We start from the raw sequence: 107,222 nt of genomic DNA on the forward strand, positions 1-107,222 counted from the left end.
TGGGACATTCTGCATAATGAGTACTTTCTACTTTTGGTACTTTTACTTATAACAGAGTACATTGCAGTATTGATACTTTCACTCAAGTAAAAAAATTGAGTATACTTTTTTCACCACTGCTGTCTGTATTGTAATTGTGGCTTTGCGCTATATATGAAACAACATTAGGCTATGCGATCATGTGAGAGATGGAATGAATCTATCCTCTCTCCCAGCCCAACAAATGACAGCGAGAGCATAACGCCTCACTCGGCATGAATGCAGCATCCTCTCCTCCTCCTGACTGGTACCCAACAGCCTCCTCCTGACTGGTACCACATGCACAGAGTGTTTCAACCCGCGATGATGCTGTAGGATAGGATGCTTGCAGGAGGATTCATCCCAGCTATCTCTCCGCGCTCACGGTTTGGACATGAATGATGCCGGTGAAACTGAAGATTCCAACTGAATTGAAGTGGGCGACGGACACAAAACAGCATGCGATTTAGATTGGGATCATCAGAACAAAAACTCGTTTCAACTTGACATTCGAGCCCGAGAGAGAGACGTCGGTGCGGGTGCATGGCAGACAGTAGCCTAGTCTCATGCTTTTAGAAGTTGGACAACCAACGGGGACGACCGAAATTATTATATGCCATGACTTCTTTGCAATTGGTCCAGATTATGTACAACATTTCTGCTGCTACAACGCATCAGGCGTGCAGCATTATAGAGACCTAAACATATCTACCTGCTTACTTGAGATTATGCCTATTCAGATGGACCACATTTTGCTATCTTGATCAACATGTGGTACTTTGGAAATCTATAGACAACAGACACTTATAACCTCACCGAAGCATGAAGGAATGAATCCTGTTGGTCAATTGTTATTCACAGTAATGGAATGAAAGCACTATCGTGATATATGATGGATGATAGATCCAGTAAGCTCATCTTGGTTCCTATTCTAGCCGTTCTTTTTGTAATGATAGGCTATCAGTATATATGTCCGGCCGGCAGCAATGCGTGTCATTTCAAGACTGGGGGAAAACTAAGGGGAGTCAGTCTGCTCTCTACACCGTATCTGGAAAGCGACGATTTTTACAAAGACCAGGACCTTCTCGAGGAAGACAGCCCCCCGAAACTACCGTCCAAATTCAACTTCACCGAACGGGACCTCGAGCGACACGTGGAGTTCAACATCAAGGCGGACGACGTGATCGTGTTCCTGCACATCCAGAAGACCGGCGGCACCACGTTCGGGAGGCACTTAGTTAGGAATATTCGTCTGGAGCAGCCGTGCGACTGCAAGCCCGGGCAGAAGAAGTGCACATGCCACCGGCCGGGGAAAGAGGAGTCCTGGCTGTTCTCCAGGTTCTCTACGGGCTGGAGCTGTGGGCTGCACGCAGACTGGACAGAGCTGACCAACTGCGTGCCGGTCATTATGGACAAGAAGGAGGCTCAGAGGAACAGGAGGTAAACATTTATCTGTGCTCTTTGCATTTGTGTGTGTGCCTGTGGTCCACCAGAGCGTGTAATCTGCTCTCTAGTAACCGTGTGTGTGTGTGTGTGTGTGTGTGTGTGTGTGTGTGTGCTTGTGTACATAACAGGACACTGTTTCTAGACTGACATTTTCAAGTTTGAGTGACCAGTAAAAGTCACAGGCAACTTAATTGTGTGCAACAGCAGTGACCATAAAAGGCAATCATCATTAAGCAATTATAATGTGTTTGCAACATTTGCATGAGAGAGAGAGAGAGAGAGAGAGAGAGAGAGAGAGAGAGAGAGTGTGTGTGTGTGTGTGTGTGTGTGTGTGTGTGTGTGTGTGTGTGTGTGTGTGTGTGTGTGTGTGTGTCTGTCTGTCTTGAGAGAGAAGCCTCAAATGTTGTTACTTTGTAATCCAACATGACATGCCATTCAAAGATATCATCAAGTTATTTTAATCCCGCATACAGGTATTATTTATGTACATCTTTAGCATTTCTCTCTACACTTTGTTTGATGCTGTCCAATTTGTAATGAATATGTTTCAAATCCCGGAAGACAGACATGCCCCCATTTGTAACAACTAAGATCAAGGGTCTTCACAAGGACACATAAATTAAAAAAACAAGCGGAAAAAATAACAGAATAAAAGGTTATGTATGGAAGTCAGTCTATGGTGTAATGAAGTGCACCGCACGCATGAACAGTATGATAATGGTTTTCTAAAGTGCCAAATCTCCAAATGCATACCAGAGAGAGAGAGAGAGAGAGAAAGAGGGAGAGAGAGAGAGAGAGAGAGAGAGAGAGAGAGAGAGAGAGAGAGAGAGACACTGATTAGTCAGGGGATTATAAAGTGGTCCCAGTTTAGTCCATGCCTCCCTGCTCCACTACCAGGTACCAAACAATCCATCATTTCAAACATTCAATTTATAATTAATATAACAATGAGACGAGTACATACTCCCATGCACTCCCATATTCTTCTCCCCCAACCCACTTAAGCAACCCTGGATCCTAAGGAAGCAATTTAAAAATTGCTCAATTGGTTGGTTCACCAGTATACCTTTTGGTTGTTAACCCTGTGACTAGGCATGCTCCAGAGGCAAGTTCCTCTGCTTTACGTTATGGTCACACATCTGCATCAGAATTAGTTATAGCCAACGCCGAGGTGACAGACACGTACATTTCCCATGTTGCCTTGCGGGTTGTGGGCAGTGCCGGTTTTCGGGTGTGTACTTCGTTTGACTTATGTTGGAATGGTTGGCTCGCCGCTCACTGAAAGAAAACTATAAGCGAAATTCCTGCCAAGTGGGGTCAACCACAGCACCTATTGCCTGACGCTCAGTCAATGTTCACCGATGTTGATCTCCACGCTTCAGACGTGTTGAAAGCGTTGCGTCAAATGCAACAACTGGACGCTCCACTCCCTTGTTCGCCTAGAATGGAAGTAAACAGGACGCTGACGCTTCTGAAGCGTATGTGTGACCATGCCATTATGGTCACACAATACGCATCAAACGCGTCTTGTGGATTGTGGTAAGGCAGTGCCAATTTGCTGGTGTGTACTGTGTAGTTCGTTTGACTTACTGTACGTCAGAGTGGTTGCCTCACTGTAAGAAAAAACTACAAGCAAAAAGGCTGCCAAGTGAGGTCAACCTATCATGCACTTCTTTTCTGGTTGATGCCCGGTCAAAGTTCACCAATGTTGAACGTGTGAATGGGAAGCATCAATGCACTGCAATGGGGAGATCCAGAATGAAGTGAACAGGACATTTCCTTTGTTGTGAGATTTCCACATAAATCAATTATATATACAAATACAAAACAAAGCACCCCAAATAACAAATTATGCCGCAAAATGTAACTCACAACAAGCTGTCCTGCTTCTGCATTACTGCTTCAACCAGTAACACTACTTGATTTAGAAGTACTTTATAGGTCAGAAGGTAAAGCAAAGGTTTAGCAGGAAAAAATCAGTTGCAAAGGCTGGCATTTTAGATCGAACAGTGCACTGATCCTAAAGCTCTATATGAAACCCTTTAAACCAAACCTGATGTCACAGCTGGATAAACACATTAACAACAAACAATACTGAGTAAATAAAAACATCTTAACCCAGCCCCACCAAAAAAAAAGGGGGGGGGGAAGCTTTGTAAATAAATAAAGCGTTCTTCTTCATTTAAATTACCCGTCCTTTTGTCCTCAAAGTGGCTCTCCACAATGAAAGATTCCTTCCACCTGCACAGTTGGTCTGGTGCGGTTATTTCCTACCTGTGGCATTTAATCAATTGTGCTCCACTGATTTACAACCCTCCTTTTACTTTACAACTCCATTCCACATTCCGTAAGAAAAGCCTCCTTCAGTTTCTGCATTGTGGGAACAGCATCACCTGATCCTTGAGAAACTGCATAGTATAGTACAATATTCAACCATTACTTAAACTGACTTCAAAACCATCAAAAAGAAGAATCCAAATGCAACATATATAACTGCTTGTCCCCCTGCAGCTAAACAGTTTAGATATGGCTGCAAGGCATATTATGTGTATGTTACTGCTGGCATCTCTGATCTGCTATCAATTCAACCTTTTATTTAAGATTCTCAGAGAGATCATTGAGGAAGACCCTCATTTACAATGATGCCGAGATTACACACATATAAATAACATAAGAACAATAAGAAAAATGATAATGTTGGCATTGGCAACAAACAGTTAAAACAATTGCATGTTGACAGCAATCAGTTAAAACAGTTGCATACAGGTACTGCACGGTTATTATATAAATGCCTAAAATGGCCAATAGATGCTAGGGTAATATAATAATATTGCTAGGATTCAGTTTAAGATCTTGTTGCAAGAGGTTCCAAGAATCAGGTGCACCAAAGCTGAAAGCAGTCTTTCCCAGTTCCGAACTGGCAAAAGGAACCAGAAGGACTAGCCAATCGCTGGAGCGAGTTAGAATGTGACTAGGTTTCTGACATAGCAGACTATCAATGGTGTGCTGCTGTCCATATGGTCTTTTACTTTTCACCAAGCTGGGTCACGGCCTGGTACTGGGCACCATGCAGTTGTTGGCCTAGGGGTACGACCTTGACACGTGTTCTGTCAGGGAGGTTAGTGGGACTAGAAGTAGAAAGCAATATCACACCTTCTTATCTAAGTGTAGATGCTTCAAAGAGATAATAAAGAATATTTAAAAAGGCATACTGTATGTCTCACTATCAATATTTTATACCAAGTGTCTCAAAGCACCATACACCAAGGTGTGAGCTGGTGCACTTTGGGCTGGTGTCTGTTAACACCAACAGTATAAGATTTTATATATTTGATATAGCAGCATATTCTTTCATGTATGCTTTTGTACTTCAACATATCACCTGTAAATTCACACAGTAAATAACAAATTAGAATAATTGTGGGAACAAACATCCAATCCATCTGTGATTTGAAAGCCTAAAACATTACATATAAGGGGAAATAATTGGTTGTGTTGAAATTATGTTCAACTGTAGGCTATCTCTTTCATTAGATAATCTACAATTTCATTACACACCCTTCGCAGTAGCAATAATGTTGTTCGCACCACTAAACCTCAGTGTATCGGTGCCCTCTGGTAATTTCATTATTGCTGTTGGTCAAGAACTCCTAATGCTCTTTTATTCAAAAAATTGGGTCTGAATTTAATCAAAGTACAAGCCAAATGCCCTCAGAATCCATAAGGATAGAACGGTGTAAAGGGCCAACAGTCATGATTGATTTTCCTCTGTGGTCTTTCATCCCTATGGATGAGGGCATCCATCTCTGTCCACTCAGAGGTTTAAAGTTGGCCAGTAGGACACATCCTGCTGTCACACATACACACCTTACTTTCTCTCCCTCGTGGTCTTTGTTCTGCTGCAGTCTTTCTTGATTGCTGATGTGATTAGACTTTGTCCCTTTGAGGCTGTTGTTTGTAGTGATCTTATCTTATCTACCACAGCTCAGTTCACTACCCTTTTATTGACTTACAGCTGATTATTATTATTGTTATCATGATGGGGATTATTATAAATTTGTATTATTAGATAGATAGACATATAGATAGATATATGTATAGGTAGATAGATACATAGATACATAATAAAGCACCATCAATTAATGTGAAAGGCATTAGATCTTGTAATGAAACAATAACTACATTATCATTAGTGTATCCTTTAACTCGGCCCAACGTGGCATGCGTATTTCATTAAATGTAGTCACTGCGCCTGATTTCTCTATTCCAATTACCGATTTGGAGTGTTAAAGTTACAGATTAAAGTCATATTATAGTTGAAATCTATCGAGGTTTGTCAGTGATTGATATCCTCAATTAAACTTAAATATGCACATATATCTCAGGACAGTATCCATACCGTCCATTAATGTTAACGGCAAAATAATTGAGGGTAAAGCACAGAACGAGTTCCTTCGAAGCATACTGTACCTTTGATGTCAGAACTGCAGTGATTGTAGCAGAGAATTCCCTTCCTTGCTTTGAAGAGGAAAAATATTTTTTTTGCGCTAAACTACAAGGACATGAGCACATGATTTATTTCTGCAGTGCCAAGTGTTTCCTTTACTCAGGAAAGTGTTCACTGGATGAGGCAGCTCATCGTTTCACAGCTGCAGCTTCCATTCTGCACTTAGAGTTGCCTTGTTCCTTGTTCTGAAATAGGCGCCCAGCAGCTTCTGAAATTATGCAGACATTTTCCTCCAACCAAATGTCTTAGTTACAAACATGTTATACCCCCATGTTAGCCAGCTACCATGGCACACTTAAGAGTTAGCAAAATAGATAACTAATATAATGAAAATGTCATCTTGGAAAACAGTTCTAGGGCGTGGCTCTGTAGGAGGCTAGCCGTCTAGGAGAGGGTCTGTCTGTGAGTCTGTCCAGGGCTAATTTCTGTTCATTTTATCATGGATGTCTTTTTATGTCTTTTTATTTCCTTATTTGAGTCCTCATTAATGCTGATAATGTGCACTTTTAGTATAACAGTATATAGGAATTTAATATCACCATGCAGTAGCTCAGTTGTTTTACTGGATCAACGGTCGAACCTTTGATTTACGAAAGGTTGCATTTTGGAATGCTGACAGTGTGTCGCTGCCAAATTCAGATGGCATGCCCTTGTTTTGTGGTTGAGAGAGCCCCTCCGACAGGGCTCCGACCCTACCAGCCCTGAGATGGCAGTAGGGGGGCTGAGATGGGGGGTGGTGGTCGGAGACGGAGGCAACATTGTCTGTGCAGCATTGCATGGCCTTTTCAGCTGGGCAGGGCATGGCACACGTTGATCCAGCTGCGCAGCGCAGGAAAGGTCAGGCGTGTCAGACTGTATCAGTGTGTGTGTCCTATGGTGGGGCTCCACTGGAGTGTGCTGCCAGTCAGGGGAGAAGTGGAGCAGGCAGGCCTGCTGTCTTTTGGGGCTTTTGGGAGCAACATGCCTCTCATTGCTGTCCTCTTAAGTTGCTATGAGGGGAGAAGCCTGTTAATATGAGAGTGGAATGTTCTTCTAGTGCTTGGGTGGAATCTTCCAAGCAACACACCTTCAGTCACGCAAGGAGATAATGGGTCTTGATTTATCTCCGTTGCTGTCTATTGCTTTTGAATCTTTGTAGATTGGATGTTCCTTTCAGCTACTGTAGAAATCTTGATAGTTGTACATTTATAAGAACAGAATTTGCTCTGTTGAGGATACTTCAGTGTCTCTTTTGCATGTGCATTCAGTATGATACTGAGTCACAAAAACAGAAGCCAACTTTTTGCTTCTTGAAAAACTGAGTCCACACAGTGGATAATGCTCATGAACATTTATACCAATACCATCAAAAAAGTGACGTTTTGAGCAGCAAGTTCTTTGTCAGACTGAAGGAGAGCTTGACGCTTGAAATGACATTTTTCTGGTATTTTATCATTTGAATATGCACGCCTTTGTAAACGTTCTGCATAACCTTTTAGCACAGAAGCGAGTGTCTGAACGAGCTGTAGTTAGACATGTATTGTTAAGAATGTGTAGTGACACATTTCACAGACATATTTAGCTTTCCACAGCTGAAGGAACTGTGCTCACATTTTAATTTTCTCCATTGCTATTTTTTCTATCACTTGATCCCATCCTTTTGCCGTCAAGGTTTCTCTCCAGTAAGAGAGAAAGAATGCACTTTCTGCTCTACTCTGTCATAATTACATCACCAAAACCGCTGGCTTGAGGTAAAGAGATTAAACCTGCTAAACATTCACCCTGATGTCTGTATAAAGAAAAAAAAATCCACAGAATCAAATGAATAGACAGTGAAGACAGTGTTGAAAATGTTCACATCAATGTGAGCCATATTACTTTAACCTCCAAAGGTGTACACTTTGTGTCCCATTGCAACAGCATACAGCAGCATAACCAAATCTTGTCGGTGCTCCATTTAGAAAGTGGTGAAGTGTGTCTGTGGGTTTTATAAAATGTTGAACCAATGAAAAGTATTAACAAGAGCGTATGACTAATTATTAACTACATTGGATCCATTGGAACAAAGGCTCTTTTTAGAGCACCGAAGAGTGCTGAAGAGCGCTGGTCACTAGTCGTAATTTTCTCGTGATCTTCTCATGATTGGTCGAAAGGATCAATGTTTTTTTCCCCATTGGTCCGAAGAAGAACAGCCAATGAGATGACCGAATGCTTTTCCCATGCTCTTCCGCTCTGAACTGGTGGAATAGCTTCGCTCACAGAATTTGATCAGGTCACCAAAGCAACACTCGCGAGCGGAAGAGCTCCGGTCACATAATTCGACAGGTCACCAAATTCAGTGCAACACTCGCAAACTGTAGACACCCTCAGGCAAGTATTTAAAAGAACACCTTCAATATGTTTTTTTTTCTTGCAAACTAAAGCAAGGGAAAAGACGAACTCTGGTTAATACATGTATATTAAAGCGGGATCCCAAACTGGTAAATATGACATTTTCATTTTCCTTAGAAGTAACCGTTTTGGACATACAAGGTTTCCTCCCGACAACGACAATATGATGTTGTACATATAGTTAAATCTACCCACCATCAAGCCGGTTTGGAACAGTTCTGCATTTCCACAGTCTTTCACACACACAGTTTTATAATGTTACTTTATTTTGTTTCACTTAAACATTTGATTATGCATATCTGTCCAGTGACTCATGACACTCCAGTCACACTATCAAACTAGTGCTGATCAAATATGAATCAAGATTCGTCTTGTCTAGATGTATCCAACAAGGTGGCCAAATATAAGAAACAATCTAATTTTACAGCTAAATAGTACAAAGTATGTTTTTGAAAATATTTGAGGCAAGAAATAGGCAATGCAGTCCAGAATCTTGATTCATATTGATCAGCGCTGCCTAGTTTGATAAATGACCAGAGTTAAGTCAGCCTTTTAGATACAGTTGTACAGTATGTTGTATTAAAGGGTCTACACCATGAATTTCATTTTTTTTTGGTTTTTAGTATTTTTTGGGCTCCCCAGTGTCTCTTGTACCCCAATTTTTTTTTTTTGTCATTCATTCTCATTTCAGAGATTTTCAGAATGGGCGTGTCTGAACAGGCCATTTCAGAATGGCAATGCAAGTGATGTCACTTGCATTGCCATTGCATTGATGCTGGCCAGACAGAATAGCTCAGTAGCCCCCCCCTGCCCAAGAGGACGTTTTGGTATTGCAGCTGAAAGTGCTGTATAAGCCAGAGACAATTGACTTGGGATGAATATATCTGAGTGATGATTTAGGCTCAAACCTTTTGAAAAAGGTTTGAGGGACATACACCATATGATATTAACTATAAAAAAAAAAAATTAAATTCATGGTGTAGATCCTTTAATGAGACGTTTATAAAGTTTATATTTATCTTAAGACATTTCTTTTTTCAAACATTTCATATAGAGGTTGGTTAATAATCAATATACATTTTTTAAAAATATTTTCTTGGCTTTCTCTTTCCTCCGCCTTTTTTTCAGTTCTGACCTAACCGCGTGGTAACTTTTTACGAAACTCGGCAATATGGTAGAGGGCTATGCCAAACGGCGAAGACACGAAACTCACAACCATTGGCCAAAGGGTGGCGCTGTAGCACTCAATTGAAAATGCCAACTTTGAACAGCTCAACTCATGCCCTGTTTGACCTACAGCCATGAAACTTCAATACACACATGCCTAACAACTTTCATACTTTGACTTTTGACCTTTAGATCTCCCACCATTTTGAATTATATGAAAAACAGTAAAAATCGATCTCCTCCTGGGATCTTTGAGCAATCTGCACAACACTGTTTACACATGAGCTTTGGACCTATGCCGACAAAATGAAGGAAGCGGATTTTCCATAAATGAAAACATTAAGTTTTTACGTGCCAATGAATATTGCAGTTTTATGACAATTATTCATCTGCCCCTAACACATACATGCAAACTCACATTTGTTTGAAACTTTACAGTAATGTAGAGGGTCATTCCAAATATCACTGAAACCAATCTTACTCCAAAGGGGGGCGCTATAGCAATTTTTTGAAAATGCAAACTTTAAACAGGCAAAAGTCATGCCTCGTTTGGCCGACAGCCGTGAAACTTGTTTACACATGTGCCTTGACTCATGAGGAACACATCTATCACTTTGACCAGTAAGCTCCGCCCTTAGCAACGCGTTGTGAGCTTGTAGATCGACTATTTTCACTAGTTTCCATACCGAGAAGACAAAAAAAAATCTTTATTGGTAAATGTTTTGTGAACCAGTGATCTAGAGTAGTTAGAGAAACAGAGGCTTGGTTCATAACGGACGGAAAAACCTATAGATATCAACAGACACCATCAGGGAGGCCATATCTCTAGCTCAATGAGAAGAGAGGCAGCCTGTGAATCCAAAATGTTGCTGGTTCGATTCCTGTCCCCAACAATGCGTTGAGGTGATCATCATTTGGAATTCTTAGTTTTACAAATAGTGTTTCTTGAGGTTAGGTCGTTGTTTTACTGAGGTTAAGGTTAGTGAGGGTGGGTGTAGAAAAGAGTCATCTAGTCAGCAACCTTCCCCCTATTCCCATGGATTGGATCCACCCCTCTCACCTGCTCTCACTCAGCACCAATCACACCTGTCTTCACTCACAACTCATTAGTGGCCTGGTGGCTTTTTCTTTGAAATAATGTGTAGTTTTTCAAATATTTAACTTTAAGCGCCCGATGCCACGTTATTGGCTATGGCCATTTAAAGCGTAGCAACATTAACAAACACATGAGTCTATACCTGTAACAATGCTCTATACACCAGGGAACTAAATTACTCATATGCTGTGTTGCTTTTGCCAGGATACGTTCCCATGACCTTGCGGTTCAGAGTCAAGAGCTCTTCCACCTGAGCTACCCAGACACAAGAAGCCATATACATTGACATTATATGAACGTGCAACTTTTACACTACAGATTTTTTTTTACATCACTCTCCGATTATACTTTTTCAAAGCGAACATTTGTAACTCAAATCTTTGCTTCTGGGGTCCTTGGAACAAATTATTTTACAAATGTTCACTTAAATATATATTCCAAGATTAGCAAAAGGTTTCACGATGATATACAAGCTCATAGCGCGGCACCGAGTGCCGCAAGCTTGTAGTTGAGCTTGTAGATCTATTATTTTTGAATAGCCAAAGTAATCTGAAAATGACACCGATACGTACCCGGTTTTAATGGGATTAAAAGCACTTTTTCCCTTCCTGGAAATCGAAGCCAAAAAGTACAATATTTGTCTTTGAAAGGTAGTAAGTGGAGTGCTTCCACTACCTTTCAAAGACAAATATTGTACTTTTTCTTTTCCACGCGTTTCTCCCCTTTTTCATGGGTCACAAGTAAAATCCCTTTTCTTCTTTTTTTCTTCTTTTTTTGTTCAAATATTATTTATTTTCCCTGAATTTTTCCATTAAAATAATACAGGCATTGCCAAGATTGCTCTGCTATCTTCATTATTTTTGCGTCATTATATGTATTTTTATATAAATATTTGGGTCCCATTTAGACAGAGAGCTAAAGTGCAATACGTTATCCTTCTGAAGATGTGGGAAAGGGAGGTCATGTACGATAACTGCACTTTCCCGTCATTCAGAACTTTCTGATGTCTCTTTTCATCAGAAACTCCATTTGACTGACAAGCTTTGAATGTCAGTCAAATAAAGACATATCGAAGAGTATGTCCAGCGGACTTTCTCCAGTTTCTTCCCAGAAATTCAGCGTCTTTACTTTAGGCTTATACGCACGTTGACGATATTCCTCACGGGCTTCCTTGAGGAGTTCCCGGCGGCCTTTCCGCAACGCTCTGGTGACCGATTTCTTGGGCGCTTTCTGTGTCACCTGGTGGCCGTTTCTTTGGCCTCTGCGCGTCTCCTCCTCCTTCTCCCTCTGCGTCTCTTGACGGTGGTCCTCCCCCTCCTGCGCCTCCTTCAAGGTTCTCCCTCGTCCTACTGCGTCTTATCGCCTCATGGCTTCTCCTGCCCCTCTTCTTTCCTGCTGCTTTCTCTGGGGAAGCAGGGGTAACTGGTGCCACGTCTGCCATTTTCTCTCTTATTTTACTGAGTCTCTTGAAGGTCTTTACATCAGTGGTGTAAAGTAGGGAGACCAGGGACAAAAGTAACACTTTTTGTATTTGCATTCATAATTCACAGACTACTTGAAATATCCTAGTCATCTTTTGCTATAAGAAACATATATATACTTACAATACATACAATCGTACTGTTTCACTGTACATTTAGAAATTTAAAAGCAGGTCTGTCTTGTCAAGTGTGTTTCTAGTGTTGACAGCTAACCTACTGTCACTCCTGTAGGGGAGTGGTTAGGGGTGGGGGAGTGATTAGGGGTGGGATTAGGGGTGGAGTTGAATACCTATTGTCCCTCCCATTGTCACACCCATTTCTGGGCCACTGAGGTGTTAAAAACTCTGGGATCTTTGCAGGGCAATTTCTCTGCTTTGGGGTTTAAGGTTCAACAAGATTCAAATGGTCACATCTTCTTTAAATGAATGATACATCATATGAAAGCTTATATTCTCTACTTTAATAATATTTAAAAAAAATGAAAAATGCTCACTTGCGGCATAAACCATTGTACTCAGTCACATTTAATAAAAAAAAATCTAAGCTGTGTGATATATACATTTTGAGTTAAGACCATTAATATCAACCTATGTCCCTCTGCACTCTAGCAATCAGTGCACCTGGTGATACCTAGCCTGTCAGTCATTGGCTCCTCAACTCCTCAATGGTGCTGAAAAGTAACTATTTACATTTACTCAAGTACCAATACAAGTGATTACAATGCACAGTACAATTTTGAGGTACTTTTACTTTACTTTTCATTTGTGTTAATTCTACTCTACTACAGTTACAGCATAATATGACAGCTTTAGTTACTAGTTACTTTGCAGATTTAATTATTAATACAACACCTACAGTATCCACATACAGCCGGTCTACAATGTGACGCGTTATGAGCTTGTACTGTAGATATATAATAAGCAATCCATGCTGTATGATAACTTACCACACATGATATCCAATTCTGTCTATCCAATGGCTCAGTCAGTACACTGTCTACCTGCAAGTCTGTAGGTCCCTGGTTCAAACCCCAATTTAACCAGTCCAAATATAATTTACTGAACAAAAATCATGACTTTGTTAATTAATGCATGTTCACTTTGTAAAGACAAGATGAAATGGCATTTTGACAGTATTTGTTTGTCAATTTTCTGACATATGTTCTTGTAGAAGAGTCATCCTAGTGTGCAAAACTCCCCCTGGCCTATTCCCATGGATTGGATCCATCCACCTCACCTGCTGTCACTCCCTCTCAATCCATAATCACACCTGCCCCTCTCTCTCTCTCTCTCTCTCTCTCTCTCTCTCTCTCTCTCTCTCTCTCTCTCTCTCTCTCTCTCTCTCTCTCTCTCTCTCTCTCTCTCTCTCTTTGTCTCTCTCTCTCTAACTGCCTCTCTTTCTCTCTAACTGTCTCTCTCTCTCTCTCTCTCTCTCTCTCTCTCTCTCTCTCTCTCTCTCTCTCTCTCTCTCTCTCTCTCTCTCTCTCTCTCTCTCTCTCTCTCTCTCTCTCTAACTGCCTCTCTCTCTCTCTCTCTCTCTCTCTCTCTCTCTCTCTCTCTCTCTCTCTCTCTCTCTCTCCCTCTCTCACTCTCTCCCTCTCCCTCAAAACCGCTTGTTGCTGCTTGCAGCTATATTTTTCTTTATGTTTTGGAATGTTGCGGTAATGACATTTTTCTCTCAGCAACCCTGGACCTTGTTTTTCAGGCTTCAAAAGGACATTTGTTGATATATGCCTTTTGAAAATGTTAACATTGGAAATCTTTGCAACCAGGATTTTGTTATGATTCTCCATCTCCACTCATTTATTCAGGTTCTTCCTTTAATCAGCCCTTTATATACTGCATATACCTGTATGTACAAACACAAAGGCACTGAGCGTGATAACGTCTTTGAGTGCACATTATCGCCTACAGAATGTAGTTGTATGCTGCTTCCTCTACTGGTGTGCTGATTTTCACGTACATCAGAGAATGCAAAGTGCTTTTCAAAGTTATTAGCTGGAGGGGAATAGAGATAAGTGACTGTTGATTCTACCTTAGTATCTTATTTATTCAAACCTTTCCTGACCTAATTTGAATTACTGAAATTTCAGCTAAAAACTTTATTGTGTAGCAACAAATCAAAGTATATGGTAGCCGACTCCATCACACAAGGGGCACGAGTGTTATTGATGGCCATTATGGCTGTTGGATGTTAGATTCAGTGATTGGTGTCGTCAGAATCTTAATGCTTAACAAAGCCAGATGTACCAGCCTGAATCCACAATTAGTCTTGCACATTAAACCTTAGTATTTCTGTGACATTTAACTTTCTACCATGGAATTAGGAATGAACTGACTTGGCATTTATCCATATATACAGTATCTTGTCCTCAGAGTACTCTCTGCTCAAAGCAGTCTATATTTCACTCAGTTGGAACGTTGGAACTTTTTGTGTGCATATCTTTAATGAGTTCATGAACAGGCTACCACCACAGCTCCTTAGCAATCTGTATTCACCATGACCATTCACTTTTATTTATTTTTTAACTTTAATCATTTCCTCTTGAAAAGTACACCCATGTGCAAAAATATTACCTTGGTCACCTTGTAGTAGTCGCCCATATGCATTGTTAGCACTTAGCAGCTTTTCAAATATACAGTCCGTGTTTTAACAATTAAAAAAAGAAATGTGTTCCTGTACCATTGGGCAGTGTGTGGTTAATTTTTTGCTATGCACCTGCTAAATACTTTTTTACCTAGGCGTCTGAAAGGTTTTGAATAGAAATACCCATACCTAAAAATAAATTCATTACAAAAGCTGTTGCTATTCCACTGAACTACCTACAGAAGCTGTACATTCCTTTTGGGTTTAAGAAATAATTCATACAAGTATCGCTGATTTTTTCATTGTCTTCACCAGGCAGACAGGCGAGGAGGCAAAGACTAGTTTTGTGTGTGTGTGTGTGTGTGTGTGTGTGTGTGTGTGTGTGTGTGTGTGTGTGTGTGTGTGTGTGTGTGTGTGTGTGAGTGTGACTGTGTGTGTGTGTGTGTGTGTGTGTGTGTGTGTGTGTGTGTGTGTGTGTGTGTGTGCAATCGCACACCGGACCGGAATGCATCGCACAGTTTGTCCGACCCGTGCCACTGCCAGTGAGGCTGTACCAAAACACTTTTGCGTCGCATGTAGAAAGCGATCAAAAAGGAGTAATGATATAATTAGCGCAGTTTATTACTTTATAACGAAAACCTCACCAGTCCATCTCTAGCCTAGTTAAATGCTTACATTTACTGTAGATGTTATTCAAAATATTACTCTATAAAATCACTTTGATTTAGCTATTTGTCTCATCTGTTTAAGAAAGTAGGTAGCTGATATATTGCACTTTTACCTTAGCGTGTATACTCTTGGTTGCTTGTTTTAGCAGAAAATGCACTTAAGACTTCTGGTGATTAGTAGTTTTGTTTCCCTACCTATGTTGAATGCACTTATTGTAAGTCGCTTTGGATAAAAGCGTCTGCTAAATGACTGTAATGTAATGTAATGTATTGCAAAATATATTCTAAACCAAGCCCTGTTTACGGTTTATGTTGTTTTTTTGTTGTATGTTTTATATGAATGAACTATATTCTACAGTTTAACCCAGTGATTTTCAACCTTAATAATTTCAAGGGCCCCCAGTTTGATATGCATTAGGCCACTGATATGATTTTCATCTTTGGATCCCTAATCTACATTGCAAAATCCTCAGTATTAATTTAACTCTGAGTGTGTACAAATGGAACCAAATGCACACATCATATACATACATATATACATACTGTACATTAGAGATGTTCGATATTGACTTTTTTACCGATAACCGATATACCGATAATGTCCAACTCCTAATTTCCGATACCGATATCAACCGATACCGATATATGCAGGCTTTTTCACCAAAAGTCAACTAATTGTCAAGTAACAACATCACGTATCTAGTAAAATAAAATAGCTATAATATCAATATAATATCTAACACATCTTATATAATACAGTGATGTTGTTAGTTTTTCAATAAAGTGAGTCCTGGGACTCACTGGTGGTCATTTGAATGAGTCCCACTAATCTTACTAGATTAGATGTAGGCCTATTTGACAGTGCAGAAGCATATTGCTTTGATGCCTATAACATTAACGAGTGTAAACGAGCGTCAGCTGGACCCAGACACACACACACCTGCCCTCTGCAGTGCTCTAATTTGAAAGTGACTGGAGTCTGTCTCATTTCTTTGCAAAAGCCCTTGAATATGATGGAATATGATTAAGGATTACTGTGATTATGGTAAACTCACATTTCATATCACACACACCATGCAGTAAGAACTCCTGTAACTTATAAAAAAAATAAAAAAAAACTATACCGATATTTTCCGATATTTTCCTTTCCTTTATGCTAATATCGGCCCGATAATATCGGGAGGCCGATAATATCGGACACCCCTACTGTACATACATACATAATTCTGTTGGTCTGTCTTTTATTCATAATGCCTGTATCTTCTCAGCTAGGGCTATTTCTTTAGACATACTGTACTGTATTTGTCAATGTAATGTATGTCAATTTGTGAGTATGTTAACTTAATGCATTATTCTTTTGTAGTTTCAGGATTTATTGCTTTTGCTCTATATGCAGGCATAACATTTTTTTAATGTTTGAGCGAACACCACATTCTTGTCAGCATTTATTCATCTACACATGTTCACATACAATACTAATGAATGGACTTGCATGTAACTGACCTAGCTATAGTACACTTTATTAGAAGTAATCCAATTGCAGTTACTTCTGTAATTACATTCTTTGAGCCATGATGTAAGGGTTTGGACAGGTGGTGTCAAGGTGTACACGTCAGATGTTGCTCAACTTTGTTTAAAGGTATCATGACATTCATTTTCACTTTTTTTATTTTCAATGTTTTATTTGGGGTTTTATGACCTCAATTACACCCAAAAAACCTGAACTTAGAACATTCAGTGGATTTTCTGTGGTCTGGGGTTTTCTGAATAATTAGGCTGAAAAGTAATCTGAGCTTGGCCCTTCGACAGTGAGGTCACAGTCGATTAATCCCGCCCACTCTCCTCCTCGCCCCTCCCCTCCCCTATCCTTTCCTTTGGGGGGGGCGGAGCAAAGGCGATGATTGACAGGCAAAATCCCTCACCAGCGACACCCGCAGGCAAATATTTCTTTTTTCATTGCAGTTGAAAAGGCTTTAGAAATGTGAGAGAAAAACACCTGCCATTGATCACTGGAATGGAATTTTCACTTAAAACTTTTTGTACACTTTTGAAGGACCAGGACAAAGACTTTGAATGTGGTGTAAAAGTGAATGTCATGAAAGCTTTAAGTAATGCTCAGGGGGTTTGAGTGTTTGCTCAGCCTCAGACTGTTGAAAAATTAGAGGGAACATTGGGTCCAGTCCTATGCCAGACTCTGGATAACTAGCTGGGGTTAGAGACAAATTACTTTAATGGTTTAATGAATATTTTTGATCAATTTCTGCTGATCCACCCTCCTATATTTCTAATTTGTCTTTTTCCTCTTTTTTACATATTTTTCCTCCTTTTTCCACTTCCACTTCTAATTGCCCGACCCTGACCATTATACATTTATTTTATTTTAGCTTCAATTTAAATTGGCTGGAAATCTATTCTTCCCCTTTTAATTCTAATATACTATTGTTATGAATATGCTGATGTGGCCATTTTTTAAATCAAATATAAAATCATCAATGGCTTTCTTGTTCTTTATGCATAATGAATGCATAGTTCAGAAGTACAAAGACAGCAAAGCCAAAGCACAAATACGGGCGTTCTCCTACACCCTTGTTTGATGAGAGAGAGATAGGCAGAGAGAAAGACAGTCAACAAAACTCTTAAGCGTACGGTACCGTATGTGCATGTCTGATTCTGTGAACTGTGCAGGAATGCAATTTAGTTGCTCTCCTACGTTTTCCCAACAATTTAAGAATAGAATAGATTCACAACCTCTTCATTTCCAGAACAATCAGATTAATGAGCAACTTGCAGCAGCAGTAATGGCCCATTATTACTTACATGGCACGCAGATGACACACTCCTGCCCTACTCCTGGCTGAATAATACCCCACGTCATATTTTATTCATTATAGCTGACGCAGAAAGGGCTGCAATTACTGTGTGGCCCTTACCACTTACAGCTGCGATCACTGAGCCGTGCATGTCTCACTGTATCCGCTACCTGCGCCTGACATCTATGCCTTCATTAGGCATCTCTCTGTTTGGCCATGTGGGAGGTAGGCATTACCAACATGACCCAGATGAACGGCATTTATGCAGATAGTGGCTGTATTGTTGCATTTAGCAATCATGGTTCTAGGTTCTTTATCACTGTATATAATGATACTGTACATTATCAGGGCACTCTGGCACAGCATATTGCTTGTATTAAGCCTCAAACTATTTTAGTTTCAAAGCCGTGGATACATATATTTTCTATTATAAAGCTGCATTAGAGCGAGGCACCTCATTTAGGCAGCAGGAATAAATAAATATAAGTGGGTGTTTTCTGTACTTTGAACTTTAGAAAATAGGAAATGTTTACAGTCTACTGTACATTGTGGCAGCTCCTGCTTAGTCACCGACTGAGGAATAACCCAGCAGGAGCATCGCCATGGGTCTATCCCAGAATAGTGAAGCAGCGGGGTAATGGGTGCCCTACGGACATAGATGAACCAAAGTTGAAGAGATTTACAGCTCTGGAGGCATCAGCAGGCACAGGAAGCGAGTGCTCATTGAGATTATGGGATGTTTATTATGTGTGGAGCTGAGTGTGCCCTTGTGGGCCCGGGACTTTCAGGGTGTGGAGATTGCTTTTCATGTGTCATTAATCCAAGTCGTCATCGCTGGCAAGCTTGAGCTGTAATCCGGTCGGCTCGATAATTAAGTGTTACCTAGACAGGGGGTGTAACGGTATCCGTCAAGCACTTGTCCACTGTCTTGACAGAGAAAATAAAACAGTCGAGCAGGTGACTGAATGTGATTTAAGAGAGTAGCCGACACCTTCGGCAAAATAGGGCAGGCAGCTTTATTGAGATTATGTCACACATGACATAATCATAATTTTTAACTGCTGTGTGGGGCTGAGAGAAAAGTTTGCAACAGCTGAAGTCTGTTGTCTGTTGTAAATTCTCTGTGATCATCTTCTGTGAGGCTTATTTTATTGTTCCAATGCTTATCTGACTATGTTCTTCAGAAGTTTTCATCTAATCAGTTTTAGGCTGATTTTTGTCTCCGCCAGGCCGAAAGGCATGGCTAGAGTATGTTTAGCACCCTGTCCGTCCGTCCGTCCGTCCGTCTGTCTATCTGTCCGTGTGTGTGTGTGTGTGTGTGTGTGTGTGTGTGTGTGTGTGTGTGTCATTCTGTCTGTGTACAGCTAATCTCCAGCACCGGCTGGCTTGATCACAGTGAAACTGTGCACACACACTTCCTGGATGCCAGAGCAGAACCTCTGCACCAACATTTTCACATTATAGCGCCACCAGGAGTCCGATTTTGGCAAAACACATTTCTTGATAGTACTCCTACAGTATTTTGGCCAAACATCACGCAAATCGGTACACAGTATCTTTTAGTCATAAAATGAAACGGGTAAAATTTTGCACGCACATTCCCACTAGGCCGAGGAAGAAATGCCACTTGAACATTTTCAAATCAGCCTCATGGTGGCGCTATAACATGCCCATTCGTGTTTTTACCTATAACTGCACCAATCTGTGTAAAACTTTGTATGCGCACTCCCTAGAGGCCAAAGAAAAACCTTTGCACTGCATTTTTCACATCTGCCTTTTATAGCGCCACCAGGAGGCCGACTTATGTAAAACAGGTGTTTTGATATTACTCCTTCAGATTTGATCCAAATCACACGCAAATCGGTACACATGATCTCTATAGTCATGTGATCAGGACTGATCTGTTGGATTTTTCATATTCCATCCTGATTGGCTAAGATTGACATCTAAAGCTTGCGGGAGTGGCCCGTTTTGAACAAAATGCCACAAATCATGAAGCGTGCAGTGTCCGATTGCGGTGAAACGTTGCACGCACATTCGCATTACGTTGAAGAACAAATGCCACCCTTTTAACATTGCCCTATTATAGCGCCACCATGAGGCCGATTTTTGAAAAAAGTTTTTTTTTATATTACTCCTAGAAATGTATTCCAAACATCACGCAAATCGGTACACATGATCTCTATTATAGTCAAGTGATCATGTCGGATCCGTCAGATTTTTCATATTCCATCCTAAATGGCGAATTCCGAACACTGCTGGCCCACAATAACCTACCTGACCTGGTGGAGACCTGTGCTCCGAGGAGCACTTTTTCTAGTTTCCCCCTCCTTTTTTCAGTGTGATGTCTTTTTGCTGAAACAGGAATTAAGTGTTTCAGTCGTCTGTGTAAATCTCCCAGTTGGTATATGACATGCTAAAAGTAGCTGCCTGAGTTGCCCTCCTTCTTATATTATTGTTTAGTGTACGTTGATTCAATAGAGTACTGATCTGAGATTAGTATTTACTGTATTAGTATTTGGAGAAAATGACATGCTGTGCATGTTTATGAGTCATTATGCATATTTGATCCTATTGCCACAGAAAGTTTTAAGATACAGTAGGGAGCTGAAAGTCCATCTCTAAAAGCCACTCTAGGTAATGAAAGCAGTGCAGCTTGCCAGTACAAGCAACGCAGCTTCTCTGACGCTGCTGTCAAATACTTGCTGGTCCGGCAAATATGAATCTCCAATAGTCTGATTCAGCTCTTACAGTGAGATTAAAGGGTAGTCTCTGGTCGGGTAGCTGGCCAGGACTTTATGCTCCACTAACATTTTGTCTGGAACTCATTTTGTAGTGCTCCGATATACTTTTACAGCCTATCCTCCATGCTTAGACGGGATTGTATTTTACACTATAATATGGCACTTATTCTTTATATATTTGTGTAATGTTGCATGTGGAATGATCAAACAAGAGAGTTCTTTGCTGCGTTTTGAAACTCGTAGTAGTGGCATCATGAAAATTTAAATTTCACCAAAAAAAAGGAAGAAAGAAAAAAAAGAAACTTGTCCGGAGGCAGAGAATGTTCTCTTGGTGCTCTCATTAACCATAGCGTCCCTATTCTGGGCATGTCATAATAATAGACAAACATTCTGCGTAAATAGGTGCACATTGGGTGAAAATGGCAGATCTACAAGCCAACATGCTGCAATGTGATGTGTTGTGAGCTTGTAGATCAGCTATTTTCGCTATTTTACATACAATGAAGCATATAGGGTTTATTTGGTTAATCCATTGCATATTATATTGCCCTCCCATTCTAATTTTGAACTGCACACCATTGTGCTCTGTACTGTTAGATCCCAGTAAGCTTTTGATCAGAGGGAGATCACTGCCAGACTTGGTGCGAGGAAGCTGGGGAAGAGGTAGCTCCTACTGATCTGGTTAAATGTAGTCATCAGTCTGATGCGGAATGAGTCAGCTAGGCCTAGGGAGTCAGAGACACTGTGTTTGAACGTCCCCAAGAGGCCCTGCTTGTTGAGTGAGCAGCTCAAACACTCCTATTATCAGCGGGGCAATTACGTTTGGCATCGTTTTCCCTCTAATTGAAGGGAGAGAACATTTTTACTTCTGTGCTATAAGGAGCCCATGAAAAAAAGTAATTGAGTAAAACATGAAGGTTTTAGCTATAAATACTCTATAGTGTACTAATAAAGAATTCCCTCATCAGCAAGCAAGTCCATACGTAGGGGTTTGTTGGTTTTACAAGTGTGCTAGTCCATCGTCTGTCATGCAAAACTTTATTTTCTTTCAACCACTTTAACTTAAAGTGTCACAATTTTACCAATGCATTACTGTGAAACCCAATTAAGTACACTTCAGACATGCACTACAACACATTTTGTACTCCTAATGAAATGCTACTTTCTATGCAAGTGCCATCCTCAATTTCCATTAATTGGTTACATGAATATTATTGAAAAGTGTTCACTAGAGGCCCACAGGTTCAAATAATAAGACTCCATGAATTGACTTAATAGCCTGCCATTGGTCAGGATGTCATCACAGGGTGTAATTTATATGACAACATCACCAAAATATCAGGAGATTGGTGGTAAAATGTAGTATATTATAGATAGATATTTAGCACTCAAAAGGCTTGGTTGACCTCACCACTGCTGCTCACTTTTCTCTCTGTCTGTCTGTGTGTCTGTGTGTGTGTGTGTGTGTGTGTGTGTGTGTGTGTGTGTGTGTGTGTGTGTGTGTGTGTGTGTGTGTGTGTGTGTGTGTGTGTGTGTGTGTGTGTGTGTGTGTGTGTGTGTGTGTGTGTGCGCGCGCGTGTGCGTGCCTGTCAGTCAATATGTGCGTGCTTGCGTGCACATGTGCGTGTCAGTGTGTGTGTGTGTGTGTGAGAGCATGTACTGTAGGTGCAAGGTGCACCTACTTCTTTACAAACTTGACAGATTGACACATCAAACAGTGACAGGGAAAATGCCAGCATAGATGCTTGGCTATGTTATTTCTCAATTGGTACCTGCAAGGCCTGACGAAAAGGTCTGTGCCTGGAATAACTGCTGCTGGAGTTGATTTATTATAACAACCCGGAGAAAGGTCATCTGTCCTTATCTGGGGCGAGCTGGTGACAGGTAAGCTGTGCTATAGGGGAGGGCGAGCCGGAGATGCCTGCCTCACGCTACTCTTCAATTTGGTCTCAGTGGTTGAGTGAGCACCTGGCACACTTTTAAATGTAAGTACAGGTAGAGTCACCTTCACACAACCTAATCTCCCCTTGTAAGACCATACTGTACCACCCGTGATCCCTCTGGCCAGGGGAGGGCTCTGAGGCTTTTGATGTTGTTGCGCACAGCTTGCAGTGTGAGAGGGTCATGCTGGCCATTGCATCGGCAAAATTAGCAAGGCATGAGTGCGGCACTTGATACCGACTCACTGGAGGGAGAACTTGCTCGAAGGTTCTTCTAGCATCAGCCTATCCATTCAAATGTAACAATATCTCAACATCATCAAAGACAGACTCTTGCCAGACGCCTACGGGCTACATTTAATGGATGGATGGATGCGTGCCATGTGTGACGTTCGGGGATGTGGACACTGATTGACAGATGAGCGGAGAAATTGTCGGGGTGCCTTATAGAAGAGTTTGACAGTGCTTTTAGTGGCCCTGGTGAGAACACTACATTTTATCACGCACGACGGTCGGCCTGTCCAAACAAAACACCCTGCTTGAGTTATTGAGTTATTTCCACATTAACTGTCTTTCCAATCTTTATATTCTGGTGCCTCTGAAAGACTCCCTACACTTCAGCTTATACAAGACTTGCTGGGAGATGGGCTTGAATGATCTCACTGAACAGATTGCAGCCCAGATTGCTTCTTAAACTCCTGCATTTATAAATAGGTACTTGTGCATTCCTGTGCGAAATCTGTTCAGATATTTGATGAGCAGTGCCCAGAATCAGAGCATAGACATGCACTCTTATGTTCATATCACATAACATGTAATGTAACACATGACGCAATAAAAATACATCAACTCAACATGACTAAATAATTTCTTGTCTACTAGTATCTCTAGTAGATTATTCTTTCCATCAAAGTGGCATGCATCTCTTTATCATGCGTCGTTGATACCTGTATGAGAATGCATATTATGTATTTAACCCATTAGGACCAGGAACGCATCTGTGTCATTTTTTGATTTGAGCTAAAAAGCATTATTTTACACTTTGCCTACTAAAAAATAGCAGATATACAAGCTCATAGCGCGGCACCGAGTGCCGCGCTACGAGCTTGTATATCTGCTATTTTTGAAAAATCGTGAAAATGTGTGCAAATCTTTTAATGTATATATTATTTTAAAGCGAACATTTTAACTCAAATCTTTGCTTCTGGGGGTCCCTGGAACAAAATATTTTGAGATGGGGGTCGGCGGCCAAATACATTTTGGGGGTCCTTGACATGAAAAAGTTTGAGCACCACTGATATAGAAACATACGTTTTTCAGAATACTGTTGGGATTTAGAAGACATTTGTAGAATCGGCTTCAGGTCTTAATGGGTTAATATGATATTGTATGTCCTGCGTTATGCTGACTAAACAGTGTTTTATTTCCCATTGGAATAGGATGCCACCCCTGTTGATCAATCCCCGTGCACGGCCCTCCTACTATATATTGCAGCATAAATTGGGTCCCAGTCCACAGCATAATAATTATGGATTGAAAATCCATCCTAATAACAGTGTGGCATTGGAGAGCAGAACAACATCTTGCGGCATGGTAGAGTGGTGGTGTGGAACAAATAGCATTATGTCCCAGCACGTGCTCTGATACAGCACATCAACCTCATCATAGGAATCCAATGTCCCTCAATGTAAGCCAGTTTTCCCGAGGCGCCAGATGAAGAGCTGCATAATAGAGCTCCAAATCCCATTCACAAATCCAGGGATCAGTTAGTTCTCGTTGGGCTGTGCTGTGCAATGGATCATTTTCATACAAGTCCCCCCTCTTGTGTTTGGGATTTAAGTCCTGATTTGTTTGCTTACTGTTTGAGGGTAGTGGAAGGAAATTGTCCCAACAGTAGAATATACAGTATGCATCTTTGAGCCTCCACATTTTACATCTGCATTATTCATTGATAGCCTACGGTATTTAAACATTGTTTCACTTTTAAACAAGCTATAGTCAGGCATGCAATGCTCATTTGGTATGTTCTTGCACTCTATTTCAATGACGTGACGCGCACGTCGCTTAACACCTACACTGCAAGTCACACAATGGACAATTGATATGCATCTAGGCTTATTCCTATGTTAATTCGCTAGGTGTGAGTCGGGAACCTTTGAAAACTTTGTTGAGGTGCAAATTTAAAGTAGTTTTAAATCTATGCGTGTGCCTGCGCGTGCTCCTGGTCAAATAGGTTCCGGCACGGCGTGCAAGGCCGTCCAGTGAGCATTGCACCCCTGGCTATAGTGTAACACTATCAGTGTAACGTCGCATACAGTAGTTAGCATACAGCTAATGGTCAGTGTGTTCGCTGTGAGCTTGTAGTAGTGTGCGGCGAAGTTTGTTTCAGAGCCGGCAGCACAATGTAGGGTGCCAACATGACTAATGGGCCTCACCTGGGCTGGCTATCGACTGCACAGAAATACACACGGATTGATTTGACTGCTTATGCCACCGCCATAATCTGCCCTCTGATGATATGGTTTCACGGCTGTTTGTAAAACTGCTGCTGCAGCCGTTTCATAGATGGCTGCTGTAATATCAATCCGATCACCTAACATGCTCAATTGCTCATTGAGGGGAAGTGTTATTAAGTGTAGGGATGGGTTAGAATGCAGTAGCGAAAATGTTTTTGGCAGGAGAATTGCGTGCTGGAAATGTACTTTTTACTCAAGTGTGGAAAATCCACATGCAGTGTGTGTAATTTGCATGTTAATGGGAAGAAAACATTATTATTCTGTATGACATGTTTTAGCCCTGTGATTCTTTCACTTTGTGAATAGCATTCTTAATGAACAAATTGTTGCACTACCATTCATCATTACATTTAATCCATTAAGACCTGAAGCCGATTCTACAAAATGTCTTCTAAATCCTAACTGTTTTATGAAAAAACTTATGTTATATGTCAGTGGTTCTCAAACCTTTTCATGTCAAGGACCTCAATCTCAAAATGTTTTGTTTCAGGGACCCCCAGAAGCAAAGATTTGAGTCATAAACGTTCGCTTTAAAAATATATATATTCAAAGATTTACAAAACATTTCACGATTTCTCAAAAATAGCAGATCTACAAGCTCATAGCGCGGCACTCAGTTCCGTGCCCCCCGGGAGCGTTTTGTCAATGGGGGGGGGGGAGCCCTGCTTCTAAATTTCGGCGTTTTTCGCAGTTTTTTTTTCTTCTCCACGCCGTTTGGTGCCCCCCCCCAGGTTGGTGCCCTGTGCTTCAGCACCTCAAGCCCGTTGGATAAGCCACCACTGGCCTCACTAGCCCAATCCCCTCAATTTGTTGTGCCTCTCGCTCAGCAATCACAACCTGGAGTGAAATTAACAAGTGTTACCCCAGTTGCTGTGTAAATTGTATTGGGCTGTAAAAGGCATCCTTGGTAAATGCCTAAATTGTAATTCCTCCTTAACATCTGTCACTGGACACCACAGGTAATTTACCTCGGTACAGTGGATCTAACATCCAGCTAAATGGATCCCTTGTGACATGTGATTGGCTCTGATGGGCTACAAGGACACTCACCTCTGGTTTGTTTTCGCGCCTGTTGCACAACATGGGAGCGATTGTGTATGCATCAGTTACAGCTGGAATTGCACTTGATGTGCTTGAACTGTGTTCTGCCGCATTTTCAAAGTCTGGTCTGCTTTTCCAAACGGAGGCAAGAGCATAAGCTGAGCTCTAATGCTTAATTTAGTGTCACTTGCCGGAAATAGCTGTTCTGGAAGCTCACAACGCGTCACATCGCGACGCGTTGTGAGCTTCTAGAGCGGCTATTTTCGGCAAACAACACTGTCGTATGACAGAGTATAAAGTATAAATCAGGCTTTAGCGGCTGCTCCAGCACTAGACTGTGGCCTTTCCATGTAGATGATTGATTCAGGTGCAGTGAGGAGGGAAAGGGGGGATCAGGCTTTGGGCTGTGTTCGTTAATCACGCTGTATTACCACACAGAAGGCATTTATCACCCAACACCAAAGGCTTCAGTCTACAGGGAACACTGAACCCAATCTACCAGCTTACATACAATCCATCCAGGTCCAGAAAATAGCAGGGTTGTTGAGCCCAACCACATTCATTTATTCTGCAAGGACGGAACACTCCAAAGAAAAACTGAGGAGGATCGAAGAACCCTCAGCCTTTGTTTTAGTTCTTTACACTTTCTTTTATTTTTCATCCTTTCATCCAAAATTGGCAGCTTACCTTTGCCACAGGAAATTGCACTGCACTGTAATTTCTATTCATTAGAGATCCATAACAACGTTGATTACATCTAGTGTACACAATGGACGTATTGTTGTCATGTCTGTTTGTGTGTGTGTGTGTGTGTGTGTGTGTGTGTGTGTGTGTGTGTGTGTGTGTGTGTGTGTGTGTGTGTGTGTGTGTGTGTGTGTGTGTGTGCGCGTGTGCGTGTGCGTGTGTGTGTTTGTTTGTGTGCATGCGCATGTGATTTATTAAAGCGTCTTGACCCATAACACCCTGAAGCAAAACACTGAAAGCTGGAGGCTTTAGGACAATTGAAGTATCCATGACCGTGACTGTAGAAGGGCTTTGACACTGGCATGCATTGGGGGGATGCTACAGTTCTCTGTGACTGTTTGTTGATTGCTCTATGTTTTATTCTGCCTTATCTATATCACAGGTATGAATTAATCTACCAAGGAGCCATTCAACCAGGATTTTAGCATTTCCACTCTGTGGTTTTTAGACGGCTCCCACAGTGCCACATCACATCATTCTGTTTCAGAATGTGATTTCAGGAGCCCTGTGTTGAGCTTGTACTCCTAATCCCCCTAGCATCACACATGGGCCACAGTTAATGGTCCTCGCTCTCAGTGAAGAAAGTTGCCTTCCGCACAGCCGGCCTGATCCTTTGTCCTGTAGAGAAAGCTAAACTGAGAGCAACTTAATGTCACTCACTGGATAGTGGCAACTTCATATTTAGGTATTTGTTTAGCAAATAAAAAACAAAAGAGATTTAGTTAGTGAAGTGTTACTTCGACAAAAAGACACAGACAGGTCTAGAAACAATAGGTACTTGGGTTTATTCTTTGCAGTGGAAAGGTACACTTGGTTTAGAGCTTCATTTGAGATAGTATGGATCAGATCTCACATGATGATGATAGCAGGCCAATTGGAAAGGAGAGTCAAATGAAAAATCGAAACATTTTCTAACATTTTAAAAAATAGCTCAACTCACAAGTCTCATCGTGAACTTGTAGATTAATTTAGTTGTTTTATTGTTTCGTTTTTTCCTCGCAATGGGGGTCCTTGGCATGGAAAAGTTTGGGAACCCCTTAATGTACACTGACAGCCACTAGTTGTGCTGCTCTACTGTATGTAACCCCCCCCCCCCCCTTGACTTGACTGGAGTATGTATGGAAAGGGTAGGTTCACTGTACTGTATGCCGCATAGGCTGTTAATTACAAACGCTTAATTTATATTTGTAGCCTATAGAATAATGAAGGACACACGTCCCTTATCGCCATGGCTACATGTGCTGCGGACGGAACGCGCAATGCTGCATTGCAGAATATTACAGTCAATCTGAGATGCCTGCTGCATGGCTGTGGCCGTGCGGGGATCCTATGTATAAGCCAACTGTCTCTGCTGCCTTTCAATGCACAACACGTCTTGTCCATAGGGAGCCCTAGCCCAGGATAAATCGCTCTGACATTTACATTGAAATTCACAGTGTGACAAAGTAAGGCGATATGCCCAGTCCCCCTCCCCTCTCCACTTACCTCTACATATCTGCTCTAATTGTTTAAAAGCACAGGCACAGAAGCAGGCTCCCCCAGGACCTTAGCACTGATGCTTGATAAGCTAACGCAAACAGACGCTTGTTTATGCCCCGGCTTTGATGAATGGCAGTGTTTTCTCGCGTTAAGAAGATAAACAGCGTCCATGGGAGGGTAACCACTGCTGTTTTTAATTAACGCACCACACTTGCAATCACAGCAATAAACCTGTCTGCCACTGTTGTCTAATGAAAGAAGATCAAAGTCAAGGCCGTCCCAGCAGTCTGAGGTGAGCTGAGTCCTTTGTTTTCGTCCCCCAGCCTTTCAAATGGATGTCGATGAAAGCTGCAGGGGAAATATACATTACAGGTTTTTAATGTCACCCTACATTTTAGAGGCTTCAGTTCAGCAGCAGACAGCAGCCAGGCAAAATCCCTCCCTCCCCGCCCCTCAGTCTGGCAGAGTGGCAGGTCGTCCAGAAATTTGTATTCATGGTTGCAAATGGAAATGGGGTGACTGAGACATGTGTCCTGCAGTACTAGGCCACAGTTATTGATGTGTGATGGCGGAAAGAGAGTGACATTTAACTGTGGGTGAGGACGAGCGGCCTCTGCCCAGCTTGAGTGTTCAGCAAACTGTGCTCAGCAGCAGAGCCAGCCAGCCCAGACACATGCACTTGTAGGAAAGCCAACCGGGCTAAGACTGACCGTTATGGGGACAGGGAGGACAGGCGGGGAGCAGAGAGTGATGGGACCGTGAGGCCTGTGCTGGAGCAGTCCCTGCTATAGCCACCGCCTTGCCGCAGTCAGAGGAGACAAGCAGGAAAATCAATACTCCCACTCAGGACAGTTCACTACAAGGGCCTCCCTCAGCACCACTGTCTGTCACAGTCAGTCCCTCAAGCGGGGATGAGACAGGAACTGCTGACAAGGTAGGTGTCAGACCACACTCTGAGCTCGCTGTTAGTGAAATGCTGAAGCCATGTTCAGCACCATGGACAGCTCTAGAGAGAGAGAGAGAGAGAGAGAGAGAGAGAGAGAGAGAGAGAGAGACCCAGCAGACAATGCTGCTTGCAAGTTCATGGGCTTTTTATGCAGTGATTACATGTGATGTTGTGTGTATTGCATTTCTATTTTCACTCAGACTATCAAGGGGGTTCCATTCTCTGTGCTTGAGTGTAACAGTAGATCAAAACGAGTCATCTGTTGTATGAGGAAACATGCCAATCTAGTTTGCTCCTGGCTTGCTCCTCACAATTAGCATTACTCTGCACTTGCTGTGTTCACAGTTTTTCCCGTGATGCCCACATTCATTCTAGTAATAGCCCTGGAAGTGCAGAGAGGACGGGAGACACGGCACCAGTCAAGTTTCGCCTCGATATTTCCTTTGTGTGTGGGGGTGAATGGTGGAGGCCCATCAGCGAGGGCTGCCAATGGTAATGAAGCCACCACTATAAATGGGCCAGTCATTCATGATTAAGTGGCGTGTCATGCCTGAAGTAATTGCCTTAATTAGCTATTGAACAGGTTTCAGGGTTAATGGGACAACAGGTTGGCAGTGAACGTGATTTACCGTTGGAAGTTAATGATTTTACTCTCATCTTCCCCCTCATTCCTCGAAATGATTTGATTAACAGTATGGGAGAAACAGAGCCCCCTGTTTGTTAATACAAAATCAATTTCATGGCCGACTGGGCTATCTTTGACAGTGTTTTTGTTGGGTGAGCAAGGTCTTCAGTCAGCCACTGGAGACAAGACAAACAGAGGGAGGCCTGTGGTGGAGAGTTGACAGTAAATCTGCCTCTCTTGAGTGCATTGCAGCTACTGTACAGTATGTTAGTTGGGTAGCTGGCAGCCCTCCTTCCCTGCCCGCAAATTTACCTCAAGCATTTTTTTTTGATGTCTATCAAGCCAACCCAATGTGTTTTCGTTGAGAGTGTCAGAGGAATAAGTCCTATGCGAATAATTGGGAAGCTGGTACTGTAAAGTCCCCCCTGTGAGGTGAGATCAATGTGTTAGTTTAGCGTGAAAATGCCAGAGGGGAGAAAGAGTAAGGATATTGCTTTCAAATCCCTCAAATGCTAAGGCCACCTAATTGGGAAAACCTATTGAATGGAGTTCAAGATATAACACCCTTTTTATTGTAAACTTCGCTTTTTCTCACTGAAAACACTTTAGACAAACAATTTGGCTCGGCTACTTTGTAACATATTGTGCCTGCAGCATTGATAGGATATTTTGGCAGAGCTTGCCAGCTGGTTTCAGAGCTGGTGTGGAATCACTACAGAGATATTACAGTCTTTTATTTTCCTTTCATTTTCGGACTGTGATTGGTTTAGCATATAAATACCCGTGATTAGAATAGGTTGATAGCTGCAGTATGCATGCAAGCCAGCTGGGTTTCTACAATGATTTAGGACACTGACAGGTTGCATTAGTTCATTTTGTCTCATTTCTGTACGGTACACAATGAAAAGATAAATGTATTGACCCAAAGCTGCTTGCATCAGCTAATATGAGATTTTATTTCTTTTTTGTTATTTTATGTTGTGAGTTTAAATTGTCTGTGCTGTAGCTATAGTTTCAATGTTTGTAATTTATGCTCCCACCGTATGATGGTGCTTGGTGCTGAAAATGGGCGTTATACAAGCTCACAACACCTCACCGCGTCATCTTATTCTCCTTCTTCTTCTTCTGATATTATTATATAAAATTGGCTTAAGGGAGGACCGGCCGGCGGGCCGGGGGACCACGTTGTCACGCTCATGTCACTATGAATCAGCCATAAGTCCATAACCATAATATGGAGTTCCCAATGCAGCTATGCCCAAATATGGAGTCTGTTGTCTAACCTCAATGTGTCGTCATGGCATCAGGCACAAACAAATCAGTCAGCTCCATATATGGGCACAAAAGGGGGCATGCCCATATAAGGGAATATACTGAAGACATCAGCAATCTCCATATATGGGAATAAAAGGGACAAAGACTGACAGACACAGAGCTCTCCATATATGGGCATATTGGTCGTATCGGTGGTGCTCTAGGTGTGAGGGCCACGTAGCGGCCCGAACCTCTAGTCTGTGAAAATAGCCATTACGTGAAAATAGCTGATCTACAAGCAACCACAAGGTTGTAGATCAGCAATTTTTTGTCTTGTTGCAAATCTTTTGTCTGAACTAGCCTTAACTCTCAGCCCATGTATATATCCTGGTTCTATAATACAAAGGACTAAATTGTTGAGTGTTTTAATGTCTTATATTTTCTTTATATGACTCATTGGTTACCTAAACGGATTGTAGCCACCCCTCCCGAGGTTGTCTATACATAAGAGAATTGACTCAGCTGGAGGAAGATCTACTGGCAGATAAACCACTTTGACAGTCACTGATATACCCATGACACCTATAGATTAAAGCCATATGGAGTACTAAAACAGGAAAGTTTCTGCTGAACTGCAAAAAAAACAACTTTTCTCTTCCTCCTGAGAGTCATAAAAGCACAGCCACCGTACAGTAAATGAAGTGTGAGTGTATTTCATAGCTATGTGCTGTGGACTAGAAGCTATGGTAAGGGGGACTTCAGAAGAAAAAAATCACCATCTCCATCAGGAGAGATGAGAAAGGGAAGAAGATGGAGGATGAGTATGATTGGAGCGCTAGGCTCTCAATCCTGGCTTATGGTGTCTGGAAGCATCTTTCCCACAAAGCTAGTCCCTGTCTATGGCTACTGCATGCTGTTTTGAGAGCACAGATTATTATGTACTCCTTCCATTTCTCTGTATCCATCATATGGCCAGACTGTTTATTCAGCGGACCTGGATTGTTGTGGCTCCGCAATAGTTCAGACTCAAGCAGTTTGTTTCAGAAGTCAGTGCTTCTTTTGAGTGTGATGTACAGAGGGAGCTCTATGGAAGCTGAGACAGCTGCAGTATGACCAGGGCAAAATATTTATCATTTCTGATGAGGATTATAACCAATTGAACCCTAGCATCCCCGTTCTGGGCAGGTCATATCAGGCGGACATTTTGGCAAAAATATGCGAACATTCGCCGATCTCTAGAAAAAGTTTCTATTAGCTTGGAATCCCAATCAATGATGTCATTGCTAGGCAGGTTTCTGAACTCTCCATAGCCCACCAATGAGATGTAATGAGATGTGAATTGTGCCATCTTATAATAAACAGTGGTTAATTATATGGAGATAAAGTTGAAAGAGGGGAGTGGTTAAAGGACCAAACCAGTGGTCTATGTTTAGCCCATTGACTGAGACTCACTTTACATTACTGGCCTAAAGTGTACTGTGGTTTGTTTGATTTCCAAAGAAACCACTGGGTTCAGTTCCTTTCAGTATAGTATTAAAATCAACTTGCAGAGAATTGAATCTTGCTTGATATAGGTAATCCAACACACTAAATATGTTTTGTCAAATACATGTTATCATTGCATGTTAATGTATTTTAAACATTAATGACTTATTTAGTGCGCAATCATGTCTGTCCAACGTTGACTCAATGATTTAGGTATGTTCAGTAACGACACCAAATGTAAACTAGAAAAGTGTGCTCCTCGGGGCACAGGTCTCCACCAGGCCGGGTTGCCTACCCAGGGCCCACAAACTTTGGAAGGCAGTCTTAGCCAATTAGAATGGGATCTGAAAAATCGGACTCATATATGTTGATCACATGATCCCAGAGATAATGTATACCAATCTCAGTTTTGGGCAAAATCGTAGTAGCAAAAAGTGTGTTTTGAAGAAAACGCAATACGCTAGATGATGTAATCTGGCACAAGTTGATAACAGGATCTAGCATAAGTTGTGTCATGATTCAAGGAATCCAGGGGAAAAAAATATGTTGATTGTACGACCTACAGTACGGTTCAAGAGTTATAAGCCAAAACGTGAAGTGGATTTGAACATTTTGGGATTGCGATTCTTCCTTGGTTTAGCGGGAATATGCATGCAAAGTTTCGCAGCAATCAAATGCTGCATTCATGATGTGTGGCATTTTGTGCAAAACGGTCCACCCCCGCAAACTTTCGAAGCCAATCATAGCCAATGGAATATGAGAAATGTGACAGATAGTTCTTGATCACATGACTACAGAGATAATGTATACCGATTTGTGTGAGGTTTTTACAAAATCTGTAGGAATAGTAACAAAACATTTGTTGCGTAAAAATCTGTTTTATGGTGACGCTATAACAGCCCGATTTGAAAAACAATTGGGTGGACATTCTTCCTTGGCCTACTGGGAGTGTGGGTGCAAAGTTTCCCGCGGATCGGTCCAGCAGTGCAAAACGAGCACCTCCGGCAAACTTTGAAAGCCAATCCTAGTCAATCGGAATAGAATCCGAGAATCCGAGATCTGACAGACATATCTTGATCACATGACTACAGAGATAAGTTGCACCAATTTGGGTGAGGTCTGGACAAAATCGGTAGGAGTAGTAGCAAAAACTGTGTTTTGTAACGTAAAAAGGCGTTAATATTGTCAGGTGGAAATGGCCGTAATTGGGAAGTTGCGTAATGATCCAAGGAATCCAGGGGAAACAGAATTTTGATTGTCTGACCGACGGCCAAAGCGTGAACCGGCCACTTGGCCTAGTGGGAATGTAAGTGCAAAGTTTCACGGCAATCGGGCGCTGCGCTGCGTTTATGATTTGAGCCATTTTGTTCAAAACAGGCCACTCCTGCAAACTTTGGAGGCAAATGGTAAATAAATGGTAAATGGTGCATTTATATAGCGCTTTTATCCATAGCGCTTTACATAGATTGTGCATTACATTCACCCATTCACACACACATTCATACACCGATGGCAGAGGAAACCATGCAAGGCACCAACCTGCTCATTGGGAGCAATTAGGGGTTCAGCGTCTTGCTCAAGGACACTTTGACACTAACTCTTCTGGGGGAGCCCGGGATCGAACTGGAAACATCACGGCTCCCATCCGGCCGCTCTACTGGCCACTCTACCCCTGAGCCACTGCCGCCGGAGGCCAATCTTAGCCGGAATATGAAAAATCGGACAGATCCGTCTTGATCACATGACTATAGAGAAGATGTGTACGGATTTGCGTGATGTTTGGACAAAATATGTAGTAGGAGTAATATATATATTTTTTGTTGCAAAAATCGGCCTCCTGGTGGCGCTATAACAGGCCGATGTGAAAAATGCAGGGCAGAGGTTTTTTCTTGGCCTCCAGGAGTGTGCATGAAATGTTTAGCATCAATCGTTCAACGGTGCCGGAGATTAGTTGCTCACAGACGGACAGACTGACACACGGATGGACAGACGAAAACATAGTCTGTCGGGGACAACAAACGCAAAGTCTAAAAGAGGTTAACGGGAAAATAGTCTATGTTAATGACATGTATGATACATAGCCAAAGCTGGGTAAATGGACAATGGACAATGACTTGTATTGTTACCAGTGTACACACACAATAACATAACAATAACATACTGTAACAATAGGAACAAAAGCATAACAACATACTGTAAATGATCATTTTCTCTCCCTCTGTCTCGCTCCCCCTCTCACTCTGTTTCTTGTTGCCTCTATTTCTTCTCTCTGTGATCAGCTTGCCGACATTGCCAATCCCTTTGTTCATTGAGAAAGTCTTTCTACTCAGCTTGTCAATGAAACCGAGCGTCTGTAACCCAGCCAAAGCAGTCAAAGCTCTCTCTGCTTGTCTGTCAGATAGAGTTGTTACACTAGTGAGGCTGTCAGGATTCACTCTAGCTTAGTTGTCTTTGCTGAACTCAAATGTTGAAGAGTTAATCATACTGTCTAAAAAACTTGATTCCTTGGCTGTGGCAAACTTTAGGCCATATAGGTTGCAAAACGTGATGATGTTGTTTTCTACACTGACCAAGAAACAAAGTCCAAGTAACAAAATAAATGTCCCTTTTGTTTCTATTCTCTATTCTGTACGTTTGTTTGCAAAGTACAAATTGTTCATTTGTACTTGTTGAAATTGCCAGACCTGCATGCATCGGGAGCTTAACCAATTGCAACCTGGCTTCCATATTTTGCTCCTGTCGTCCGTGTGTGTGTTTCCGTTCGTCCGTCCGTCCGATCGTCCGTCCGTCCGGCAGTCCATCTGTCTGTTTGTCTCTGAACAGCTAATCATCAGCACCAGCACCGTTGGACTGATTGTCGTGCCGTGAAACTTTACATGCACACTCCCGGGAGGCCAAGAAAGAACCTTTGCCCCAAATCTTTCGCATCGGCCTGTTATAGCCCGACCAGGAGGTCGATTTTTGCTAAACACATTTTTTTATATTACTCCTACAGAATTTGTCCAAACCTCACGCAAATCGGTACACATATCTCTATAGCCATATGATCCATATGAAGACGTAGCTGTCAGATTTTTCATATTCCATCCTGATTGGCTAAGATTGGCTTCCAAAGTTTGCACAAAATGCCAAAAAAAAAAAAAGAATTCAACACAGTGTCCAATTGCTGTGAAACTTTACACACACATTCCCACTAGGCCAAGGGAGAAATGCCACCCTAAATATTTCAAATTGGCCTCATGGTGGCACTATAACAGGCCGATACACGCTTTGGCCTATAACTCTTGAACCGTAGGTCATACAATCAAAAATATGTTTCCCCTGGATTCCTTGGATCGTTACTCCCCTATTAGGCTACACCCATTTCCACCTGACAATATTAACGTAATTTAGCAAAACAGTTTTTGCTACTACTCCTACCAATTTTGTCCAAACCTCCACCAAATAGACCACGCCCATTTCCACCTGACAAAATGTCCATTTATTTGTTCAAAAACACTCTTTTTGCGACTACTCCTACAGATTGTGTCCAAACCTCACCCAAATTGGTACGCAATATGTGATAGGTCATGCGATCAAGATGTATGAGTCCGATTTTCCAGATCCCATTCCAATTGGCTATGACTGCCTTCCAAAGTTTGCGGGGCCAGGGTCGGCAACCCGGCCTGGCGGAGATCTGTGGCGGAGACGCGTGCAGCACACTTTTCTAGTTATAATTTTATTTATTTGTTTGTTTATTTCAAAAAAAGCTAACAGCAGATCTACAAGCTCACAACGGGTCAGAATGCGACATGCTATGAGCTTGTAGATTGGCTATTTTCACCTCGTCGTTTGACAAAGGTATAAAATAAGGGCTGGTGGTTAAGGCAAAAATCATCTGTGTTAACGGCATACAACCGCACTCAGTCAAAGCCATCCGTGTTCTCCCCTTTTGCCGGTAGAGTAGTTTAGGTTACATGTCTGAGATGGTCTAGTGAAGCTCATCCTGTAATGAGAGCTGATCCGGCTGTAACTAAATGCGTGCAGAGATGGGGGGCTGTCAGTGGTGGACCTGGCAGGCTTTCTGCTGGCAGACTGCTACAGGAGATTGGACTGTAGTACACAGCAGGGTAACATGGAGAATATGAATCACAGACGGTTATCAGGTGAAGATCCAGGGCCTCGGCACTCTCCCTCACTCAAACACTTAGCGGGCCCCAGAGATGCTGCAGGGCTGATAGTCGAGCACTGAAGGGTTGCAGACGAGCACCAGAACACCAGACAGTGCTGCGGCTACTGTACGTCACTGTGAAAATGATGACCAGAGCGCCTGACTTGGCTCTCTCTTTGCCCTTGCTCAGTGGACATACAGCTGTGTGTGTGTGTGTGTGTGTGTGTGTGTGTGTGTGTGTGTGTGTGTGTGTGTGTGTGTGTGTGTGTGTGTGTGTGTGTGTGTGTGTGTGTGTGTGTGTGTGTGTGTGTGTGTGTGTGTGTGTGTGTGTGTGTGTGTGTGTGTGTGTGTGTGTGTGTGTGTGTGTGGGGGGGGGGGGCAGGCTGATCTGACACGGGCATCAGAGAGAACAGTGAGAGAGGTTCACCTAACCTTGTCAGTGCTCCTCCTGACATAGTGACGCTACGGCTTCACTAACAAGCAAGCAATCTGAAGTGAGGCCTTCTCAAAAATGTAGACTGTGTATTGTCGCTGTCAGATGGAAACCTTGTATGTCCAAAACTGTTACTTTTCAGGAAATGGAAAAGAGAGCCTTTGTTCCAATGGATCCAATGTAGTTATTATTTAGTCACAAATTCACACACTTTTCATTTGGTTAAATATTTATAAAACCCACAGACAAACTTAAGTGTCCATATTGTGGGCCTTTCATTATAGGTTAACATTTAAAAAAATCTTAAAAAAAAATCGAACATTAAAATAAATTGGCCAAATAGCGCATTGTAAGCTTGTAGACAGTAGGGCATTAATTTATGAAAAAAAACATAAGAAGGAGAAATAGAAATAGAGATTCCTGACAATATATCTTTTTCATTTGTGATGCCATGGTGTACAGTGCTGGAGCGCTGCTGGCGTTCGTCATAATCTGAGACAAGAAATTGTTTTGCTTTTACAGAAATATTCAAGTCTAATTCTGGTGATTTGGACACGGAGGTGTGATAGACAGCAGCATGACGTGCCGGGCTGCCGACGGAGTCTGTGGACTAATATAGTGTTGCTGTGTCCATCTGTAGGTCCATCTGGTGAGACGGGCAGGAAGAAAAGAGATAACAGCAGTCGTCTGGACAACTCATAATCAAGATTATGCACACGAAACGACCTAACATGAAATGATGTGACCAAGCATAAATTTGAATATCCGACCACAGTTGGAGTACAAACACTATAAGAGTATTGGTATTAGTTGGTCACTTTGGCGTTTTCTTTTCCATCTTTGCCAGCCATGCTAAAACACATGATGGCTTTTCTTTTATCTTATTGTTTACGGAACAGTGTGCCTTGGATCCTATTCACCTGAAGTACGTGATATGGTTTTCTACAAAGTCTCCAAGCATGACGCCGCGTTGCTTTGTGTGTGAGTGCTGCGGTGCACTGGTGTTTTGTTGTGACGTCCATCCAAAGGCTAAACCCTTGGCTAATTAGCTAGAGCACAGGAGCCCGCCATTTCTCATCTCTATTTCTAGGGGTGAAATGTCACTATTGACTGAACAGTTGAGGAGAAGCCAAGTAGTTTGTGAGGTATGACCTTTCTTATAGAATTGCATGATAACCTCAATCGATTATAGCCGCACACATTATGCCCATGAAGCAGAGGGTTTATTTCCCCCCTTTGGTATTGATCTTGTATCATTTTGAGGCAAGGTAGTGAAATCAAGTAGTATGAGGATTTTTTATCTGTGAGACCTTACCTGAATCAATAAAGAGCAACATGCGATATTACATTTCATCTTTAATAACCGGGATGTTTTCAGAATCCGTTCTTTTTTCCCCTCTCTGAAACGGGCAACTTGGTGCATAGAAGGACATCTTTGTCTGCCACAGTCGATAATAATAAAAGCTGCCAATTAGAGGCACTCCAAGGAGGCACGGGGAAAGGTCACTTCACCAGTCTCATATTTTCACTGAATAGCCCTTGCACAGCCTAGTTTATTTTTATTTATTTTTTTCTGTCACTGTAAGGAAATTTGAACTCAATCCGATGGTGGGATCAGATGATGTCATGGTCGTCACTGTGTCAAGCAACGTGGGCTGTCAGTGGCAGGGATTGGTTTGTGAACTGAGGTAACAGAGAGCATTGGACAGAGTGAAACTGTGTAACGCTGCGGTCCTGTACGTCTCACACAACACGAGCCGCTTCTCTCGCTTGTTTTGGACGGTGAAACTATATGGAACTGAACTGTTGGAGCTGGATCAATACCAGACAGCAGATGCCTGAGCAATTGTGTGATGAATCACATTTTCGCTTGTATAGAAGAAAATTAGGAAATAATAGCCCATATACATTGACCCTATTCTGGGGCAATCATTCTCTGAAAATAGCAGGTCTACGAGCTTGCAATGCGTCACGACGCACTGTAAGCTTGTAGATCGCCCACTTTCAGCTAAAAGATTTGATGTAGATGGAGAAAAGAAGGGGTCCAAGTAGTGTGTGTGTGTGTGTGTGTGTGTGTGTGTGTGTGTGTGTGTGTGTGTGTGTGTGTGTGTGTGTGTGTGTGTGTGTGTGTGTGTGTGTGTGTGTGTGTGTGTGTGTGTGTGTGTGTGTGTGTGTGTGTGTGTGTGTGTGTGTGTGTGTGTGTGTGTGTGTGTGTGTGTGTGAGAGAGAGTAACTGGGTGGAGCCAAGTTGTGCCCTGTGCCCCCTGGCTCTGCAGGGGTGTGAAGATCAGCCAGGTCTCCAGGATGGTGCAGTATTATCTCTGCCTCACAGGAGAGAGGAGAGGAGAGGAGAGGAGAGGAGTTAAAGGAAAGCAGAGGTGGGGTGGAAAGGAGAATGATATGGGGGGAGATGACAGGGGTGGAGAGGAGAAGAAAGGACCAGCAATCAGTCAGCTCTCCTCTGCCCTGTGGCTGTCAGGTCCATGGCCACACTCCATTTAGCTGCAACATGGAGACTATGAGGGCACATGCACATTTACATTTTATATTTCTCATATTTCATACAACCTAACCAGTGACAAGGTGTTCTCAAGTTGATGTCTCAAATTTTGTATTTGATTATATATTATTTGACTTGAGATCCCAACAAAACCACTTTTTTTCTCCTTTATTTTGTGACCACCGAAGCTAACTACAGTATTTCAGAGCCTTAACCTATCCAGTGTTGTATCACACAAAAAGAACAGTGATTTACATCCAATTCAAATCCCGTAGTAAAAAATAAGAAATTGCTCTTGTCACCTTTATTCAATTACAGCCTTGCAATCTGCAGAGTTTTTGGCTGAACCTTTAGAATAATTCACCACATTTTATCTTCCTTTGAATCTTAGTTGTCATCTCAAGGAGGATCCACTGTGCATATGAAGGGATTTTTATTTGAGAATATGTAATTTCCCCCTGGAATCATTAGCACAGAACAAAATCTTAAATTGTAGAGTTCCAATTATATGCTATATTTTCCCAAAATGTCTAGAAAGAAAATTCGAGCCCACTGGCATGTGATCATAGACTTGCTAAAGCTGTCACCTTTGACCAGATTCCAATTTGAATTTAACGAATCTATCTCAAATCGTCTGACATTTTGCCACATGTTAACTGAACAGTACTTTTATAGATGATGACAAGAACCCTAGCCACCTGTTTGAAATTAAATAACCTCTGGTCCATTGAAAAGAAATAACTTTCTCCTATCCATCAATGGGTTTGACTTGCCTTATTTTGTTACATTCTTTTCAGCTCCCTTTAATTCAACTTGTTTTCATCAACCCTGTGTCATGGAGAAACTTATTTTCACAGACTTGGATACAGGAGAACAGAGAACATACAAAATAGTTCCATGCCAAATCTGCTTGTTTTAACGACTGGCTTATTAACTCAGCTCCTATTAGGCCACTCATAATGTAACATTCATGTTGCTGAGCCCCAAAACACTTACATAGTATATTGCTGGTCTCACAAGAATCCATGAATTTGCCATTTTATACTGCTGTGGATGATTATCAACTTCTTAAAAAATCTAATTAACAATTGTTTGTCATTTGAGTATTTCTAGGACCGCTTTTATTCTCCTTGTACATTCTTCCTTTATACAAGATATGCGGCATTCCTTTATACAACATGCAGCATTACAATGTGAATTTGCTCAGTTGAGTCAGTTGATGCCATGAGCGTTCTTGCAGTCTGTCTAGCCGACATAAATAAATGGATGAACAAAAATGTCTTGAACTTAAATGAAGAAAAGACAGCAGTACTTCTAGTGGGACCTCATTCTAAAATAGACATGCTGCAAAAAAAGAGATGTGAAGCCTGGCTCAACAGACAAAATCTGAGGTTAGAAACCCGGGAGTTATCTTGGATGCTGAGACCTCAATTTTAAATCTCCTATAGACACGGCGACCAAGACAGCATTTTTTAACTTTAAGAAACACCAACTGATGCACGCTTTTATCTTTAGATGACTGTAATGCACTTTTTAGCGACCTGACCAAGAAGTCTATTGATAAACTGTATATCCATAACACCGCTGCTAGAATCCTAACAAAAACCAAGAAAGAGAACATATTGCACCTGTCCTTGCTGCTCTGAACTGCCTTCCAGTTTCTTTTAGAAAATAATTTTGAAGGATGAAGAGAAGGTGGGATGAGGGGTGAGGGGAATGGAATAAGACAAAGAGAATGGGGAGAAGACTAGAGAGGGATGGACTACGACTGAGGGAATTGAAGCGAAGGGGCTGAGGGAGAAGTGAAGGGGCTGAGGAAGATACAATATGTGGATGAGAGCGGGGCCACTGTGATTCAGACATAGATGGTTCTGGAGGGGCGAAGAACAACCCTGAGTATTTGGCTAGGGGTCTGTTGAGTGCGGCGTCCAATGAGCTTGAGCTTCTTTGGATTACTCAGAAGAGCCCCCCAATCAGAAGCTGTAAAGAAAGGATAGGAGAAAGATATGGAAAGAGTGGAGAATGGGTTGGTAGAAGGATGCGAGATAAAAAGCACAAATGATAGGTAGACATGGCGAGGTGTAAATACACCTCACTGATTGGCAAGAGGGGAGAAGAAAAGGGCATAGTAGCTATCTAAGGTCATTGGAATCAGGGGAGCGAGGGCGCAGTTATTGTCAGATGGAGGATGGATTATGACAGGTGAGCAGGGGGAGGAGTTGTTATCAGATGAGACTGGAATCAGGTGGTTGATTGATTTAATTGAACGTTATGTTAAAAAAAAAAGCGAAATACAAGTACAATACAATGCATTCACTGAAATAACACGTCAAGGATAAGAAAACATAATAAAGTCAGAGACTTATTTCCATTGTAGTCCTTGGTCTTGTACAAAAAAGACATAACAACAAAGAACAGACATTGATGCCTAAGCCCACTCTTAAAACTATACAACTCTGTGACCTATAATGCTAAGATCTTATAGATAGATAAATTAAACAGACATCCGCGCTAATCTGCAACACTATCTTTTTGCTAAACAAGTTATGACTACAAGTTATGTAACAGCCAACAATGACTATCAACCAATTAGATAGAGTCCGTTTTAGACACATCACAAAATAGGCCTGACAGTTACATTTTCCATGCAGTTTTGTGTTTTGTTTAGTTTAGTTTTCTTTTATACTTTGTAGCTCCGAGACTTTTAGTGTCAAGGTGAACCGCAACTTCTACATTAGATAAGAGCAGGCGATGAATGGTTGCTCCTCACAACCATAGCAGAGGTTTCGAGGAGAGTTCAAATCTACTCCTTCAGTCTGAATTTGTGTAGAGATTGGACATTCCCCAGACAGAGAAAAAATGCAGTATTTGATGGGTCCAAATAAAGAATAAAAAAGTTGTCTTTATGGGAGAGTTTATAGCTCATGCTGCTCCTCTGCATAGAGCAATGAGCTCAAGAGAAGAGGGACCAGTGGACTGTGCCCTGGACTGTAGAACCCTCAGGTCATTTCCCTGGTGGAGTCAAGCTGCTTCATAGCCAGCCATAATAGGGTCCCTGCAGGTCGAGAGAAACTGAAATACCTTTCCCCTATAATAAACGGAGAGACAAAAACAACAAGGCATTTGGCATACCGCAGACAATGGCCAAAGAGTTACAATGTCACACAGACTCACAGCTTTAGACGCATAAAGTCAACAGCAGTCAAATAAGTCAATACTCCACTTTTATTATGCACTTTCTGTAGTTACAAAAATGGTCCCTTTGCATTACGTTTGTTGATTTTGAATTACGTTTGTTGATTTTTATAATGCTCAGAGCCCTTAGCTCAAAGGCGCAGTTTATATTTTAGCTGTGTTGCAGAGCTTGTGGGCAAAGCCAGTGAAATCCTTCACTCGGAGCTTTCCCCCCAATCAACACTGGTCCTCCTGAGCAGAGGAGGGAGTTCATGGCCATAATATAACATATCAGTGATGACTATGTGATATCACTGCCGTAGAACAGAGACACATAATCCAGTTTGTGCCTAAAAAAGAATAATTCAGCTGCACACGAATAATCCCCCGAAATAACAAGCTTAAGGGCTAAACCCTCTATAATTTTATCTGTAATCTTCCATATAGTGGTATCACAATGACATCAAAGCGGGACTGCAAATTCATGGCTAGCAAATCAATAGACAGAGGAGTCGCATTAAAGCTTAATATGTGGCAAAGTGGAGCTTTGGGAAGGCTGTGGGTTTCGACTTGGCCAGGGCTGGGAGAGAGATACAGGGGGAGACGACTGGATCAGAGATACCCAGCCTGTGACAGTCCTCCCATTGTGGTCTGTGGTTTAAAGCTGCTGGGCGCACACATCATGCCAAGGTAGTTTTATATTCTGGTCTGATCCACTATTCTAGTAGGACATTCTTGCTTGGAATTTATTTATTTAACTTCAGCATTGCACAAGAGGGCAAGTCAGTGGCTAGAAACACTGCACTTCAGTTGAATTGCAATTTCTTTGGTCTGAGCACAGGTTGCTCGCTGTATAGGTTGTATTATCGGATACTTATTTTTGGTGTTGTGTTGGAGTTTGTGGTACTCTATACTTACTGTAGCACAGAATATTTTTTAAAGCTCTACGGTCAATCCTATTTGTTTATCACATTACATTGCATCCTATCAAAACAAATTCTCATCTCATTTTTTTCATACAATATGCTAATTATGAGATCATTTTGCCTGTTCCAGGAATTTTCTGCATTTTCATTCCTTATTTGTAGGCATTCCCAAATCAGTCCCGAATCACTAACAAAGCAGAAATATATTGAAATGTGTAAAACTATCTCACCCCTGACAACATTTTACTTGACTTTTCACTTAATGTGAGACAAGGCTTCTTGTTTTGGAACTACATTTTTGCAACGTGAACGTAAATAATTCAGTATACTCTGTACTCTTATAATAGTGTTGTTGTTTTTTTTTCCTTTCCTTTTTTTTTTTTTTGCCTTGTCAACATGTCATTGTGTCCATGCTGAGATCTCAGCATTTTTTCCTGAGAGAAGTGCCAAACTGAGCAGCATGGCCTCACTGTGGTAATTAGGGATGGAGGGCTTTGACCCTGGCTCACTCAAGGACGCAGCCTTCACAGTGCAACTGTCTTTCTTCTGTCCCATTACACAGGCCTTCTTTGCTCTCCCTGCAATATTGCCCGGGGAGCATCGCTGTGAAATGAGGCTGCTCACTCTTTGACTTTTTATCTGAGTCCTACATCACTCCGTGGAGCTGTCTCCATGTAGGGATTACTGTTCAGAGGACATCAGTGATATATTACAGTAGATAATTTCCTTCACTAGAAACCCTCCTTGGGTCCCCATTCTGCTCGTTTATACTGTATATATTCAAAGCACATGCAGAAATGGCCTTTCAGACGGCAAAGCGAAAGCTCAGAGAATTGAAGGGAGCTATAATATTCAAATAAAATGTTTTAACGCGTTCACATGAATCTCATGACAACCACTCTCTCAAGGAAAGATAAGCTCAGATACAGCTCATATCAGAAAAAAGGGACCGTCTGAATTTGTCTCATTTTGCCTTAGCTCATGGGAGGACGTCTCTAAAGCCAAGTTCAGAACAAAGATTCACAACAAGACTAAACCGTTTTAACCCATTCAGACCGGGAACACATCTGTGTGTCATTTCTAGATTTCTTTGGGTATTCAAAAATAAGCTCACCGAGTGCTGAGCTTGTAGAGCTGCTATTTTTGGAGAAAAAAAACTTGAAAATGTGTGCAAATCTTTGAATATACCGTATATATACATGTTTAACTCAAATCTTTGCTTCTGGGGGTCCCTGGAACAAAATATTTTGAGATGGGGGTCCACGGCCAAATACATATAGTTCCTTAGGTCCTTGATATGAAAAAAGTTTGAGAACCACTGATATTATATCAACATAAGTTTTTTCAAAAAACTGTTTGTAGAACCCCCCAAAAGCAAAGATTTGAGTTAAAATGCTTGCTTTAAAAGTATATATTCAAAGATTTGCACAAATGTTCAAGATTAAACATAAATAAATAGCAGATCTACAAGCTAATGAGCTTGTATATCTGCTATTTTTGAATAGCCCAAATAAATCTTATAATGACACACAGATGCGTTCCCGGTCTTAAAGGGTTAAACCCAAAGCGACGTGTTGTGAACTTAAAGATCAGATCAGCTACTGCACTTTCGGTGAGCGACACGTCGTATGACAGAGCATAAATTAAGCATTAGAAAAATCGGCAGTGGTCTGAATGACCCCTAATAGAATAGGACTGAACAGTTGGTTCTGTGGGCTGTGTGCTGTCTGAGGAGCAGAGAGGATGAGCCATGAGGAGATAGATTAGGTGGATGCTCAGCTACACGAGGAAATCTTGTTGTCCTAGCACTGGGCCATGGCTGGCACGGACCCCGAGTGCTCCCCGAGATTACAGCGCATGTAATAAATGGCTGAGGAGCCCAGATGCTGGAGGGGCAGGGCGGGCTAAGAGGAGGGAAGAGAGATGAGCTTGGTAATAGGTCAAAGCTATTATACCGGGGCCTTATCATTCCCTCAACGCCAGTCCAGTGGAGTCACCCTGCAAACCGAATATGTCAGCCTTTGTTTGCAATCATGAGTAATATGTCTAATATCTATGGCAGCTGAAGACAATAGCTTAAAACACAATGCATCGAAGGTGCTCAATATTGATTGAATTCTTCTAGTAGTGAGGTCTACATCAGATGTTGCTCTTGGGTTTGTTATTTGGTGCTTTTGTCAGAAAACAATCCATAATTTAAACTGGAAAGCTACTTCATCTGCTACTTTACATAAAGTAAACTGTTAACCTCACTCGTAATAGACACCAGCATTTTATCAGATTCAAAAGCAGCGTCCTCCCACTATTTAAACGTTTTGTGCCTTGCTCAAGGACACTTTAGTACTGGAAGTGGGCATTGCAGAGTCTCTTGTCGAGTAACTCACAGCTGGAATGTTCACAACTGTTGCTGCCAGAGATTAAACCAGCAGGTGCTTAGCCTCTCTACCTTAATGCTCATCTGCTGGTTTAATTAAACTAAATTCTAGATGCAGGCTTGCATGTAAAGAGGCATGCCCTACCCTGAATAACTTTGCTAAAGGACAGACCTATAATGAGGTTGCTTACTTTATGTCTGGCATTATGTGTCAAAGTGCAGGAGAACATATCCTTGAAATAAAGTTGGAGGGAGGTAAAGCTCGAAGTGAAAACTTTATTAAATGAGCCATCAAATATGAATCACTATCATTTGCCCTAGTTCTTCAGTTTCATTGTCATGCAGCTGGAACAGAGAACAATCTTCATTTCACTATGATGAGCCTAAATAATTGAAACAGTAGTTATTTATCTCAATTTGGGCTCAGGCCGCTGCCTCCTACTTTTACATTCCGCTCTGTTAGGGGAGATGTGCTGAGATAGATAAATCACATGTCTTGTTAACTGACAGCACGCCACGGCTATATCTGCAACATCAATAACACAGCTCCACAAAACAGGTCTTTAAAAGTCTATTGGACTCATTACCTGTGACACGGTGATCTAATGAAAAAGTCCAAGGTTTCTCTCCCACTCTCATTTGCTTTCATGTTGGCAGAATTGAAAAGATGAATAGAAACTATAAATTTGTTGTGAACCACTGTAGCGTATGTACAGTATTTATATCTTATAATGGCATGATTTTCCATGGTAAAAATATTTTCCTGGTATGCAACATCCATAATGGCCATAATGACTAGCCTCATCCTGCTTTGTCCCTTAACCACTTTAACCCTGGTGTACCCAAAAATAGGGAAATTAGCAGATCTACAAGCTCATAACGTGTCACGATGCGTTGTAGATCAGAATTATTTGCTATTTTTGAAATGGCGCTTGAGTGGTTAAAAATACCCTATGGGTAGATTACGATGTCAAACAAATAGCTCATCGCCCACCAGCAGTGCTACTCATTGCCATGCAGTCGTAAACAGAGAGGAATCTTTATTTCACTATGATGAGCTTAACCGGTCCACTGTGTTGGTATGCTGAAGGAAATCTCCAAGCCGAAAGGGGGGATCGATATGCGTTCCATCCTGAAGCACCTGTCCATGCTGTGGCTGTGCCCCTTTGCATCCCGCGTGGGTTGACAGAAGTCTCATCCGACCGCAGAGCCACGAGGTGATTTGGAGGACCTTGCCTTTCTCTTTTGTTGCAGTGACAGCAAGTCAATCCAAAGCGCAGGAGATAAACCTCATCGATCCATATCCGTTTTCTACACAATGTAGCAGTCCCCGCTATTGATCGATTATCAGCTTGATTAAGTAACCTTGCGCCAAATGCATATACAGTATTTACTTACTGTAGATCCTGCACTGAATAGCAGTTCAGGAGGGATGCAGAGAAATGGAAGAGATACCTTGACAATACCTTGGACTTTTTCTCTTCGTCAAAAATGACTGAATGGCTGCAGTTTCAGGGGGAATGATGCCCATTAAAAAACGTTTTGGCTGTCACAGCCTAAACAGAAGACTTTAGATTACATACAGTGCTATCACTTTTACACGCACACACGCACGCACGCACGCACGTGTGCACACACACACACACACACACATACACATTCATGCACTGCCGGATCTCATTATGCAAATGCTAACATTTGTGCTGTTACAAATTCATCATCACACAACATTTTTGGAAATAGAAATGACTCATTTGGATTTGAGCCCATCTAGTACAATACTAGGTACTGTATGAAGTGTATCATATAAATGTACCATTTACCATTTAAGTGCAAACTGGAATCTCGATCTGTTCCAATTATTATAATAGGAATAGTTGGTCCATGGCAATTCATTACTCTCATTTACTTATTAGCGTAAATGTTTAATGCATAGGCATTCATGTGGGCCTTGTGTGTCTCATGTTTTTGTTGATGAGGGCATTTTCCTGGAATTGACTCTTAATAACGGCTGGGAACTTGATGTTAATGAATGAAAATTGTCTTGGCAAGTATTGATTTCAGGGTCTTCATTTCTCTGTTGCAGAGCCTTGAAAACGCTATGAGGTGGAGACCATTTAAGCGCCCTGCTACATTTGCTAAAAATCAATAGAATTCCATTTACAAAACAGACAAAGGTGACTCAGTTAATTTGACCATGAAAATACCATCTCAGGTTGTCAGCCTACATGGCAAAAACAATGGAACAACCACAAGATGAACTCCAAAAGTTAACATTTTCCACACTTGTACATTTTCCATAGAGTTCTCCATCTCTTATACTCCTCAGCACTAAAAAAAAATCTGGCTGTGTAAAAACAACTACTACCAAGGTCATAAATAGACATAAATAGCATTTTACAATTATAATGAGGGACTTTTTTATCTGTCCATACATTTCATATAAGCGCAAATAGCTTGAACTGGGCTATATGAGACATATATTTTACTTTGTGTTCTGTTCAACAGAACACAAAGAGCAATAAAAAACATCCCAATGCTGAAATGCATCTTACATCGGCCGTGTATTTACCCAGACTCTCTCATTGCTAGTGAATGACTCATACTGTTATTTATTTAAGCAGTCTGAAACTCCTCTTTTCATTGCCAATGGGGCACCCTTCTCAGCAAGACCCGACTAGAACACTGACACGGGCTAGAATTTTACAACAAACAAAAGCTCACTTTCACTGAGATTTTCACAAGAGATTGGCTGTACTGTATCTGTAATCCCATCACTCAATTATTTAAGTGACCAACAACGCATCCACAATGAATATTTGATTCTTCTTACTATCTTAGTAGTCAGCCACTGCCTAATGTGGAATTTGAAAAAAAATAAGTTCAGCCTATGGTAGGGGCCACAAAAGTGTGTGTTTCTGTGTGCGCACATGTGTGCATGGGTATGTTTGCTCGTGTGATTATGCAACCATATTCAGTACATCACCAATTAAACAGGAATCAATGTTCTATGTCAATGTCTTAACCCATTAAGGCTGGGAACGCATCTGTGTAAGTTTTAGATTTCCTTGGCTATTCAAAAATAGCAGATCTACATGCTCGTAGCGCGGCGAGTGCCGCGCTACGAGCTTGTAGATCTGCTATTTTTGAACAATCTTGACAATGTGTGCATATCTTTGAGTATATATATATATTTTTAAAGCAAACATTTGTAACTCAAATCTTTGCTTCTGGGGATTCTACATAATGTCTTCTTAATACATATATATATTTCTATATCAGTGGTTCTCAAGGACCCCCAAAATTGTATGTATTTGGCCGCAGACCCCCATCTCAAAATGTTTTGTTCCAGGGAAAGCAAAGATTTGAGTAAAAAAAAATCGTTTAAAATATATATATATATTCAAAGATTTGACACATGTTCATGATTCTTTAAAAAAAATAACAGATCTACAAGCTCATAGCGTGGCATATCCGCTATTTTTGAATAGCCAAAGAAATCTTAAAATGACACAGACGCGTTCCCGGATTGAATGTCTTAATGGTATTAATAGCAATAGCAGTAGCTCTCTCTCTGCACAAAGTGTTACCCAGGTGGCTCGGGCAAATTAGGTCCAGGTGGGTGGAGCAATCTGTGGCCTGTCAGACAGCGAGGTGTGCTGCAGACCGAGATGTAGCCCGATGATGCAGACTGGTTTCAGGCTGATGGGAGCAGTGGAGCAGACAGTAGGTTGGAGTGTGCTCAGCCCTCCGTCTGACACTGGCACAGTAAAAACCTGTATGAATAATTACCTAATGTGGCAGAACGGCACTCCTGACATGCACACGATAACGTCTACTTCCAGACAAGATCAGCCTTCTCCGCCTCGACTCGCATTACTTTATAATCATCAAACTCTCTGCCAAAGGAATATGCCCGTGGTACAATGCAATATTTGTATATTTCCATTGAGGGTATGCAGTATTGCCTGTGCTGTGTTTGTGAATAATGCTGACGTTTGATTATGCCACCTATAGTCAGAGGCCAAATGCACTGAAGACCTCTTATTCTGCCCGGACCTCACTGAGCTCAATTTGTGAAATAAACCTATTGAATATTTCATTAGATAACAAACGCTTGTTTCCACTCAGGATCTTTCTGCCCATTCACTATTCAGGTCTCTGCACATTGCCATGATACAATGGCCTATGAGTAATGGGATCAACCTGAGGATTGTGTATTACGTGGTTTTTTGCTGCTCACTGGTTTTGCTCTTGTGGTTTTCCTGCTTCCTTCTCCCTGAGGTGCTGATGAAAGTGATTTGACTAGTTTTGCAACATAACGGATGCATGCAGTTTAGTGCATGTCCTCCCTCAGGAATAGTCCATCAATGAGAGATGTCCCCAGCTCTAGCGTGTATACTCCTCAGGTCTATTACAGGACAGAGAATCACATTGAGAATTCACCAGTGTCTAATTTACTAATGTCTCAAGGCTCTGTGCGTGAATTGGGAATCAAAAAGCAATATCATTTTATTATACCTATAACCATCGTACAATCGTTTGTACTTACGTCGCATTAACTATCACATAAGTCTGTACATGAGTGAGTTGTAAATTGAGCGTATTTGATGTTCTATCTCTGTTTAAAATGGAGTGATACCAACCCACATAGACACGCTGCCACCACCTTGATCCCCGTCACCGACAAGCTTTCTCCAGGAAGTTAATCACTGAATAATTCATTCTGCTCTGTTCCTGCTCGAAATATACGTCTGTTGTTTGATAAACCTCCTGATCAGAGATTCTGAAGAGGAATTCTTTTGCCCCATAGCCTGTACATTCCAGTCTTTGGTTGGCACAGCACGGTTGTCAGCTTGCCCACTGTGCTCATCCTGTGTCAGAGAGAGAAATCAGACGGCAGCTGGACCATATCCACAATTTTTCACCAGTCTTTTTCTTTTTTTTAATCTATTTTCTTGGATATTTGGGGTGCGGGCTACAATTATGATGAAAAGCAATAAAGCATATAATTTGGCTGTTTCATAGTTTGCACCGAAAAGCTTTGAGATGGCGGTTTATAGGCTACTGTATGCAGCAGCTGTGCTCAAATCAGTGGGCTTTGATCATCGGTCCTGCAGTAGGTGGATATTTTCAAAGGTATCAAGGAGAAGCAGGCATTCTTTGATCGTTGCTGTATTTTCTTTCGCACAGAGAAACGATTGCTGAGGAATTATTGTAATAAGTACAGTATGTTATCATATTAGCGGTAAAAGCCTCCCAAAACACGAGCCAGAACACTCAAAATGTTAGTGGATCAGAGGTACAATGATAATTAGGTAGAGAGAAAGGGCATCAGTAGAAAGCAGACTAATTGTTGGCCATGTACTAGTAGTGTAACTGTAAGTGACAGGGCAAAGCTCAATGCGGAGACACTTGGAAGGAATTGCAGAGAGAGGAGGGGAGCGAGTCTTAAGCTTAATTTATACTCCATGTGTTGTTTGCTTGAACATTTGTTTTTCTACTACAGAATATAAATTAGGCTTTATAGTTACCGTACAACGTAAATCTTGGGTCTGGCAGTAAAATCTTTGTCACATGACCTTTTCGTCAAATGAGAGAGTGAAAACGTCTGAGGTGAAAGATCACTTTCCTCCACCTTCACCTATAAAATCGAATCATATACAAAATAGTAGAGCCTAGATTAGACGACCACCTAGCCAGTCACCGTGTGACCGTCCCTCCAGACGATGATATGGGGTAAATAACCATCTAAAGGAGTAGTTCATCCCCAAAATGACTTTTTTTCCTATCAATTACTCACCCCATGAAGCCTTTAAAAAAAAATTGCATTGTGAACCACTATTCCAATATTTGATTAATTAAAGTAAAACTTTTTTTTTCTTTCATTTCAGTGCCTTCTGAGTGACATGTCATGTTTAACATTCAAGTCACTGAATTAGTAAACGTTTACTTGGTGTGATGCTTTCCCTTCTTTTCCCTTCACTGAAATTGAGATTTAATGGAAGAATAATACTGCTGAGAAACATTGCCCGAATTGAGTCTTTCTTTTCATTTGCAGACCTTGAAACTTTTATTCATGCTTTTATTTTGTCACGTTTAGACTATTGCATCTCCCTGTATCCTGATTCCTGAGTGACTCAGTTAAAAAAAACAGTCTCCCCTCGCCAACAGGTGCAAACGCAGATGATAGACTGTTAACTAAAGAAATAAAACCATATTATACTGATCCTGGCTTTAGTGGCTTATCTTCACTGGTTGCCTTTGAGTTTCAGAATTGATTTTAAGGTTTTACTGATTACTTTTAAAGCCTTGCAATACCACGCTCCTAAAGCTGGTCCTGTATAAGCCTGAGTGTAGCCATAGATCGTCAGATTTTTTTGTTTTGTTAATAAAAAAATATTGTATTATTGTTATCGTTATTGTTATTATTATCCTCCTATAATTTGAGAAACCTCTGCGGTGGTGGTGAGCCCAAAACTGATGCCCGGTTCTCAGTGGCTGGAGCAATTGATCTGAAATTGCACACAGCCATTGACCATTACCATCTGAATGCAACTGCGATTTTTCCGTTTTTCGATTTCACCAAACGCCAGCCGTTTTCATGTTAAAGACTGTCACCATGGTTACGGCTGCCCAGCAGTGGGATGGCCCCGCGAGCTATGGGACGAAACAGCCCCACTGCGTTACACTGTTGCACAGTGCACACATAGAACGTGCTTCGACCAAAGTACGTGTGTGTGTACGTGTGTACGTGTGTACGTGTGTGTGTGTGTGTGTGTGTGTGTGTGTGTGTGTGTGTGTGTGTTAACTTTTTTCGCCACTCTGTCACACAAAAGTAGAAAAAAAACGCAGCAGTGCGCCGCATTTTGAGCTTGTAGATCTGCTATTTTTTTTATTTTTGAATTGGAATCCTGAAAAGTTACATTTTTATTTAATTTCAAATGCATTTAGTTATACTTATGTTAACTTTATGAACTCAAATACAAATACATTGGACATAAAAAAGACAATAGCATTTTAATACTAGTCATTAAGCTACTAATATAAACTGAAGTGATTAAAGCGGGTCACGTTTGCATGTTTGGAATTGTAACAGCTGAAATCAATAATATATCAGTATTCAGAAATTAACCTGCGGGCCGCATTAAGTGAAGAAATAACATGTGTCATGGGAGACTTTGACTGGTGACCCAACCATGACAGTCCAGTGCCCAGATTGCGACTTTTCTGGGCAGTCTTTCTGCAGATGGCCAGCACGTTTACATAAGCTGCACACATCCATGTGGGACTTGCCTTGAGTAAACACTTGCCTGGTGAAGTCATAGTGCAGGCCACTTAGTTGTTCATTCTTGACTTCAATGCCCTCATCTTTATCCAAGTCTCTTCTCTCTCACAAACTGACAAGAGCCAGCTCCTCCTCTTCTGTCCCTGTCTTGCCAGGCCTTTGCGAGGCTTCTTTCTTGTGGTTGATAGCTGCCGTGTTTTGTGGTAGGGAAAAATATCTGTAAGTGATTTTCAGGCAGTGGAGGATGTAGTCATACATTTGCCAACTAACTGAACGAGCTACATTCCTCTTCACGGCAAACAGGTCTTCCAGAGCGATGGGTTTCTTAAGCCAGTTCTCCTTTGACTCACGTGGGAGGACCAGACTGGTGCGCACACTGATCACGGTATCTGCCATGTTGCACTTCAGCGAGTAGAAGTGAAACATTTCTAACCACAGGAGGCCAACCTCTGCAGAGGTGCAATGCCTTTGGAACACCAGTGGAGCCTTTCCACTTCTATAGGAGTGCTGTGAGTGTGAACATTGTTTGGATGGGGGGGAGTAAGTCCAGTGCACATGGCCATCCACCACATGTGTAATATTGAAGTCAGGCAGTTTTCTGAGAGAAAACTCCTTAATCTCATTGTTCAGGTAGGTGGGGAGGAGTGGCTCTTTACGCTGCTGCAAGAAGTAGATGACCATCTGGGCGAAAGCGTACGTTGGCAGACCTCCTTCTTCTACTCGGTCCACCTGACAGAGCCGGGCCCACTGCCTGAAGCCCAGGACCAGTGAAAGGAGGAGTGGCTCCTGATTAGCTAAGGCAGACAGATAGGCAGTTGTGAGACAGGGGTTGTCATTCCCAGAGCTTACTTTGCGGATCAGACCACTGCTTCTTTCTTTGCAGGTGACCACAGGGACCTTGCCATGAAAATCAGCCTTCACATTGACAAATACATGGCTCACAGAGACGCTGTTCTGGACCAGCAGAAAGATGTCAGGCTGATGCGTGGGAAGGGGGCACTGCATGTCAATGTTTATATCAGAATCCTTGAAACCGAACTTGCTGCACGACGAGCCATAGAGCCGGAGATTGATCTCAGGCTTGACAGCCTGGAGGAGCTCTTGCATGGTGGAGACGATGCACTGTCTCCTTTCTACATCCTGGTCAGTCAGGCCTCTTTCCCTGGTGACAGCCTCTAAGGTGGCACTCACCACACTGATCTGCTCCTGCCAGTCCTGGGTGTTTCGGTTATCTCCATATATGGAGTTCCCAGGAGGGTTGTTCTGATGTCAGAGCTAGGTACGTTTAGGAATCTCCCTTTCTAGAGATCCTATGCTGTCAGACTTCCTAGGTTGATCGTCTCCAGTTATGGGGATCTCCGTATATAGGGACGTTGGGATCGAATAGGTCACCCAAGTGAAAAAATAATGTATTTTTTTTGTGCTAAAGTATACTTTTAGCACAATAAGTATGTTAATTGTCAATTTGAACTTTTGTCAAAGCATACTAACAGTGCATTTTTTGCCAAAATATATTTAGCAAATATAATCAGAGTGCATTCAAAAATATATTTCTACAATGCACTTAAATGTCAACATGAATTAATTTGTCATTTAACACATTTGTTAAAAGTGTACTAAACAAAAAATATATATTTAATTAAATAAAAATGTACTTTTCAAAAGTCTATTCATATAATGTTTAATTGTTGTTTAACTTAAGTACATTTAATGTGAAATATATTTTAAATTATTATATTTTAAGTGCTTTTATAGTATATTCATAGCAAATTATCCTCAATATGCACTTAATTTAAGATATACTATAATATGCTTATTAAAAGTATACTTTTCACAAAAACTATTTAAAATATGTTCAAGTATATATTTTTGTTTGAAGTTTCACTTAAGTACTACTTCGTAAAAGTACAATTTTCATCAGTGTATTTATAGTATAAGGCTGAAAAAATATACTGAAAAAGGCATTATACTTAAAGTTTGCTTTAGTATACTTTATAAGTATACTATTTATGAATATGTTCCCGGATGCTATTAGTAATATACTTCTTAACATTATACTTGTAATATACTTGTTTTAAAGTGCATTCAATATATATTTATACAAAGCACATTAAATACTAACATAAATTAATTTGTAATTTAGCATTTTTTTTAAAAGTTTACTAATGTGCTTTGTAAAAAATACATTTTGAATGCACTTTAAAAGTATATTACAAGTATAATTTTAAGAAGTACATTACTCCTGGATGCTATTAGTAATATACTTCTTAACATTATACTTGTAATATACTTGTTTTAAAGTGCATTTAATATATATTTCTACAAAGCACATTAGTAAACTTAAAAAGAAATGTGCTAAATTACAAATTAATTTATGTTAGTATTTAATGTGCTTTGTAGAAATATATATTGAATGCACTTTAAAACAAGTATATTACAAGTATAATATTAAGAAGTATATGACTAATAGCATCCAGGAACATATTCAAAATAGTATACTTAAAAAGTATACTAAAGCAAACTTTAAGTATAATGCTTTTTCGGTATATTTTTTCAGCCTTATAATATAAATGCACTGAAGAAAAGTGTACTTTTAGGAAGTAGTACTTAAGTGAAACTTCAATAAAATAGACATTAACATACTTACAAAAATATATACTTGAACATATTTTAAATAGTTTTTGTGAAAAGTATACTTTTAATAAGCATATTATAGTATATCTTAAAATAAATGCATATTGAGGATAATCTACTATAAATATACTGTAAAAGCACATATACTATAATCATTTAAAAATGTATTTAACATTAAATGTACTTAAGTTAAACAAAAATTAAACATTATATGAATACACTTTTGAAAAGCACATTTTTATTTAATCAAATATACATATATATATACTTTAATTACAATACTTACAGTATCTGAAGTACACTTTTGCTGATGTCATTAAAGTATACTATCATTACATTTATGGTGGCTAGAGGAAGTCCATTTCCCAGCATGCGCCCCAGTGCATGCTGGGAAATGTGTGTTATTGTTCCTATTTGTGTTATTATTTGAATATGGGAATGCGTAGTGGGGTTATGCTATGGGTCATTGGCCCCGATTCATAAAGGGATTTACGACCATATTTTGTACGTACTGGCATTTAGGACAAATCCTACACCTGCAGTCGGATTCATAAACGTTTTTTGGTCTGTGTTTGGTGCGTCAGGTGCGCACGTTCTCAGGTCAGCCCCGAGGCTGTCTTACCAGGGCTGAAATGTGCGTATGTCTTTAGAATGCTTTATTCTTCATGCCAAAATCAATTACAACAGTGGCAAACCTCAAATAAAATATATATATGCCCAACATTTGTCAACACATATATATAAAAAATAAAAAAATAAATGTCAAACTATATATTGCTTGTAGCCTACAGTATGCATCATATAGACATGATGTAGATTCCACCGCTTTTTATTTATTTTCTAGGCTATCAGTTGCATTTAGAGTTGAATTATTAGGTCCCCGTCCCTCAGTGTGTTTGCCAGCGGACCATCTCAGCCAAAGTGTCACGTAATAATGAAAATAGGCTATGATGCCTTAATGAAACTGCGGAGGGACTGACGCACCTCTGTCCGTGCTGCAGTATTAATTTGTAGGCTAATAGTCTACTGTAGGCTACTCTACTGTATTTTGATCACATGAACACCACACACAACAGATCTAATATTCCCCATTCCGACGTAGGACAGTGATATATTAATCAAAAATGCACTAATTTAATCAATAAGTAATCAATAAGCTCTGGTCCATAATCGGATAGCAGCGTTCCACTTGTATGCTGGATTTCATCATCTTTTTACCTTGGTAAAAGTCCGCAATGTTCATTAGAAAAGGCTTATATATATCCTTTCCACGTTTTATTAGCCTTTTATTTGGTAATGGGGTTAAACCTTGTAAACTTATTTATTCTCATTACACATGAGAGCATTTATTACGTGATCCGCTTCCAGACAGAACAGTAAGTTGTCAAGGCGATGCGAAGCCGCATCTGTTATCTTTAGACGAGGCGGAGTTGAACTTCAAACTTTCATCAGCGTTGCCAGATGTTGTGAGAGAAATAAGCAACCAGGTCTAGGAAAACAAGCCCAAAAGAAGCAACTGGCACTTAGGCCATTATAAGCACTTTAATTAAACCGTTGTGAGCTTGTAGATCTGCTATATTAAAAAAAAAATCTTGTAATAAAATGTACAATATTTGGAAGATTTTTTAAACATTCTAACAACACAAATCTGCCTCCAGCTGGCACAAAACATTTTCAGATGGGGCTTATAGGGATAAATTAGCCTACATATTACTGTAACTTGGGGGTCCATGTCATAAAAATATTTGAGAACCACCGGTTAAAACAATTGAACAATTGTGAAGCAAGCCCAAATAACCAACTACACTTTAGAAACAAGCCCAAAAAACCGCGGTCCCCACAGCTACCAATATTTACAAGCAACTTTACAGAAAAATAAGCCCAAATTCGCTTATAATAAGCGGACATGGCAACGCTGTTTAGCACGGTTCAGCACGGTGACGTTAAAGTTGGATGCTGTTGGACGCAGCCTTCCAGAGTAATCATCACACCTGGTCATACGCACTGGTTGTACGCACGTCTCTGTGATATACGAACCCCTTTGGGAATTGCACGTCCGTTTGTGACTACCAAAATACGACCTCCATTTACGAACTTTATTTACCCCATATTTACGACCCTCATTATGAATCGGGGCCATTGAGTTTAGTGTTTTGTTGTGGTGCTATTTGGTGATTTATGGTATTTTATGTAATTTGTTAGTAAAACCATGAGTGTAAATGTCTGTTTGTTTAGTCAGCCTCTCTCCCCTTTTCCCATCCTTGCATATTACGTGAGTGTGTTGTTGATGGTTGCACCAACCGAGAGTTGTCATGGCTCTTACAGTCAACTAAACCTCAAGCCTCCACGTTACATTGCTCTTCCATTCGTGTAGGTTAATTTTGAAAAAATATTAAATTTCATTTCTCAGAAGTATATTGAATATACTCATTTGTACTTTTTATAAAATTCAATTTAAATGATGTTGTTTGGAAACATTTAAGTTGTACTTAATATACTAAAAGTTGCACTAAAGATATGCTAAAACATATCATTAATATACTTTTATGTACTTTTGCCCCCCAAAAAATACAATTTAATTACAAATATACTTATAGTATCTGAAGTACAGTTTTGCTGATGTCATTAAAGTGTACTATCATTCAATTGATAGTGTATTACCAATACATATCAAGTACTAGATAAACAAATATAGAGTACATAGCAATTATGCTTAAAATATACTTTCAATGTAGTAATAGTATATTCTTAATTAACTAACTGTGTACATTTAGTTAAATTAAGTTGTAGTTGAAATACATTATTATTACATTGAAAGTATATTTTAGCACATTTAGATTGTAGTTTAATTACTTTATTATTACATTGATAGTATACTTGAAACTATTAAAAGTATACTTCACATTCATTTATTTTATACTCCAAGTATATTTGTAATACATTGATTGTATATTTTAAGCATAATTGATATATACTCTATATATATTTATTTAGTACTTGATATGTATTTGTAATGCACTATAAATGTAATGATAGTATACTTCAGCAATTGTACTTCAGATAAGTAAATTTGTAATTAAATTGTATTTTTTTGGGGGGGGAGTACATAAAAGTATATTAACTCTCTCAGTGCCACGCCCCGAGATATCCCGAGTTTTTCCCGAGTACCCTCAGTGCCAGCACGAGAAATCCCGAGTTTTTACTTTTGACTGTGGTCGCGCTATTCTGTATATCTTTCATGATCACTTTCGCTTCCTGACTCCTTCAGACTCATTGGGTTCCAGTTTCATGACGCAGATTCCGTTTCCGGTCCTCATTTTTTTCCCGCGATCATTTTCGGCCAGAATAGGGAAAGTCACAGTTTTTCACACGGTATATAAAACGAACGGAGAGGTCCACGTCTACTCTCTTTGGTCTGGGTGACGATCAGTCATCGTAGTCATGTATCGCATCGTAATTTAGCCCGATCAACGATTGTCAAAAATGTCAACATCCGGTTATGACCGGATATGATGTGTTAATGGGTTATCCTCAGCTCTCTTTTCCTTTGTTCACACTCACATCAACTGCTCTTCCTCTCATTCGTTTGATTTTGTTCCATTTCTTGTCCGTTGGTGTCATTGTATGACCGGCCGCTTGCCGATGTCCACGGTGACGTTGGTGTACAGCGGTCCTCTCGTTGTCCTCACCACCTCGTAGGACAGAGAGTTGATCCCGTCTGTTGTCCAGGTCTGTTTGGTGTGAGCGATTTGGTCCCATCTCTCTGGATTGTCTGGGTTGCCTTTGTCGCTCGCATGAGGGATGTTCTTCATCTTGGCCACCTCTCCATTGGGACGTGACACGGACATACCAACAAGCATAACCCTATTATAAGCGTCATCATCCTCGCCGCCCCATCCCCAATAGTTATTTGGGAAACCATTGATTTTCAAAAACTGCTCTTTACTCATCGATGTTACGCCTCCAAAGTAAGTGGGAGAAGCTAAGCCGAAGTTCCACTTCTCAACGGCAGAAGCCAGGTGTCTGGGCTGGCTGAAGCAGCCGTATTCATTCCGGTCGTTCATTGGAATCAGGTCCACGTCGCTGAACACAAAGCAATTGTAGTCACGATCCTTCAGGGCCTCAGCGAAACCAATGTTCAACAGCTTAGCCCTATTGAACGTCTCTTCGCCATGCTGTTCGACGACATACACTGTATAGTCCAGCTGCTGTCGTTGCAGTACGGGGTGGAGGTAGTGGAGCCAAAATGCAAGGTGCTCTTCTCTGTGTCTGAAGGGAATGATCACGGCCACCTTCTGGGAGGACACACACTCTTTTGGTCCATACCGACCACCGGCCTCAACGTTAGGGTTCTCGTTCAGAGTTTGCTCTAGACTCACTTTGGTGCTGAAAGTCACATTCAGGGCGCCAATCAAGAGCGGAGAGTCTTCAGGACATCGTGTTGTGTTGTCTGGTGGTGCAGCCAGGAGGGGGGGGGGGTGTGTGTGGCCTGCAAACACCAGCAACACCACTAACAACAACAGCAACACTAACGTAAGACTAACACTAAGTATCTGTTTAAACCTTTGCATCCTCTTCTCTTCTCTTCTCTTCTCTTCTCTCCTCTCCTCTCCTCTCCTCTCCTCTCCTCTCCTCTCCTCTCCTCTCCTCTCCTCTCCTCTCCTCTCCTCTCCTCTCCTGTCTGGTCTCCTCTCCTGTCTGGTCTCCTCTCCTGTCTGGTCTCCTCTCCTGTCTGGTCTGCCGGCCGCCCTGTCCTGTCTCGGCTATAAAGCTCAGTGGTTATAAGGTTAGAAATCGCTCACTTCCCGTTCACAACGAACACAGAGCTCTATGGTTCATTCGTGTCTCTTAAATAGCCCGCCGGCCGTGACGTGTCGTGACGTGTCGTCACTGTTGTTTGTGACCTCATCTGGCCTTATATGCAGTGGTGTAAAGTAACCAAGTACATTTACTCAAGTACTGTACCAGTACATTTACTCAAGTACAATTTTGAGGTTCTTTTACTTTACTGGAGTCTATACTTTTACTTCTACTCCACTACATTTCAGAGGCAAATATTGTATTTTTACTCCACTACAATTATTTGAGAACTTTAGTTACAAGTTACTTTGCAGATATAAATTATTACATTATAAAACACATATTAACCACTTTAGCTCTACTTTATACCTAGGCTATTTGAAAATAGCCGATCTACAAGCTCACAACACGACGCGTTGTAAGCTTGTAGATCTGTAATTTTCAAACATTTTAGTACTTTTACTTTCGGTACTTTAGTACATTTTGATGCTAATACTTTATAAGAATAAGACTATTACTTGTAACGGAGTACTTCTACATTGCAATATTGATACTTTTACTTTTACTTAAGTAAAATATTTGAGTACTTTTTCCACCACTGGGTATTGCTTTGTTATGAAATAATAAAAACACAATTCCCTAAAGACTGTGTGGTTGTTCTCGGATTGGCAAATCCATTCTGTCTTTTAACCCATTCAATCTACAAATGCTTATAGGGATAAATTAGCCTACATATTAACTTGGGGGTCCATGTCATAAAAATATTTGAGAACCACCGGTTAAAACAATTGAACAATTGTGAAGCAAGCCCAAATAACCAACTACACTTTAGAAACAAGCCCAAAAAACCGCGGTCCCCACAGCTACCAATATTTACAAGCAACTTTACAGAAAAATAAGCCCAAATTCGCTTATAATAAGCGGACATGGCAACGCTGTTTAGCACGGTTCAGCACGGTGACGTTAAAGTTGGATGCTGTTGGACGCAGCCTTCCAGAGTAATCATCACACCTGGTCATACGCACTGGTTGTACGCACGTCTCTGTGATATACGAACCCCTTTGGGAATTGCACGTCCGTTTGTGACTACCAAAATACGACCTCCATTTACGAACTTTATTTACCCCATATTTACGACCCTCATTATGAATCGGGGCCATTGAGTTTAGTGTTTTGTTGTGGTGCTATTTGGTGATTTATGGTATTTTATGTAATTTGTTAGTAAAACCATGAGTGTAAATGTCTGTTTGTTTAGTCAGCCTCTCTCCCCTTTTCCCATCCTTGCATATTACGTGAGTGTGTTGTTGATGGTTGCACCAACCGAGAGTTGTCATGGCTCTTACAGTCAACTAAACCTCAAGCCTCCACGTTACATTGCTCTTCCATTCGTGTAGGTTAATTTTGAAAAAATATTAAATTTCATTTCTCAGAAGTATATTGAATATACTCATTTGTACTTTTTATAAAATTCAATTTAAATGATGAACGTATCCAACCTCTCCAATGAATCATCACCTTACCGTGGTGGAGAGGTTTGTGTGCCCCAATGAACCTGGGAGCTGTGTTGTCGGGAGCCTAGTGCTCCTGGTAGGGTCTCCCATGGCAAAGTGGTCTCGGGGGAGGGGCCAGACTAAGAATGGTTCACTAAACACTTCATGGACAATTCAAGACGAAGTGATGCGACCCGGCCCGGAGGAAGCCCGGGGCCCTCCTCTGGAGCCAGGCCCGGAGGAAGGGCTCGTCAGCGAGCGCCTGGTGGCCGGGCTAACCACGGAGCCCGGCCGGGCACAGCCCGAAGAAGGAACGTGGGCAGATCTTCGCCGCCACGTGGGCCCACCACCCGCGATCGGAACCAGTGGGGTCGGGTGCACTGTCAGATGGGTGGCAGTGACAGCAGAGGTTCCAGACGGACCAATCAGGGGCAGCAGAGGCTGACTTTTGGGACGTGGAACGTAACTACGCTGGTGGGGAAGGAGCCTGAGCTGGTGCGGGAGGCAGAGCGCTACCGGTTAGACCTGGTGGGGCTTGCCTCCACACATAGCAAGGACTCTGGAACCAAACTCCTGGACAAGGGGTGGACCTTGTTTTATTCTGGAGTTGCTCAGGGTGTGAGGTCTCAGGCGGGTGTGGGGATACTCACAAACCCCCGGTTGAGTGCCATCACGTTGGGGTTCACCCCGGTGGACAAGAGAGTCGCCTCCCTCCGCCTAAGGGTTGATGGGGGGAAAACTCTGACTGTTGTCTGTGCGTACGCGCCAAACAAGAGTTCAGAGTATTCGGCCTTTTTGGATACCCTGCATGGGGTCCTGCATGGGGCTCCGGTGGGGGATTCCATAGTCTTGCTGGGGGACTTCAACGCACACGTGGGCAATGACGGGGATACTTGGACTGGCGTGATTGGGAGGAACGGTCTCCCTGATCTGAACCTGAGTGGTGGCTTGTTATTGGATTTCTGTGCTAGTCATGGACTGACAATAACAAACACCATGTTCAAACATAAGGATGCTCATAAGTGTACTTGGTACCAGAGTACCCTAGGCCAAAGATCAATGATCGATTTTGTAATCGTATCAGCTGATCTGAGGCCGCATGTTCTGGACACTCGGGTGAAGAGAGGGGCGGAACTGTCAACTGATCACCATCTGGTGGTGAGTTGGTTCAGATGGCGGGGGAAGCCTCTGGACAGACCTGGCAAACCCAAGCGTGTAGTGCGGGTGAACTGGGAACGTTTGGAGGAGACCTCTGTTCGGAAGGAATTTAACTCCCACCTCCGGCGGGACTTCTCTGGCATCCCTGTGGAGGTTGGGGGCATTGAACAGGAATGGGCAATGTTCAAAGCCTCTATTGCTAAAGCTGCGGCTGTGAGCTGTGGTCAGAAGGTCTTAGGTGCCTCAAGGGGCGGTAACCCTCGAACACCCTGGTGGACAGCGGTGGTCAGGGAAGCCGTCCGACTGAAGAAGGAGGCCTATCGGGGTATGATATCCCAGGGGACTCCAGAGGCAGTTGCAAGGTACCGACAGGCCCGAAGGGCGGCAGCCACAGCTGTGACGGAGGCTAAGCAGCGGGTGTGGGAGGAGTTCGGGGAATCCATGGAGAAGGACTTTCGGGCGGCACCAAAGTTGTTCTGGACGACCATACGGCACCTCAGGAGGGGAAAGCGGGGAACCATCCAAGCTGTATACAGCAAGGATGGGGCTCTGCTGACTTCAAGTGAGGAAGTCGTAGGGAGGTGGAAGGAACACTTTGAGGAACTCCTAAACCCAATGACATCAGACCCACCCTCCCTGACAGGAGCAGAGCCTGAGGATGATGGGGGATCGGCGTCAATCTCCCGGAAGGAAGTCACTGAGGTAGTTAAACAACTCCACAGTGGCAAAGCTCCGGGGGTTGATGAGATTCGTCCAGAAATGCTGAAGGCTCTGGGTGTTGAGGGGCTGTCTTGGTTGATACGTCTTTGCAACATCGCGTGGAAGTCTGGGACAGTACCGAGGGAGTGGCAGACTGGGGTGGTGGTCCCACTTTTCAAAAAGGGGGACCAGAGGTTGTGTGCCAATTACAGAGGTATCACATTACTCAGCCTCCCTGGGAAAGTTTATGCCAAGGTACTGGAAAGGAGGGTCCGGCCGATAGTCGAACCTCAGATTCAAGAGGAGCAATGTGGTTTCCGTCCTGGTCGTGGAACAACTGACCAACTCTTTACTCTGGCAGGGATCCTGGAGAGGGCCTGGGAGTATGCATATCCGGTCTACATGTGTTTTGTGACCGGATATGACGTGAGCCTGTTTGGGAGGGGGCGAGTGAGCCAGCGAGGTCATCAATGTGTCGATTTGTTGCTCTCTACTGGTAGAACTGTATTATGGGTTTAAAAACCCAATCAGATAATTTATTTGAATGAAAAATTGAAAAATTAAAAAATTAAAAAAAACGCAAATTTCTGGCGCTGGGGGAGTACTTTATGAAAATACTCTTGGCAGTGAAAGAGTTAAAGATATGTTTTAGCATATCTTTAGTTCAACTTTTAATATACTAAGTACTACTTAAGTCTTTCCAAAATAAGACAATTTAAATGTAATTTATAAAAAGTACAAAAATAGTATATTAAGTATACTTCTGAAAAATATATTTAGTATATTTCTTTTTCACTTGGGCACTAAGGGTCGGAACTGAATAGACCATTCATTCTCCTAGGCGAGTATGGGCGAGTATGTCCTGAATGTTCGTAACAGCCCCAACTAAAGGGAGCACATTTTTATACTAACACTAATTCTCAAGAGAAGCTCAGTCAGATACATAATTGTTGAATTGAATTTGGTTTGATTGACAATCCTTAAATGACGTGATGATGACGTTGTGATGTCGTCATCCTAATTATATCATCACATATCTGCCCAAATATGGAGTTCCACATGGCTCCTGACAGGCCTCCAAGTACAAACATTGCACAGCATCTTATTAGACCAAACGCATACTCCCCAGAAGTACCTATCCTTCCGTGTTCGGGCCGATGGGTTTGATGAAATGGGCCCATAAGCATGCACATTAGTGTCCTTTATGCTTCGTTCTTTGTCACAAACTATCTCCACGAGCAAGCCTGTGAGTTGAGCCCATTGGTCCAGCCTGTGTTGCTCGTTCATGTTTTGGGCCCAAGCTGGCAGTACCAGAGTTGGCCACTTGGAAACGTTTTCAGAAAGCCCTCCGGTCCTGGAGGTTTTATTCGACCCCATCTTATTTTAAACAATTGTACTCTGAAAGGAATACTGTTTCAATAATTGTAATAATACTTTAAAGTTTGCCTCGTCAAACTCGTACTTCTGCCGCAAAAAAATATTGCTGCTGTTTGCCGAAATATGCCGAAATATCAGAACTGTGTGTTCCAAAAATAAAAAACAAATACATCCGGGCATTATGTCAGGGATGTGGCTCTGTATAGCCTGGGATTAATACCATTTTCGGGTTTCTGATCCGGTCGGAGCGGAAATTTGCTTAGTTTTGTATAATCATTTTGCTTATTTTGGTATAATAATGGTTTGGTATGTCCATATTTTATTCCAACTCGTAGCGCGACTAGCAAAACTAAACAAATTGCATTTGTGGGGAACAAAAACAATGTGACGCCAACCGGAACCAACCACCGGAACCACGATAATTGTTTTTTCTAAACCGGATCACACGGCTAGTTTTATGAATGAATGCCAGGCTTTCCTCAGAGGTGGAAAGTCTGGTGACGCGAGGTTACATTTATAATATCCTCCTATAATTCGACAAAGCTCTGTGCGGGTGGTGAGTGGTGAGCAATTGATCTGAATTTTCACACAGCCATTGACCATTACCATGTGCACGGAACAACAAAGCTGTTTTTCTCTTTCCCCAAATGTCAGCTGTTTATTAGCGTTTTTGTGTTCGCTGGCTCCCGGGTTGCCAAATCATGTGCGCATATCCCCCCCGGGTATGGTCTAGTTATTATAATTAATATTATTATTTGATCATGAGTGAGCACTATTTCGAAGAGAATCTTATGCAGGGAATTTCTATATGCAACTGATTTTTGGGCGGTGAAACCGCCCCTATATGTGAGGTTTGGACAATTGCACCCCCCCAACCCTGCGCTGTGATTGGCCACCAGTGTACCCCCCTAACCCTGCACCGTGATTGGCCAATCACAGTCTATTCAGGACTGTGATTGGCTAGTGAAACATGACACATGTGCATAGCCCTATAAATAGGACTATGCACTTAAAAAAACACATTTATGTTTTTTTTTATGGTATTTAAAAAAAAAATATATATGTTTTTTTTTAAGTTAGGGGTGTACAATGGTTGGTCCACAATATTACTTTTCTTTAAGTGAACTTCCATCACTGTGATGACCACTGTGACCACACCGCCCACTTCACACTGGGTGTGATTTTTTTAATACATTTTATACATTTAAAAACTTGTGAGATGGGACATTCTGCATAATGAGTATATTTTGATACCAATACTTTTGCACTTTTACTCAAGTACATTTTTAATTCCGGACTTTTTGTAACAGAGTATTTCTACATTGCAGTATTGGTACGTTTACTTAAGTAAAACATTTGAGTACTTTTTCCACCACTACCCATATATGGCCACACTGATAGCATCAGGGAACTCCATATATGGGCATAAAAGGGACACAGGCAGACAGACAGATACAGAGATCTCCATATATGGGCACAAAAGGAACACAGACAGACAAACAGAGATATCTATATATGGGCACAAAAGGAACACAGACAGACAGACAGAGATATCCATATATGGGCACAAAAGGAACACAGACAGACAAACAGAGATATCCATATATGGGCACAAAAGGAACACAGACAGACAGACAGAGATATCCATATATGGGCACAAAAGGGACACAGACAGACAGACAGACAGACAGACAGACAGACAGACAGACACAGAGATATCCACATATCGGCACATTGACATCATCAGTGAGATGTCACAAGCATCCATCCAGCCAAGCACTATATAAATGGTGAACACATACAGTGGTAGCACCTTGACAATGTCAGGGGTGGTACCCCTCTGGTGCCCCTGTGGTACCACCTATTTCTGTGGTACCACTTTTTTTCTATGTGGTGCCACTAGATGGCGGTAGAGAGCAACTAATGGCGGTAGAGACACACAGGCATGTTGTGTCTATTTGAGACAGGGCTGCTTTCAGTCAACAGATTGAAGCTGCAATTGAAGCTGAACTTGTTGAGAAGTGAAACAAATAATTGTATGGGTTATATTATCAAGATGTATTTTGGTAAATTGCAAAACAACTTATGTCATAAAGGTTATAGCCTACACAATAAAGTCCTCATTATTAGTGGCATTTTGACACTCCTAAATGAACACTGAGGATTTTACTGTGTACACTGAGGCCTATACGGTAGGCTATCATACAAGTAAGACGCGCGAACGCTGGAAGCGAACGCAGCTCGAAAATATTGTGTATTTACGGACTTGTAATCCGTGTTATTTCACCGTGATGGGGAGAGAACATTGACATTGTGTGTGTGTGTGTGTGTGTGTGTGTGTGTGTGTGTGTGTGTGTGTGTGTGTGTGTGTGTGTGTGTGTGTGTGTGTGTGTGTGTCAGGCTGTTGTGCATTGTAATCAGAGCATTGTCTAAATTCCTGCACTCTGGCGCACTCTGGTGGCTGCTTACAGGCAGTGCACGCATGTGAGTCACATGGGGGCACAAGCCAATGAGAGCATGAACACAGACACACAGACACACAGACACACACACAACCCGAGCACGGTTACATAGTAAGCTCCACTTGGTTGGAGGCGCGGCGGCAATGATACACAGGCTAACAGTCTTTGTTTTTCATGGAGATCCTCATCTTGTAAAGTTCTGCAGATGGTTGATAAGAAATCTTTCTCTATCTGGTGTTTGGGTCAGGATATTCATTGTTGCCTAATAATCATGTATAGGTTGTGAAAACTCCAGCCACGTCTGTCTTCTCAGAATTGCAATGGATTTCATTGAAATGAAAGGACTCGGGAAAGAGGAGAGATGCTAAGCAGAATATATACCTAATATAGTTATACAAATGAACGCTCTTATGTGGAGTTATCCGACCTATATCCAACGTAAACTCCATATATGGAGATAGATTACATCAGTAAGATGTCACAAGCATCCAGCCAAGCACTATATAAATGGTGAACTCAATATTTCCACGTCCAAGAGCAGAATTATTCAACTTAGTAACTAAGTAATTCACTCTTTGACTATCTCTAATTCTCAAGACGGTCTTGAGGATGGTCATGGCTCCGCCACTGGCTCGCCCTCGAACTAGCTGGTTCCGTCCACCAGACAAAAGAAGGGCCTTTTGTCTAATAGTCACAGGGATGTTGGCCTCCGCCGCGGTTATCCTAATCCACCGTTCTTTGAATTGGAAGAATGAGGACCCGGCTCCAGCTCCGACAGTCCCCTTGGCCCGGGCGTGTCAGAGAGAAACGATTGCACCGGAATGTCTTCGCTACGACAAACCGAGCGCCCTGACTGGACGCACCGACGTTGTCACGATGACGTCCTGGTTAGCTCCGATCGTATGGGAAGCCACATTTGAACCTGCGTTGTTGGATGGCATCTACAAACCCCGCGACATCACCGTGGCAGTTACAGTTTTTGCCGTTGGTGAATACATACAATTCCTCAAGGATTTCCTGGAAACCGCAGAGAGGTACTTCTTCGTGGGATTTAAAGTCCATTATTACGTCTTTACGGATAGGCCAGAGCAAGTCCCCTCCGTTAAGATGGCTGCAGGACGGGAGTTGTTCGTCAGGCCGGCGCCAAACTCAAAACGCTGGGAGGAGATAACAGCCAGCAGGTCAAAAATTATTGCCAATTTTATCGAAACGGAGCTGCGCGATGGCGCCGACTACATCTTCTGTTTTGACGTCGATTCGAAGTTCCATGACCGCTGGGGATCTGAAACTCTAGGTAAGCTGGTCGCTGTGTTGCACTTTAATCACTTCACCCAAGAGCGCAGCCAGTTCATCTACGAACGCAGACCGGAGTCTAAAGCCTTCATGTCCGCCGACGAGGGCGACTTCTACTACGGCGGGGGCGTGTTCGGAGGGGAGCCGGCGTCCATCCATCACATGCTGTCGACGTGCAGCGATAACTTTGAGCTGGACGCCCAGCGGGGCATCGAGGCAGCGTGGCAGGATGAGTCTCATCTGAACGCCTACCTTTGGCGCCACAAACCCACCAAGATTCTGTCTCCAGAGTATCAGTGGCATGACTTCCACGCCAGAAAGCCAGAGATCAAAATAATCAGATTCTCTGGAATCATTAAGGACTACCGTAAGGTACGGCCAGGATGGACCGGCGGCACGGATTATTAGGAAGAGAGTCATCAGCAGGTCATCAGCAGGTCATCAGCAAGTAAGATCTACAACATCACGAAGAAACTCAGCGGCAAGTACACCAGCCAGTCAACCCCTGTCAGAGACAAGGATGGCACCATCCTCAGGACAGAGCACGAACAGGCCGCAAGATGGGTACAACATTTCAGCGAAGTACTCAACTGTCCAGAGCCAGATGACCCTGCTAACCCTCCACCAGCAGAGGATGTCCCCAACATCGACACCAGTCTCACCAACTCATGAAGAGGTAAAGCGTGCTATCCAAGCCATGAAGGGTGGGAAAGCTGCCGGCCTAGATTCCATCCATGCCGAGATGCTGAAAGCTGACCTTATCACTTCAACAAAGGTGCTCACGGAACTCTTCAGAAACATCTGGGAAGAGGAAATAATACCTGAAGACTGGGACAAGGGCCTGATTGTTAAACTGCCCAAAAAAGGCAACCTCCAAAACTGTGACAACTGGCAGGGATCACACTGCTGTCAATACCATCTAAAGTCTTTTGTAGGATTCTACTCGGCAGAATTGAAGCCGCCGTCGACTAAAACCGGAGACAGGAACAGGCAGGATTCAGGAGAGGGAGGGGCTGCACAGACCAGATCTTTGCTCTGAAGAACATCCTCGAGCAGTGTGTAGAATGGAACGCCCCACTGCACATCAATTTCATAGACTTTCGGAAAGCCTTTGACAGCCTGCATCGTGACACCCTATGGAAGATCGCAAGAGCATATGGAACTGATAGGGTTGTTCTACCGTCACTTTGAATGTAGTGTCATTGTCAATGGAAAACCATCTGAGCGCTTCAACTTAGAGTCTGGTGTGCGGCAAGGGTGCACCATGTCTCCCATTCTCTTCCTGATGGCCATTGACTGGCTGATGAGGATGACCACGGCCGATAAACCAAGGGGCATCCAGTGGACTTTGTTCTCCCAACTCGAAGACCTAGACTTTGCCGATGACCTTGCTGTTCTCTCCTCCAAATATATCCACTTGCAGGAGAAAACTGACAGACTAAACCAGTATGCAAAACAAACAGGGTTGAACATCAATGGTTCCAAAACACAAGTGATGTGCATTAATGCCACTCCAGATGCACCAATCATTGTGAATGGGAAAACCCTCGACTTTGTCGAAGATTTCACCTACCTGGGAAGTCTTGTCAGCAAGGACAACGCAACAAAAAAGGAGACCAGAGCAAGGCTAGGGAAGGCTCACTGTGTTTTTGTAAGGCTCCATCCTATCTGGAAGTCGAAGCAGTACAGCCTAAAAACAAAGGTCCGACTGTACAACAGTAACGTAAAATCAGTGCTGATGTATGGCTCTGAGTCGGAATGCTGGCGTGTGACAACACTTGACATGAACAAGATCAATGCCTTCCACAATGGATGCCTCCGTAAAATCTGCCGCATCTTCTGGCCTGAGAAGATTTCAAATAAAGAGCTGCACAGAATGACCAGGTGCTCTAGTGTCGTGTCAGAACTCAAACGCCGCCGTCTACGATGGCTGGGACATGTGCTCCCAATGGCCCAGGAGCGAATCCCAAAGGTTGCACTGAGATGGACCCCAGTAGGGAAAAGGAGTCAAGGTCGACCCAAAACCACCTGGCGACGAACCGTGACAGCTGAGCTTCAGGAGATGAACCTTACGTGGGGCGAGGCACAACATGCAGCACAAGACAGGTCCCGATGGAGGCAGATCGTTGAAGCCTTATGTCCCACTTGGGACGAAGAGGATTAAGTCAACTCATTCAGTGCCACTGGCCAAAATTCATTGTAAAAAAAAAAGTGCCATTCAGTGCCACAGCCAAAATTCATTGTAAAAAAAAAAGTGCTTAGGAGCCGAGATACAGAGATACAAAGAAGTTAAACAAGAAGTGAATGGAGCAGAACATTTTCAAATCATCATATCTTGGGTTCTGATTTTTTTTTAAACGTTTTAGACGTCCAGTGGCACAGGGCTTATATCACAACGGACGTTTTAGACGTCCAGTGGCACTGAATGAGTTAAGTCATCAGCAGGGCCGGCGAGTCCATACAGGCGACCTAGGCGACCGCCTAGAGGCTAGAGCGGCAGTTTGGAGAGGCGGGAATAAGTGTTGGCAAAAAAACAACAACATATTGTTGAACAGTTAATGCAAGTAAAACCACCCTAAGTGGGGGTCTACGAACAAATACTTCAGGCTCGGATTTTGGCTCCGCCCCCCGGAAGTGGGTGAAACAGGCACTTCAAACACTTTGTTGAATTGTTCAAAAACATTCAAAGTTTTTTTTTTGTGCATTTGTATTTTTCTAAGATGCTCCTTTTAACGCAGATTTCTTTTGTATTTTTTTTTTATTTTTTCATTGGTTACTTTTTTTTAAACTTTTTCTTTTCATAATTTTTTTTGCGTTCGCTTCCCGCGTTCGCGCGTCTTACTTGTACTAAATAGTTCTTACCAACTGCATTTTCTTAATCCTTGACGTGTGTATTTAAAATTCTGCCATGTACCAGACTGAAATAATGTCCCACAGGGTTAATTTTTAACCCTATGTTACACCCAAAAAGGGAAACATAGCAAATATCTAGTATACAACATACAAACAAACACATATTCCATACAATTTGGACTCGAGGAATGTATTAAAATTGGTATTCTTAAGCATATCTTGACTCTATTTTGGGCATTTTTAAAACTGAGCCAACAATGTTCAGATTACATCTATATTTGTCTTTTTACTATACTTGTTGATAGTTTTCTTGACGACTATTTTCTCATAATCCTTGAGTGAGTGTGAGTGCACACGTCTGCGTCCCTGCATTCCCAGTAGGCTATGAAGGCTTACTTTGTGGCTCCTAGAATCTCAACCTAGAGAGAACTTATCAGGCTGCTCTCCTGTTGAAACCATCTTCGAGGTTTGGTCCAGGAGGCAGACACTGTTAGTTTAAGAGCAGGCTAGGCTTAAAACGTTCCTTCCATTTGGGGAACAACAGCTCCATCATCATCCATAGTCTCTAATGTCGTCATAGCCAGTGCAGTGCACGTTTGATTACCTCATTAACAAATGACATGACCTGCCTGGTGAAACCTGTGGAAGGACACTCCATACATTTTCTTTTATTTTTGGGCGGTGAAACCACCCCTATATGTGAGGTTTGGACATTGACATTCGCTGCACTGTGATTGGCCACCATTGTACCCCCCCCCACCCATTGCACCCCCCCAACCCTGCGCTGTGATTGGCCACCAGTGTACCCCCCCTAACCCTGCACCATGATTGGCCAATCACAGTCTATTCAGGACTGTGATTGGCTAGTGAAACATGACACATGTGCATAGCCCTATAAATAGGACTATGCACTTTTTAGGGGTGTACAATGGTTGGTCCACAATATTACTTTTCTTTAAGTGAACTTCCATCACTGTGATGACCACTGTGACCACACCGCCCACTTCACACTGGGTGTGATTTTTTCTCTCTCTACAGTCATCTGAAAAAGTGCAAGGGACATTTATATCACCTTTATCTCTTTGCCTCAACACTAGACCCATTTGTAAGTACTGTTACTTATGAAGGGTTGTACACTGACCTGTCTGTATAAGATGTTTTGGACATTTTATGCTTTATTTCAGATAGGTCAGTATAGAGAGACAGGAAACCAAGGGCAGAGAGATAGAGAGAGAGAGAAGAGAGACATGCGAGACACAACAGGGGTCAGATTTGAACCTGGGTCCTCGACACTCTCAAGGAGCATATGGTCTGTGCACTAACTGGCTGAGAGCCACCAGTCACCCCTGACCTGTCTGTCTAAAGCCTCTCCTCTGCAGAGGGGTCACTGACCTACCACTGTGATGAATAAGAGAGAATGAGAAAGAGACAGCATTGGATGACAGTGTCCTGCTGGTGTACTGTTAGACATTTTATGGGAGGTGGTTTCTGGTCTTTGATCAAGGGCATGAGTGAGTGAGTGAGCGAGCATGTGGGCAGTCTGCACCTCTATGCATCTCTACCGTTCACTCTTTCTTTCTTGGACTGATTTCATCTCCTCATATTCACAGATACCGTATAAGCACTCTTTTCTTTCCCTTTGCATTCTCTCACTCTTACAAAAATAAAATTAAACTGCACTACAAATATCTATGCAAATGCAATTATTTTCATCTGCATACATTATTTTAAAATAATAAATATGTTGTATTATTATAATTCAGGTGTTTTTATGAGTGTCTGTGCAAATCTGGTGTTTTGTCTGCAGTAAGACCAGTATGTCAGCGTATTCCTATATCACAACAGTGTGTGGGGAAAAACAACATTACTACAGTATTGCTCTCTCTATCTTTATATTTTTTTGCTCTCACGCCCTCATCTCCACCCCATTTCCCATCTGCCTCTCTGGCCTTCAAACACTTTGACACTTCAAATTCCATAGAGCATGGTAGCCATGGTTATGAGGCCACATACTCAGAATGAGATGCACGGTGGACCAGAATAAGGTGCAGGGTCCAGCATGGTGAACCATGCACTCTGGTCCACCATGGTCCAGAGTGCATGGCTCACCATGCTGGTCCACCATGGTCCAGAGTACATGTGGACCATTATGTCTTGCACAGACAATGGGTCCTTACATCACTCCCAGACTTTGGCCTCAGAAATAATTAGAGACTCTCACCGCAATATGACAACCTTCCAGTCCCCAATGCCTGAATTGTTTGGGCAGCTTCATCTGGACTACGTTCAGATATAAGTACAACTGCATTCATTACTTAGGTCTGATTGGATAGCTGTAAGGATATGTAAAACTGGCATTGTGGGATAACAGGGGGAGCCATGTGAAAGTACAGCCAAGTCCGTGTGAGACCTCTGAGCATTGGGAAATGAGCCACATCAATTTCCCCTCAATGGGCTCGACATGGCTCACAATGCAGTTCAATTGGCAGAGAAGTCATTCCATTAGAAATGTGCATTAAAGGAAATCATCAAGTTTTATTGGATCATAATTATGCACATTTTTTATCATTTGTAAGAATTACATGAAAGTATTTCTTTAAATTAGAAGTTTTATGACTCATAATCATGCATACTTTATTATTTGCAATAATTGCATTTAAGTAATAATTATTTAAGTAATCTCAAAATCTACTTGTAGGAGTCAGAGGCTGTGAGACAGAAGAAATCAAATAAAGTGCAGTACTTTCATAGCACTGCAGGGTACGTAGTCTCTTAAAGTCAAGTGGTTATGAGATCAATATACTGTATGCTGCATTGTTCTTGATTAAATATATTCATTATAACTTGGCATAGCCTAACGGCCGGCTAATCAAAGCTCTTCAGGTTATGAAAGTCATTAAAGGATGGAGTAGACAATACTACTAATGCAGAAGTGCAGAGAGGTGCTGAATTTTATGAGTTATATGCAGACCGCTGATGTACATTAGATAGCACACATGCTAATGTCTTCTAAGGCTTTTATAACACTCCCTCACCCAAGAGGAATGTGATAAATCATTTGTGTGTTGAGGTTGGTGAGACTTTGGTTTTTGTGGTATGGGAGACTGATGACTGGGTTGAATGTCTATTTCAGAGAATGAAGTAGCCTCCTTTGTGTCTCTTACCGGAACCGCTGCCTAGTGCCTACCGGTCTGCTGGTCATCAAATTAAAAAACATGAAAAACAATTAAAATATCCATGAAGTCTCCATGGGGTGACTAATCGATAGAAAAAAGTAATGTTTTGGGTGAACTATCCCTTTAAGTGGTTACAGTAATGTATAAATCAAACTAACCTCAGAGTAGGAATTTCATGGTAGCCATGAAGGCCATGGCTGTTGTGCCCCCTCGGTTTGGCCTTATGCCCAATTAAATTAAATGAAAAGACCCGAGGCCCGCCCACACTGTCTCAGTGCCCTAGCTGATTTCACCATTTTCTCCTCTGACCTCTTTCCTGTCAATACAGTTTTTAGATACCAGTGTCTTTTGTTAAGAGTCTGAATTCTTAACTCCCCCTGAGTCCCCATCTTCCCCCTGAGTCCAGAGGTAAGCATGTGTGAACTTTTGACTCAGGATTTTCTACAAATGGTCATAATTGCTATTATTATTTGTTTATTTTGTGAAATAAACACCTTTTTTATTTATTCATTTGACTGTTAGTTATACTACTTCAAAATAAGATCATCCTTAACCCTTATAAGTTCAATTTGATGGCTTTGCTGCCCTGGCGTTTGGCCTTTGTGCCTTCCACAAGTTGACAACAATACATTCCAAGTGGCATTGCCCTTAAAATTATGAAATTCCTGGCCCTATATACCCAACATATACCAAAGCAAGGCAAATGCACACACACACACACACACACACACACACACACACACACACACACACACACACACACACACACACACACACACACACACACACACACACACACACACACACACACACACACACACACACACACACACACACACACACACATTTTTAGTATTTGTTCATTTGTTTGTTTATCTAGTTTCCATTTCATTTATCATCTGTTTATTATCATTATTGTTTTTATCTTCCTTTTATTTATTTTTTGTTTTTCATTTTGAATTTGCAACAGCAGCTTGAATACCTCCTCTCATCGTCTTACTCCCTGATCTTCTACCCCTACATCAACCCATAGACTCCCCACCAATGCTTAATTGTTTGTTTAATCCAATGCTTTGTTTGTCTGGTTCCCTTTTGTTTTCATTTGTGTTGTTCTTATTTCTTTGTTTTGTGCTCACAATGCACCCATTTCCCCCCCTTGTTAGTCCCTATTAGGTCTTCGTTTACTCACTGTTTTGTCGCTTTGTTATTTCCCCCCCCCTCAGAGAGGTGACATTATTCTGTTGCTATTATGTTATCGTAATTATAATTAAAAATAACGTGGTCCTCCCAAAAAGGGGGGGTGGGGGTGGTGTAGGCTGTGGTGGCAGGACAACTCGTCTTTGTATTTAAAAAAGAAAAATAATGATCATCCCTCCACTCCACTCCACTGTAGCAGACATGGCGACAGTGCTGATACACTACCGATGATGACGGTAATAAGCATGAGGGTAAAAATAGTTACTGCAGCCAAAAAGCCTTATAATGATGACTTGGAAGGATTACAGTCAGGGATGGGGGTGTGTCGGGAATGATTATACGTTTAGCCACTGAACGTTGCAGAGCAATGTAATGCCTGATTTATACTGAAATACCGATCTACAGGCTCACAACGCCTTGTGAGCTTGTAGATCAGCTATATATACTTTTGCAGGGGTCTCCAACAGGGGTCCGGGACCCCTAGGGGGTCCTCAGAGTTACTACAGGGGGGCCGCCAAATCTTTGTGTATTTTTTTGATTTTTTTTTACATTAACCACTTGAACCCTATTATCCCTATTCTGAAGAGACCTTAAGCCAAAAATAGCAGATCTACAAGCTCACAACGCCTCGCAGCGCGAGGCGTTGTGACCTTGTAGATCGGCTATTTTCAGCAAAGAGGTTTGGGGTTGGTCTATTAAATCTATGAAAATACAATTTTATGCAGTATGTAGTGGGGGTCCCTGCTTCATCTCTCTTTCAGCTAGGGGGTTCTTTGGCTGAAAAACGTTGAAGACCCCTGCTTTGTAGTATAAATCAATCTTAAGATTCTCACAGCATCAGTTCTGTGAAGCTTCTGCAGGGTCCTCCACTCACTCGGTGTTACACGATGTGAAGTGCGTCGTGGTTTCCCCTGTCAACCCGTGTACTTGTATCTCTGCTGGCATTATCATTAATTCAGGGACTGCACAAGTACGCGCCTTGTCTCCTCCTCCTCCTCCCAGGCCTCTTGGCCTCTTTGTTAGGAATGAAACGGACAGGATAATTAGACAGTGGGACTTTCACTGTCTTGGTAATTGTAGTTGTGCGGTCCCATTAGAAGATTTAATTGTCTCACACTGCAAGAGATCAATCAGAACAATCAGGTGAGTTTTGCTACAATGTAGAATGACAGACACCTGTCCTGCCTACAGTACGCCGCTCACCCCGGCGTAACGGGTATTTCTGAGCCACCTATTACATTTTCACGTAAACACTTGCCTCTTATCTCCCACATGAAAGTCTACATTTTTTGTTTATACATAATTAGAGACGCATGTATGCACTGGTCCTATACCCTGTTATTCCATTAGGCGGTGAGATATTAAGTCTACCTTAATTGCAGTTCGATTATGGCTGGCTTCCACTTAGAGCTTTGTTCTCTGCTGCTTGACAAACAGAGGGGGTCAAGCTGGTGCCGTCCCAGGTGCTGAAATGAGACGACAGATCTCGTTAAAGATACACGGACATTTAGATTAGACTGACGATAGTGCCCTGCCTGAGCCGCATTCCAAGTTGTTACCTCCAGAGGTAAACCGGTGCATTCATTATTCCGATGTGTACAGCTTCTACATAAGTTGTGGCCTATGGTAATGATTTCTACACTGTGTGTGGCAAGAGGTTATATTTTGTGTTAGTTTACGGGGGGTGAGAATTGCGAGTTTTGCTGATACAGTGACCATTGAAGATGTCCTGGATGGAGGGAAGCTCATTGTTGAGTCTGGAGGGGACTATGGTGTTGAATGCAGAGCTGTAATCTATAAAGAGCATTCTCCCGTAGGATTTCCTCTTCTCCAGGTGGGAGAGGGCAGTGTGTAGTTCTGTGGCATCGTCTGTGGATATGTTTTGCCCGGTAAACAAATGGGTGGGGGTCTAGTATGATTGGCCATCAGCTCTTTGACATGTTTCTCAAAGCATTTGCCCACTATGGGGGTGAGGGCTATCGGACACCAGTCATTTCACCAGACAAAAGTCACCAGACAAAAGACAGCAGCTGTTGGTACCTCTCATTTGACTCTGTACTTTGTCCCTGTACTGTCGTTTGGCTGAATGAACGGCGTGTGGAATGTTTCTCCTCCTCTGTTCCAGACGCAAAACAAATTGTCTCATTGCTTGAGCGCCTTGCACACTGTGCTGTTTATCAATGGTCTCTGATTTGCTTAAACCTTTAGGGGTTTGATGGGGGCTATGTCGGCTAAATCGGTTTGATTTACAACAGCATAAGCATTTTTTTAGATATGTACTCCATCACTAGACACTCACCGTGTTCAGCCAGTAAATGTCAGTGCTTACCATTGTCACCATCCATTAAGTGGTTTCTTGTGTCTTAGCTCAGGCTCCCTGTTCTGTGTACCACTGTGTACGACACGTTATCCCTGACTCATGGAGATAGGGGGTTAAATTGATAAAAGTACCGCTGGCTTAGTGGTCCGGGTACTGGGCTCTAATGTAGCCTGACAGTGCATCGCGGGTTCGAGACCCGTTCCCGACGATCTTTACTGCATGTCTCTCCCCATCTCTCTCTCCCTGTTTCCTGTCCATCTCCACTGTAGATAATAAATTAAAGGCAGAAAATCCCCCCAAAAAAATAATATAAGTAAGGTTCTGAGAGAATAATCACATGACGGGGGGGTGCTTCACGTCATGCACGTGTGGTTATTTAGTCATCACTGACCTGCTCACTGTGCATTATCCAGCTTCAACTAACTTTACAAGTCTCCATAATGGCCACAAATACTAAAGACAGTATTACATAATACAATTCTTCCATGGTTATTATTCAGCTACAGTGATGTATTTTTGTCAGCCAGGTGTGTCACTAATTACGAACCAGACTGCCTCCATGAATTAGAAGTACATTATGATTCAGTACGCTGTTCAGTTCTCATTAGCAGTGTTGTAGAGTAAATGTAATGTACGTGGTCTGTTCATTCCCAGTGCCGCGGTATAAGGTTAAGTACAGACAAAGGTTTTAGGGCTGTGCACCTACAGTACCAAGGGTTTACAGGATTGCTGACATAAGTTATGTCCACACTCCTACATACGTTAATAACAATCATATTTCCCCCTTATTGAATGTCAAATGAATGGCATTTTTCCTTCAGCCCGAGTCCCCACAACAGAGGGTAAATATGAAATATGTCTGTGTTGAAGGGCAGTATTTCTCCTTGTTGTTATCCACCACTGCTGGTACAAGCACTTTCGGTATGCACACCATGTCAAGTGCAGGCAATGCCAGCTTCCTGACAAGTAAATGAAAGGCCCCATCGTTCTTCTTGTTTCTTCCCAGGTGACACCCTCTGTCCCCATTCCGTCACCATCAAAAAGCTGAACAAGATGCCGAGAACCTCAAAAACGGTCCATTATGGGCTGCCAGGGGGAGCGCAGACACCATTAAGGAACGATATCGGTTACAAATAATGCATGTCTCCAGCCTCATTCTCATCCTGTCTGAGAGAGGAGGGACAGCGCACTGAGATGTGCAGATGCACCACAGAGACCTTGCAGTGCTGTGCAGCGTCCTCGCTCTCACAGACCAAGGGCATCTCCCCCCACCAGAGACCATAGTTTCTGCGTAGAGGCACGCCATGTAATTCCACACTGAACGCACTGAGCGTACTGCGCGAGGCGATTGAAATGAAGTGCACTTATATCGCCGCTCTAAGCACAGACGCCATTTGTGTCTTTACATCACGGCCATATTGTGATGTTCTTTATCGCTCTGTTTTTGGTGATACATGGAGGATACATAATACTGCAGTTCATAAAGTGGTCTGATAAACGAGGGCTCTCATCAGTCTCAATAACCTTACCACCGGTGATATCAATGTCACTTTTCATGGCTGCTGAAATTAAAGACCGCGGGGATGGGGGAAGTCATTACTTAGAAAAGTCATTTAACCATCTCCGCCCATAGTGTATGAAACAGCACTGTCAAGCCGTTTGCATCAACCTTTGCTTTTGGCTGCACAAGGTTAGTCAAGCACGTAGTGCAACTGTAACATCTCCTTAGTGGTAAAAGATGCAGTAATCAGGATGGGACAAATTCCATATTTAGTTAATGATTTTTGTGCGCTTCGGGAACCTTGGCAGTTCGGTGCTCTCAATCAAATTTGTCTTTCCATAAAGATTAAATGACAGTGTCTGCTGGGGTTAAGCTCACTATTACTTAATTATCTTCCTCTCTGTTTTATCATGATGTCGTTTTCTCTTCAGATGATCTCGCTAGAAACAATAGTGATAGGAAATTATTTCACTACAGCCAACCATCAGTGAGGTGCAGCAACCTGGATTCAAACAAACATCTACCACTCTTCCAAAAGGGAATTTCCCCAAGGCAAGAGTTACTCTACTACACTCCCACAAGCACAGACAATAAAAAGACAAAAACATTGTAATATGTGAAGCACGTCACCTTTGCAGAACTTTACTGTGAATCATTGGATGACTCCATGCTTTTACTGTTGATTGTTTAATTGTGATGAAAAAAAAAGGCAACAGTGACCAGATAAACAGTCCTCACAGTTTTGTAAGTGCAACATTCTTAAGATGTAATCTCAAAACTCTGAAGGCTCACTCTTTCACAGTGAGATGCCATTAAGTTCTGAGGCATTTATGTCTTTTTAATGAGAGCGCTAAATTGCTTTCATACGCAGTGATTTTTGTGCAAATGAAAGCCTTACAGACTATGAATGTCAAGTAGACAGCTAAATGTTCCTTGGCACAGTGCAGGCCATGGGCTATAGCATTAGGAGGCTCACAAATGACCATGTGACAGGGCTCTGCTCTGCAAGAAAAGAAAAATGACAAAGTAATGGATGAAATGCAGATTTCTGCCGGGAACAAACTTTACGCTACAAGTCACATACGTAATGATACAGGAGATCATTGCTGTAGGGGGGAAACCTTGTATGTCAATTTGTTTTACTTTTCTGTAAAAAAATAACCTGTGTTCAACAGATCCAATGTAATTATTATTTATGCACAAGCTATTGTTAATACTTTTTATTGGTTCAATATTTCAAAAACTCTGAAGACACACTTAACCACCTACAGTTTCACTTTCACATTTTTTGTTTTTCTTTCAAAAATATCAAAAATATCAGATCTACAAGCTGCATAGCAATGTGATGCATTGTGGGCTTGTAGATCGACCATTCTGGCTACTTTTGTGTGACACTGTAGTATGACAAAGTAGGGCATTAATTGACAAAAATAAAACATGAACATTTGAAATATGGAGTTATACAAGGTTTTTCCCCGACAGCAACAATAATATGAATCACAGGTTCTTAAACAAAGAGCTGCTTCCAAGTCAAGCTGTGCCAAAAATGTACACTATTGTACATACTTTCTGACACTGGCAGAGTCAGGATAAGTAAGAAATCTGTCCCAGAAAACATGCATGATGTTTGTTGGGACAACCGTTGCCACAACTGACATCTGTAACAATAACCATAGTCACAACCAGTGTGTTCAGATATACTATAGTACAGTGTTTCGTTGACGAAAACTAAATAAAAACTAAGCTATGATGACTAAAACTAAGACTAAATAAATTGACAATTTCATCAACAGATAAAATCTAGACTAAAATGTTAGGGAGGGACTAGTGCAGAAGAGATCCAGTAGAACTAAAAGACGAATCATTTTATGCTTGGTTGCGAAAATAGCAGATCTACAAGCTCACAACGCGTCGCAGTGCGACGCATTGTGAGCTTGTAGATCGGCTATTTTCAGCATGCAACCAAGTGTAAAATCAGCCATTTTAGTCGACTAAATCAACTGTAGATTTAGTCAAATAATCGTAAGATATTTAGTAAACTAACAGTAAAAAAAATCTGATTACTAAAATATGACTAAAACTAAATGTAATTTGATTCAAAAGACTAAAACGGAATCAAAATTTGCTGTCAAAATCAACACTACAGTACACACATCAGTTGTTTACTATTTGCCATAAACACGAACATGGCTGAATGTCCTAAGATCCCCTCGCTCCTTTTGAGCATGTCCTCCTAATTAGTAGCTCCCTTAGTACCAACATTTAAAATATCTATTAGTCGTATAGGCTAGATGTTTCATTCTGTAAACAATATGACCACTGTGTTTGTAACTGTTGGGAAAACTAGCAAGCTATCAGAGAAACAGTTGTTTGCTAGCTGGCCTACAAAATGTGTTTATTTATTAGTAGTTGTACTAGTGGCAGACTGGCAGTGGTGGAAAAGGTTCTAAATTTGTTTACTTAAGTAAAAGTATCAATACTGCAATGTAGAAATACTCTGTTACAAGTAAAAGTCAGAAATTCTGTACAAAGGTATTGGTATCAACATGTACTTAAAGTACCAAAGTAGAAAGTACTCATTATGTAGAATGTCCCATTTCACAAGTTTTCAAATGTATACAAATCTTTTCAAAATAGCAGATCTACAAGCTCACAATGCGGCGCATTGTGAGCTTGTAGATCGTCTATTTTCAAATGGCCGAAATGTATATAGGGCTGAAGTGGATCATGTATCTTTTGTAATAATAATCAAAATCTACAAAGTAGATGTAGTGGAGTAGAAGTAAAAGTACTGCAAAAAGGAGATGCAATAAATCATTGCAGATAATCATTTCTTTCACCTAAAAAAAAACCTGTCTATATTGGTAAAGCAACTTGCTGTTTCTGATGAGCTGGTGTTTTACATCTAGTTTGAGCCCGCAAAGAGTAGTGACGGGTAATGGATATTGTTGTCAGGGCGAATGTGAAAATCTGTCATGCACACTGTCAGCAAGAGAGCCTTGAAATAAATGAAACACAGAAAAGCCCAAATGTGTGACACTGTTCATGATGACAGGTGGAACTAAATGTAAGTATCATACCGTTGACATTTCTTATCAGTTATGGAATCAGTCAGTAAGAGTAGACAGGCCAAGGCCGTGGACTGCATGCACCCAAAATGTTGTTCCAGGGACCCCCCAGAAGCAAAGATTTGAGTTAAAAATGCTCGCTTCAAAAGTATGTATACATTCAAAGATTTGCACACATTTTCATGATTTAAAAAAAGGAAAATAGCAGATCTACAAGCTCATAGCGCGGCACTCGGTGCCGCGCTATGAGCTTGTATATCTGCTATTTTTGAATAGCCAAAGTGTAACATAATGGATACATGCATAGAATCAAGCATACATGATTCTAAATAAACAATCCAAACTCATTTTATACTTTGATACTCTTTACAAAACGTAACGGCATTTTCACATCTGTTTTCACAAATAAAGGGCATCAAAGTGAATCTACTTAGTGTAATTATGCCACTTTGTTATTGTAAATAACATTAAATAAATAAGATCAGACAGGAATAAGAAAGCTATAGGCTGAAATCGATTAAAAGAAAATGATAACTTCTGGTGGGTACAATTTATTTCTTTCTTTCTCAGGAGATCCTTGCTTTCTACTTGTTGTTCTTTGTGGGTTTGAGGGAACAAATGTCATGGCTGCTGCCAGAGTCCTTAAACAGAATATCTAGCATAAACACGACATTTGAGAAACTATTTAGTCCTGAACTGATAGTGCCGTGCAATTATTTCCCTCGTTGTACCGCATAATTACATTCACGTCATGATTTTGACATTCAACCTTAATGCCCTACTTGTTCCAGAAAGCAAATGTGCCTTGTGTGTTTAGAACAGAGAATAATGTATTAGGAGTGGGACTTTACTGTATTGCCTGTATAGGAGCAAGGGTGTAGTATTTATAGTGCTTCACCCCGCGGGCTGCAGGGCCGCATTGATGCTGAAATTAAACCTTGGAATCCTGCCAGGCAATCTTCAGGGAGAGTCTCCTGGCAGGACACAATGCACTATAGCACCGTTCTTGGCCTTCGCTCCCCGAAACTCGAGCGAGGTAGTACTTTCTTGTGCCGTTCCTACAGGTGGACTGCATTGTGTTGTCACACCTGCTGAGGAGCAGATTCTTCCCTCAGGACCCATCCCATGCGTTAACGGTAACGGGATGGCGAAAGGAAGGCCAGGACAGCTTGTCCTCTACAAACCTTCTTTGAGGAGATTTTAAACCCCCTGCCAATGGCCATGGATTGCAACAACAGCCAAGTCCATTTGTATTCAGCCATATATTCTAGACCACCAAGATTAATACAGTGTTCCGCAATAGTTTAGTGTCTACGCCTCTAATATCCTGAGTTTTAATTTACCTCTGAGAGAGTAGCACTCGGGTGGTACGGTGTTAAAGTACCTGCCCACACCACCGCGGAGTGTAGGGGTTCGAATCCAAGGCGGTGCATCTTTGTCGAGCATCTGTACCAGGATTCTCAACCGGTGGTCCGGGGACCACCAGTGGTCCTTGAGGTGGTCCCCAGCTAAATGATGGAGAGTTGGTAACCAGATCTTTAGCTCCTGAGAGTGTAAAATGAAACCAAATGGACCCTTTCATTTGACACTCTCAAGTGTTAATTATTGTTTAACATCTGCATTACTTAATTGAAGCATTGTTATTTTGATCAACGTTTGCCTGTTGTCTCTCCTATGGTACCAACATCAATACAGCATGGTATTGTGGACACAATCGTATCCAACGATAACAAAATATTCTAAGTCTTGGGTCTGAGAGGCTAAACCTCATCAAACGGTGGTCCGTGGCTCAAACGCCGAATAAATAATGGACCTTGATATGAAAAGGGTTGAAAACCACTGATATATACGAACACAATGTGTTCGGGGGAGGGAAGACGAATGGTGAGGGTGATATTTGTCACTGCACATACTCCTATACAGGCTGGGCGGCACCTGTCAGCAGAGGGTGTTGGGTTGGAGCAGAGCGTTCTATCGGAGAGTTACGTCAACTAGGGGACAGAAACAGCGCCGGTCACGTGGGTTCATGTAAACTCGAAATAGTGACAAACGCTCATAGACTCCATTACATTCCGTAAACTTCCGGTTCAGGGGCTTTGTCACTATTCGCCAATAGAAGGCTCTGTAGAAGACTAGCCTGAGGCTACGAGCTCAATCCATGGTCTTGAAGGGCGGACCCAAACACAGCCGCCTGGATTTGTGCGTGGCTTCCTATTGCTTCACCAATCTATGTCCCCGCCTCCCCTCCCCTCCCCCCCTCGGCCTGTGCACGGAGCACGCTGACGTCACCAAATTTAGAGCGACGCCCCTCTGCACTCTGATTGGTTAGGAGATAACAAGGTCCAAGACCATCGTTCCTGCATCGCTCCCCCAGGCTTTTTTTCTTTTGTAACAAAAAAAAAAGCCTGGGTTTCCGAGGCTAGTAGAAGACTGGCCCGATGAAGTGAACGGAGGTGACGCAACTCTCCTTATATGGCTCTGGGTTGGAGGAGTAGGACAGAGATACCACGTCCTCCCAGTGGGGGCTCCTCAGTAGGGTACAACCAGTGTTGGAAAGTAACTAAAGTAATATGTAACTTAAAGTAATATTATTACTTTTTTCCAGTAACTAGTAAAGTAACGAATTACTTTTGGCAGGGAGTACTGTAATAAGTAAAGTAACTATATTACTTTTTAAACAAGTAATATGTAATAAGTAATATATTCCTATGTTTTAGTAACTTTTCCAACACAGTGTTGGAAAGTAACTAAAGTAATATGTAACTTAAAGTAATATATAACTTTTTTTCAGTAACTAGTAAAGTAACTAATTACTTTTGGCAGGGAGTAATAAGTAAAGTAACTATATTACTTTTTAAACAAGTAATATGTAATAAGTAATATATTACTATGTTTTAGTAACTTTTCCAACACTGGGTACAACAGCAGTGGTGCTGACCACCATACTGTTCTCTTTCCATTGTGTATTTTGGCACGTACACTGTTTGGAATGTGAACGTGGTACTGTTTGTTTGTGCCGAGGTAGAAATGCTCAGGCAGTCTCTCAAAGAGCCGTTGTAGTTCTTGCCCCGGGCAGCACCGCCGGCGCACCTCATATCCACATAATGCCCCACTGCTGAATGCTAAGGCCTGACATGAGCCGCTACTCTGATGTGGAGCTCATGCCTGAGTTGTGGCCACGTTATCTCCAAACGCCTGAATGTCTGAATGCCTTGGGAGTGGGGGAGGCAAGTGAACCTGTTATTATATATTCAGTATATGGGGCAATGAAGGTGAAGATTTGCAAAAACCTGCCTTTGGTAAGGTTATTGTACACATATATCTCACGAGACACACTCACAGTGGAGTTTATACTCTGTACCAACTATATTCTTCATCAGACTTTTGGAACTGCATCGCAACCTTTAATAAAAAAGTTAATACATTCCTCATCAAGGAAGCATCTTCTTGGTTGTTTGTGCATCTATATTCTACAGATTAGACCCTCCAGAAAAAACGCGATTATGCGATCGCATGATTTACCGCATAATCAGGAAAATGGCGCATAATTATGCGGGGGTGAGTCTCTTGGAAACAAAGAATGAAGAGAAAGCTGTTCATATCTAGCACAAAAAATAATAATAATCTAGCACTTCAAGCAAAAGGCAAAGAATAGGGTGATGCACAACATAGGCAGAGATGAACACGGCGGTTGAATGGGAAGATTGAGTGAAATCACCAGTGTGATTTATCTGACAACCTTTAAGGAAAAGGTTGTGGGTCCCCAGGGAGTACTGCCATGCAGTAGAACATAGTAGAGGGGCAGAGTGAAGAAAAGGTCAAGAGTCAAGTGAGGTGCAGGGTTGCAGAAAGAGGAATTTCCTCAGGTGTAGCATTTCTTATAGTGCCTCCACTGCACTATCGCCAGGCTGTTATGAGTAAAGTCGAATTTATACTTTGTTGTGCGACGGTGTCGCTCGACAAAGTATAAATTAGGTTTACCTGTCTAAGTTTAATATATCTGCTTCTTGGGTAATATTATTGGCTGTTGTGCTGGGTCTAGCTGAATGGTAGTAGTGGGCAATAAAGTGGGCAATGCAGTTTTGTTAGTGTGAGAATCGGCATGTTTATTTCTCCCGCTTTCCTGATTCATAAAAAAAGAAAAAGAGTAGGTCACATCCTAGCATATTACTGGACCACAAGTATATTGCTGGACTACAAGCTCACAACAGTGAGTTTATAGATTTTTGTATATATTTTTTTAATAACAAAATTATAAAACTTTATAAAGGTTTTGACAAATCTGCCCAACATCAGGATGCCTGGGTTGATGCGGTTAACGTGCTTAACATACTACTTAACATACTAACATCTTCTATTTTCACTACATTTGTTTTATTAATTTAGGGAATTTCTTTGATTATTTTTTATTTTATTCATGAAATTGGTTTTGAAAAATGCTTGAATTTGTTTTCAACTAATGAAAATGTTTGGATTTGGATTTTTGGATTCGGGACCAGTGGGAAACAGTGCTCTAAATCATCTCATTGTTGACGATCCAGCATGTGCAAGTCATGGTAGATGGTGTTCAAGAACCAAGCAGTTGACTGTGGCATTGTCTGCCTTTACTTCACACTGTTCACTGCGTTATGCTGCGTATGGGCAGATACAAAGATACACAGCATATTTGTCGCTCTGACACTTTGTATCTGAGTTGTTCAAAACGGTCGTTGACGTCATCAAGCGTGCATCTCGTCGAGCTACAGTTGTAGTTTTTACGGGGCCAGAGCTCTCAGCTCTGGACCTGTTTTAATGTTCCCCTCTTTTTTCTTCTCCCACTTTTGGCATACGCTTTTTACGAAACTTGGCCATATGGTAGATGGTCATGAAAAACTATCAAGAAATAATTCTCACAATCTTTCGTCAAAAGGTGGCGCTATAGCACTCAATTGAAAATGCCAACTTTGAACAGGTACAACTCATGCCCTGTTTGACCTACAGCCATGAAACTTCAATATACATATGCGTCTACTCATGATCAACAACTTTCACACTCTGACTTTTGACCTCTGACCTTTAGATCTCCCACCATTTTGAATAATATGAAAAACAGTTAAAACTCCTCCTGGGATTTTTTAGTAATCTGCACGAAACGTTTTACACATGAACTTTGAACCTATGCCGAAAAACATGTGCAAAAGATTTTCCATAAGTGAAAAAATGAAGCTTTAATGAGCCAATGAATATTGCAGTTTTATGACAATTATTCATCTGCCCCTAACACATACATGCAGACTCACATTTCTTTGAAACTTTGCGTTAATGTTGAGGGTCATTCCAAATATTACTGAAACCAATCTTACTCCAATTGGTCAAAGGGGGGCGCTATAGCTATTTTTTGAAAGTGCAAACTTTAAACAGGCAAAAGTCATGCCTCGTTTGGCCGACAGCCATTAAACCTGCTTACACATGTGCCTTGACTCATGAGGAACACATGTATCACGTTAACCAGTAAGCTCCGCCCTTAGATTGTCTGCAATTTTGAGCAGTTTGAAAAACACTTAAACCCAGGATTTTTCAGCTATTTGCGTGAAACTGTATCATCTGTGTGATCTCCTTTTTCACAGGTTCTTGTCTGTTGGTCCAATGCCTTCTCCCTTAAGCGAGTGCCTCACGACCGCAAGGTTGCCGGTTCAAGCCTCACTTGATGCAGACTCATTTAAGTTGAATTGCAAAAAACATGACTGTATCAATGAATACATATGCAAACGGTAAAGATAACATGAAATGCTTATTTGAGAGTATGTTTTTTCAATGTATGACGTACTTCATTGTGAAAATATCCGATCTACAATCTCACAACTTTTCAGATAGCAACGTTTTGTGAGCTTGTAGATCGGCTGCTTTCACTGGTTTCGGTTTCGAGGAGACATACAATTTCTCTATTGGTAAATGGTTTGTGAACGAGTGATCTTAGTGTTAGTGAAACAGGGGCTTGGTTCATGACAGAAGGCAAAAGTGTATGATCTTCAACAGACAACTTCAGCCTGGATGAAGCTATAGCACTACTTGTAGTGTCTCATTCTGTGAGTCCGAAGGTTGAGAGTTTGATTCCTGTCAATGGCAATAGGTTGAGCTGTCTGTTTCTCTCACTCTGTCTGTCTATCTGGCTCTGTCTGTAGGTGGGTCATTCCACTTTTCAATTGCAGCGCACAAAACATGACTGCATCAAATAATGCATGTGCAGACATTACAATCTAATATTTAATTCAGACACTGTGAAACCACATGTTGCTTTTCACTTGGCAGGATGTAAAATGTCATATATATATCTCTCTCTCTCTCTCTCTCTCTCTCTCTCTCTCTCTCTCTCTCTCTCTCTCTCTCTCTCTCTCTCTCTCTCTCTCTCTCTCTCTCTCTCTCTCTCTCTCTCTCTCTCTCTCTCTCTCTCTCTCTCTCTCTCTCTCTCTCTCTCTCTCTCATTCACCAGGTCAGGTCTGTTGGTCCAATGGCTTCTCGCTTAAGTGTGTGCCTTAGAACCTCAAGGTTGCCAGTTCAAGCCCCACTTGATGCAGACTTCATTTAAGTTGCATTGCACACAACATGATTGTGTCAATTAATGCAAGTGCAATTGTTAAAGATAACCTGAAATGCATATTTGAGAGTATGTCTTTTCAATGTATGACATAGTTCATTCTGAAAATAGCCGATCTACAATCTCAAAACTTTTCAGATAGCAACGTGTTTCTGAGCTTGTAGATCGGCTGCTTTCACTGGTTCACTTTTATCTTCAACAGACAACCTCAGCCTGTACAAAGCTATAGCACTATAGGTAGTGTTGCAGCTTGTCAATCCGAAGGTTCAGGGTTCGATTCCTGTTAATGGCAATAGGTTGAGATGTCAATTCCGCTTCCATCTCTCTTCAATCTATTATGTTTCCAAGTCTCTCTCTCTCTCTTCAATCTATTCCGTTTCCATGTCTCTCTCGCTCTCTCCCTCTCTCCCTTCAATCTATTCCGTTTCCATGTCTCTCTCTCTCTTCAATCTATTCCGTTTCCATGTCTCTCTCTCTCTCTCTCTCTCTCTCTCTCTCTCTCTCTCTCTCTCTCTCTCTCTCTCTCTCTCTCTCTCTCTCTCTCTCTCTCTCTCTCTCTCTCTCATTCACCAGGTCAGGTCTGTTGGTCCAATTGGCTTCTCGCTTAAGTGTGTGCCTTAGAACCTCAAGGTTGCCAGTTCAAGCCCCACTTGATGCAGACTTCATTTAAGTTGCATTGCACACAACATGATTGTGTCAATTAATGCAAGTGCAATTGTTAAAGATAACCTGAAATGCATATTTGAGAGTATGTCTTTTCAATGTATGACATAGTTCATTCTGAAAATAGCCGATCTACAATCTCAAAACTTTTCAGATAGCAACGTGTTTCTGAGCTTGTAGATCGGCTGCTTTCACTGGTTCACTTTTATCTTCAACAGACAACCTCAGCCTGTACAAAGCTATAGCACTATAGGTAGTGTTGCAGCTTGTCAATCCGAAGGTTCAGGGTTCGATTCCTGTTAATGGCAATAGGTTGAGATGTCAATTCCGCTTCCATCTCTCTTCAATCTATTATGTTTCCAAGTCTCTCTCTCTCTCTTCAATCTATTCCGTTTCCATGTCTCTCTCGCTCTCTCCCTCTCTCCCTTCAATCTATTCCGTTTCCATGTCTCTCTCTCTCTTCAATCTATTCCGTTTCCATGTCTCTCTCTCTCTCTCTCTCTCTCTCTCTCTCTCTCTCGCTCTCTCTCTCTCTCTCTCATTCACCAGGTCAGGTCTGTTGGTCCAATTGGCTTCTCGCTTAAGTGTGTGCCTTAGAACCTCAAGGTTGCCAGTTCAAGCCCCACTTGATGCAGACTTCATTTAAGTTGCATTGCACACAACATGATTGTGTCAATTAATGCAAGTGCAATTGTTAAAGATAACCTGAAATGCTTATTTGAGAGTATGTCTTTTCAATGTATGACATAGTTCATTCTGAAAATAGCCGATCTACAATCTCAAAACTTTTCAGATAGCAACGTGTTTCTGAGCTTGTAGATCGGCTGCTTTCACTGGTTCACTTTTATCTTCAACAGACAACCTCAGCCTGTACAAAGCTATAGCACTATAGGTAGTGTTGCAGCTTGTCAATCCGAAGGTTCAGGGTTCGATTCCTGTTAATGGCAATAGGTTGAGATGTCAATTCCGCTTCCATCTCTCTTCAATCTATTATGTTTCCAAGTCTCTCTCTCTCTCTTCAATCTATTCCGTTTCCATGTCTCTCTCGCTCTCTCCCTCTCTCCCTTCAATCTATTCCGTTTCCATGTCTCTCTCTCTCTTCAATCTATTCCGTTTCCATGTCTCTCTCTCTCTTCAATCTATTCCGTTTCCATGTCTCTCTCTCTCTCTCTCTCTCTCTCTCTCTCTCTCTCTCTCTCTCTCTCTCTCTCTCTCTCTCTCTCTCTCTCTCTCTCTCTCTCTCATATTCACCAGGTCAGGTCTGTTGGTCCAATGGCTTCTCGCTTAAGTGTGTGCCTTAGAACCTCAAGGTTGCCAGTTCAAGCCCCACTTGATGCAGACTTCATTTAAGTTGCATTGCACACAACATGATTGTGTCAATTAATGCAAGTGCATTTCAAGTGCTCTTCAATCTATTCCGTTTCCATGTCTCTCTCTCTCTCTCTCTCTCTCTCTCTCTATTCACTGGCCCCGTATTATCGCTGCTTGCAGCTATATTGTGTCTTTGTATCTGGATTCCATTGAAAATTAATATGTATTCAATGCATCAACATAGCATAAACAAATAACACAAAAACAAATAATACCATCAACAAATACAAAACACTATGTATGTACAATACAAAGGAGAAAAGGGGGAAAACATCGGCAGTGAATGACACCTCCTTTCTATGGGAAATTGCATTTACCTCCCCTTGTGGTCTCCAGATAGATGTTTTTTTCAGGCTAGTTTTGAAAGAATGCAGTGATTTACATCACTTTTAATGGATGGTGTCAGGGCATTCCACATGGCAGAGTAGTAGAATGAGAATTTTACCATGTTTGTTCTATATTTGGCTAGTACAAGATCATTGGTTGGTTATTGTTTCACTTCCCCCCTGATGTCTCGTTCACCTTCAAGCACATGCTGCAATATCCACCTCCTACACTTGATCTGCTTGACAAGAGAAGTCAGCTTCTCCACCCCCAAAGGCATGTGCCGGGGCTAAAAGTACAATGTCCTTTTAGTAGCATGCAATCATGGAGGGGCAGCAGGCTGAAATCATGTCATTGAGGTTAATTACAGGCAATTAAACGCCAGTTGGCTGTTTGCGCTGACACTAGGCGAGGATGAATAGTGGTTTACTGTCTGTCAGAAGTGTCTGTCCGTGTGGTGTTATTGGAGTGGGCGTGGTGGGTCTACTGTTACTTCCTGTGGTGCGGTTCTATTTTGTTAAAGTGACTTTTGTCCTTCATACATACTTTTGGTATTCTTTCAACAGTCTACAGTATTAGAGCTCATGAGTGTAGAATTGTGGTGAATAAAGTCTCTGTGCGATCGAAACACTGCATTATGTGCACACGGTGCCACACCACATTATATTAAACAATGGAGCTTGTAAACATTAACTTAAGATTCAAAAGGCTGACAGCTTCAAATCAATCATAGCTGACATGTCAAATAACCGTAGGATGCTGTATTTCAAGAGTTTTTTATATTTCTTGTATTAATCTTAACCACATCAGTTATACAGCAGCTGTACTTCGTCCTCTATATCACCTCTCTTCATTTTCCTTTTTTTCCCATGTTTTATTTCCATTCCGCCCCCATCTCATCCTCTTAATCAACCCTATTTAGCCTATGCTCCATTTGAGTTGCGCTACTTGTTTCTGCTGCTTCAGAGATGAGCATTCTGGAGCTGAGTGAGATTCAATATATCTCACATCCATTATTGATCCATATTTAACCAAAGTAGAACAAGGCCTCTCTCTGACTTAAACATTTTAAATACAAAGGTTGGGAACTCTTGCCTGAAGGATTTGTCTCTGTCACAGTGTTAATGGCTGTCCACATGAAGAATTAATAGCTGTAACTATAAATAAATCGTTTTAAAAGCGATATCGTTGGGATCACTTTTAGAGCAATTTGATGGACCATAGACTACTGACAGCTAATCACAATGTACAGGGCATCGCATTCAACACATCACTTATGTACATGTTTAAAGAACGTTATTGTTCATGAGTGTAGATGCTCACATTATTATCATTATTGTAACCTTTATTGTTATCATTCTGGACAGCAATTGTATGGAAAAATCTTAAAATTATAGCTGCTTATTACTACACTGTGATTTTTACAATCACAAGCATTCAATGGTGGACACAAAAAGATCTCAATTATGATCTTTTCCTTGGTGGTGTCGGTGTTATTGTTATGGGTATCCTTATGCTTTATACTCTATATGTCTCACAACGCCTCACATTGTGAGCTCGTAGTTTGGCTATTTTCGGCATGTGACATCATTGTACGATGAAGTATAAATCAGGCTTCAGAAGGGAGAAGCTCACCGAGACGTCTCCACAGACACTGATGTGTTGTGACACTGATGGTGCACACAGCTGACCTTTGGGCTGTTGAGTGCGCTCAGACAACACTTGCTGCATGTGTTTGTGTCCCAGAGACAGTCTAATGAGGATGTGTCTGCCCACTCCAAGAGGAAGTGCCAGAATACAGCTGCTGCCAACAGCGCTGTAATCACAGCGCCTTGCCTGACTCATATTGCATTACATACTTGTCTGGGGAGGATTATTCCTATGGCGCTTTAAAGGGTTGAGATATTATCCCCAAATTAACTTACCGTAAATCTTATATATTTTGGTCATTTTGTGGTTTGATGAACCAGACAATATTCCTGTTTTCTTTTTTGTGCACTTGAGATTTTGAGGCTGTCATGGTTTGTGGGTTTTTAAAACATATACCGGTAGTGTACTGTACAGTGCAAATCTGGAGTGTGAATTTAACTAGAGTCTACAAATGGACTCTGCAGTGGCAGGGAGGAAATGCAATTTTTGGTAGTAGACAACTTTTAATGAAAATTAGATGACCTGGCTCCACCAAAGTACAGTATGACTGAAATTAGATCATTTGATCTATCTTTGCTAGATTCATTGTATTCCATTGTATTCCACAATTTAATTTAATTCTATATATCTATCTATCTGTGTGTCTGTCTGTCTGCCTGCCTGCCTGCCTGTCTGCCTCCCTCCCTCCCTGTCTGTCTGTCTGTCTGTCTGTCTGTCTGTCTGTCTGTCTGTCTGTCTGTCTGTCTGTCTGTCTGTCTGTCTGTCTGTCTGTCTGTCTGTCTGTCTGTCAATCTGGAGTAGAGTATAGATCAGGCATTACAGCCTATGAGACTGTGTGATTGTTCGTGTGCACAGACATTTGCCCTGTGCAACCTGTTTCCATCCTGGGTGTGAGTGCATGTGGATTACACAGTAAAAATGGGTTAATTTAACCCTGAGAGGTGCACAAAATGTCAAATGAACACTCAGGATTTGACAGTGTATTTTATGTTTGATGTTGAAAGAACTGAAGCATGGAGCAGCTTTGGAGTCAGTGTGAAACCACAGCGGCACGCTCCGCTTTATCCGGCCAGTCTGTTCTCGGGGGTCACGTCATATTGCCGCTCCCATTAAATATTCACCTGGCACTCTGAGGAGGACGTCACCTTAGGGGAGGCCTGCTTGGCCAACACCTGTCCAATCTCTGCTCTCCATTTGAGGTTGTTTTGACATACCTGTGGTTCAGGAGAGTGATAGATGTCCTTGGAGGTCCTCGGCCTTGTGATGAAGGGCAGATGTGACATTCTGGGTTAATGGACAGCCGGCCTCAAGTGTGCTCAAAAGAATATTGATCTCCAGGACAGCTTTAAACTGATACGGTTGAGTTGACATATTCTCATAGTGCTATTTATGATGTGTTGAGTGAACGTCCAGAACGTCCAGTTCATCTGCTTTGAAGGTGTCCTGTATTCACATTGTTAAACAGTAATGCTGTATTTCAGGGCAGATTCTGTTATCCTCCTTCAACCAATGAGACTCAGTAGTGTCCTCTACTTTGAATGTCCTTATGTTGGCACTACAGAATGCTGATGAATCTAAGTAAAGCTTCCTCGTTTGTCTTCCATGTTCAGTGGCTGTCCTAAGGCTTACAAGGATTGAGGAGATAGTCACTCTCTGGAGGAGAGTCAGTGGTGTGTATGAAAAAGAATATCACTCATTTAACAGCCCCTCACCACCAAAATGCCAATGGAATACATTTTATCCTCTTAAAGGCTTTGGTAGGATTGGCTGACAAATGATGAGTAGAATTTGAGTTAGGAGTTTCAATCTACAAAATAGTAGCCACAGAAATTGCATTGCGTCTCTTCCTGTGAGCTTCACTTATAGTAGGTGGGTCCGTTTTATTGACGGTCGGTCATCATCCCCAGTTGTCATCTGGCATGGCCTTTTCCTAAAAAGTTAATACAGGCAGGTAGCCTACTGCACTAGGAACAAAAAATGACTTCTAAGTACACTTTTTTAAATGACTCATCTTGCACTCTCTGGTGCAGAAATTCAATGTACTCTGGTAAAAGCTCTCTCTGATAATCTCATTACTGAAACTTTCTGTTTGCCAATTAGCATTCAACCTTGAAGTGTGAGGCATAGTCAGAAAAGTCACCATCTGTCAGTACAATGCAGGGCAACCCTCTGTGATGTTGATGTGCTCACAGCTCTCTGACTGTGTTTGTTTTGGCTGCAGGAACTTCTACTACATCACCATGCTGCGCGACCCAGTCTCCCGCTACCTGAGTGAGTGGAAGCATGTGCAGCGCGGAGCCACATGGAAGACCTCCCTCCACATGTGTGATGGACGCTCGCCCACCCAGGATGAGCTGCCCACCTGCTACAGTGGTGATGACTGGTCGGGTGTCACCCTGACAGAGTTCATGAATTGCCCGTCCAACCTGGCCAACAACCGGCAGGTCCGCATGTTAGCCGATCTTAGTCTGGTCGGCTGCTACAACCTGTCGTCGATGAACGAGAGCGAGCGCGACCACATCCTGCTGAGCAGCGCCATGAGCAACCTGAAGAACATGGCCTTCTACGGCCTGACCGAGTTCCAGCGTAAGACGCAATATCTGTTTGAGCGGACGTTCAGCCTTCGCTTCATCGCCGCATTCACGCAGATCAACAGCACGCGCGCCGCCAACGTGGACCTCAGCGAGCCCGTGCGCAAGCGCATCGAAGAGCTCAACTTCCTGGACGTGCAGTTGTACGAGTACGCCAAGGACCTGTTCTTGCAGCGCTTTCAGTTCACCCGCCAGCGGGAGCACCAGGAGGTGCGCTTGAAGAGGCGCGAAGAGCGGCGCTGGCTCCGGGAGCAAAGAGAGCAGGGCAGGTCCTGGCTCCCCAAACGCAGAGGGGATGGGAACAGAGGTGGGAATGACGGAGGGGATAGAAAAGGAAATCACGGTGAATTAATTACCACTACTGAGGACTACACAAGCCAAGTGGCCCGTTGGTGAGGCTGCGGTTCCACAAAGAGAGAGTGAGAGCGAAAAGAGATTCCACAGAGAACAGTTTCAATACATACTCTGAGTCTCTCTCTCTCTCTCTCTCTTTCTCCCTCTCTCTCTCATATCCTCTCTATCTTTTTGTCTCACTATTAATCTATCTACTGTATCTATCTGTTTCTCAGCTTCAATGTGATCCAAGCGCTCTGCTAGTTTCTTTATTGTTATGAAAACTGCCAAGTCTGTGAGTCTCACAGCAGCTCTGCCTTGGAGTGCCCTTTGGTGTCTTAAATCTTTAAATGGATGGTTTTATTGATTCTTTTGTAATGGTTGTTGATTTTTGTTGATTTTGGTTCGTATATTTTGTTCCTTTATTTATAGGCTTATGCCTTGGTTATTCATCATCATGCAGATTGTTATAACTATTTAAAGACAGTAAAGCTGAAAGACAAAACAATCAATAGAAACCGCTCATATGCTGCTGTGTTTTAATTTTAAATTGGACATTCACTGTGAAGGGGCGAATGTCAAACTTGTTTTTCTCGTAACTGGCAGAAAAATTGTTCCACTTGAATTCTGTATAGAATAATTTACCGTTGCATGTCACATGTCCATGTTATAGTTAGAACTGGGGAATGGAGAGTGACTTCCAAAAAGAAATGATGAAAGCCAAAGTAAACAAATTTACAAATTATATGAAAGTATATCTCCAATGTTGATATCTTGTGCAATACACTCTTTCTTCAGTGCAATATTCTGCTGATTGTAACACCTATCACAGGGAGAGCTTATTCTCTCTCCATGCATTTTCTTTTAAAGATATTTTGGCGTTTTTTCTGCTTTTATTTCTTCGGATGGCACAGGAAACTGGGAGAGAGAGACGGGGAGTGACACGCAGCAAAGACCGCTAGGCTCGGGAATCGAACCCGCGACACGCTGTCAGGCTGCATTTGAGCCTATGTGGTATATGCCTTAACCACTAGGCCATCGGCACACCATTCTCTAGGCATTTTCTTTTCTTTTCTGTCTTCAACTTCAGTTCTGACATTCTGAAGTTGCTTTTCAGCTCCTATCTGTGTACACTGGAACAGGAAGCCAATCATAGAGCCACAAAGGCATGATAAACCACTGACGCATACCATTCTGTCTTGCTCTGGACGAGACATTTACCACTTACTGTAAACCGTATATACTTTGTTGACCAGGGTCCCCCAGGAGTCTGTACTTGGTCCCCTCCTTTTCCCCCCATATCTTCACAGAAAATAGCAGCTGAATATTCACCTATTTTTACCAAAACATTTAATCTAGTATGACACATAGGGACGCTAGGTTTCATATGGTTAAGCTAACATAACAAACTGGGACACATTATCAAGTACTCTGATGTAACCCAAAAAATATATATAGAATTATGCCCGAGCCATTTGAGATTTTATGAAGTAAAATTGGAGATTTGGTAAATATTACAGGTGATGAAATAGGTCAGTGTGGCTTGCGTGTGTGTGTGGCCTGACTACGAATGTAACGCTCAGCATTCGGCAGCCGTGCCTCTCTCCCCGTCACAGCGGCTGCACCATCCTAAATGTTTGTAGATCTCCACGTCAGCCGCGCCATGGGCCGCCAGGAGGACGTTCTAATGTCAGCAGAGACAGCTGGTGTACAAAGACCAACCTCAAAGCAAACAGGGGAGAAATAAAACACGCCAGTCTTCTTCTACATTTCCAGTCCCCCAAATACAATTTGTAGGGCAGTATGTGAAAGATGAATGCGGACATTTTATTTGGTTAAACAGGCATCAAAGGCTATGCAGCTCTCATGTCTCTTATCTCGTGCAATTTTAAATGTCTGCTCATCAAATTAAACGGCAGGTAAATGTCAGCATTTATGTCATACTGTTGCTGCTATTTTTACCATATTAATGCCTTGTCTGTACAGTACAGTACTGTATACTCTTATTGCTCTTACTGGTACAAAGTATCTTCTTTGTTCATTAAGAGCAACCACCCAGGGCTTCATACAACTGTTTTATATAACAATCAAAATACTGTATGACTACTGTCAAAGAAGTTGTGTTCTTTCAGATGTTGGACAAACTGAACTAACACAATGTAGTTATCTATCCACTTATTTGTGTGTTCCACTTATTTGTGTCTTATAACACAACATGGCATTGATAACAGCTACATCGCACATGCAAGAATGCCAATTTAACTAATATGCCAACTATTTATGAGGTATTTGCATTACAGAATGAACATAATGTGTCATAATAGAGGAATGGAATGTTTGTGGCATGTTATTCATGTTTCAGTTTTTAACTGAAACTTTAATAGCATATGAATGATGTACCTGTTTTTTCGGACATTGTTATTAATATGAACCAATTAAAACCGGTAAAGCGTCTGTGTCATTTAAGATTTTAGCGTTGGCTATTAAAAAATAGTAGATATGCAAGCTACGAGCTTGTATATCTTCTCTTTTTTTGAACATGACAGAAAAATATTGAAAGTGTTTGAAAAATGTTGCATAATTTTCAATTACGAAAGAAGTTTGAGAACTACTGATTTAGATGGCATGCACTTGTAGAGTCGGCCTCAGGTCTTAATGGGTTAATATTATTTTTATAATTATTATTATTAATTACATTTGTGTTGCACCTTTTTGGACACAGATTGTACTGTAGCACAAGGTGCTTTAAAGTAACAAGAAACACAATATAAAACTATTAAAAATGTATGAGTACAGAATCTTACATGCTATGCACTGTTGGAGAGCACGTGTGTGTGTCAGTGCATAAATATGCAAGTGAGCGGGTAAACAGGATATGGGGAGGATACAAACCCTGTGAGGCATAATGGTTGGGGAGTTGTACTAGATATGGACCCTGGTTCGATACGGTCATAGGTTATAGCCACCTCTTTGTTTTAACCATCATTCAATGTGCCTCCATAGTAGACTGCAGTTGAAATCATTTATTAGCTATCCAAAGTATTATTTTCAGTTATGGTAAATGCGGCCAGGATATATTTAGAATTTCTTGCTCAGTCAATTGCCTAATTTTTCCCCTACTATTCTAACTTTGCATTCATAAAATGTGCAGGTGTTACAGTATGAATGTGTTCAACTAGACTTAAAGCCTCACTATGTAACTTTTTTTTTTAAATCAATAAAATGTAATTTTGTCCAACCTTGTATGGTAGAGTATGTTAATACAATATAACTTATACAATTTGGGTTGGTTGTATTTTGTCTCCCTGCTCATCTATTGAGACATTTAGATTGTGTCAAATGTCATGTCTCACATAGACACAGGATCTGACATGAATTTTGACCTTGATGGTCAAGATTCAATTTATCGCCCGAGCAAGCAGGTCGGCTCTATTTGCTCAATGGTAAGAATTTCAGCGCAGGAAACCGAGTTCAAATCCGGGGTAGACGAGGAAAGTTACATAGTGCTGCTTTAATTAATATTGTCTAGTACTCAGTGTTAATTTAATTGAGAGTGTAAAAATTGACAGGTTTATTTAGGTCAACGTTTACACTCTCAGAGTTAAATTAACACATTTTGTGTGCTTTTATGTTTTGGTCTGTCTTAACTTGCAAACTTAATAAACCAACCACACCCTTTAACCACTTAAACCCTCTAATCTTAGTACAACAGACCTCACAACGCGTTAACGCATCATGAGCTTGTAGATCTGCTATTTTTGGTGAATGTTCCCCCAAAAATAAGGATGCTGGGGTTCAAGTGGTTAAATTAATCCATTGCTCCAGCATCATCAACATTGGAGATACAATAGCCTATAAAGGCAAGACATATAAACTTGGTCATGCAGTCCAATTAGTCCTCAAACCAGTGTGTGAATCTTTCAAGCATGCTAAAGGTTGATTTATAGTTATTTGCACACCGGTGTCGTGCAACTAAGTATAACTCAGGCATATGGTTAATTTCTTGATTCTCAGCTATAGAGAACAAAATATACAAGGAAGGACTGCCTGTTCTAGTGAAAGAAGGCTAAATAAATTGTATATAACTATTATTACTGTGATTTCATTTTGATATTTACCAAATAATTTCCTGAAACAAACACAATACATTATGAAATTTTAAAGTGAAAACCTATCATTAAGTGAGAATAATGGTTTGTCATTGAACCATGCCATTCCCAGAACCGTGACATGTGACATCTTGTGAAAGAATGGTTTGAATAAACTTGAACAGCCACTCAATGAAAGTGCACATCTCTATGGAGCTGATTAACCTGTATTTGTTTGTTTGTTTATTTATTTATATATTTTTAAATGTTGCAAAATAATGATTTTGCCTGACAGAAAATTATAGGATTACCAACACTGCAATGATGGTGAAAGAAAGCTTTCTTCGTGTAAGAATATGTTCCTGTTAAATTTATTGTGACATATAAAAGGAACGGTTTCAATGCCATTTGGCATGTCATTTTATCTGCAATTTTCTTGTCAGATCTGCAAAAATAAGCAAATACTACTTAAGATATCCAAAATAAATGCATTGAATGGCCATACAGTTTAATCATGTTTGAATTAATTGTGTATGTTGTTGTCCTTTGTACTGTGTCATATGTATGGTATATCTATCTAATTATCTGTCTGTCTGTCTGTCTGTCTGTCTGTCTGTCTGTCTGTCTGTCTGTCTGTCTGTCTGTCTGTCTGTGTGTGTGTGTGTGTGTGTGTGTGTGTGTGTGTGTGTGTGTGTGTGTGTGTGTGTGTGTGTGTGTGTGTGTGTGTGTGTGTGTGTGTGTGTGTGTGTGTGTGTGTGTGTGTGTGTGTGTGTGTGTGTGTGTGTGTGTGTGTGTGTGTGTGTGTGTGTGCGTGCGTGCGCGTGCGTGCGTGCGCGTACACACCCGTACATAGATACAGTACATAGTCATATAGACATTAATAGAAATAAAATATGCAGTTTTTAAAAGATGTATGTAAGATGTATTAGATGTGTAAGAAGACAACATAATTTAGACCGTAAGGCGAATTTATACTCTTATACTATGTACTTGTACTAATTTATACTATTATATGTCGTACAACAACATCATACTACAGGATGTGTGATGTTTTTCACTTGAAAGTCAATTATTTTTGACAACCAACATGGTCCTACGACAAAGTATAATTCAAGAAACATTCAATCTAAACTTTCAACGTTCCAATTGAGATTCCGCGCATTCCATGCATCAAAAGGAAGATATATAAATGAATGTTAATATTTATTATTTATTCATTAGGAATATTTCAATTTTGAGATACATTTAGAACATACGTTCTATAGTTTTTTGTGATCACAATTATACAAAACCAATTTGTTGGAATGGTTAATATTAGATAGTTAGACCTTTATTGATCCTGGAGAAGAAATACAGTATTTATGCCTTTTATGCCATTTAGGTCTTACACACATACTGTATGACACACATGCATTCCATCAGCAGTCATTGAGTTAACATTGACACCGTCACCCTATTGTAAGATCAAGTGAGTCAGGGGGGAAAATAGACCATAAGGACACAGAACAATTTGCTGGAATATTCTTCAGAGAGTTTTTCCGTCTTGCTAAAGGTCAAGTAAGAATAATGTAGAATGTTCAGAGAAGGTTATATGCAGTAATAGTTAGTGTATTCTGTCCTCTATATTTAGCAGTGCAAGAAAACAGCAGACACCGTACCTACCTATCGTGAAGGACATACTGTACAGTACACAACACAACACAACAAAATAATGGAAAAACATAGCAGGACTGTCATGTGGAGGGGGGGGGGGATGAGGGCATGAGAGAAAACATATAAAACTAGAAAAAGTGCTCCTCGGAGCACAGGTCTCCGCCAGGTCAGGTACGTTATTCTGGCCTCCTGGTGGCGCTATAATAGGCCAATGTGAAAAGGGTGCCATTTATTCTTAGGTCTTTCACGGCAGTCAGACACTGCATTCATGATTTGAGGCATTTTGTTCCAAAAATGTGTTTTGCTAAATTAGACCTGCTGGTGGCGCTATAACAGGCCAATGTGAAAAGGGTGGCATTTCTTCCTCGGCCTAGGGGCAAGGTGCGTGTGAAAATTCACGGAAATCGCAAGCTGCGTGCATAGTTTGAGGCTTTTTGTTCAAAACGGACCAATCTTGCAAACTTTGGAAGGCAACCATAGGCAATGAGGATGGAATATGGGAAATCTGACAGATTTGTGTTGATCACATGACTATAGAGATACTGTGTACCGATTTGCATGACGTTTGGATAAAATCTGTAGGAGTAATGTAAAAAAAATGGGTTTTGCACAAATCGGCCTCCTGGTGGCGCTATAACATAATTGGGGCAGAGGTTCTGAATTGGCATCCAGGAAGTGTGTGTGCAAAGTTTCGGAGCGACCGGGCCAACGGTGCCGGAGATTAGCTGCTAACACACAGACAGGACGGACACACACACACACACGGACACACACACACACACACACGGACGGACGGACAGGGGGCAAAACATATTCTCTCGCCATGCCTTTCGGCCTGGCGGAGACAACAACAACAAAAACATGAAACAAATTCATAAATTATAGGCCCAAATGGAATGTGTCATTGAACATCCTGAACAGTATGTTTTTATCTTTGTGGTGAAGGGATGGGATCCTGAAACAAGTGGATGTGGTAATATATACATTTATGTATTTTCTTTCTGAGATTAACTGAGGCTATGGTGGTTTGTTAGAACAAAGGATAGAGAGGATAATGAATTTATGTTTATGTTTGGGGGTGAAGGGATGGGGTAATGGAATGTTTTTATGATGGATATAAAAATGTAATAAAAAGATGTAAAAAAAAAAGAAACACACACAGAAGGAATGCAATAGAATAAGATCCTAAGTTTTTTTAAAGACAAAATAAATAATTATTAGATGATGCATTCAACCTACGTAGGTCGGTCAGCACTTCATTCTCCATCACCTGACTCTGTGGGGACCTATTAGCTATGCTCGCCATCATTTGTTTGTGGACTTCAGCTATGCATTCAACATCATCGTGCTCCTACACTCCAAGCTCTTCCGACTGACTGTGCCTGAACCCCTCTGTCAGTGGATCACCAACTTCCTGACAGGCAGGAAGCAGCATGTGAGGCTGAGATGGCACATCTCAAGCCCACTGACCCTCAGCACAGGGGCACCGCAAGGCTGTGTGCTCTCCCCGCCCCTCTATTCCTTCTACAGTACACCAACACATCTACACTACGTGTTAATTTCGTCTTCTAAAACTATGACGAAAAATGTTCGTCAACTACCTTTTTTCACTGACAAAGTAATTTTATGTTTGGTTGCGCTGGGGTATTGCGCTCTAAAAATAGCAGATGTACAAGCTCACAACACGTCGCAGCATTTTTGTTAACAAAATCAACTGTAGATTTAGTCGAATAAATCTTATGATATTTAGTCGACTAGAACTAGACTAAAACAAAAGAAATTCAGATGACTAAAATGTGACTAAAACTAAATCAAAATTTGCTGTCAAAATTAACACTGCCACGGGCTCCTCTGTAAAGCTTCTCAAGTTTGTGGATGTCATGACTCATGACCCTGATTAGATTTATTCTTAGCGGTAATGAATCTCCGTAAAGACAGGAGGTGACACAGCTGGTGTCCCGGTGCAGTCGCCACATTTTGCTGCTCAACACTCAAGATGGTGGAGATGATTGTACATTTCAGGAAAGCCCCCCATCCCTCCCCCACCACTAACAGCACAACAGGCACGAGTGCAATGAGGCATTCAGGTTAAAAGGAACTTCCATCTCCAAGGACCTTAAACGAGATGCCAACCTCAACAGAGGATGTACTTCCTGTGGGAGCTGAAGAAACTCAACCTGTCAAAAGCTACTATGATGGTCCATTTCTACACTGTCATCATAGAGTTTGACCTCACTTCTGCTATCATGGTGAGGCCGTGACACTTGCTGGGTGTAGTGCGTCACCAAAAATAGCCGATCTATAAGCTCACAATTGCATCTCATCGAGACACGTTGTATTCTAGACCTGCTATTTTTTTAATGTACGAAAATGTTTGTTTGTTTTATCATCTATAATGCCCAAAGGTTGGTCGTGGTTAATGATCTCTACGCTTAAATGGCCGCAGGAAAGAAGCAGGTAAGATAATATATGATCATGCACAATTACTTAATTGCATGGCCCCAATCAACCTGATGGGGCACTGTAATTAAAGTAAAAATATTTGAACATCCTTCGATGAGTCCAATTGATGAAACTTGCTACAGTCCAAATCCTCACTCACACAAATTTGCCTCAACTATTGTCTCAAAGTGATAAAGATGAAGTTGATATCTCCTAAAGGTCTGATTCGGTAGTTGCTTATTTGATCAATCAGCTTGTTGATTATCTTATTTGGCTAACCATAGGGGGGGGGGGGGTAGATTGCTGACTTTGAAAGTGGGATTACAGGTTTACCATCTAAACTTAATCTCTCCATCTGGTTTACAGACAATCATGCTCCGGTCATGAACAAATGTCCCACATCTTAAATGGTTGCCATGTATACAGGGGCCTCTACATAAGTAGGCATTACAGTAGTGGATTTGATATCAAAGCAATGAAAGCATATCTCTTCTATTTTCAGGTCCTCCATCATGCTGTATAAGCATTCTACTGTGAAGCTGAGCATGTTTAGCCTGTGTAATGATTCTGTGTTCTCTAACATTACAGCTAACACCCCTGATGTCGTTGTTGTAAATGAAAACCATAGGGAGGTGTTTGTTCTCGAGGTCAGCTGTACTTTTGATTACAGCTTGGAGGAAGCCTTTCTAACCAAAGTGCTGAAATATGAACAGCTATAGAGTAGACCATCTCACAGCTAGGCTACAGACTTTGGTAGCCTAGCCCTAGGGCACATGCACAAGTTGGTTGTGAGGGGCTTACAAATGACCGGCCTTTCCAAAAGGAGGGCCAAACAGTTTGCAAGGTACTGCTCAGTATCAGCTATTATAGGAAGCCGCTCAATTTGGAGGAGGCGTTGTTTCCTTTATCCATGATTTATGTCCACTGTGTCAAGTATGTCAGCTATATTGCATGTAACAATGTTCTGCCGTCTATGCACTTTGTATCTGGCTGTTTTCCTATTGTCTGACTGGCAGTGTTTATGTCCTTTGTACAAGGCATTCTTGTACTTCTGTTTATGTGGACATAAATAAACATTTCAAATGTGTGTGTGTGTGTGTGTGTGTGTGTGTGTGTGTGTGTGTGTGTGTGTGTGTGTGTGTGTGTGTGTGTGTGTGTGTGTGTGTGTGTGTGTGTGTGTGTGTGTGTGTGTGCGTGCTGCTGGTGTGTGTGTTCTTTGTGAAAGTTTAGTGGTACAGGGGTGCTGCTGGGGCTGGGGCTGTGAGTGGTGTAGACCAGCAGGAGGCAGCACCAGAGGATGCTCAACCCTGAACCCCTTTTTGGTGGGATTTCGATTATACAGGGTTCAGCTTTATAGCCTTCATCACCAAGATCAGCGCCTTGACCCTATGGAGGAAGCCCATATTAAGACTGAAGTGTTTTCAGTTAATGTCAGACACAACAGAGCCTCCCTATCGTTCTATACTGCTAATGGCCTCCTGGCTCCTAAGGTTCCTTAGTATAGATTGCTAGCTCAGCCTTTCAGGCTATTTTCCACCCACATGGCATGATTGTGCCATCCTAGATGTTTAACAGCAGGAATTGCATAATGAAGTGTACACGACTTTGCTCAGAATTTTCTATAGTCAGTGCATACTAGCACCTGGTCCCTGCTAACTAAATAGCTTCAAAACGTATTTATTTATTTAGGGGGGTATTATTGTCATTACTGAAAATATGCTTTTCCAAGTGGCAGAA

The 107,222-nt window shown here is 41.7% G+C and overlaps 2 protein-coding genes across 2 annotated transcripts; both read left to right on the forward strand.

The window, feature by feature from the left end:
• Positions 1 to 907: 907 nt before the first annotated feature.
• hs6st3b (heparan sulfate 6-O-sulfotransferase 3b) lies at positions 908 to 97,365 on the forward strand (the record flags this gene model as incomplete). Its single annotated transcript, XM_080412406.1, has 2 exons — positions 908 to 1,458; positions 96,600 to 97,365. 2 exons carry the CDS (start codon positions 908 to 910, stop codon positions 97,363 to 97,365), a joined length of 1,317 nt encoding a protein of 438 aa, XP_080268532.1.
• Positions 69,088 to 70,089, forward strand: LOC308105784 (globoside alpha-1,3-N-acetylgalactosaminyltransferase 1-like; the record flags this gene model as incomplete). The annotated part of the gene is made up of 1 exon (XM_080456711.1): positions 69,088 to 70,089. The coding sequence occupies one exon, from the start codon at positions 69,088 to 69,090 to the stop codon at positions 70,087 to 70,089; it is 1,002 nt and encodes a 333-aa protein (XP_080312837.1).
• Positions 97,366 to 107,222: the final 9,857 nt, after the last annotated feature.

Source organism: Gymnoscopelus braueri (genome assembly GCF_963280865.1).
Source record: "Gymnoscopelus braueri genome assembly, chromosome: 18".
Lineage (NCBI taxonomy): Eukaryota > Metazoa > Chordata > Actinopteri > Myctophiformes > Myctophidae > Gymnoscopelus > Gymnoscopelus braueri.